General features: G+C 36.4%; 1 protein-coding gene across 1 annotated transcript; it reads right to left on the reverse strand.

Moving 5' to 3' along the window:
• Positions 1–60,414: 60,414 nt before the first annotated feature.
• LOC145674517 (uncharacterized) lies at positions 60,415–108,508 on the reverse strand. Its single transcript, XM_081744672.1, has 3 exons — positions 108,369–108,508; positions 74,722–74,783; positions 60,415–64,292 (listed from the first exon to the last, which is right to left on the reverse strand). Exons 1-3 carry the CDS (start codon positions 108,387–108,389, stop codon positions 63,449–63,451), a joined length of 927 nt encoding a protein of 308 aa, XP_081600798.1. The 5' UTR covers positions 108,390–108,508; the 3' UTR covers positions 60,415–63,448.
• Between the last annotated feature and the right edge of the window lie 35,671 nt (positions 108,509–144,179).

A 144,179-nucleotide genomic window follows, 5' to 3' on the forward strand; every position in this document is an offset into this window, starting at 1 on the left:
TTAAAAAAAGAAACAAAGTGTTGCTCTTCTAAAGCATTTCTTGATATTCCGAGTCGAATTGTTCAGTTTTTGTTACTTAGCACTTAATACTGTATTGTTGAGTCTTTCTTGTTTAGTACTTAAAACTGTATTGTTGGAAGCAACAAATGAAATTGCTACAGCAACAATAACTTATATTAATACTTCTTACCATGATTGAAAATTATACATAAATATATTTAATTATGCAATTTTGAGCAACCCAGGTTTTATTATTGCATTATTACACACGATTTGCTATTTATTTTTGTTTAAATAACGAAGACTCTATATTATTTATTATCTTCACCTTTAGTGATAAAAAAAATTGAATACCAACACCTAAATAGAACGGAAATAGCACTATATTGCATTGTGCAAAACAAAGTAACCGATTTACAGGGTTTGTTCAGTAAGTAATGAGACTTCCAGTAGCACACTCCCACTGCAGTGCCCCCATGGGCGATTGTGGTGCGAGTCCAAGCTAAGCAACGAACTGGGTGCCAGTCACATAAGTGTACGTTTTATTTGTTTTCATATTGTCCCTTAATTATAGTCTCCTTTGCTCCCTCCCTCTCATTCGTGCCACCATACCCTTTAGCACATTCCTCATAATACAGTTTCTTCTTAGTCAATGTCCCTACCAGTTTCTCTTCCTTTTCTCGATGATATTTAAAACTTTTCTTTTCTCCCATACCATTTCTAACACCTCATTCGTTTTTCGTTCGAACCAGCTAACTCTCTGAATTCTTCTCCACATTGTCCGGTTTTATTCGGAGCGTGACGTTGAAAAAAAAAAAACTTAAGTTAGAAAAAGTTACTCAATTTAGTCCCAAACTCAGTGGAATCCAGGAAATTACTGTAAAGTGTGAACATTACTTTTTATTAGACTATGTTTGTTCATTTTTAATTTCCTGAACCTCAGTTTCCCTGTTACATACTTTTCAGGACTCCAGGATTCGACGGGGACACAAACAGATGAATGAGGGGGTACAGTGGTTCAATGGTTGATCGCTTACCTAAGATGAATGGGGTCCCTAGTTTGATCCTCGGCCAGGTAAATTTGTGGTGAACAACATCGTGTTCGTGGATTTTCTCGGGGTATTCTCGTTTCCTCCCACATTCTGATTCCACCGAGTATTTTATCATCATTCGCTTGCCTTAATCATTCGTCTCCCTTAGTCTAAAGGGCATAATCGAGTGACGTTAAACTGAAGACACAAACATATAAACATCGAGGAGAGTTAATGATCCAAACACAAGTACTCGAACAGCCAATTTGCTTTGTTTGACGATGATCAGTCTAATGGCTCAAACCAGCTCTTAAGAGTCCCTATCACTGCGAAATTAAAATACCGCTAATTTCACAGTAATTATGTGATATCTTCAAATAGATAAAATATAATCTAAAAGTGGATCAAGACCTCCTTTGATGATGTTATTTTGCATGAGATAACGTTATCACGAGTCACTTAGTGGCTTTCCGTTTGCAGTTATTTAGAAACGCGAAAATAAATGCCGATTTTCTAAATGTCTGGAAATCAAAAGCAGATAAATGAGTCATGATAACGGTATCTCACGCAGAATAATATTGTCTAGGGAGATCTTGTTCCACTTTTCGATTATCTTTTATGTATTTGAAGATGTCACAGAATTACTGTGAAATTAGCGGTATTTTAATTTCGCAGTTATGAGGCCTCAAGAATTCCTAGGAACCCCACGGAGATGTTTCTTGTCCATCACAAAGCTTATTTGGTGGGGTGTGTGAGTGAACCAACTAATTCTCTCCACTGTTCTCTACATTCTTGGGTTTGGGTTTGGGTGGATTGTGTGCTTTTACCCGGGGTCACTCCAGAGTGGTCCAAAGTTGATCGGAGGAATTTATGGAGTACATTTTCTCGACATTCTCCTAATTTTCCCTGTTTAAGTACGTTACGAGCCACAATACATAACATCTCTGGAAAGCTTATTTTATGCTTAAGAAAATGAACTATAAACCATGACTTTTCAATGAACAGTGTTGATGCAATAGCTATTTCACTTCGAGTGTACAATTCTCTTTATACTAACAGGGTTAATGGGCCCCAGAGACTTACTCCGTTGTCCATTGCACCTAAGTTTTTGTGCATGAACATATCTTTGTTAAGTTTATCGAATGGACGAGGTTCGATTCGCATGTCCGGATGACAGGTTCATGTCCGTTCCTTGTCTGAATTTAATCAAACGGATTTTTAAATTCCCAAGATTATAGTGCTTCAGATGTTTGTATGGAAACCTTAATACGGTAAATGATTATTTTGGAGTTATATTTTGCTTAAACGAGTTTAAACCTGAAACCTCCCGGTTTAACGTGATTCTTTGGAACTCTCCAGAAACAAGCCGAAAGTACTGGTGGAAATATTGCATGCTTGACCGATCCCTACCTGTGACAATAGTAATTGTTGAAGTCACTGATGGCAATAATTTAGCAACTATTACCACCAAAGACAGTAAAGCGTGCCGACAAGATAAGATTTTTTTTTCAAAAGCGCAAAGAAATGCGTATTGCCTGCAGGGGTTGAATAAGAAAGTTTTCTGGTCATACACTAAATTGGATTTACGTTCCTTATTAGAAAATGTGTATAGAGTGCAATTATATCTTTAAAAAATATTTTACACCCAGCAAGAAACTAATAAAACAAAGACTTAAGAAGCTTTCATGGTGCTGTACGTTTCACAACAAATATATATACATTTTACATTTGACCTCAGCAATTTCACCGAATTTTTTGTATAGTTCAGGAAACATTTTTACAAACAATAAAAAAAATCACTATGGGAAAGCAAGAAGTAAGATTTACTGATGGTAGACAAGAAACAAAGGTTTATTAAATTGTTAATGTAATTATTTTAAAAGCCGAAATGAGTGAAGAGAAATGAAGATAAAAATTTTTGGTAAAAGTATTTTCCGCAGTCCTTGGATAATTGCGATGGGGGTGAAAGTACATGTGTTTTTTTACAAAGTAATAGTGCGATGATGGTTCTTCTTTTAAAGACACGGAATTAACGGCCAGAGGTACAACTGGGACTACGTCATCCAAACTTTCTATAATAATAGCATGAATTCGTTAGTAGCTTAAAAGTTACTGTTGGAACAACAGTTGATTTTTATGTTTGTTAATGTTTTGACTAAGTTGCTGATGTAAACCATAGCCTGAAACACGAATAACAAGATAGCCATTATCCTCAGATGACTTACGCACTTTCCCTGAAGACTATGACAAGGGGAATATTAAAGCAATTTCTATCAATTATAAATGATCATATAGTGATTACTATTTGTTTTGTTGTCTGTACTTTCTATACGACCCCTAAGGGAACTTGAAAGGTCAAAACTCTTCCATACATTGTAAAGGTGTGGCAGCATGTCCACTGTAAGTGTGTTTTATAAAAAATAACTACCTACTTCATGCTATTGAGTCATAACTTCAAGTTCTTATTTTGTACGTTTAATACACAAATTATTAATACGTAGTATAAGTAGCAGAGGAAAGTAACTCCATTTTCGTAAGTTTACAGGAGAGAGAGAGAGAGAGAATAAGTTTTTTTTTAAAAAAAAGCAAAACAAATGTTATATTAATAGGATGGTAAACACATTATTGCATAGCAGACAAAGCATGACAAAGTCACCCTTAATAACACTCAAATGACACAAAGTAGGGCTTTCAACCCATTCTTGGAGTTACGTTCCTTTGGTTCTCAAACATCCAACAGCTCCTTGCTGGTATAGTAGATAGTTCGTGAGCCCTTGGAGCATTAGATGTAGACAGGGGCGGCGATTAGGGAGGCAAGAGGGGCAGTTGCCCCCAGTTTTTTGAAGTGACTCCTTAATGTATATAGTTTCATATGAAAATGTAAAGTTTTTGTATGAATTACATACTGGTTCATAGAAAAAAAATGTGTCATATAATATTTGCAGTTGCGTGACTACGTATTAGTTATTTGTCTTGCCGTGGAGTTAATAAACCTGCAGGAATTGCGTTTCAATTGCAATTCAAAGCAATTAATATTGCAATACCGTATTTCCTTAAATGTCGTAGCATGTGCTTGTAGTATTTATGGAATTAAAAATATAAGTTGTTTATTAACCCCAGTTTCAATATAACTTCTACAGAACAAGCCTCATTATTCATTACTATGATTAATATTATCCTTTCTGTTTATTTATTTTGCAAATTTGTTATTACATAATCTGATCACACAATTTTCCAAACAGAATTTCAAGATGTTCATAAGCAAGGAATCAAATTTCTTTTTACACTTTCGTTGTTTACGAGTACACAGGGCTAGTACCTACTTGCGTTGCTCTTGTCAATTTACTTAATAAAATATGAAATACGATATACGGTATTTTAACTGAAAATGATAGTATCCTATTAGTTATACAACCTTTCGTCAAACAAAGTGTTAGAAGCAACCAGGAAAACTAATATATATTATTATAGTATACACATATTCAGATCATGTCTTGCCCCTCACTTTTAACGTCGGGGGCCGCGGTGGCTCAGTGGTAGAGCGTTCACCTCTGGTGCTTGGGGTCTCGGGTTCGATCCCAGCCCCTGCCAAGTGAACTTTGTGGTGGACAAACACCGTGTGCGTGGGTTTTCTCGGGGATCTCCCGTTTCCTCCCACTTTCTTCATTTCATTCATTACTCATCATCACCGTCTCCTTTAGCCTTACCGGCATAAACGTGGGACGTAAAACTCAAAGATTTCATTTTTTCACTTTTAACGTCCAATCGCCGCCACTTTAGACCTCTAAATATAAATTTGCTATTCTGTAGTTCAAGAAAGAAACCTTAGTCTTTTGCTTGGTTATTGCTCAGTATACTCGAAGAAAAAAGTATATAAAAAGACAAAATAATTTCAAAGGGGTCAAAATTAAAATTTCTTAGATGTTCTACTTTCTTATAAGCATACTTTTGACTGGTGTTGCTGCACGACAAGTTGCGTCTTTTCGAAATATGTGAGTGTGGCTTTCTGGTCTATTAACCAAGAGGATATATGTGTGTTCCCTTTACATTAACATATATGCTTTCTAAAACAAGCTGGAGGACATACATCATGAACAGTTTTGCTCATCATTGGCAATTATAGGCCGCTTCACAGATATAGAAATCTCCATCTTGAATGATTATTGGGAGCTATTTTCCTTGACAAGGGATCATTTTCTCTACCCATTATATTTATTCTGGTTTATTACCACTGTACGTATGTAATTTCGTATACGTATGTGTCAACGACTATAATTGGGTACTTACAGACGTGCCAGGGTAATTGCAACAAACAGCAATAAATGAGGTTTCTGTGACTTCTTGGCGAAACACACGAATCTTAATTTATTTCAATACAATGATAATACACTGTACTATTCTAACGTAGAGCCGATGAGATTTCTGGGGCACAAACATTCTGAAACATATATATTTTTTTCTTTTCATAGTTAATGTAATGAAGTTTCGGTCAGTACTAACTAACTCCATGGCCTATGGAATCTGAAGGTTCAACTCCGTGTTCACAAAATCTCTGCATTGACTTCTGTTCTTAGCCAATTTTATCCAGTATCTACTTTGTATTCCTATTTTTGCGAGATTCACCTTAATATTGTACCTGCAAGTGTTTAATAAGACTTCCGAATTTCTTTCTATTGTTTTTGTATCATTCCCTATTATATTTACACCATCAGCATGTAAGCTAAGAAGTACCTCTCTCCACCGTACCTTAAAATTTAGATAGGGGCAGAGGTGGCTTAATGGTAGAGCCTACCTCTGGTGCATGGGGTATCTGATTCGATCTCAGCTCGCGCCAAGTGAACTTTGTAGTGGACAAACACCGTGTGTTTGGGTTTCCTCGGGGTTCTCCCGTTTCCTCTTACTTTCTTCATTCCACCATTTCAATACTTTCTCATGATCACCGTCTCCTTTAGCCTAGCCGGCATAATCGTGGAACGTAAAACTCATAAATTTAATTTCATTTGAAATTTTGTAATGCGCCGTTACTACATAGCTGTCCCGCAGCGCAATACATAACATTTTGGAAATGTGGCAATGAAGTGTTTGGTCCGCATCTTGTTTGTATCAAGATTAAAAATTAAAAGAAACTTTTTGGAATCGAAAACATAAACAACCGAATTGATTTAGAAATGATTTTTACAGTTTGGTAAACAAAAAAAAAAAAAAAAAAAAAAGAAGAAGACAGTGAAAAACATATGTAGTGTTTGTGAATAGTAATTTAGTTTAGAAATATGAATCTGTAAATTAAACAGGATCTCGAATCAACATGTCAAATGCCAAAATCCAACTGTATCTGTATTTGGTATTTAAAAATTACTACAATAGATGAGACTAACAAATATCAAGAAGGATTTTTTAGCTTATGTTCTCGATGACGTATATAAAATGTGCATATGAATTTTAGTAATTAGAATTAGATCAAGCTACCATAGTTCTGCACTGTAAAAAATCGTTGCGTTATTTCAACGATATGCTTATGTGTTAACACGATTGTGTTAAAATATAACACAAACAAGTGGTTAGAACAACTCACTCTCCAATTGGAGTTGTGTGGCAAATGCCGGTATTTGACATGACACACGGCCTTGTGTGTTAGATTAACACAAGTGTAGAATCTTCGGTGTTGTTTTCTGCGTGATTGCCAATTACGTTGGGCATCTAATTATAAAGGCTTATGAATTGAAGCTACAGACAAACACAGTAGAAAGAAATACTTAAACAAATCCAGGTTTATGCAAAATTTCAAAATGCAACCCGCGCGATGTTTTCAATTGTTTTACATAATGTTTCTGAAGAAACCCTAACAGCACAAGATGTGCTAGGTATGTGCCACTTAGGTGTTCTAAATTCATCTCCTACATCTGATGCATTTATTGCTTCTTTTTCTAAGCGATTGTGTACTAGAAGCAACAAACGCATCAACTTTATTGGATGGGAACTGTCACCGATCATTTGAAAGTGAATATGGAGGAACTATAAAATAAAGTAAATACACAGTCGTCATTTTGTTGTTAAATAGCAGATTTTATCTTATCCCGAACGGTTATCGTCGAATATACGCGGCTTAAAGGATCACTCTGATTAGCCAAATTCAAAAGACATCAACAGTTTATCTCTCTACAAGCAACGTTTTCTTCATCGCCTTCGTAGCCAAGGCGGAAAAGCACGCGGGTAGTAATTGAAAGGTTGGTGGTTTATGCCCCTCCCCCGTCACTGGAGTAAATTTTTTACTTGTTTAAAGTGTTTTTTTAAGACTCAGCATAATGTAAACACATTACGCATATAGGCGATTTAACATATTTTGGGGGGAATAATTTTGTGGTTCGTTAACGCTTAACGCACGACTCAACACCGGTTGTGTGTTAAAGACCTAACGCACCCCCTATGTTAAACGTCAACACCGCGGGGTATGTGTTGAACTAACACCGCATAGTGGTAGTCACGCTGGAACCACTGCTCTGTGTTAAAATTGAGTTGAATTAACACAAACATTTTTTACTGTGTGACAGTATCCTTTATCTACAAAGTAGTAGGCCCCCCGTTATATTGAGCCGAGTCAGCAAAAATTTTTGTGACGTCATAGGTCAAAGGTCAATGACCTTGGCCCAGGGTCAATGACCTAGGGGTACCTAGGACCACCCCCTCTAAATTTTGGCAGGGGTACCTTGGCCCACCCCCTAAATTTTGGCAGGGGTACATAGGACCACCCCCTTAAATTTTGGAAATTGCCAAATCTAAAAATTGGGTGTGGTAGCCTAGGACCATAGTATGTACCTCTATCAGTATTGGGTGTCTATGTCGTTCCCTTTCATGGGTAAAAAATTGCCAAAAATTCAAATTTCGGGGGTTTTTGATCTAATTTATCCCCTTGGATGAGGTGTTATTATCCTATATAGTTATATGGGCGTATACAGGGGTCCATTACCTTTCATAAGACATGGGTATATTAATGCACCCCTTGAAAAATTTGGGAGGGGTACCTTGGCCCACCCTTAAATTTTGGAAATTGACCAATTTAAACATTGGGTATTTTAGTACTGGACCCTAATATGTATTAGGTTAAATTTGGGTGGTCCACCTCGTTCCCTTCTAGGGGTACAAAATTGCCAAAATATAAACGTAAGCAATACGTAGTACCACGTGTTTGGTTTTTGGTCGATTTTATCCCCTTTGATGACGTGTTATTATCCTATATAGTTATATGGTCATGTATAGGGGTCCATTACCTTTCATAAGATATGGGTATATTTGTGCACTCCTTTAAAAATTTGGGAGGGGTACTTTGGCCCACCCCTTAAATTTTAGAAATTGCTCATTTTATATATTTGGTATTATAGTACTGGACCCTAACATGTATTATGATAAATTTGGGTGGTCCACCTCGTTCCCTTTTAGGAGTACAAATTGCCAAAATATAAACGTAAGCAATACGTTGTACCACGTGTTTGGTTTTACCTAAGTTATCCCCTTGGATGAGGTTCTATTACCTTATATGGTTATATGGTTATGTATAGGGGTCTATTCCCTATCATAAGACATAGGTACATTTGTGCACTCCTTTAAAAATTTGGGAGGGGTACTTTGGCCCACCCCTTTAATTTTGGAAATTGCCCCTTTTTACATGTTTGGTATTATAGTATAGAACCCTAATATATATTACTATAAATTTGGGTGGTTTACCACGTTTCCTTTGATGGGTACGAAATTGCCAAATTTTAGTACAACCACGTGTTTGGTTTTGGCTCACCCTAATAGAGATTACTATAAATTTGGTTGGTCCACCTCGTTCCCTTCTAGGGGTACAAAATTGCCAAAATATAAACGTAAGCAATACGTTATACCACGTGTTTGGTTTTTGGTTGATTTTATTCTCTTTGATGAGGTGTTATTACCTTATATGTTCACATGAGCGTATACAGGAGTCTATTACCTTTCATAAGACATGGGTATATTGATGCATCCCTTGAAAAATTTGGGAGGGGTACCTTGGCCCAACCCTTTAATTTTGGAAATTGCTTAATTTCATCATGTGGTGTCATAGTACAGGACCCTAATATGTATCATGATAAATTTGGATGGTCCACCTCGTTCCCTTTTAGGGGTACAAAATTGCCAAATTTTAGTACAACCACGTGTTTGATTTTTGACCTAATTTATCTCCTTGATGAGGTCCTATTACATCATATAGTTATATGGTCATGTATAGGGGTCCATTCCCTATCATAAGACATAGGTACATTTGTGCACCCCCGGGAGGGGTACAATGGCCCACCTCTTTAATTTGGAAATTGCTCAATTAAACATTTGGTATTACAGTATAGGACCCTAATATGGATCGCTATAAATTTGGGTGGTCCACCTCGTTCCCTTTTAGGGGTACAAAATTGACAAAATATAAACGTAAGCATTACGTTGTACCACGTGTTTGGTTTTGACCTAATTTATTTCTTTGGATGAGGTCCTATTACCTTATATGGTAATGTATAGGTGTTCATTCCCTATCATAAGACATAGGTACATTGATGCACCCCGGGAGGGGATTCGGTATCATAGTACAGGCCTCAACATGTATCATGATAAATTTGGGTGGTCCATCTTGTTCCCTTTCATGGGTAAAAATTGCTAAAATATAAACATAAGCAATATGTTGTACCATGTGTTTGGTTTTTGGCCCAATTTCTCCCCCTTTGATGAGGTTCTATTACCTTATATGGTTATATGGTAATGTATATAGGTTCATTTCCTATCATAAGATATGGGTACGTTGATGCATCCTTTAAAAATTTGGGAGGGGTATCTTGGCACATCCACTCGGTTTTAGAAATTGTTTAATATAAGCATTTGGTATCATAGTACAGGTCTTCAATATGTACCACTATAAATTTGGATGGTCCACATCGTTCCCTTTTCATAGGTAAAGAACTACCAAAAATCAAATTTCGGAGGTTATTGACCCCTATTTAGCACATTATATGGGTATGTACAGAGGTTTATTACCTTTATATGTTTATGTTCCCTTTTTAAATTTGGGAATTATCAAATAACAAAATTCGGTAAACGTTTTCTAGGACCCGTTGGTATTCCTCTTATGGCCAAATATTCAAAATTTAAAGGTTATTGACCGGCTTTATTATTGAATAAGTACAGGATTTATTACTTTTTTCATAAGACACAGGTGTATTTGTGTACCAATCTTAAATTTTGGAAGGGGGTACATTTCTTATTGTCATATCAATAATTGGTAATTGGATAGTATCTCATTCATTGGGTAAATCATTATGATCACGTGATCAGTTATTGACCTATGATGGGATTAGGAGTCCAGGACATTGGTACATTGAAACTTTGTAGGATAATTTGATAATGCGTCATTGGTTTTGATTATTCCCGCCAAATATAAACGTAAGCAAGACGTTGTACCACGTGATTGTCCTTGATGAGGTAGTGTACAGGGATTCATTTCCTTTGTTGTGGTACTTCTTAAGTTTGAGTACATTAAACAGTTGGTTCTACTCAGGTAAACAATTGACGGACATTATTGACCTTATTGAACATATAATGATATGATTAATTCTAAGACTTAGGTATATCAAGAGAAGTATTCTTTAAATTTGGGAATGGTGATAAACAGAATTTTAACATAAGGTGCGAAATTTGAAACAATACATTGAACTTTAGTCACAGCTCATAGTCTATCATTGGTGGTGATTGATTTGAAATCTGATAGCTAACCTTATTGAATCTTATGACTCATAGACGAAAGGCAATACATGCTACAACACTGGCAAAGTTATTGTTAATGCAATTTGATTGGTTGATCACTATCTTTCCTGCAATCTGATTGGTTGATCACTATCTTTCGTGCAATCTGATTGGTTGATGATTTTCAAATCTTTGCTGTATTCAGTTTTAAGTTTTGTTTAACATTTAAAAATCTTGGTTTCGTTCAACATTTTGCACTCACTGATAAATATGATCAAAACCGTTTATTTGTTAATCGAATAGTTAAAAACCGGATAAAGTTTGACGGTTAACCGTGAAACGTAAAAATTTTTTTTAGTTTGAAATTTTTTTGCTTGAAATTTTTTGTTTGAAAATTTTTTCGTTTCCAAATTTTTTTTGTTTCAAAATTTTGTTTGAGATTTTTTCGTTTGAAATTTTTGTTTGAAATTTTTTGTTTGAAAATTTTTGTTCGAAAATTTTGTTTAAAATTTTTTGTTTAAAATTTTTCGTTTCCAAATTTTTTGTTTGAAATTTTTTGTTTGAATTTTTTCGCTTCAAAATTTTGTTTGAAAATTTTTGTTCTCGAAATTTTTGTTTCAAAGTTTGAGTTGACATTTTTAAAAGTTTGTGCACTTATTAGTAAAGAACCGTTTAGAACAAAAACCTTTGACAACATTGTGGTGCAATAGTTCACGTCAGAACCTGGGGTTGTACTTGAAATGAAAAAACACAATTCATTGAAATGGATCATTTTATTACACTCCACATACATCCATACCAGATAGTGGTTCTGGATATTGTCGATACAATGTATTTTGAACTTCTTGCACTAGTTTGTCTTTAGCATATAATTTTAATTCCAGTTGAAGTCTTTTAAGGTCTAGTGCAATATCAATTGGTGGAAACTCAATGTCCATTTGATCACAAATAAACTGTTTATCAATACAGGTATGCACCCACGAACGATGTTGACAACCATCACAATATCTAGATACATGTTGTACAATATGCATAACACATTTTTCAAAATAGTACTTTTTCAGGAATATACTAGTTTTGTTGCACACTTCCACTGCATGTTTCACACACTGGAATACGCTGATGAATTTGTTCCATTCCGTTTGTGTTAGATACACCATGTTGCGAGGGACATGAAATGTACTCTTTTTACGTAACAGCACCATCTTCTCTTCGAGGACTGTACGCAGCACCACTTCATGATTTGAGCCTAATGATTTGACTATGGTCACAGTTAGCTCATCATGAAAATAATCGTTCATTTGGTCGATTCGTGCCATTCTTCACAGGTCAGTTGTACACCAAATTGTTCTGCTTTGCCCAATCGAATCACTGGGTCAAATGTTCTAGCACTGATACCAATCATCACATGTTTTGTTTATTGGATAATAGCTTGCGAAGATGAATTCTTTATCGTTAGAAGTACACATCTTTCCTCCTGAAAAGCACTTGCTCAAATGATTTCACTGTATTGGTTGATTTATAGTTATTGCTGACGTCATTGGTAAGGAATGTGCTGACGTTTGAATTCATGATTTCATCACAGTTGCTGACGTCATGCCGACCAACCAAATTCATACAACTACAGCTGACGTCATTGGAAAGAAATGTGCTGATTCATGATTTCATCACAATTGCTGTGTACTAAATTCAAGTTGATGACTTCGACCCAAGAATCCTTTGTAACATAAAGATACAGATCCAGTATTTAAGAAACGTAACAGTTCTTCTTGTTTTGATGCTTCCATGGGTAAATATCTTGCTGGTAAAATTATATTCTTATCATTTTCAAGCTTCACTACGATTCTTAATCCAAACTTTGGCTAGCTAAGATTCTATAAGGTACATTCTGTTGTAAATCAGTAATCTTGGTAAATGATTTCATCACATCACGTGTGTTTAGAAATTGCAGACAAGTAGCCATGATGATGTTATCATGAATACTAACGCGAACGATAATGCAAACTGATGACGTTGCATTATCATGTTCTGACGTGCACCACAACGTTGCCAGAGGTTTTAGTTCTAAACAGTTCCGGCTAGTGCATACCTGTATTGATAAACAGTTTATTTGTGATCAAATGGACATTGAGTTTCCACCAATTGATATTGCACTAGACCTTAAAAGACTTCAACTGGAATTAAAATTATATGCTAAAGACAAACTAGTGCAAGAAGTTCAAAATACATTGTATCGACAATATCCAGAACCACTATCTGGTATGGATGTATGTGGAGTGTAATAAAATGATCCATTTCAATGAATTGTGTTTTTTTCATTTCAAGTACAACCCCAGGTTCTGACGTGTACTATTGCACCACAATGTTGTCAAAGGTTTTTGTTCTAAACAGTTCCGGTTCTTTACTAATAAGTGCACAAACTTTTAAAAATGTCAACTCAAACTTTGAAACAAAAATTTCGAGAACAAAAATTTTCAAACAAAATTTTGAAGCGAAAAAATTCAAACAAAAAATTTCAAACAAAAAATTTGGAAACGAAAAATTTTAAACAAAAAATTTTAAACAAAATTTTCGAACAAAAATTTTCAAACAAAAAATTTCAAACAAAAATTTCAAACGAAAAAATCTCAAACAAAATTTTGAAACAAAAAAAATTTGGAAACGAAAAAATTTTCAAACAAAAAATTTCAAGCAAAAAAATTTCAAACTAAAAAAAATTTTTACGTTTCACGGTTAACCGTCAAACTTTATCCGGTTTTTAACTATTCGATTAACAAATAAACGGTTTTGATCATATTTATCAGTGAGTGCAAAATGTTGAACGAAACCAAGATTTTTAAATGTTAAACAAAACTTAAAACTGAATACAGCAAAGATTTGAAAATCATCAACCAATCAGATTGCACGAAAGATAGTGATCAACCAATCAGATTGCAGGAAAGATAGTGATCAACCAATCAAATTGCATTAACAATAACTTTGCCAGTGTTGTAGCATGTATTGCCTTTCGTCTATGAGTCATAAGATTCAATAAGGTTAGCTATCAGATTTCAAATCAATCACCACCAATGATAGACTATGAGCTGTGACTAAAGTTCAATGTATTGTTTCAAATTTCGCACCTTATGTTAAAATTCTGTTTATCACCATTCCCAAATTTAAAGAATACTTCTCTTGATATACCTAAGTCTTAGAATTAATCATATCATTATATGTTCAATAAGGTCAATAATGTCCGTCAATTGTTTACCTGAGTAGAACCAACTGTTTAATGTACTCAAACTTAAGAAGTACCACAACAAAGGAAATGAATCCCTGTACACTACCTCATCAAGGACAATCACGTGGTACAACGTCTTGCTTACGTTTATATTTGGCGGGAATAATCAAAACCAATGACGCATTATCAAATTATCCTACAAAGTTTCAATGTACCAATGTCCTGGACTCCTAATCCCATCATAGGTCAATAACCGATCACGTGATCATAATGATTTACCCAATGAATGAGATACTATCCAATTACCAATTATTGATATGACAATAAGAAATGTACCCCCTTCCAAAATTTAAGATTGGTACACAAATACACCTGTGTCTTATGAAAAAAGTAATAAATCCTGTACTTATTCAATAATAAAGCCGGTCAATAACCTTTAAATTTTGAATATTTGGCCATAAGAGGAATACCAACGGGTCCTAGAAAACGTTTACCGAATTTTGTTATTTGATAATTCCCAAATTTAAAAAGGGAACATAAACATATAAAGGTAATAAACCTCTGTACATACCCATATAATGTGCTAAATAGGGGTCAATAACCTCCGAAATTTGATTTTTGGTAGTTCTTTACCTATGAAAAGGGAACGATGTGGACCATCCAAATTTATAGTGGTACATATTGAAGACCTGTACTATGATACCAAATGCTTATATTAAACAATTTCTAAAACCGAGTGGATGTGCCAAGATACCCCTCCCAAATTTTTAAAGGATGCATCAACGTACCCATATCTTATGATAGGAAATGAACCTATATACATTACCATATAACCATATAAGGTAATAGAACCTCATCAAAGGGGGAGAAATTGGGCCAAAAACCAAACACATGGTACAACATATTGCTTATGTTTATATTTTAGCAATTTTTACCCATGAAAGGGAACAAGATGGACCACCCAAATTTATCATGATACATGTTGAGGCCTGTACTATGATACCGAATCCCCTCCCGGGGTGCATCAATGTACCTATGTCTTATGATAGGGAATGAACACCTATACATTACCATATAAGGTAATAGGACCTCATCCAAAGAAATAAATTAGGTCAAAACCAAACACGTGGTACAACGTAATGCTTACGTTTATATTTTGTCAATTTTGTACCCCTAAAAGGGAACGAGGTGGACCACCCAAATTTATAGCGATCCATATTAGGGTCCTATACTGTAATACCAAATGTTTAATTGAGCAATTTCCAAATTAAAGAGGTGGGCCATTGTACCCCTCCCGGGGGTGCACAAATGTACCTATGTCTTATGATAGGGAATGGACCCCTATACATGACCATATAACTATATGATGTAATAGGACCTCATCAAGGAGATAAATTAGGTCAAAAATCAAACACGTGGTTGTACTAAAATTTGGCAATTTTGTACCCCTAAAAGGGAACGAGGTGGACCATCCAAATTTATCATGATACATATTAGGGTCCTGTACTATGACACCACATGATGAAATTAAGCAATTTCCAAAATTAAAGGGTTGGGCCAAGGTACCCCTCCCAAATTTTTCAAGGGGTGCATCAATATACCCATGTCTTATGAAAGGTAATAGACTCCTGTATACGCTCATGTGAACATATAAGGTAATAACACCTCATCAAAGAGAATAAAATCAACCAAAAACCAAACACGTGGTATAACGTATTGCTTACGTTTATATTTTGGCAATTTTGTACCCCTAGAAGGGAACGAGGTGGACCAACCAAATTTATAGTAATCTCTATTAGGGTGAGCCAAAACCAAACACGTGGTTGTACTAAAATTTGGCAATTTCGTACCCATCAAAGGAAACGTGGTAAACCACCCAAATTTATAGTAATATATATTAGGGTTCTATACTATAATACCAAACATGTAAAAAGGGGCAATTTCCAAAATTAAAGGGGTGGGCCAAAGTACCCCTCCCAAATTTTTAAAGGAGTGCACAAATGTACCTATGTCTTATGATAGGGAATAGACCCCTATACATAACCATATAACCATATAAGGTAATAGAACCTCATCCAAGGGGATAACTTAGGTAAAACCAAACACGTGGTACAACGTATTGCTTACGTTTATATTTTGGCAATTTGTACTCCTAAAAGGGAACGAGGTGGACCACCCAAATTTATCATAATACATGTTAGGGTCCAGTACTATAATACCAAATATATAAAATGAGCAATTTCTAAAATTTAAGGGGTGGGCCAAAGTACCCCTCCCAAATTTTTAAAGGAGTGCACAAATATACCCATATCTTATGAAAGGTAATGGACCCCTATACATGACCATATAACTATATAGGATAATAACACGTCATCAAAGGGGATAAAATCGACCAAAAACCAAACACGTGGTACTACGTATTGCTTACGTTTATATTTTGGCAATTTTGTACCCCTAGAAGGGAACGAGGTGGACCACCCAAATTTAACCTAATACATATTAGGGTCCAGTACTAAAATACCCAATGTTTAAATTGGTCAATTTCCAAAATTTAAGGGTGGGCCAAGGTACCCCTCCCAAATTTTTCAAGGGGTGCATTAATATACCCATGTCTTATGAAAGGTAATGGACCCCTGTATACGCCCATATAACTATATAGGATAATAACACCTCATCCAAGGGGATAAATTAGATCAAAAACCCCCGAAATTTGAATTTTTGGCAATTTTTTACCCATGAAAGGGAACGACATAGACACCCAATACTGATAGAGGTACATACTATGGTCCTAGGCTACCACACCCAATTTTTAGATTTGGCAATTTCCAAAATTTAAGGGGGTGGTCCTACGTACCCCTGCCAAAATTTAGGGGGTGGGCCAAGGTACCCCTGCCAAAATTTAGAGGGGGTGGTCCTAGGTACCCCTAGGTCATTGACCCTGGGCCAAGGTCATTGACCTTTGACCTATGACGTCACAAAAATTTTTGCTGACTCGGCTCAATATAACGGGGGGCCTACTACTTACAATATGCAGTTTTCAAGAAAATAATAATACTTTACAGTTTGATTATGGTTATATCGAGTATTTAATTCTAGCTTCTTGAAGGAAGCCCTCAACGGAAATTAATATTAATAATATAATTAAATATGAAGGAATGTTTTTAATTTTTAAGGAATTTAAAGGAGGATGAAGAAATTCCCATGTTATTTAAATGGGCGTTTTCTCGTGATATAAAATCTTATCTTTTAGATAGTTGATAAAGGAAGATAAACTTGAAATTCGGTAGATTGTGGGGAGGCCATAGGCCGAGGAAAGGCGGGGATGTGGGGGCGAAGTCCCCAGCTGGACAGATTCAAGAAATATGAAGAGCAAATGCACAATGCACGAAATTCACTGTTGATGTAAAGGCTGATATATATATATATATATATATATATATATATATATATATAATTTTATTAAAAGCTGTTGAAGAATTGTTAGAATTGATCTCGATTGCATGTTAGTACTGCATAATATCTATCGTAATCTCATATGCAACTTGACTATTCATCAATTTTGTATATATACTACGAAGAGAATAATTTCACTGTGGGAAATTCTCAATCCGTACACCGAGCCTCCTAAAAGAAAATACCTTAATCTAATAATGTAACACTTACTGTGGGAGTAGGTGCGTTACAATTTAGATAAGGCAAAACACGCATTACTTAGCTTACATATTCATGCTTCATAAACACTAGTCTGCATTCTAAGAGCAGTGCATAACTCTGGAATAACCTGGCCAGCCCAATATGTGTGAATGCTGGAAGCTATGGAAAACAGTGGTTTTAAGAACTTTCTTCACTAATATTTGAATACGTTAAAAAAAAAATAGGAGTAACACAATCGTAAACCGTAAGTGAAATTACAGAAGAGAAAGGAAGATGGATTCCGGCAATGGATGCTGTGTGGTTAGGAAATGGTTCAGAAAGCATGAATGAACATTACATACACATATACTGATATTTGAGGTTTCATGTATTGCAAATTTCTTGAAGACCACGTGCCCGAAATTGTATATTGTCTATTGATTTATGGTGCGAAAAAATGCTTCACTTTGCTTTTCTCTTTTCATTTCTGCGGGGCACGGTGGCTCAGTGGTAGAGCGCTCACCTCTGGTGTGTATATTCCCTAGTTCGCTTCCCAGGCAAAACACTAACCACATTGTGTCAGTGTTATTTTAGTGTTCTTCCGTTTCGTCCCACTTTCTAATTCCACCAATTCAATTTCTCCATTATCGTTCACTTGCCTTAATGATCTATTTCCCTTATCATAAGGTCATAATTGTGGCACTTAAACTAAAAGATTTTCGTTTGATTTTTCTTTTCTATTTTTCTATTTATTGTAGAAATGATAAGGAAGTTTACCAATACGATTTTACTGCTTTATTATTATTATAGGGGGCCGCGGCGGCTCAATAGTAGAGCGTTCACCTTTGGTGCTTGGGGTCCCGGGTTCGATCCCAGCCTCTCCAAGTGAACTTTGTGGTGGACAAACACCGTATGCATGGGTTTTCTCGGGGTTCTCCCGTTTCCTCCCACTTTCTTCATTCCACCATTTCATTCATTTCTCATAATCACCGTCTCCTTTAGCCTAACCGGCATAACCGTGGGACGTAAAACTCAAAGAATTCATTTCATTTTTCATTTTTATTATTGGGGGGCGCGGTGGCTCAATGGCCAGTATTCGCGTGTTAGCTGCCCAAGAGGTAACACGTCTTTCGCTGGTCGTCCGTCCAGTGTCGTATCGTGCGAGAGGCATTGAATGCGCCCAGTGTACTTTGTGTTTGCTTGGAATTTACGCTGACTTGATTCTAATATATTTCAGTTTAGTGGTAACTAGTGAGTTTATTTAGAATTATAAAATGTCTATCAAACGTGTCAATACATTAAAATTAGGATTTCGTGCGATTCCTAACCGTCCGTCCACAATAAAAATCCATGAGTTTATTCAAAATACGTTTAAGTTAAACGAAGAACAAATACTAAGTATTGAGTTGGATATTTATCGTAAATGTGTGTATATTAAGTTATTGTCTGACTTGTTGTGTGACAAATTGTTAAGAGATCATGGTGATAGTGTTAAATTTCAAGATGATAGTGGAACATACCCAGTAACTTTAGAATTAGCTGATCGACCTTTAACCTATGTGCGAATACATGCCATTCCGACGGAATATAGTGATAATGATGTCACGCGTGCCTTGTCTATCTATGGAGAGTGTAAAAGTATAAAAGACGAAATTTATGACGATACTCATATTTATAAAGTTAGATCTGGACGAAAGATCGTGACTATGTATTTGTTTAAACCTATACCGTCCTTCCTGGATATTCGTAACCAGAAGTTCCTAGTAACTTATTTCGGTCAGGACCGTACTTGTTATTACTGCCAATCTAGAGATCATTTACAAGATCAATGTTTTCAGCGTCAAAAACGGGCCTTTGTTTCAACAACAACCATAGAACATACTGAAAGTGATAAGGAACGCTCTCGGGGTTCGCCAACCCCAGAAATTAATGTGGTTAAACCTGCTAATTTGCCTACTTTAACGTCAGATGTTGACTTTCCAAAGTTAATGACTGAGCTTACTACCCCTGTGATACAGGGCCGTTCTCTAAACACTACTCCGATAGTGCCAAAAGACAGTGTTCCTAGCCGACCATGTTCCGGAGAAATTAAGGAAAACGTCTCTCCCAAGGATATTAGTGATAGTCAGGACAGGACCTCATCTGCAGCCCCTCCAGCTTTACATGGTACTTCTTCACTGGCTGAGTCAGATTTTCCACGGGAACATCAAGTTGTCATTGAACAAGATACAAAGAAGCTTTTGATAGACAGTGATTCCTCCTCCACTAGCATTGTTGATGGTGATCAGAAGCTAGAGTGCATCTATAGTGTATCGGAAGTTTCCTCTCTAAGTCCCATTTTTCCAGTTCAGTCCAAGGAAAAAGATCATCCTTTCTCCCCTGTGAGTTGTCCTAGTGGGAAAAAAGGATCTGATGCCCGGAATTCCCAGGAAGCCTCCCAAGACAAGAAACGGAAGAAAGCAGGAACGGCTATAGCTCAAGTAAAGCAACCTAAGAAGACGGATCAGGGACCCTTAGAAGTATCACCTAGGATCACCAGGTCGTCTGTAGCTAAATTAGTGAGTACGGAATATCTACCTGATACCGCAGTTCCTTCTTCAGGTGAGTCACAAACAGTTTCTACTCCTACCTAAACATTCAGAAACACAGTGCTTGCAGCCAAATAGTGGTGTGGGATTATGAAGTGTGTTGCTACCATTAGACAACTTCCTATAACAATATTTATGTGTACTATCTTAAAACTAGCAACTATAAATATCAACGGAATACAATCGCCAGTCAAACTTGAAGCTCTCAATGACTTTCTACTTAAATCTGAAATTGATGTAGCTTTTCTCCAAGAAGTTGGTCCAAAGATTGTAAACGTACATCCATCATATAATGTATATAATAATTGTACATATAATAGCCTTGGTACTGCAATTTTGGTTAAAGAAGGCATCCCGCTTACAAATGTAGAATTACATCCTAATGGTCGAATTATCAAAGGTCAGGTTAATGATATAACTCTAATCAATGTTTATGCGCCCAGTGGAAGCCATAATAGAAAAGAACGGAATAACTTTTATGCAAATGAGGTAGCGCCGTTTTTTAGTGGCCCAAATCATGTTATCTTCGGCGGAGATCATAATTCAAGTATAACTCACACAACAGAAACAACTAACAATTATTGCCCTACCTTAAATGAATTGGTAAAGAATTTGTCTTTGGTAGATGTGTGGGACTTCAAACACCCAGATTTAAGGGGGGACACATTTATTACAAAAACTTCGAGCTCAAGGATAGATAGGATTTATGTAAATAATAACTTCAAATCACAGGTTGTTTCTGTATACCGATATCCCACGTGTTTCACTGATCATCTCTGTTTAATAATGGAAATTAAAATTAATGACCAGAAGATTGCTCGGGGACGGGGATATTATCACATGAATGAAAGTCTGCTCAATGATGAGTCATTTTGTCAGCTCTTTTCTAAAAAGTGGGCTTATTGGCTTAAACAAAAGAAGTGGTTTAAAACATATATTGAGTGGTGGAATCAATACTGTAAGGACAAAATCCGAAGCTTTTGTAGGTGGTATTCCTCTGAAATTTATGCTGATAAGCGAAAACTTTATAATTTCTATTATAGATGTCTATTAGAGGCACAAACTGAAGCGATGACAAATCGCTCGGCCCTTATCTCTGTCCGTAAATACAAAGCCAAATTATTACAATTCCATAAACAGAAAATGGAAGGGATTAGGTTACGTAGTAAAGTTCCAGGGTTTCCGGAAGAAGAACAATGCTCTCTTACACATGTGTTAACAGAAGCCAAACGTGGACGGAGGAAACTTATCACGTCACTCACAGATGCTCAAGGCTCTATTCAAACTACTCAGGACAATATTCGTAACACCCTGTATGATTATTACTACCAGTTATTTGGGGTCGCTGCTGCTACCGGCTGCGAAAATAAATTACTTGACAGTGTGCCTGCAGTGCTAAATGATGAAGACAATCAAATTTTATGTGCTCCGTTTACTAAAAATGAAGTACAAAGAGCTGTAAATGCTGCAAAAAAAGGAAAATCTCCTGGCCCCGACTCTATCTCTGGCCGTTTATATGTTAAATTTTGGGATATAATGGGCGATACACTAACATTGATTGTAAATGAATGGTTCTTTGCTTCAGAGACTATCAAGCGCCCTAATACAGCCGTCACGGTCTTTATCCCTAAAACTGTTCAACCATCTAATGTTAGCCATTATAGACCTATATCCCTTCTTAATACAGATATCAAAATTTTTAGTAGATGTATTAAAAACAGACTACAGGACTACATGGATAAGTTATTACAAAATTTGCAATATGTGGCTGTTAAACAGAAAACCATCTATCACCTTTTATTAACTATTCGAGATAGTATTACTATTTGTAATGATTGCGCTCTTAAAGCGGCTCTGATAAATTTAGACTTTAAAAATGCCTTTGATAATATTGAACACTCGTACTTATGGTCTGTTTTCAGAAAATTCGGTTTTAATGAACAATTTGTTACATGGATGAAATATTTTTATAAAGACGCTCATACGAAGTTAAATGTTAACGGTCACCTATCCAACAACATTCCCATCAAACGTTCAATAAGACAAGGTGATCCCCTTTCAATGTTGAGTTTTGCTATTAGCCTTGCTCCCCTGTTATATGCTATGAATGACCGCCTAACTGGTCTAAATATTATTACCCCTGCTATAAAGGTGGCTAGTTATGCAGATGATGTAACAGTTTTTGTCTCTTCTAAACTAGATTATTCTCTCATGATGGAATGTGTTCGTGAATATGAGGTAGCATCTGGGGCTAGATTAAATGTTTGTAAATCACATATGTTAAACATAAACAATAGTATTGATTTTAATGATATAGATACCGTCCCTCAGGCCGACAGTATCAAAATTTTAGGAATTACCTTTTATTCAAACATAATGCACACTATTGATCATAACTATACGAATATTGTAAACACACTGCGTCATTCAGGTTATGTAAATCAATCCAGAAATCTATGTTTATATTCCAGAGCTAAATTTATAAATGTTTATCTCTTAAGCAAAATCTGGTATTTGGCAAATGTATTACCTATGCCTCAACTTATAGGAAAACAAATTCAAAGTTTGTGTGGTTGGTTTCTATGGAAACATCAGGTCTTTCGTGTTAGATATGATGTAATGTGTTGTTTACATTCACAAGGTGGCATCGGTCTGGTCAATGTGCAAGAAAAAGCTGCAAGTTTGTATGTTACTCGCTCAATGACCTTGTACACAGACGAAGCTAATAGTGTAACACAACAACTGCTCACTTACGTATTAGAACGAACAGACAGGAGTCTACCCCTGTGTATGGCTGACCTCTCTCAAAGCTGTAAGTACTTGGAAACTGTTTTGTGTGATTATATATATCTGTCTCAGCTTTTTGATTTTAAAACTTTAAGTAGTAAAAAGCTGTATGTTTTTAAAATGACTAGATTATATGTCCCACCTAAAATTGTGTTAGATGAGTGCTTGTGTAATTGGTCCAATATTTGGGCCAATATTAATGACTCGACCTTGAGTGTTGCCAGCAAATCTATCTGGTTTATGATTGTTCATAATGTTATTGATACTAAAGAAAAGAGAAACAAATATGGTTTTAGTCCTGATGCTCTTTGCAATAGATGTAACAATATAGATACGTTGATTCATAGAATCACGACATGTCTGGAATCCACAAAAATCTGGTCTCAGTTGCGTCACTTTTTAGCCATTCTTACTCGTAGTTCGGAACGCAATATAAATATTAGCATAGTTTTAAGATCTGATTATCGTTTTTATCCCGTTAGTAAACAACATAGTGTCAATTGGTATATAGGAACGACCGTCAAATATATTTTTAATTCCAACTTAGAAGCAGGGGGAGCCTTCTATGTACAGTATTTACAAAAAGAATACTCCAAATTAGCAAAGGATGTACGTAATAAACTATTTGCAAATTTTATAGCCAACTCATTGTTCTCGTAACTTCCTTTTTTTGTTACAAATGCATAACCAATGTAATTGATTCTTGAGTTACAATAAATTATCTTTAAAAAAAAATCGATCCCAGCCCCCGCCAAGTGAACTTTGTGGTGGACAAACACCGTGCTCGTGGGTTTTCTCGGGGTTCTCCCGTTTCCTCCCACTTTCTTCATTCCACCATTTCACTCATCTCTCATAATCACCGTCTCCTTTAGCCTAACTGGCATAACCGTGGGACGTAAAACTTAAAGATTTCATTTCTTTTCATTTTTATTATTATTATTGATCCCTTTAGAAGTGCACCAGACGGGCGTACACTAACACTGGTAGGCGTTCTTGATTCGTAGTCGAGGGATCACGGATTCGAATTCGATGAATGAAACAAATATTCCAGTTTCACATCTCACAGTTACGCACTTTAGGTTAAAGAAGATGGAGGCTTAATGAAACAAAATCTTCCAGTTTAACGTCCCACGATTATACCCGTGAAGCTAAGGGAGACGGATGACTAAGGCAAGTGAATGACTTGGAAGAATTGGTGGAATGACAATGTGGGAGAATATGGGAGTACCCAGAGAAAACTCACAGACCCAATGTTGTCCACCACACATTCGCGTGAACTGGAATCGAATCAGGGATTTCGCGCACCACAGGATTTCGTGGGAATCAAATCAGGGATTTCGCGCACCACAGGATTTCGTGGGAATCGAATCAGGGATTTCGCGCACCAAAGGATTTCGTGGGAATCGAATCAGGGATTTCGCGCACCACAGGATTTCGTGGGAATCGAATCAGGGATTTCGGGCAGAGCTCTAGCGCTAAAAGGTTCCGCTAGCTTGAATAGATGATCGTACATTTGGCTAGAGGTTTTAGATACTTTCGTTTATCACTTTCACTTACTAGGGATGAATCCATATCGGGATCAAGTACCTAGGGAAAACTTATTTATCGTCTGAAATCCCTTGCCATGAGAAGTACAAAATCGTTTTCCAATCACGGGCAAACCCGCAAACTAACCCTATAAGGGGCGTGTTTTTTGGTGATCGTGACCCTATGTATGGCATATACGACAGAAGTATAAATGAATGTTACCATGCATCACGCATAAAAGCCTGAACTTTTCACGTTCCTTTTTGGCTCATTCCTAGAACGTGAATTGTGCAAGGGTTTGATAATATCACTTTGCACCCAGATGTAGCCATTTGGTAAGTGTTCCCAAGGAATTGTAAATACAATGTGGCAGATGGTTTCTTTACCACTGGATGTATATCCATGAAACTTGGCATAAACATCAATCGTCACTAGAGAAATTATACGGTGGGCGTATTCCTCTCCCAAGGATTCCAGTTTGTCAGTGTTGCCAACCAATTTTTTAAACGAGAAGTTGTAAAACAGGATCCGTACGATGATACATTTATACACCAAGCTTGGCACAAATATCACATGATACTATAGAGAGAAGACCTTCTCCCAACCAGTCTAGGTTGCCAGTGTTGTCAACCTATTTTAAACATCACAATGTTGTGAACGTCGTGCGTGCCATTGAACGAATATATAACAAATGTGACGGAAGCAGCATTGGAGAATGGGAAACATATTGTGAATGTCCCTGTCTCCCAAGCACACCAGTTTGGCAGTGTTGCCAACCAATGCGAACATTCCAGATTTTTGCATGAAGTCTACGGTGTTGGCGGACATAATTAGACTGTGACCCATACTAGGTTTTTGCTTATTACATACTGCATGTAAGAAGAAAGAAACACTAATCATACATGAATTAGAAACACCAACCGGAAGTAGATTCAAATCGTGCAAACGGTGAGAGAAATTGAAAAAAAATAATCGAAAAAATATCTCCTTTATGGTACCTCTTGCTGTTATTTATGAACACGTCTTTCACTTGTGTCTGTAAAAGGACATGTACAGACTTTGTGAGGAATGACAAGAGGATTCATTCTCATACGTGAATAATGCTCATCTAGTAGTTTAATAAAATCTTAAGAGAGAATAGTTCTAATCGTTACCGTAGCTATGCTGTGTCTGGCCTTGAGAATTCGGTTAGAATTAATCAACATGTCTCATTAAGTGCTGTTAATTTGTTTTAAAAACTACTAAGCTATCTATAATTAGAAAAGGTTTTTGGAAGAAGGATGCATAGAAACAATCAGATAATTATTAAAGGAGAAGATATATCGTTGAGAAATCTTGCAATTGTAAATAACGAAAGCCAAAAGACAATAAGTCTTTCTCATTTATGATTAACAAAACAATAGATGAGTCGCTGAGAGATTCTCAAAAAGTAATTTCATTGTAATGGAATAGTAGACACAGAAGCAGAAATCATTGTTCTATATTTTCTACACCGTACTCTGTGTGGACAGTTTTTCTTACCAGAGTCTAAGTATTTGTAATAGTTAGGTATTAAATCTTAGAAGTGAAAGTGTCTTAAATGTTGCAGAAAACGCATTCTATCTGCAGAGAGTTCAATATTACTAAACATGGTGTAGAGTATACATTTTCATCGGAAAAGAAAACTGCTTTTGAAAGTCGAGGAAAGTATGGTGCATTTTTAAGTGGTACATTGAAGTATATAAGTTTTGTAATTACATCTTTCTCACTCTCTCGGATGAACAATGCCTCGGTTATTTTAACACATCTTTTTGCCCTGTATTCTGAGCTTGATTTTTCATGTTTTGTGGTGTCCCCTCATACGGTAGTCTCGTCTCGTCTCAACTTTGGTGCGGTCAAGGGTTCAGTTTCCGGTAGGACACCCGGTCGAAAAAGTATAAAAAAGCTTTATCAGACCAACCCTCCAGAGTGAGGTTTTCTGAGTTTTCCTCATTCACACTAGGCAAATGCTGGAACGGTACCTAACATATAAGTCCCAGGCCACTTCTTTCCCTCCCCAATAATTTCTTCCTTCCCTTTCTTCAAATAGTGTGATCGCCACGTATGAGGGTTGTCATCCCTCATACATGACGGGCTAACATGGCCATATACGCCTAAACTCCAGAAATCTAATCCCATCCCTAATTGACAATTCTTAGATATTTCGTGCAAATATTTTTCTCTAAAATCGATAGACTAATGTATAACCTTTTATATTAGCTTACATTCCTGTTAAATCTTTAAATTTATATACACCCATGTCTAAAGTGATTGTCGCATATCTATAACAGTCTTCTTGTAAGAATATAATTTGATAATGATTTTGCAGGGTACTTTTAATACTGATACTATGTGTATAATTGGGAAATGTTGTTGAGTTGAGTTGATCTTAGTTTAGCGTCCCTTTCAGCAGCGAGGCTATATGAGACGTGGACCTACTGATTAACGTGGAATCCGAACCACATGAGCTCCCGCCGGGAATCGAACCCGGGTCTCCCACCCCAAAGGCACGTACGCTAACCGCTTAGCCACGGAGGAGCTCAATTGGGAAATGTATATTTGTGATAAATTTCATATTAAAAGAATTATAAACACAAAAATTAGAATGAGTAAAACAAAATGTTGCTAAATGGACAAGAAAGTTTGATTTTCATTTTCTTGTTCTTATTTACTGCTCTTTTGACATGAAATTTCCACATACATGTCTTTTCCGATTATACACATATTAACATTATAAGAAATACCGGACGAATTCGTTATCTAATTATATTCCTGTAACAACATATTTATAGACATGCGACAATAATTTTGGACATGAATAATACTGGACATAATTCGATAAAACGTTTAGAGTATTCTCGATAATAAATTTTCTAAAAATATCCATATTTTACAATATATCTAGGTAGTCTAAAATGTTTCTATTACTGTAAAAAAAATCCTCTTAGATCTTTAGGTGACACTAACTAAATCTAAGAGATTTATGTTACTGTAGAAAATAAATTTTTCAAAACTCTTTAGGTTCTTCTAAAGATCATAAAGTTATTCTATATTACTTGCAAATTATTTTATTCCTCTGGAAAATGAATTACTCCTGTACGTATGGGCCGCGGTGGCTCAGTGGTAGAACGTTCATCTCTGGTGCTTGGGGTATCTGGTTTGATCCCAGCTTGCGCCAAGTGAATTTTGTTGTGGGCAAACACCGTTTGCGCTGGTTTTCTCGGGGTTCTCCCGTTTCCCCCACTTTAATCATTCCACCATTTCATTCGTTTCTCATCATCACGTCTCCTTTAGCCTAGACGGCATAACCCGTGGGACGTAAAACAAAGATTTCATTTCATTTTACTCTGTACTTTCTGATAATAAAGTTTCCTCTATTGCATATTTTACTTAAAATGAAATGGAATCTTTCAGTTTAACGTCCCACGGTTATACTCTTTAGGCTAAGGGTGACGTATGATTGAGCCAAGTGAATGATGATGGAAGAATTGATGGAATGAGAATGTGGAAGGAAACGGGAGTATTCCGAGAAAACCCGCGGACACCATGTTGTTCGCCACAAACTTACTTGGTCGGGGATCCAACCAAGGAAGCCACACACTAGATGTAAGCGCTCTAACACTGAATCACTACATATTTTACTTTTGATTACAGGTTTTGTACACAAATATTATAGTTAATCCATGTAAAAGAGTTTGAAATCTTTGAGTTTTACGTCCCACGGTTATGCCGGTTAGGCTAAATGAGACGGTGATGATGAGAGATGAATGAAATGGTGGAATGAAGAAAGTGGGAGGAAACGGGAGAACCCCGAGAAAACCCACGCACACGGTGTTTGTCTACCACAAAGTTCACTTGGCGGGAGCAGGGTATGAACCCGTGACCCCAAGCACCAGAGGTGAAGGCTCTACCACAGAGCCACCGCGGCCCCTTCATGTAAAAGAGTTTCTAAAGGAAAACACATTTGGTGTTCCTAGAAATGATTGTCATCTTTTAATTAAGTAATTTGTAAGTACCTCCTTTAATCAAAGGGAAAAAAAATATTAATTTCTAATTATACAGATACACCTCAATAAACACGGTAACGCCTGTAGTTACCGACCGAGGAAAGTCCTGAGGAAAGTAATTTCCTTTGTTTTAAATTAAACAGTAGTTGTATTCAGGTCTCGTTTCCCTTGATTTACTGATTGAATGGTGTATAATGAAGTTCATTGAACGTATATAAACAACGTATTTGTTGACAAGATAATAACAGTTCATGATCAACTAATTCAGGACTACTCAAGCTGCAGCAAATTGATCTGAAAATTGAAGATCATAATGAAAGAAAGTAATTGGAAATGCCTTCCAGAGTATTTCTACTGACATCCGCTGCCTATATTGCAAGCAAATTGATATCAATTTATCATTATACCTTTCTAAATAATCATCTCCCTGTCACAAATTTAAATTAGATTGTATTTCATTCTTGAAATAAAGTTATGTCGACGAGCAACTCAATAATTCTGTTCCATTAAGTTTCTGCCCAGTCACAAGTTGATTGTCAAATGTACGAGTGTTTAGAGTTATAAACTATATTATAGGTCAGTAGGGTCTATAGGAATTCTTCTTTAACGACTACGTTTGTCTGTTCAACTGTTGACATACAGAGTGTTGCAAAATGTTTCACGGTATTTTGTGACAGATTTTCCACATCAAAATAAGAAAAATGTTCATATGGACCTGTGGTCGGAAGTTCATAGCTTCGTAGTTATTGGCTGCAGAAAACGTGAAAAAATGAATTTTAAAGGTTCACATTTCCACTACTATAGGACTGATCGTAGTCGTGTCAAGATATCACTAAGGAACTAGTATGTGAACTATCTAAATGTCCATTTTCACCGAGCGAAGTAGCTCAAGTGGTAGAGCGTTGGCTTCGCATTCGGGAGGTCGTGGGTTCGATTCCCACTGTCGCCCATCCTGACTGGGGTTTTCCAGGATTTCCCTCATTCTACCAGACAAATATAGGGATGGTACCTACTAAACAGGTTCTGGCCAATACCTTCCAAAATCCTTTCCATTGTTCCTGTTGTTGTTGTTGTTAGATATCCAGTATAAAATGGTCTCTGAGCTGTATCTGGTGATTGTAAATAAACTAACTAAAACTAACTAACTCTATGGCCTATGGAACCCGGAAGTTCAATGACGCGTTCACAAAAGCTCTCCACTAACTTCTATCCTTAGCTAACTGCATCCAGTTTCTACTTTGTATTCCAATCTATGCGAGAAACAACTTAATATTGTCCTCCAATCTGCGCCTAGGGCTTCCTAATGATCGTTTTCCGATTGGTCTTCCAGTAAATACTTTGAAAGCGTTTCTACTTTCTTCCATTCTAGCTACATGACCTGACCACCCAAGCCTCCTAGACTTGACGACCCTAACAATATTGGGTAAACCATATAAATTATGTAGTTCCTCGTTATGAAGTTTCTGCCAATCCCCATTCCCGTTCCTCTTGGGTCCGAATATTCGTCTCAGGATCTTGTTCTCAAATACTTTCAGTCTATGTTTTTCCCTCAGAGTAAGCGACCTTGTTTCGCAACCATACAGAACAACGGGCATGATTATCGTTTTATATATTTTAACCTTCAAATTCCTCGACCGAATTCGCGACGACAAAAGATTTTGAACCGAATAGTAACACGAATTCCCTGCTTTTAGTCGACATTTAATTTCTTCGTGAATATGATTTTCCTCTTTTAATACTGATCCTAGATATTTGAAACTATCCACTTTATTAAAAATATTATTTAATATTTTAACACATCCACAATTTGCCGTATTACGGTCCCGACGCACTTCCATGTATTTAGTTTTCTCTGTATTTACTTCTAAACCCATTTCCCTGCACGCGTTTAATAAAATTTCTGCATTTCTTTCTATTTTTCTCTCCCTATTAAATTTACATAATCAGCATATGCCATTACCTGTAAATTGTAAATAAATAAATCTTTCAGAACCTCCGATACTTGCACAATCATTTTTAGAGAGGCTGTTTGGAAGTACTTCGTACACCTACCTCTCTAAAAATTGGTGTGCAAGCACTGGAGCATTCTTAAACATGGATATTTGGATAGTTCACGAACCAGTTCCCCAGTGATGCCTTGACCCGACACGATAGGTCCCATAGTAGTGGAGCTATGAACTTTTAAAGTTCAGATGTTTCATGTTTTCGGCATCCTGTAACTTAGAAACTATCCACTTTAGAGCAGAAATGGTCATTTTTCCTAACCCTCCCTCACCCTCACCCTCAATTGACGCCCCTCACCCCATCACACTCTCACTCCATTCACGCCCTCACACTCGCCCTCCCTCATACGCACCCTCCATTGACGCCCTCACACTTACCCTCAATTACTTTATCGCCCTCACCCTCCAACGCCACCATCCTCAACTACTAAAATGAGAGTAAGGTGAGGGTGAGGGCGGCCCTTATGAGGGCAAAATGAGGGAGGATGACCATCTCTGCTTTAGAGTACAGGTCCATATGAACTTTTTTCTTTATTTTGATATGAGGAACCTGTTTCCAAACTATTGAGCATTTTTTTTTTAAACATCATGTATATCAGTGAGTTGGTGTCAACAGTGGCTCAGTGGTAGAGCACTGACCGCTGGTGCATGGGGTCGATAGTTCGATCTCAACTCGGGAAAACTGCATTTTGTGGTGGGCAAATACAATATTTTTAGATTTCCTTGAGTTTCTCCCATTTTCTCCCACTTTCTTTGTTCAATCTCGTTATCATCATTATCATCTGTGTTGTACTTGAGAATAAAAAGTGTCAGAGATAGCATGAAATAGTTTTTGATATGATTTCAGAGTCCCAAGAAAAATTCCATCTCAACCCTTATAGTTCTATCGGAATAAAAAGTCGTAGAATTTATTGAATGAATGTTCCGCTAAGAACAAGCTTCACGACTAAACAGAGGAACGTGAAATACCTAAAAAAAAAAGAAAAAAAAAGAAAAAAAAAGAAAAAATCGATTGTTTAAGTATCATTTGCACGGGGGAGATAGGGATACGGTGTGTTTGATAGGACTGGCAGTCACCATCTTATCTGTTAGGACGGCTCAAACGACATTTCTGTCCACACACTCCCCGGTGTACCATGGAGTTCTAAAGATTATGTATAATGTCAGCTTCCAATCGTATTTACCACCAATGGACTATTCATACGTTACGACTCACGTAAACGGCAACTCTATGAAACTATCAGCCGGTTTCTTTTAGGCTATCCTACCATTTTCCATGCTTAAATTCACTTAATTGACCAATAAGTTTTTACTGACGTAGTATTGGCAGTGCAGAAACAAACTGTGATCCATGCATAATAGATTTGTATACCAAACCACGGGCGTCTCTGGCGGGGGGACAGGGGGACGCGTCCCCCCAATATTTTGAAGTACAAAATATACAATATTTTATTCTAATTTAATTTATTTACTAACGACATAATATCATATAAATAATAATAATAGTCAAAATAGAAGACCCTCAGTTTGTGCTGATTAGATGCTAGTAAATTAATAATAATAATTATATTTGTTTGGAATATAATATTCTGGCTGTGAAACGATTGTAATCGAGTTCTTGATATACCCTAGGGGTTCCTGAAGGTAAGCAGAAAGGTAACAAATGGAATCGAAGTTAATAAACAGGTTGGGCTAGGTAGTACCATTTAAGTCACTTTCTTTGATGTATCCCCCAAATTTTACATGCCGGAGACGCCAGTGTACCAAACTATTCTCATCATATTGTTCGATGAATAACCATATATTACAGTCAGCCTGCTTAAATCGAGTAAGTGTACTTAGACATGCAGGTAAGCGATAAAATTCAACGTGCCTTCTCCCTCGCTTTATGTAACCCACATTTGGCTTTCTGACGAGGAAGAAGGCAATATGGTATACAATTTGTTGTCTCTGATCTTTATTTAGAAGAGTGTGACCAGGGATTGTGTATTCAGTTCCGTTGCTCAAATTTATCTGAACAATGTATGGCTCCATCTTTCGACAGGTATATGGTACCATGGTATACTTTGTTCCTCGACCTAAGCTCTATCGATCAACTGTAGATAATGGTGGAACGCTGTGTGACTTCCCATCGAATTTCGCTGACTACGATCACCCAACTAGAACAAGTTCTACAGTAAGCATGGAATGATATGCCCCAAACAGATATTAAGCGTCTTCACTACCAGCTAGAACAACTACGTGGTGTATGCTTTTTGAATATTTTGAACAACATGTTCCAAATATCTTACGAATCTAGATTGGAACCTATCATTACCTTATTTTGTGTACCAATTTTGAATCAGATAATTGATCAGGCCCGTAGCCAGCCTGATTTCTTAGAAGTGGCAGACATTTATTTATTATTTACAAAATCTGTAGCACTTATAGCTTCTTTTATACATAATATCCTATATTGATAATATTACAGTAGACCCTACACAAATTCAATATTAAGATCATTGATCGTTAACATATAAAGATTAAGAAAAGATGCTATACAGTTGAAAGTGGAATACGGACCACCACCTGAGTCCAAAGCAATTCTATTTATTATTAGAAGTAACTTAAAAGAATATTATTATATGTGTATAATTGAAACCGTAATTTTTTGTTTCATATTTGTGTGCTTAATACAAACTCTTTGCGTGGTACTTTGTTTTATATTAATAATTAAAATTGAAGTATTTATTTTTAAACATTAGAACAAAATTATATTATAGCAACTTTAGATTATATCAATACAAAAAAGAAGTATATGGTTTATTCAACGTTTGCACTCAATTTGCTATCTTCAAAAATAAGCGAGACACTACGTTTACTTTTATTTATATATTCACAACTAACGTTCTGGACTATGATTCTGCTGTTTAGAAGTGCACCTAATATCCTTGGATGCTTGTCACGGTTGCAATAATAGGGTACGATTTGAAATCCTTGAAATAAGTAAAGGCAATGGAAGATGTTTAGTGCGTCTAGCAAGAAACATATAATTTTACACATAAATCAGTATAATTCACAAGGTTGAATTTAATTTGGTAAATATAATTTCAAGAATGTCACTGGTTTTGAGTCAATTTGAAAATTCTCTTCGGTGTTATTTTTAGAGGGAACAACAAATAATTTAGAGGGGTAGTGCCCCTTTTAGCCCCCCCTGGCTACTGTCCTGTCCTTGATATATATGTTTAGTCTTCATTTTGAATTTTGTGCCTATATCCTGATTTCCCTGTATCTTTCTACATCACTAATAACCTATTTATTACTAAATACAAGGACGAGTCGAAAAATATGTTTCCCTGACGGCTATGGATGGACTGTTTATGTAATGATTTACTGCGAAAATAAGAATAAGTCTTACTTTACTTTTCCACATCAATGACCAACCACATGGAAGGGCGACTCCTGCATACCAAAAAAAAAAAAAAACTCTTTTACGGACGTATTTACTTCGTCGTAGCTTACAAGGTGTCTTCCGCTAAGTTCCTTTCTAATGCCGGAAGTAAACGAAAGTTACTGGTTGCGGGGTTGAGACCAAGGATCTTATACAATAGAGGATCTGCCCTTACAACAAAATCTTGAAGCCATACGTCACAGTTTCGCCACCCCTACTCTGCCCACTCCACCCAATAGGATCGCAATGTTTTGAGCCAACAATCATGGCGGAAACGAAAGTAGCCAATCAGATGATGGCGGAAACGAGAGTAGCCAATTAGACATGCCGATGCTCGGTTGTTTTCTTGGCTTCATCGATTTAATAGGATGACGATACATATGGGCAGATCCTCCATTTATAACACCCTTGGTTGAGATTGTACGCGGGGGAGCAAAACACTCCCAGAACGGAGAGTGAGAAAAGGTTTTGCGTTGCCGCAGTCGAATGTGGAGTCGCATTGTCCAGAAGGAGAACATCAGATGTCAGAAAACTAGATCGGTTTTCGTGAGTAGTACACTTCAATAGTTTCAGTATCTGCCATTACTGCTTAACATCCATACTTGCTGAGTACAAAATGAACTGCTTATCCAATTTCTGCTAGCACTGCGAGAGCATAATCTGCAGAATCTTGGTCTTTCTACAATTACATTAATCAAAGAACAAAATTTGGCATCTTGGGGACTGATTTTCTTGTTTAAGTGTGACTGGTTATTGGAGGCTGTTAATGCACAACCAGATTACATTTTATAGCAGCATAACAATATTCGTTAAAGAAGGCTAAATATTCACCACATGTTTATAAAACAAAAGAAAGAAAAAGAAAATAATAATTAAAAAGAAAGGATATACTGTTCCAAAAACCATGTGAAGGAAGTTTTAATGCTTGCATGAACTAAAGATTATAATTGGGCAAGGACGGTTCAAGTTTGTTTAATCTAGTTTCAACACTTTTTAAGAATACCGTTCTAAAAATTCCATCTATTTTAAAACCTGGTGGTGGTTAGTTTTCTTTCAACATGACTGTATTTATAACTTGAAAATAATTTATAGAAACTAAAAAAAGAAAAGAAAAGAAAAATTAACAAATCATTTAATACTGTAAATGTAGTAGTGAGTAGTAGTGGCGTCGATTGATCTCTATCTCAGGGGCCATGATCCCTAACCAAATTTTGAAAAACCAAAAATTATCAAATCAAAACTTTCAAACTAAAAAAATACAAATTCAAGATTTCGAACTAAATATTTTGAAGCCAAAAAATCAAACTGAAAACTTTTTTTTACTTCCAAAATTTTATTTTGAAAATGTTTAGTTTGAAAAAGCTTATACCCATGAAAGGGAACGAAATTTACCACCCAAACTTGCAGTGGTATATATTAAGGTTCTAGAGAACATTTATCAATTATTGTTTTTTGACAATTCCAAAATTTGCGGTGTAGTCTTAGGTATCAACCTAAAATTTAGAGACAATTACCAAAATTTGGAGGGATGATCCTATGCACCCCTGGGCAGGGACCATGACCTATGATCCAGGATCGATGGGCACAGAAGTATCCTCAGCCGACGCAAATACTACTTAGTAGATTGGTTTATTGAGCTTTAGCATCCCTTTCAATAACAGAGCTGTAAGATGTAAACCTTAAGTTTAACGTGGGATCCGAATTACATGAGGTTCCATTGAAAATCAAATCCGAGTCTCACGTGCGAAAAGGGTGTACACTAAGCATAAAACCTGTTAAGAAACCGAAGCACAGAAGGTTTTACGGCTTATGTTTAGCAACGATACTGTCGCTTGTATAGTTGTCAAAGGTGAAACTGGTATCATTATAAATTACGCTGTTTCATCTTGGAATCACTGGAGTGTCGTTTTGGGAGTGATAAAGTGCTGTCAAAGAGTGAATCGTTATTAGGAAGAATAATAATAGCTCTTCTTACCTATAGTGTTTTTACAACTCGATAGTGAAAAAATATTAGAAAAATGTTTAAGCATATGACCGAGAAATGTATTATTAGAAGTATAATATTAGGCTGTGTTATTAGGAAGGATAATAATAGCTCTTCTTACCTGCAGTGTTTTTACAACTCGATAGTGAAAAATATTTTAAAAAATGTTTAAGCATATGACCGAGAAATGTATTATGGTCAGACAAACACAAATAGAGACTATAACAGAAACATTCGATACAAGAGGAACCCATTTGAGGTTAATACCCAAAGTATAGTTTTGTGTAATCAACCACCCCAATTTGACATGGCCCAGAGCATTTTGTGCAGAGAATTTAAGTCTAGCGGAGTCCACCATCATCCACAACCTCCTTAAGTGCCACACTGATGAACATAAGACGCTCTGCTACAAATCAGCAAAGCCTCTTGAGGAAAGATGAGAAAGGAAGATGGTTGTATAATCAGATAATACCTACATTTATCTCAATCGTAATTCGTTATACTATCGTTTGGAAAATTTTATATTATAATAACTCTGGCAAGAGAAAATTTGATTTTTGCCGCCAGTGCAAAATAAGTTTTTGCATGGAACAACGATTTTCACCGGATCTGGTTACAAGGGAAGCTTGAAGGTACATGGGTAAGGTGCTCAAGAGCGTAAATGTAAATCCTGCCTACTTTCGGCTATCCATCATTAGACCAATTTATCAACAATATACCCACATTTGTACTAAGCCAACGAAACCCAGAGTGAAAGAACTTTGGCCAGAGTCTACATTTAAAAGTACCAATTCACCATTCCCCTGGTTGAACTGAAGGAAATTTCTGAAGAATGTTCAATTCGCAGTCAGTTTGTTTGTTGATTTCGAGTTTGAATTTTTCTTGTCCATTCTGAGTCTTTAAGACACAAGAGCTTACAACTTATCCTGGTATCCGAACTATATAAGCTCCCACCAAGAATAGAACCCACGTCTTCGTTGTCGAATGGTTCGAACCCGGTAATGAATAGTCAAAGTTTCATGAAATATAAAGAAAATACTTTTACTATTTTTTTGGAGGAAATGTGGATTTTCTATTTCTACCACCTATTTTTCTGTTCATACTTTTGGATGTAAATTTAAAATAGTAGTACAAACTATCCTGAGAAATTCTAAAAAACAATCTTCATGTTTAAGGCTAAGCTCCAGCACATATAGCACAGCAACTTTCAGGTGTGTTAATCTACAGACAGCAAAGAAACTGACGGGCATATTTAAATCATTCTTTTCTTCTTCTTCTAGATATAAAATATGTAAATTTGTAAAAATATCGTGTATGATTTTTAGTCTGTATTATAACACATTTTCTCGCTAAAATTAAGCGTATAAAGTAGGGATGGCCCAAAATTTTCCGGAATCCGGATTCCGGAAATTTTGTTTTCCGGAATCGGAAAATTTACTTTCCGGAATTCGGAAAAAATCCGGAATTCGAAAAATTCCGGAATTCAGAAAAAAATCCGGAATTCGGAAAATTCCGGAATTCAGAAAAATCCGGAATTCGGAAAAATTCCGGAATTCAGAAAAATTCCCACATTCGGAAAAAATCCGGAATTTTTCCGAAATCCCGAATTTTTCCGATTTTACTTTCCGGACTTTGTGGTGGACAAACACCGTGTGCGTCGGTTTTCTCGGGGTTCTCCCATTTCCTCCCACTTTCTTCATTCCACCATTTCATTCATTACTCATCATCACCGTCTCCTTTAGCCTCACCGGCATAACCGTGGGACGTTCAGCTCAAAGATTTCATTTCATTTCTTTTTTTTTTTTACTTTCCGGATTCCCTAGCCCTGGCCATCCCTAGCTAGTAGCTGTTGAAAGAAAAACAAAATACTGTAATGAATAGGCCTATATATACTTGTATTAGTTTCTTGTAGTTGGATATGTCTTTATCACTTACGTAGACAGTTGGTACTGCAGTTATGTACTGCTTTATGAGGAAGGTCTTATTTTCACACACAAAACAGTCGCCGGTATGTCTCAAACATTATCGCGTTCCCACCTGCAGCTGCTCCAAAGCACTGCAAACTACTTTTTAACCAGACGAAAGGCAGTGAAGGAAAAGAAATCTCAACAAATATTCTAATAACATTCGCTTATTGTCAACATACCTATGTACAGTAAATACAAATTTATAATTTTTGACTTTACGAAGTATACAATGTAATTGTTCAATAATTAACATAATCAGGCATTCATTAATTTATATTAATATCATAATTAATAAAACTAATAAGCGGGTGATTGATGACTCAGTGGTAGAGTTTTCATCTATGGTATTCTAACCCAGGACATTTGGGTTTTCGATGGCTAATTTTGTGTTCGAAAATTTTCCCGGTGGTACTTTTGGTTCCCTTTCTTATATTTGTTCCATCATCACTCATTAACGAATTTAGTTTATCAAAACTCTATAGTCATATATTCATTCTGTCCGTCAGTGAAACAAACAGTCTCAAGAACTATCTGATGGATTACCATCAATTTTGGCCATGATGTACAGAGTCAATAGTCAAGAATCGAGTTCCCTGATGAATGTAATATTCAAGCCGGAAGCGGTACAAATCAACCATTTCCAGTTTTAACGTTAATCATTATATAGTAAATATGGTAATAAATAGCGGTTTCCAGTAATCGACATATATAACATTCATGTAGATAGAATACTACCCAATTTGTGCATCTGCTGAAAATAATGAACTTAGGTATTTAGAGAGCATTTTCCGCTTTAGAAAATGTGTGCTTGGTAAAGAATGTAGAGAATTAGCTGAGCCAGGCACGTAGCTAGAATATGGTAATAGGAAGGGGGGTCTGTCACGAAATATTGTGGTTATTTACTAGGGGCTCAATCATTCTAAACTATTTTATTGGCAACATATATTGGTTCGTTTAGCCAAGATTTCTAATGGGGGGATGATATGAAATACTGTGGTTACACACCAGAAGCTCGATCAATCTAAATATTTTACTGACAACATACCCATATTGATTGGTTAAGACAATAAAATGAGGATATGTTAGTAAGTATTTTAATAAGAAGTATGAAAAAAATCTCGAGTAAAAGAATATAAAAAAAGTATTGAAAAAGATATAGTCTTCCGAGGTCATTCGGACGGTGTCGAGAATTTTGCGCCTGGGAAATTTGCGCCCTACCTCAAGAACAGGGAAAATTGCGCCTGCGGTGTACCTCCACCGGGAAGTTCGAGACCTGCGAAATAAAAGAACCTATTCGAGCTTACGCATTTGCTCGGAGGGGCTGACACTACAGCATAAACAATCTCCCCCCCACAGCCATGCCATTTGTGATTTATTTTCATTGTGACTATATAAGGGGAGAATAATCTTCAATATAAGCCAAAAGAACACAACGGATCAACGCAATCACTGCTTCTTCCAGAGATGATTTTGGGGAAACACTGGCCTCCCCAGAGCTCTCAGAGTGTCCCCTCGGAGGAGATCAAAATAAAACGTCTAGAATATAATAATAAATAGAATAGTACCAGGAGGAACCCCCTCCGGAATACTAAGTGTGCCCCCCGGAACATTTTTTCTGAAAGAAGGACTGAACGCAATTGTGTGTTTGAAGTGTAATTCCAGCAAGTAAACACACTGTACATAGTTTTCTTGATAATATTACTGAACTGATTTTACATTGACTTTACATTTTCTTTTCTATATTTTGTGTCCTGAAAAGCTAAACAACTCGCAAGGATTGTGAACAGAGATATCTAGGTAGAGCCAAACAGCCTTTTGTAGATTAAATTATACTCTTTGATTATATTAATAAATAATTATATATCAGTCATTTATTCTTTTATTGTAAATTTTGTAGTATAATGAAAAACTGTATTTGTATGGATTGCCCTTTTGTGAACTAAAATTGTATTTTTTTTTTCATTTGTTTGGAATATTATAACGGATGGAGTAACTCACTGAGACGATGAGAGGCAAGCCTAGTTCAAGTGTGAGTGGAAGTTACTTTACACAATACAAAAATAAGTTGAATTGTAGGGCGCTAACATCCCAGTGCAAATATAGAGCCTGCGCATTTTCGCCTCTTTTTGGGGTAGGGCGGAAACATCCCAGTGCAAATATATTGCGAGCGCATTTTTCCCTATTTTTGTGGTAGGGCGCAAATTTCCCGGGCGTAAAATTCTTCATTCAAGGAAAATATAATGTCCGTGAAGTTGACAAGCCACTTATGTCAGACCCCAGTTTCGACTTTAAACGTTGCAAGTGCTACGTTAGTGTTCGAGAGTGACGCAAATCGTTAGTACTCCGCAAATAGGCACAGACCCTTGTTATTTCTGGAACTACATTAAAAGTAAAACTAAACATATTTCAACTGGGTTTCTTACCTTTAATGGTCAGGAATTAAAAAACAACAACGATATTGCTAATGCGTTTGCTAATTATTTTCGGTCAGTATACTCAGATGTCGGTGCTAAATATAATATACAACATTACACTCCTGACAAACCTGTTTATGATACATTAGATCTGTTAGTACTCAATGAAATAAAAATGGAAGAAGTAGAAGAAGCGATAAGAAAATTGAAGCCAAAAACGTCTTGTGGTTCAGATGGCATACCACCTTATATACTGAAAGGTTGTATGGACATTTTTAAATATCCCATACATATTATAGCGAATATCTCAGTAAAGACAAGAATTTTTCCAGAAAAGTGGAAAGAAACCATAATATGTCCGATACCGAAGGCCAACGGAACTAGAGATATAGATAAATTTAGACCCATATCAGTATTGTCATCATTTTCAAAGGTATTTGAACAGATTATTTATCAACGTGTTCTAAATCATGTGAAACCCGTGCTATCGACCTATCAACACGGCTTTTCTCAAGAGTACAAACAGTTAATATCTTCCTACTTATGTAACCGTAGGCAATCAGTTGTTTATAAAGGATGCATTTCTGAAAAGTTCAATGCTTTGTCAAGAGTTCCCCAGGGCTCAAATCTCGGACCGCTTTTGTTTCTCTTAGCAGTGAATGATTTGCCGACTAGAATTAAACATGCTAACTGTCTTCTATTTGCAGACGACCTCAAAATATATATTAAGGCAGATTCAATTGATGATTGAGAGAAAGTACAACAAGACTTAACTAACATTATGGAATGGTGTAATAAAAATAAATTTAAAATGAATGTAAATAAATGTAACTTCCTACGTTTTACACGTAAGAATAGTTATGTAGATTATACTTATTCGATTGATGGGACAAAATTAAGCTCTCCCAAGTATATCAAAGATCTTGGAATTTTCTTTGATCAAAATTTAACCTTTAAGAATCATATGGAAACAGTAACGAGCGAGGCTTATAGAAACCTTGGTTTTATCATGAGGCTAGGTAAAGAGTTTCATAATGATTTAACTTTAATGAAATTGTACTTCACTTACGTTCGGTCAAAGTTAGAATATGCTACTGTTGTGTGGACACCAAATATGCAAAAATACTGTGATATGATTGAGGGAATACAGAAAAAATTCCTAAGACTTCTAACGTACAGGAAAACTGGGCTTTACCCGAAATATGAATCGTACAGAGAGTTACTGGAAAATTATCAACTACCCACTTTATACGAAAGAAGAAGATATAATGATCTAATATTTTTATATAAATTAATACATGATAAGATTGACTCTATTGAGCTGCGTTCGTTGCTTTGTTTTCAAGTCCCATCAACTAGAACAAGGATATTAAACACATCTACGTTTTATCAAAAAAAGGCAAGAACAAATATCCTTCGGAAATCTCCTATATGGAGAATAAGCACTCTCCACAATGAAGTCGAAAAAGACTTCAATATTGATATATTTAGCATGTCGGAAAGTGTGTACAAAAGAACAATTAAACAGGCATGTTTTGAAAACGGCATATAAGGAGCTCTTATGCTAAAGACAATATGAATGTGTGTTTTTTTTTTAATTGTCTATTTTGTAATGTGTATTTCTTTTAATTATTTGTATATCTCATTGTTTTGTATTAATATGTATTTCGTTGTCAAAGGCAACACAATAATTGGGCCTAGAGCCTGTTGTGTTGTGCTTGAACTAAAATAAAATAGATAACGTGTGCTTTTTAAAAAATAGATATAAGTCTTCTAACTCCATGCCAACACGCTCACTTCTAAGAATCATCTCATAAATGAGGTTAACCGTTAGAGCAAGTAAGTGCTCATTAGTGCCATTAACATTAACGTTAATGCCTTTATCGTACGGCCCTTTGAGTAATAATAAGACCACGCTCTTTGCTAGAGTCTCAATGCGTCCCTATATTCTCGCGAACATAATGCGCAATGTGGATGCCCCTGACGTGCCAAAGTTAGTTACTTTTTTGTTTTGCAACTATTGTTTATCTGTTATTTATTGCTAGTCTGCAGAGTAGTCCTTACATTAATATGCCATTGTCCTTGATAATCATTGCGTATTTACAAGCAATTTGTTATTACTGTTAGAAGATATAAAAAAACAACAGATAAAATCTACTACTTAACGTAAACTTTACTACTTAAAATTTACTACTACTTACGGTTCATATTTTTCTTTTACAGTACATAAACGATTAATAATAATAATAATAATAATAATAATAATAATAATAATAATAATAATAATAATAATAATATTCCAGCATAAAAGTTATCAATTTTATCACACTGGCAACAAGCGACGCATATTTTAACTTCATAAAAATTAGTTTCCCACGATTTTCTGGAAAACTACGTATGATAACATCTTCATTCTGTCAAGTTGTTTATCTCAGTGTGATATATGTCTTACCTCTGGACAATATCACAGTAAAACAAAAATTAAATATTAGGAGTACATCGTACTTTTGGACTACATCTCATTAACTATGGAAAGATTGAGTAGTGTATACTTTAGGATGTTTCAGCTTAACTTGCATCATACATTCTTAGGATTACAAAAAGGAAATTTGTTCGTTTGCATTTGAACAAAATTCTTAGGATTACAAAAATAAAAAATAATTTTTCCGGATTCCGGAAATTTTCCGAAATCCGGAATTTTTCCAAATTGCGGAATTTTTCCGGAATCCGGATTTTTTCAAAATCCGGAATTTCTCCGAATTCCGGAATTTTCCGATTTTACTTTCCGGATTCCGGAAAGTAAAAATTCCGGAATCGGCCATCCCTAGTATAAAGAGAGATGGTGCTGCTCAGTGGGTCGTGGATAAAAAAATTCGCTCATCCTTCCTCCCAATCCAAAAGAATTAGAATGATACAGACAATACCCTATGCTTCAAAATAAACCAGTTGAGAAGGTTGGTTGATTTCGAGCATAGCAAGAACGAACTTAAGGCTTCAGTTATATGTTTTGGAGAAAATAAGAAAAGGTTTCACATGTATAGTTGAGAGAAATATTTATTTCTTAGAAATAAATTGTAGGCCAATTGAAGCATTTCCATTAGCAGGAAAGTTCGCGTGATGTTGAACGCTTTCGCACATCCTGATGGATTTTATGTAAATGTTAAAAGCAACAAATGGAAATTAATATTCGGAATTCATCTAACAACACGTGTGTTACATTTTTTTTTATTCATAAGGTTGTGAGAAGCGACTAATTCCGTAAATGTCTCAGGAAACTCAGAAGAGATGGTAGACTCTAGAAGAAATTCTTCGAATCATTATATGAATATATGGTGTCTCAAAACTAGATGTTGAAAATTCCTCAAGTCCACACCAATAGAAACGTTCATTTGCAAACTAGGCTGTAAAAAAATAAAACACCATTTAAACAGTTTTACTACAGATGTTGAGGGGGAAATTGAAGAAATAGTATTTTTGAAGCATGGTTCTCGTGTCCAAAAGTATTCATTCTCAGACAACAGTATTTAATATGTCATATTTAAAACACTCCTTCTCGGCAAACAATTCTGTAACAAAGTGATGACACATTTTTCAAATACATCTGGGACATAACTTGGAAAACACAGTATTTAAAAGGGGTTTGTGTAATCTTAAGGTGTTCAAAGAGAGTCGGTAATATGTATAATGTCATGCTGTATCTAAAAGTAGTTTCTCTATTTCTTGCAGTGTACTTCGTAGCTTCACATGCAATTGTCGCAGCAGTAGGTAGGCATGTTTATGCTGACTGGATGTTAAATTGTGCACCCACGACCTGAACATTGATCTCTCAGGTTTCCAAATGTAAGTATTTAGTGGTTTATATTACAGAGTGCGGTGGTAAAACCGCTAACCATCACCACTACAATATCTTTGGAAACGACTTTTAGACACAGTTAGGATACTTTACACATTACCACCTCTCTTTGAACACCTCCAGATGACACATATTCACCCCTTTTTAGATACTGCTTTTTCGAAGTATGTCCCAAATGTGTTTGCAGAATGTGATATAACTTTGTTTTCGAAGCGTTTGCCGAGAAGAAGTGTTTTAAATATGTCACACTAGGTACCGTTTTCAAAGAATTAACGCTTTTTGGAAACGCGAAACACACATTTTAAATACTATTTGACAAATTTTCTCCTCAAAAACTGCTCAAAGAATGTTTAAACAATGTTTTATTATTATTATTATTATTATTATTATTATTATTATTATTATTATTATTATTATTATTATTATTATTATTATTATTATTATTATTATTTGCAGCGATAATGTGTCCAAATGCAGGCGGTGCAATAGAATTCTGAGAATCTCATCTACTTTGACCAAGTTCCGAATTTCAATGTTTTTTTCAGGATTTGAATGTGTAGTGCAAACAGTAGATCTTGTTTGGACAATCTTTAGAAATGACTTTTGGTCATTGTTTAACATATCCAAAAATATTTTGAAATGTTCTATCACAGGAGAAATGTCTAAGAATGGTTCCTAACATTAGTTAATAGGAACTGTCCAGAGAGTGTTCAAAATGTACCTGAACTTCTCCTTCCTAGCACTGGTTACTACGAATTGTCCTAAGAGTGTTCAAAATGTACTTGAAATTGTGATGTGACCAATAAATATTCATCAAGATACGACTTGCAAATATGCAAAGTATCCCAACACTGATTAAAAGGCGTTTCTGTGACCGTATACTCATTGGACACAGAAGGTAGAAGTTCAGGTACATTTTGAACACTGAGGACAGTTTTTACTAACCACTATTTGGAGGCATTCTAGACACTAGGTAATGTGTAACGTGTTCTAACACTGTTCAAAAATAGTTTCTAGGCCCGTATACTCATTAGACACATCAGAAGTTTAGTACATTTTGAAAACTCTGAGTGCAATTCGTATTAACCACTGTTAGGAGGCATTGCAGACACTAGGTAGTGTGTAATGTGTCCTAACACTGTTTAAAAATAGTTCCTATGCCTGCATACTCATTGGACACATCAGAAGTTCACGTACAATTTGAACACTCTGAGGGCAGTTTCTATTAACCACTGTTAGAAGGCATTTTAGATAATTGGTAATGTGTATAGTGTACTAACATTGTTTGAAAGTCATTTCTGTTCCCCAATACTCAGTGGAATGTTTGTTTCTTCACAATATATCATTGAAAGACGGACGGGGTTTAAATCCCGGAAGCTCTTCATTGTGTATACCACGGATGTAGTAGGTAGACTAGTGTCAGCATTCGGTACTGTGAAACTGGGGCTGACGCATAATGTTAATGTGCAATTGGTGTAGTCTCGAAATTGTGTTTTGATGCAAACTCTGACACAATCTGGTAGGTAAGACGTATGTTGTTAAGGTCTGAAGAGCCATCATTAGTTAGCTGGAACAGAGGGACTGTTACAGTTATCAAGAAAACTATCTAAAACACTATATTTATGAAAACAATCACGTGTAATTTGATACCTCACATAATCTCACTACTATATGGAAAATATGAAGCTCCTCAGAAGACGAATTACAATGTTTGGACCTAATCATCAGAAAGCGGCCTGGAGCATAGCCCTCTTACCGAAGGGTGCGTTGTGAGTTTTGAATCGTCACTTTGTTCAGCTGTAGCATTGTTCAGAGTTTTATCTGATTACGGGCAATGTGATGGGAAAAGAACATGAAGGGACGCTTCACGTAGCGTAACAAAATGGCTAGTTTGGAGTCAGAACAAATTTCACTTAGATATTTATTTATTTATTTATTGTTTACTATGGCATTCTTGTATTGTTATGTTAAATGGTCGAAGATATGCATGCATTTATTTATTTTCAAGAAATTTTGTTCACCAAAGCTCCTTTAGCTCTATCCGTTTACCCGCTCGTCCACCCGGGAGACAAAAATCTGAAGAACTACTTGAAAATGAAATAAAATCTTTCAGTTTAGCGTCACACGATTATGCATTAAGCTAGGGGAGATGGATGAATGATTAAGGCAAGTAAATGATGATGGAATGAAATGTGAGAGGAAATGGAGCACCCCGAGGAATGCTATTGACACGATATTGTCCACCACAAGATTACTTGTACAAGAATCGAACCAGGGACCTCATATATCAGAGGTAAGCATTTTACCTTTGAGCCACCGTGCCCCCATCAAGAACAGCTTGATGAATCACCACGATGTAGAGGGACACAAGTAAGAAATTGAAATTCCAAAACTAAGGATTCTTTTCCAGCCAGGTTCAGTAGCCTCCCCCCAAATTATGGCACATTAGAAAAAAAACAAATCTCTTCTCTTGAAATTCAATAATTATAAGAAATGTTGGGACCAAAAAGTTCTAAAATTAAAGCTTCTCTATAAGGATGCGCACGAGACGAGTCGAGACAGGATTTTCCTGACAAAATTCGAGTCGAGACACTGCTCTTCCAATAGAGAAATATACATTTTTCGAGTCGAGGCATCACATTTACAGCACATTTTCGAGACTAGACAGCCACAAATCTTGTCTCGTGCGTATCCCTACTTCTCTACATGGGACTGAAATCTCGCTGCATCCACAACCGTACAGCATATAGTCATATTTTTTACATAACCAGATCCAATTTTCTCATATAATCGAAGGAGCACGGTGGCTCAGTGGAAGAGCACTTACCCCTGGTGCTTGGGATCCGTAGTTTGATTTCCAGCCAAGTAAGTTTGTGGTGGACAACATCGTGTCCGTGTGTTTCATCAGGGTACTCCATTTCCTCCCATATTTTCATTCCACCAATTCTTCCATCATCATTCACTTGTCTTAATAATTATAATCTGTCTCCCTTGGCCTAAAGGGCATAATCATGGGACGTTAAGCTGAAGGATTTCATTTCATTTTTCTGCTGTAATCGACATAATATCGAACATTTATGATGTTATGCTTTTGCTGCTGTTATACAGTTAGCTTACGAGTTCAATATTGAGTTAATCGTCATCAATTACAGTAAGTTATCTGTTCTATAACAAAAAACAAACAGAAAGGGTTGACACTATTTATTTCTTCATTGGTTCTTCTAATCAAGTTCTACAAGACAGGAATTTAATTGACGTTACAAGATGTTTCTGCATATCGCTTACAACGCTTGGGACATAAATCTAATAATGGAAACATAAAAAAAAAAAAAATCTAGTAGACACTTTCTATCTCTAAGTTTCAGAGTTACAAGCTCCTAAAATCGTGGGAAAATTAACTTTGGAAGTGAATATCTACAAAGCTAATAAGCAAAGAGATGAGGCGGCATGTTGTTGTCTTAGACTTGTAATATGCCCTATACAAAAGTATATAATCAGATTTTTTATAGCATCGCAAAGGATTCGCCTACTGGAAGTGAACTAGACTCTCAGATGTTCAGTTAGTCCGATTCATGATGCACAGAACAACGTTCAAATAAATAAATAAATAAATAAATAAAACTGGCTGCAACATCGATATCATGAATAGAAGAATTTTTGGTATGTTGTGTGGGGTTTCGTAACTCCAGCAAGGAATGACTGTAGTGGATAAAATTAATTAGAATCTTCAGTTTAATGATTATGTAGGTTAATTATATTTAAAGACATTGGAAGAATTGTTGGAATGGCAATGTGTAAGTCCGGAGTAAGCCCTTAAATAAGGGGAAGTCCTAAAAAAGAAAACAAAATACTGAAGCGATGTTCTCCCACCTCCCACTCATCTCGTCTAGGATTGACAGTGGGACAACTTGGAGCAGAGGTGGACTCTCTGCCAGTGAATCACGATGCACCCTTCATTCTCCCCTATAGCAAATAAAAAAAAAATGTTGACAGATCCCCTTCTTGGCTAAGCGGTTAGCATACGCATCATTGGCTTGAGAGACCCGGGTTCGATTCCCGGTGGGAGCTCATGCGATTCGGATTCCATATTAATCAGTATGTCCCGTCCCTCGCTGCTGAAAGAAACTTTAAACTCAAAATCAATCAATCAACATACAAATGTGCAGTACGTTTACGTGCCCTTTTAAGGCAGAACACACTTCTAGTACAGAACAAATAATTGAAAGCCATATTAAAGTTTCAGAAACTATCTTTATTTCTCAAAATGTTTCGAAACTGAAACTTATGGAGATGGCGAAATCAAATTTTCGACACAGTAAATATCGTTCTGCTGTAATATATATATATACAAACTTTTAACTTCATTAACTTTTAATTGTTTCACTTCGGGGTAAGGATACCTGGTAAGCTCTTATGCTGAGAGAATCTCCAATCTCCTGAATAGGTCCCAATAAGTAAACACACCATACTGTCCACGATGAATTTTAGAACACACCAACGCACCATTGTGCAATGATTCGAGGATAGCATATTCCATTAAAGTAAAAGGTATTTCTTCGTTTAAAAAGCAGTTTTTGTTTTTCGAAAATATAATGTTCAGAAAAGTCTCCCAGTCATACAGAAGTTCTGCGTTCATAACTATTTCACAAAATGATGCAATTTCCTTTCACAATACCATTGCAATTAGTTAAGGTCCTGAATTAATAATCACCTGCTTTTGTAAAATTTTCTTTTTGATCAGACTAAACTGTCGGTCGAACTGGGAGAAACTGTGCTCTCTGACCAGAAAAGTTGAAGCACATCCTTTTCATAAACTCTTGCAAATCAAAGAGTAAACTTAGTCATCAGAAAATTTCTATTCTTACCACCTGTGGCATCAGAAGCCATATCGACGGTGTTAAGATAAAACGTCGTAAGCCTCATTTAAAACTTGTTTCAGGAGAGCCCCCCCCCCCAAAAAAATCTAACTTCCTTTTACATCCTTGCAAGACACAAGTATAAAAAGTGGTTTATTTGCCTTAATAATACACACAAGCTTACAGTATTTTTTTCTCACCTATGGCCTAACCTATAGTGTGCTGAATAAGATAATAGTCCACATTTTCAATTTTTTGATTATATCATCTACTTCAAGTAAGCTTCATTTTTTGAGGTATTGACATAAAACTTTCACCACCGAAACTTTACACACATTAAAATCATAATATGGAATCGATGTAAAAAGGGAACATAAGCCCTCCTTAAGTAGATCGCCTCAATTTCAGAAGTCCCCAATATTTCTTTATACAGGTATTTTACTGTATTAATGAAGATGGTTCGTTGCTATGGTAGACATCGGGTAGGACATCATGTGATCGAGGAAATTTCTCCATGTCCAGGTACGTATTAAAACCTGACGCTTGATGTCAGATTTCTTTTCTCAAGCTATTGGGGACGAAGGAAATTCTAGTTTAAGAAAATAGAGGTTTACCAGCCTATTAAATAGCTGGAAAGATTAGCAACAATTGCTTTGGGAATAAAATAAGAAGTTGTCATATGATAAGAAATCTAGAAGTGTTCAACGAATTTTCTACCAGTGTTCAGCATATAGAACAATCGTAAAGCTGCATTGAGTTTGTGGCTTAGTGGTAGGGTGTTCACCTCTGATGTGTAGACTCCCTGTTATTCGATTCCAGCTCGCGTCAGGTAGGTTTTGTGGTGGACAAACAAAGTGTGCGTGGGTTTTCTCGTGATTCTCCCGTTTTCTCCCAATTTCTTCATTCCACCATTTCATTCATTTCTCATCATCACTGTCTCATTTAACTTAAACGGTATAACTGTGTGCAGAGATGGAATGGATCGTGGGTGAAGTGCGTCAATATTTATGAGTGATCAGTGGATCATGGGTCAACAGGACGTACTTGATTTTTGAGACACTGTATTACACTATGTTTTCTTTACGTTGGCTTACTTTACCTTAATTTGATACTTTCAAAAATTATCTTATTTTTCACTGAAAGTATCTGTAATTCAAGAAGGAAATAATTATATATGATAATTAAATTGAAATTTATCGAAATATAACCCATGACAAACAGTTTATCATTTTATATAGTAAAGGTCGCATCCATCGGTATTTTAACTGAGTGGTGCTTAAGCGATTGATAGTAGAAATTCGAAGTCCTATTAGTGATAATTTCACAGTTTTGGAGGGTGTGGATCATCGGTCAGAGTTCATAACGATGGGTTTTGGTGAGTCAAAATGGGTCATGGTGGGCCGTGGGCCATGGTGGGTTGTGGATCAGAATGGGTCACATTAAGACGTATATCACGGTGGGTGGTGAGTCAGTGGGTCATGAGTCAAGTTTTCAGTGACCCAAGCCATCTCTGATCATGGGACGTAAAGCCGAAAGATTTTATTTTTGTAAATTTAGAATGTGGGTGGATACTACGTATTTTTATCTCTATTTTCAGCAATAGAACGGTTCCTTCAGAACTGGTCAGTCATTAAATCAGACTTTCTGCCGGAAAGGAGAATGTGCATAGCGCTATCCTACAGTTCAACGAAGATCAGAAAAATTACACGAATGATAACAACATTCTCTTATTTACTAGTTCAGAATGTTACCTCTGCTTCGTCCATAATGTTATGCAAGTCTCCCGTGGAGAGATTAAGTACAATCCTGTTATATAAATTTACAAAAGTCTCTCTGGCTTTCTTGAGCTGAAGGGCAGGATTAGTGACTTTTATTTTCTCTTTTTCTTTACTTTTTTTTCTTTTTTTTTTGTAGTAAAGTAAATCGAAATCTCAATTATCTGCTACCTTTAAAGAAACTGTTGTTTGTAAAAAAAAAGAAAAAAAGAAAAGAAAAAGGAAAAAGAAAGGTAAAAAGCAAAAAAAAAAAAAAAACTTTCATTTTGCTTGTCACATTTGAAAAGTGATCCCATTTTGAAAACAATCGTTTTGGTTACTTTTTCTTTACTTGGTCTCACTGAACCAGTGGTAGATTTAGAAGGTAAAAGCACGGGAGGATTGGCAGCCAGACTATATGTACATCGTGAGTTTATTATAAACCTTCAAGAATATATAAATAATAGCTTAATTTTTTTTGTCACTCAGGAAACTGGGGGCCTAGTCCCCCCGGCCCCAGGGTAGATCCGTTATTGTACTAAATTACCTTCATTTGAAGACCTTATAGATGTGGTAGGAATTCATTTTAATGATGATGCCATGCAAGATGCGAGATTTTCCAGTCAGTCAGATAATGATCCCTGCAAGGAAGCTAACTGGAACATCTCTGTTGAGAACGTCTGTTCTCCTCCTAAACTAGGTTTAGTGATAAAAAGTTAGAGTATATTGTCTAATTCCACTGAGTTTTGTCATTTAAATGATGTTTTAACTTCTGTAAAACAAATTGAAGCTGTAAACTATTCGCCTTTGGCTTCTTCTAATCTTATACTCGCCGCTACCACAATATACACACAATTTTCCCACGTTTTGCTCGTCGCTCTGTTTAATTACTTTATTATCCCTGTAGTTCTCACTTTAAATCATATACTCAAACCCAGGCGCGCACCTAGAAATTGTTTTTTTTTTTTTTTTTTTTTTTTTTTTTTTTTTTTTTTTTTTTTTTTTTTTTTTTAGAGGTGGTAATCATATTGTGTGGATTTTAATATTCCTACTCAATGCATGAGCTTATAGCTTAAGAAGTATTTCCAAGCACATGCACAGCCAGCGGAAATTGAACCTGAGTCCCCTATTTTGAACACACGTGTACTATCCTTACAGACAAGAGGGAACTCTATGATAAAAGTACCGTCAGTTGTGGGGTGGCTTTGGCATCTGGAGTAACTTTGGCATATTCATCAAAAAAAAAAAAAAAAAAAAAAAAGTATTCAATTATTTTTACTCCCAAACACAGCATACTTTTTGTACTTGCTGAATCTAAGTGTGTGAAGCAGATATTATTCTACATTTATACGAATCAAGATGCTTTCTTTGCATTTCCACACACTAAAAACACCAAAGGAAAACATCATGCTGATGACATCAGTATGATAATATCAGGAAAATCAATAGACGAAGTTGAGAGGAAATCTGACATTTTTACGGACAAATTAGTAAAATGGCTAACAGCGAATAGGTTAATTATAAATCATGATAAATCGATTCTCTTACATTTTCATTTTCCAGGAAAACCGCGTATATCACCTAGAATAAAAATATCTTCTAACTTACTCCAATATTCTTGCATAACAAAGCTTTTAGGTGTAATCATAAGTGATGATCTTTCATGGTCTGCCCATATCTCCACTTTAAACAAGAAACTAAGTAGCGTGTGTTTTGCCTTATACAAACTTCAAGGTACTGTATCGAGAGAAGCACTTCTTAGCTTTTACTACGCCAAGTTTAATTCATTAATTAACTTCGGCATAATACACTGGGGATCGGCTGAAAATAGTTTAAGCACTTTCCGATTGCAAAAGAAAGCAATTAGGATAATTTTTGGGTTACCCACAAAATCGTCATGTAAAAAGGTTTTCAGAGAAGCAAAAATTTTAACACTCCCCAGCTTATACATCTATAAATCTATTCTTTTTACTGTGAAAAACAAGCATCTTTTTATCTTTAATAAAAATGTTCACAGCCATAATACAAGACAAGGTAGTGACATATTTGTGATGCATCAAAAATATGCTAATATAAGCAAAACCGTGTACATGAATTGTGTCAGATTGTATAATAAACTTCCTCTGTACTTGAAAAATATGACCAATGTTTCCATTCTTGGTAAGACTTTATATAATCTACTCACTGAAAAGTGCTATTACACAATTAAAGAATATTTAAATGACTCATTAACTGAAGAGTTGGAAACAAATACTTACCTGTGAGTACATGCCTGGTGTGGTACAAACAGTTACCTAATTATGTGGTTTCGTATTTTTAGAAAGATTGCATGATGTATACTTCTGGTACTTGACAATATTGTATGTTTTTTTTTTTTTTTTCTTTTCTTTTTGACAACTGTAATGCTTACATGAGAATTTCTCATGTTTTGTAAGCTAATGAAACAGGCTAATAAATGAATGAATGAATGAATGAATAGATATATTCATTTGAAATCCTATTGATACATTACTCTTCATTTACACTATCACTGCAAAAAAGGTCCGAATTTTATATGAGTATATTTTTAATGAACACTGCACTGTCAAATTTACTTTTATAAGACATACCACAACGATATAAACAGAAAAAAAACGGTCAATACCGTCCCACTGATAATTTTCAGTTTATGACCGTTTCTGCGCGTACGCATAAGTTATAGCTGGTAATGCATGGAGTCTATTCCATGGGTTAGGGGGCGCCACTAGGGATTTTGCCTACGGGCGCCAAAGACTATTCTTACGCCACTGTCCGCCACTGAAAGCATTGAATTCCTTAAGCCATTTGAGATATGAGTAATATAAAATCTACTTGTTTTTGTGACTTATGAACGTGACAGAATCGTCACCGTTAGTCAATCACCGGAACTTAGTATAAGTCACGTCGTTAAAGAAAACGAGAGAAACATAAAAAGAAGAAGAGAACTTGTTCTGTTGGGTTCATTGGTTGTGATGCTGAGGAGGATCCGTTGTTAACGTTTGGCTATTTTTTAGCTCGTGTCTTCTTTAACTGTCCCCTGAGGAACCAATTAGATTCCGTGGTAAACTTTCATCGGCCGCTACATTCTTATTCAAGTCCCGATTTTCGGGGTGAAAGGCAAAGCTCACTTTCACCGTTTTGATCCTGTTTCACGGCCACATTTGCGGCGGATACTATGAAGAATGTGTTTTTGCTTTTCTTTTTCTTTCATTATTTATCATATTTTCTTTCCTAAGTGCAACGTCTTTATATATAATGTTCATTTGTAAACCTTATGTATTAACATAAGAAAGAATGGTTCCTATAAAAGTGAGCTGTCATCGACATATAGAACTGTTCTACAGCAAAACGGTATGTGAAAATGTGCGATCAGAAAATAAAGTATATCCCATAGATGGTATTTTAAAAGTAAATTTAAAACTGCAACTTCATAGCTAGATACTAAGGTACTAATTTCTGGAGTGGATTGGTCATACCTTCGAACCCTTGTCAAAAATTAAATTAAAATGAAATATTTGAGTTTTACGTCCCACGTAAACGCTGACTGGGCTAAGGCAGACAGTGATGGTGAGAAATGAATGAAATGGTGGAATGAAGAAAGTGGGAGAACCCCCAGAAAACCCACGCATACGGTGTTTTCCCAACACAAAGTTCACTTGGCGCGAGCTGGGATCGAACCAGGGACCCCATGCACCAGAGGTGAACTTTCTACCACTGAACCCATCTCCTTTGTGTTGTATCGAATACCGTATACAACGATTTTTACATTTAATTCAACTTTATCATTAAGATTACTAACAGATGGCAGCACGAATCCACTACGATCCAGATCTTTTTCTTTTCTTTTTCTTTTTCTTTCTCTTTCTTTCTTTATTTCTTTTTTGTTTTTTTTTTTCTTTTTTACTCACAGGACGACAATATTCACAATTTTAAAATGGAAAATTTATGCCTTCCTATTTATGACAGACATTTGAGGTCCCAGGACTAGATAGAGACGGATTTAGGCAACACCACGCCGCCTTACTTCAAACATAAGCGTAAGTAGATGGGTCAGTGGAAGCACCTTGAACACCATTAAATTACAATTAAGATTCTTTCAATTCTCAGAAGTACAGAGTCATGACACCCTAGGAAAAAATACCCTAGTTACGTTAATGTTCTCAGGTTTTGACGTCATTTTGCACTGTAAGCAAGTCGATCAAGGCATATATGCATGATTACTATCCATTTGTTTGTTAAAGGTAGGGAGAAAAGACTAAAAAAAAATGTCCTGGCAATGGATTCGAACTTGGAATCTCCCTATTTCCGAAGCCATCTACAACGCTAGATAAGATTTAGAATTTCAAAGGAATCGAATTCGAGACCTAGGGTTCAGTCACTATACTGTTTAGGAGCGGAATGGCCATTTTCCATAAGCCTCTGACTGAATAATGCTAACGGCTCGGGCTCGCGAATTATTGAGTGTTTTACCAATCAGGCACGAGTCCTGGACTTGCAATCCTAAGCTCGCGAATTTCGGCATCTCTGTTCGGAAGATCTGTCAATTTTGGTGTTAAAACATGTCCCCGTTATGGCTAACTTGTTATTACTACAATTCTCGATGCAGAAAACGTAGTTTGACTCCCGATAAGAGCCTATGTCATTTGAACCCCACGTTTTGAGCTGTAGCTCTACGTCTCGTTAGAGCTTCTGTGATGAAAACGGACTTTGACACAACCAACCCTGTTTTCTGTTCATTGAATTATTTTTGTTTCCAAGAAATCAACCGTTGCATTATTTCCAACATTAGAAGAAATGGTTAAGAAAAAAATAGCGACAAAAACGTTTCAATAGTATTAGGTTGAAAGAAAGAAATAAGACAGCGCGTTGCGCGAACGAGTCAGAAACTGAACAGTTTGCCAATGACCTTCAGTACTACATGTACACTCAATGTAGCACATAAAGTTGAAAGACCTGCCGCAAAACCCGAAAGTAGATCAGATCGCTAATGAAGCTGAATGGGTCTCATTACGAATTCCATTGTAAAAATTTGATTCAATGATAAGACCGAAAACAAGGCTAAAACATGTTACTTGCTTGTTCCGTAAGTCATCTTCTCATCAACATGTAAAGAAGGATGTCGACCGAGAACGTATGTGAACGCATGGCCTACTCGGAAGGAATTACAGATGATAATTTATTCTTACCTCATGCACGGTGGTTTAGAAGCTTTTACATACTGTGACAGCACAAGATTCTTGTACAAACAAAGGTAAAGAACTCTGGCGACAGAAACCACATCACTTATCAACGTTTCTTTGTTTTCTTTCTTTCCTGTATTTCTAATAACTCACAGCAATTGTCAGGAAAGTTAGCCATTAATTTTCCTATTTAACTTCAACAGTCGACATGTTTTGAGTTTGTTACGAATCAACGCTCTCTTGAGTGTCAGATATAAAGTGTCAGATATAAAGAAATCCAGCAAGTAAGAAAAATCAAATGGAATATTTAAGTTTTACGTCCCACGCCTATGCCGGTTAGGCTAAAGGAGATGGTGATGATGAGAAATGAATGAAATGGTGCAATAAAGAAAGTGGAAGGAAGCGGCAGAACTATGAGAAAACCCACGCACTCTGTGACTGTCCACCACAAAGCTCACTTGTAGCGAGCTGGAATCGAACCAAGGAACCAGTACACCAAAAGTGACTGCTCTATCACTAAGTCACCATGACTTCTTTTTCTTAGACTAGTGATTATCTTGTGAATATTGGTAAACCGCGAGTTCGATTCCAGTGAGAGAGCATCCAACGCATTAGCATGGTTCGGATTCTATTTTGAAACTGTAGGTTCACGTATCATATAGCCTTGGTACTGAAAAACGTCTGTGTTCTAATACCTAAAATGTAGAATAACGGATAAAATCAGCCGGATGGAGTATAATCTGATGACCAATTTTATCCAGTTTTGTTTGCAAGTAGAGGATAAAAATTTCAGATGTTCGTGAAAAAAAAAAGCTATGATTATTCTTCGAAGTACTATTAATTACGGAATCTTTCATTGATGTGATTATCCTTTCAGGACAAATAACCTCCAAAAGCAACATAGCTATTTCTATACTTTCTTTCAAATATAACTAACTAACTCTGTGGTCTACGGAACCTGGAGGTTCAATACCGCGTTCACAAAAGCTCTCCATTGGTTTCTGCTCTTAACTAACAGGATTCAGTTTCTACTTTGTATTCCTATTTCTGTGATATTCTTGATTACCCTAACTATGTTTGGTAAACGTATAAATTATGCAGTTACTCGTTATGATGTTTCCGCCATCCCCCGTTCTTGTTCCTCTTGAAGTATTTATACGACTTTATACGAGTTTTTTAAGGTGGCTTATTTAATACGTACCGACATTCAACGGTTCACATCTGCTGCGTGGGGTCGCTGGTTTGATCCCTGCTCGCTTCAAATGAACTTTATAGTGGACAAACACCATGTTCATGGGTTTTCCCTCCTATTTTATTCATTCCACCATTGCACTCATGTCTCACCATCACCGTCTCCTTTAGTCTAGCCAGCATAAGCACGGGACGTAGAACTGAGATTTCGTTTCATTTCTCAAATTTGATGGACCATAAATTAGGAACCAGAGGCCTGCACAGGAAAATATTGCACATACATATTAACTAATTCAAGGTTTATCTTCATTAGATGTCTAATAAAGGCTAAATGAGTTCTGTAAGTCGCACACTGTATATACTTTTAGTTTAAGCCCACTGGTCTAGTTGCAACCGCGCACACATTTGGTGCTCCGAATCTCGGATTCGATTTTCGGTAAGGAAACTTTGAAATTTGAATGCACTACAGTGGTTTGGATTAAACTTTAAAATTTAGGTCTATACCTCATGTAGCCTCGGTAATCACAAAGAGACCCTCTAACCAACCAAATCTTGATTCAAATTCCAAATTTGATGACCAATAACTTGGGAATAAAATATCTTCGTACAAAAATGTTTCACGTGCATATTAAGAAAGCCAAGGTTTAACTTCATACCAAATAAAGTCAAAATTGGATAAGTTTTGGGTATCGCGTATGATATATCGGGTGTTTTAAAAATGCCGTCCATGAACAATGATTCGCTATTCTATAGGCGAAAATAAAGCAAAAATACTATATAATGGTATACCGTCCGGGGCCTCTTTCAGCCGCTATAGGGAATAAAAAATTTCACTCTGTAGCAATTTTGCATATTAACTTAGAGCCACTAGCATTGTTCTACGAATCCGTCAGCCAGTTACATTGATTGTTACACTAATAGATGGCGCTAATGTCAACATCTATCAACTTTAACTGCCATCTGGTGATAATAGACGTAACTATTTGATGGATTGGTATATCTACTCTATAGTTCTTTGTCTGCGACATTGCCACATGGTGCAATTAGTGTCTATAGACGAGGGACCGAAATTTATATATATATATATATATATATATATATATATATATATATATATATTCGCTTTATTTTGACTTGTATAATAGTGCCCTGTAGTCTATGGGAACCATTTTTAGAACTGCCGATATACCGTTCGTTCAATTTCCTTCTGTTCGAAAAATCAAATGAACACGAAAAGTTATCAAAAGTTACTCAGATCTGTTGTTTGAGGTTACTCAGCTTTGTTACTCAGATTGTTTGAAGAAATATATTTAGTTCACTTGGGTGCACTTTGCAAGACAATTTTATCAGATTCACCAAAACTGAACGCCATTTTCCTCATACTGTTGTGCATCTGAAAGTATATGTACTAAAAGGAAAATAGTCTTCACACATAACATTTAACTGGTCTGTAAATGGTCTTTAAATACAGTGTTTACTGCTAATGCTGAATAATGCAGCAAATTCAAGGTCATTATTTTATGATTTCTTTTTCACTTACGTTACATACGAAAAATAAACAGACTAAAAAAAAAAAAATAAAACGTAAGTATGTCGGCGTAATATCCTTATCGGTCAATTTCCTCATCAGTATGTTAAAAACGTATCTAGAGAAAGGTTTTTATGAATATGGTCCATATGCCTCTCACTTGCTCCTACACTATTTAACTACCATTTCTGTGGAATAACAATAAACGTAGTTTTTTTTTCTTTTTCTGTGTAAACAAAGTGAAAGAACGTGAGGGGGAACACTTTCATGATATTTTTTTTTTCTTAGAAGCATGAAAGGAAATAATTGTCATGTATGTTGCTATGAAGTTCAAAGGCTGACATTATATGGGGAATTTATGTTACTAGTAATAGTTTGAAGGCTCTTGAAAGATTTGTTTTGATCTTATGACGATAAAAGAAAGTTTGAAAAAAAAATTTTAAAAAAATAGAAAAATAGTAGGTTCTGCCTCGTTGGCTCGTTGTTGAAATAGAATGTTGAAAGCAATCAATCACCCTAAACCTGGATTAACCGAGACAATATACGAGGTGTATTCAAAAAGTATTGACCCTTTGGTTGGCAAAAATACTTTTATTGATTTCGAAATCCGAAACACTAATCCTCTTCAAAGTAGTTTGCTTGGTAATGCACACACTTCTACCAGCGCCCCTGCCTTTGTTGGAAACATTTCTGAAAATCAGTTTTTCGAATGGTAATCAACTGTGCCGTCGCATTCTGCATGATGTCTTCTCTTGACTCAAATCGGGTCCCTTTTATTGTGCTGCCAAAATGTTTTGAGCAGTGGCAAAAATGCGAACTAAAGCTCACACCCTCACATACCCACGCGTCGAGCCAGTAAGGATTCAGCTGTTGCTAAGCGAGAGAAATCGAGTGGAATTCCTTCAGCCGATAGCAGCGCTTGCAACGGAAGACTAGGAATCAAGTCAATGAGGTATATCTATCAAGGATCTTATAAAATAGAGGATCTGCCCTTACAACAAAATCTTGAAGCCATACATCACAGTTTCGCCACCCCTACTCTGCCCACTCCGCCCAATAGGATTACAAAGTTTTGAGCCAACAATCATGGTGGAAACGAAAGTAGCCAATCAGGCGATGGCGGAAATTAGAGTAGCCAATCAGACGTGCCGATGCCCAGTTGTTTTTCGGCTTCATTTTTTTTATAGGCTGAAGATACATAAGGGCATATCTTCTATTTTATAAGATCCTTGATATCTATAGTTGCATTTTCAGCTCGGGAAATAATCAAAAGTCACACGGAGTCACGTCGAGTCAGCAGGGAGTCTGACGACACACAGAAATATTGTGTTCGGCGATGAAACCCTGAATCAAATTTCCCACACTCTCTCCTCGTGCCCAAATTCTCTTTCAGAATTGAATGTACCGATCTGATTGAATGGTTTCCGCTTACGTATCACCAAACTGTTGCCACAATTTGATGCAATATCGCTGTATAGTCATGTACTTTGATAGATAATCATGTACTTACCCTTATGATATGTGAGGTCTTCAAAATTATGAGGCTCATGAGTAAAATAAGTCAGAAAAGTTACTGGAATAACAAATAATCATGAAAACACACATACTACAATAAAAAGTAGTTGTAAATTACATTCTGCACAACAAACTTTAAATTTTAGGACGCGAACGAAATTAAACACACTTATTTACATACAAAAATATTTACTGTAAAAAATCTTTACATAACAATAATACAAGTTAACGTACAAAATTTAAAAAAAAAAATCTACATAAGAGTTTGTACTCGAGCGTTATGGCGATAACAAAAAAGAAATAAGCCTTTGCATGAAATTCTCTTACTTCTTTCCCTCCTTATAAGTACAGTATTTCCATTTTATTTCTTCGCTCTTTACTGGGAATGAAGCATTTTAAAACAAACAATAGGGTAGTCCTTGAAAGCGCAAAATCTTCACTATCTGGGTAAATCACTATCTTATGACCATCACTCAGCAGCTTGAAGTTTCTTGTAATCCAGCTTTTTCAATCAGAAACTTACAGTTATATCAACAAAGACCTAATTTAATTGTTCTTCTCCAATTTATCAACTTTCTAATTGATTTTTTTGTATTTAATTGTAGAGGAAAAGCAACGCTCTCCGTAAACATTGAAATAACAGATAAGGCTAAAACACATAAAAGATTGACTATAATTCTGTAAATTCTTCTGTAGCAATGTATTTCTTGTTTATCCTGCTATTATCATTAGCGGTTAGGAAACCGGAAAATGATTTGTAATTGCACTCTTAAATTGACCATGCCATTTTAGAAAAAGGACTAAGTCATTTGACATATAGGTAACCCATTTAGAAAAAGAGACTGCGACTTCTGGCAGTGTGGAGTTAAACACCAAAGGTTCCTTGACCCTAGCATGTAGTAGAGATGATGTAGATCACCATCATACTTTGGCCTTCCTTACCGCCCAGTAGTGGTGAATCTTAAGGGAAATCACATCGGTAAAATCTTAACTTTTTATTGCTTCTAAAGATAGAACACTTACCTTATGTATGTTATTTTTTATATACAATTAATAGAAATTTAGGTAAAACTTCTTCTTTTAGTTCTAATCTTATAAGGTTTATTTTTTTACCGGTATGACTTCCCTCACAAAGCACCACTGTCTCTCCAGGTTGCTCCATACACCCATAATTAAATTGATCACTTACACAAAAATTTTACAAGGATAGAATAAATCCGATTTCACATTTGCTTTTGCAAAATTAAGAACATGAAACTATGTAAACGAAATAGGCACAAAACCCGGAATTGTAAAACAAAGTGAGTGTATTAATTCTGTGTCACTCTGAAGGAAATTATTTATTTAAAAAAATATTTGTGTTGTTCTTATCATATTAAATAACCTACATTTCAGTTTTTTAAACGTTTGTGTGAAATAACTTAGCCCCATATCTTAGGATGGCACAATCAATGGAAGTTTCCTAAACCTTTCTGGCACACATATTTCAAAATTCTCTCTGAAGAGATAACCTCAAAATCCGGAAAATTTTATAGTGTAGCAACAGTAAATTTAGTACTAGAAGATATTTACATTTTTTAAACATTTGTTAAACGTAAATAATGAAAATGCTGCAATTAATATTATTAAAAGCTAGAGTTATTTGCAGTCTAGAATACAAGAATATAAAGTTTCAACAAGAGAATAGCTGATAATAACAAAACAATACATTCAACAATTTTGTTTACTTACAGCCTTGCTTTTCCTCTCTGCACTAAATACAAACTAGCATAATTAAAATTTCGCCTAACAGAAATGGTATCTGATATCAGGAAACATGTTTGTTGACTTACACACAAAAAGAAAAAGAAAAAAGTTATAGTATAGCACACACATCAATTGTCTACGTCAGATGCATACGAAAAGGAAAGAAATTCAAGATTTAAAATTACTTATTACTCCTGTACAGTAAAGTGTGTTTAGAAATAAGTCAAGTACATACACATCTAGCAGTGAAACAATTCATAAATCAACGAATTTGAAGAAAAATAGATCTAAATAACAAAAAAAAAATCTCTTGAACAATAGCCATAAAGAGCTATTACTTCAAAGTTGAGCAATAAAACAATTAATCACATTTGTTATAATAAATTTTGCATTTAAAGTTATTTTCGTTAAATATTGATATTGATTTAAAAATTCCACACTGGTTAAGAATTCGTTTCTTATCTCCTCATTATTAAACCAAGTTAGGATTTATTGTTCCTTATGAAGTATATAGGAGCAAATTAAATTATTAAAATAAACATGAACAAAGCATAGTTCAAATACACATTTGATAATTTGAATTGATAATTTTTCGAAGCAAACAATTTGAGCTTAGCAGCCTTATTTTTTGGAACCAAAAATATTGGTCTTTGAGCTACGATTGTAAATTATATTTACTTACCAAGTTTGAATCAGTTTTTCTCAGATGGTCATTGATTGACCTTTCACAATAATTCTCACAGAACTATTATACTAACATGAATATGAGCTAAGAAATTGAGCAAAAAAGCAAATTTTAAAAACAGTAAAAAATTAGTGATTAATTACCTAATTCTTTTTAACATTTTTAACTATTAAATCAACATGATTTTGTTCTGCAAGGGACAAACACAACTAAGTACATATATAATTTTGAATGCTTCATATCAATGAAGGAAGAAAACAGTACTAAGTGCTCAATAGTAACATGTTTCCTGTAAGCGAAATTTATGCTTCAGTAAATGCAGTCTTATAAAATTGTGACAAGTAAAGTGGCATTTTGCACTCAAATTCTGGAAATTGTTTTATATATGTAACAGTATATTACCTTTTATATCTTGTAAAAGAATATATATATTGCTAATTGCAAAGAATACTTTCTAAGTTATGGCTACTTATACAGATTTTCGTTATTAGTCTAAATTATTTTGAAGACCCTAGGTTTCTTGATACGTGGAAAACATTTGAACTGCTTCAACCATTCGATACCAAATGTATCTCTTCTGTAACTGTAACAAACTTTCCATGTCCTTATCATACACAAATTTTATCAACACATACCATATCTCTGGGTGGGCTCTGGGGAGAGAAACAATAGCCAAAATGGCAAGAAAACGTGACACCCGTAATATGCCCATTTTTATGCAAAATCAAGCACGATTCTCGTGATTAACATGTGGTACTTACTGCCAGTTTTGCTATTGCTGTTGTACTGGTTGTTGCCAAGTCAACTGTTGCTGTTGTGGAACCTGTTGTTGGGGAACAACCTGTTTGACTTGTTGCACTTGCTGATTACTGGCACTTGCATAAGCGTCATCGCTTCTATCCCATCCATGGTGGTCGTGGTGCTCCTCATGGTGTTCCTCGTGATGCCCATGGTGTTCCTCGTGCCATTTAGGGAGTGGTACCCAAACCTTTGTCCACACGGGTTTCCATATTTGCTTCCATTCTGGTTTCCACACCTTCTTCCAATCCTTCTTCCAGATTTTCTTCCAAGCTGATTTCCAAATCATCTTCTGCGCTGGCTTCCAGATCTGTTTCTTAATAGTTTTCCACACAAGCTTCTTGTCTTTCCTCCATATCTGCTTGTAAGCTGGCTTCCAAATCAATTTTGAAGAAGGTTTCCAAATCTTTTTCCACACTGACTTCCAGATCAACTTCTTCTTCCAGATTCCTTTTGGTTGATGCCAATCATCATGCTCGTCCCACCCATGCTTTGGTAATGGCACCCACACTTTGGTCCAAGCGGGTACCCAAATTTGCTTCCAAGCTGGCACCCAAATCTGTTTCCACACAGGCTTCCAAATTTGTTTCCAGTCTGGTTTCCAGATTTCTTTCCATTCGGGCACATTAATCTCTTTCCATGCTGGAACCCAGATTTGTTTCCACGCTGGAACCCAGATCTGTTTCCATTCTGGTCGCCATACTTCTTTCGAATATTCCTTCCAAACTTTTTTCCATGCAGGTTTCCAGATCAATTTCTTCTTCCAGTAACCATGAGGTTCATGGTGATCGTGATGGTGATCATCATGTAAGTCCAAACTAAAACAAAAAGAAAAAATATATTAATTCTAGCATGATTTACAAGTTATGAGTTACAATCAATATATGAATCTCCGTCACGAGTCACCGTGTCACCGTTCGAAGTATATTTGTCACTGTTAGGAGTATATGCGTCACATGGAGCCATATGTGTCATCTGTAGGAAAGAAAACAGTAGATATAACATGTTAGTTAACTGTATTTTTATAAATACAATACAGAATGGCCAGAATGTCCCTTTACACTAACACTAAATGCAAGTAACAATGTAAGATGTTAAGATATTTAAGATTTGAATTTTCCATTCTGATTATTAATATGTGATACTGTTCCTCACGTTAATTGCTACGTGATTGCTGGGTGACAGTTAGCGGAAGGAGGAGAATAAAATCTGTGCTTTGACCAGTTCCTTCTCTCGCCTTTCTGTGTTTGGTGAATAATAATGGCAGGCACAAGTGATTTAACTTCGGTGGAGCGCTTAGTGGCAAGTACATGGATGCATGAAGGGAAGCACAGCAACGAAAATATACCGCAGGTGATGGACGTGGGTTGGGAACAGAGAAGAATATACAAAATACCAGAGGTGAATTTAAGTCAGAACTTCCCGGTATACGAAGCTGTGAAAAGTACCATCTGATCCGAGCATGTCCCTGACTAAGTTTCTAGGTGAATGGCTGTTTGGTCATCAAATTTCTTTCAGATCCACCTAACAATTACCAAGAAAGGAAGCACCACATACAAGACGAGCCGAGCCATACCCGGCCAAAGAATAAGGCAATTTGTATACTGTAGACCATGGGTTATTTTTCCATCAAATTTGGTTTAGATCAGGCTAATAATTATTGAGAAATAAAATACTACATACAAATCGAGCCAAGTAAGTCCCTGGCCGAACCTGGCTACTAAATTCGTACTAAATTCGACGATGGGGTACTTGCGCATCGAATTTCGTTGAGGTCCGCCAAGAAGTTACCGAGAAATAAAGTAGCACGTACAGGCCAAGTCGAGCCGAGTCGAGCTAAGCCGTCCCTGGCCAAGTACAGACCAAATATAACAATTTTTATTCATTTGGTCCTGGGCTTTTTGCCCAGTAAATTTGGTATAGATCCGGATAGTAATTACTGAGAAAAAAGTACCACACATGCACAAACTATAACCTCCTCTTTGTTTACGATGTAAATTGAATAAAATTACTAAATGTACAGGGGAGTCCATAATTATTTATATGATGTTTGACTGACTGTACTATTTAAAATTGTGGACCAAAAGGTTCGGTATAGCAACGCTGTGTAGCTTGAGAGTGGAAAAAACGGCCACAGTGTTCCCAGCATTTATCATTAGAGTTTTATTAATTTAGGGGCCGTTCAAAAATTTTGTGGCCCTTGATCCAAAAATACATCAAAAGATCCATTATGTTTCAATCAAAACATTTCTTGTACGCCTTATACCTGGAGAACTACATATGGTGTAGCCAAATACAATCACTTAACTCAGTATGATGTACTTATTCCATTAAAAAAAAAAAAAAAACGAAAATTTGAGTTAGGAGCCGTTCAAAAATTTTGTGGCCCCTAATCCAAAAACTAATTATTGGCCAAGATCGCGATCTTTTGATCCATTTTTTGGGACCATTCCAAAAGTTCTAGTTATTTCATTATTTCCCTATTTTGTTTCTCTAGCAAAGAGGATAACATACGTACTTGTTTCCATATTTTTTTCAACATTTTTTTTTTTTAATTTCACTAAATTTCAGTTTGGTTTTTAGAATCAAATAACAAATAAGCGCTTGTCCTGTTATTTCCAGAAATACCGTTTATAAAGGACGTTCTGAACATAATAGACCTGATCTTGATAGAATTGTTGCAGTTAATTAATAGACTTTAATGAATTCTAATCACGTAGTAGCACGTGCTCGTAAGTAGTAAAGTAGCATTGTATAAATCTCAGAACAATCGGTATTAAAAACTTTTTATCACCATTATACAGCCATTTGAAGAGCAATTCGATTATATTTGCACATAATCAAAAGTTAAGCTTATGATTTAAGGTTGTATTCCACGTTAACAATGGAAGAATAATGCATAATCTGTCAAATCCAATTACCACCAGATTGGAAATTGATATTGTGTAATATCTATGCTCGTAAAATTTATGTGTTAAGGAATTATGCGTTATGTCAGATCTCATTGACAGGGAAACAATGGTCGTAGGCTTCCTTAAGAAAATTTCCCTCCCCGACACAAAATTTCCCAATTTCTTATCAAATTTTCCCTAGTTTGTTGAGTGCCCAATTCCTATAACACAAATTGTGTGATACGATTAATTTAGCTATATTAAAAGAAGTGTCAACCTATTTGTTTTTTGCTCTTATTTTGTACTTTTTTCTTCACTTTTTTACAAAAAAAAAAAAAAAAAAAAAAAAAAAACGCAAGTAGCAAGAAAGTTTTGACCAGTTGGCGCATGCTTTTCCTTTGGATTTCTACGTTTGTCCTTTCAATGCTTACTTTCATACAATCTGCCTTTTGTTATACTTGCAAGCGTTATTTTAGATACTTCGCAGAGCTTCATATCATCACTGGCCGTTTATTGGCTATTGACTTACTGCCAGCGTAAAAAGCTTGCGTCAAGCTTGAATGGAACACTGAGTGCAAGGATGCCTCCATGTAATTTCGTTACTGGAATCCAACTTGCGGCATGCTTGCAGCTTTCCATTCAAGAAATATGCAAGTTTGCCAACTTTCAATGCAAGCTTACAGCAAGCGGTTCGCAAGTTGTCTCTGCTACTAGGGTCTAGAAATACATCCAGCCAAAAATCGGTGCAAATTATGCTACTTTCAACAGACACACATTATTACTATAATATTAGTTTATTTCTGAAGAACAAAGAAAAAAATAAGCATTTATATTGGTCAATGAGTAATTGAGAGAATTTCCCTGGATTTTCATGGATTATTGAAAAAATCCATTTTTCCCATTTTGCTAAATGTACCCACGTCATTTTCCTAGATCAGAGAAATTTCCCCCAAACTACAAACACTACTGGAAACTTCCGAATATGTCAGTGTCTACCAAGCATGTAACATCCTCGGTATCTACGCTCCTTTAGGTGTGTTTAAGACATTCCACACCAGAGAGCAAATTTACCAATTTTAGTCTTAAAATTATCGTACGTTAAAAAAAAAAAAAAAAAAACTGAACCTGCTCCCTGTATACGGCGATTAATTCACATATGAGCGTGTATCTCCTTGTCGTTCCTCATAACATCCACACATGTCCCTTTACAGACATAAGTGAAAGACGTCTTGATTTAAAAAAAAAAATCGTCAAGAGGTGCCATAAACGGGATTTTTTTTGATTATTTCTTTTTCAATATCTCACACCGTTCGCAAGATTTGAGCCTACTTTCGGTTGGAAATTCTAACTCAGGTATGATCAGTGTTTTCTTTCTTTTTGTATGAAGTATGTGATAAGCAAATACATTACATACACAATTAATTATAATGTCAGTCATATATGGCGTTCATTGGGCTTAACACTCCAAAAAAATAAAGATTCATCTAAGCCTGGAGAAATGGTTATCCTTCATTTATTCTTGTCATTTGGCCATGAAACAAAAGCCTGAGAGATTTACAACACAGGTAAGCAACTCTGTTGTGTTGGAATGTATAACTCACAGGATATGATGCTTTATTTAAAAAAATCAACAGTTACAGTGTACCCCTAAAAATATAATAAAGAAATAACGGGCATGTTTTTTTTTTTTAAATATTGAATTAGAACTGAACAATCCACACAATATTTGGAATCGACCAGCAAAAACAGCATGTTTCTAGCAATTGTGGTTTCCGATAAAGCGCTCCTTGATATTAGTCATTTTCGATGATTTTTATATATTTCCTCTCCTCCCCATGTTGCGGGCCACGGCATCGGAAGTGTCATTGTTCATCTCAGTGACCTCGAAAAGTATGAATTCGACACTGATATTGGTAATTCTGATTATATATATATCCCCCCCCCTTGGTCAGTAACTTTGGAAGGATTCGACAAATTGTAATTCGGTTTTCTTCAACGTAGAGAGAAACGTAATGTTAATAATTGTTACATAATTGCTAAATTTATTCGAAAGTTGACAATGAAATGGAATGAAATATTTCAGTTTAACGTCCCACGATTATGCCTTTTAGATTAAAGGACCATTGATAAGGAAGACGGATGATTAAGGCAAGTGAATGATGATGAAAGAATTGGTAGAATGAGAAAGTGGGAGGAAGCGGGAGAACCCCGAGAAAACCCATGAACAAAATGTTGTCCACGATAACAGGGATTCCATGCACCACAAGTAAGCGATCTATCCCTGAATCACCGTATTATATTCTTATTATTATGTATTCTGCCCTTTGGCAGGTTTTGGGACTAACAAGGTATTAAGGGTCTTCACTACAGCGAAATTAAACTACCGCTAATTTTAGAGTTTTTCTGTAATATCTTCAAAACAATTAAAAATATCCGAAAAGCAGAAAGGCAGTGAACTAGACAATACGATTTTGCATGTGATACCGTTATCACAACTCATCTATCTGCTTTCGATTTGCAACTGTAGACAGATTTAGCATTTTTTGAGGCTTCTGTAAATAGTGGCATACCAAAACCAGATAGGAGAATTGTGGTAAAGATATCATATGCAAAATCGTATTGTTTAGTTCACTACGTTTTTGGTTTTCGAATATTTTTATTTGTTTTGAAGATACCATAGGAAAACTCTAAAATTAGCTGTAGTTTAATTTCGCTGTAGTGAAAACCCTTAACCGTGCCTCTAGATGTAGACAAAAAGTTGAAAATGTTTATACTTAGTTCTCCTGGTAACTGTACTTAGGTATGTTCTTACACAAAATACATTTTAAAATGTTTAACAACACACTACAATTTTGGTTAGAAAAAGATTTAAACGCTTTAAAATAACTTCTGACAACCTACTTAGGTTGCGTCATACAGAATTTATGCATTATGGAAATTACAATGCAGAATTATGCATTGTGCATGATCTTGCAATAATGGTTTCAAAATCCACTTACGGGAGCAGAGAAAATTATGATGTTTCTGTAAAGTGAAGTGTGAAGATTATATCGTTGCATTATTTGAAGAACAGGAAACCTTACTTAAAAGCTTTCTTGTTTGTTTGTTTGTTTGTTTGTTTAATGAGAGACTCATTTTAGGTTTCATTTTTCTTCTATGATTCAGGTAATTTAGTTTTCAGCTTGTTATAAATCTTATTCTTTTTTCCTCTTTCTCAATTGTTGGGTAAAAGTATAATTTGTTAACAACTATGTCTTAGCTTGTGTTATTATTAATTAGTGAAGAATACTAATTTACATTTACTAAACTAAATGCAGTAGTATGAATTAATAATGTCCGATTTAATACAAGGATAACTATGAAAAGATAGTATTCTCTCTGTTTTTGGATCAAAAGATCCAATATATTTCAGGCAAAAATTTTCTTGTACGCCTTATATCTCGAGAACTACATATAGTGTAGTCAAACCAAAACTAACAATTTACTCAGTATGATGTGTTTATTCGGTATAAAATACGAAAGCTCGATTTAGGGACCGTTCAAAAATTTTGTGGCCCCTGATCCAAAAAATTGAATTTATTTCATTCAATTAAAAATTTTGTTGTACGCCCCTTAGTTTGAAAACTATATGTAGTGTAGTCAAAACAAAACTAAGAATTTACTCAGTATGGTGTGTTTATTCCGCCAAAAAAAAAAAAAAAATAACTCGATTTAGAAACCGTTCAGAAGTTTTGTGGCCCCAGATTCACGAAATTCAATTGTTTCATAGAATCAAACATCTTATTGTACGCCCCACATTTTGATAACTACATATAGTGTAGCCAAATCAAAATTAATTTACTCAGTATGATGTGCTTATTCGGTAAAAAAAAAAAAAAGGAAAACTCGAAATAGGGACCGTTCAAAAATTGTGAGGCACATGATCCAAAAAATCAATATATATCATGCAATCAGTTACTTGTACGCCCCTTATTTTGAGAACTACATGTAGTGTAGTCAAATCAAAACTAATAATTTACTCAGTATAGTGTGCTTATTCCGTAAGAAAATATGAAAATTGGATTTACGGACCGTTTAAAAAATTTGTGGCCCCTGTTCCAAAAAATTCAATATATTTCACTCAATCAAACATTTTCTTGTACGCCTTATATGTGGAGAACTACATATAGTGTAGCCAAAACCGAACTATCACTTACCCCTAACAATTTACACAGTATGAAGTGCTTATTCCGTAAAAAAAGAAGAAAACTCGATTTAGGAGCCGTTACTAACTTTTGTGGGCCCTGATCCAAAAACTAATTATTGGCCAAGATCGCAATCTTTTGATGCATTTTTTGGATGTTTCCTAAAATTCTTGTTCTCAAATTATGGTAAAAAGCCTCAGAAAAGGGGTGTAAAGAAGAATTGATAAAAGTAACTAAACAAAGCCTCCAAACCCTGCAAACATTCGGAGCTGTTTATCGTTAATGTACTGATGCTTAAGCTATAGAATGTCACTTGTTTCACCTTCCTATCTATTCTCGTTCTAGAGTAATGGAGCAATCCATGACATCCAGTGATGTCCGGTTGAAACAGCGGGCTGTCATTGAATTTCTGACTGCGGAATATAGTGCACCCACTTACATTCATCGGCTGCGAAGAGTCGTGGATACACCATTACAGCCCGGAGATGAAGCGTCAGTCTATCAGAGTACCGCCACACATTCTCTCCCCTCCACAAAAAAATAAAAAATAAAATAAAATAAAAAAATAAAAATGAAAAAATAAAAAAAAAATAAAAAATATATAAAAAAAGTCCCATCTGCTGACAAAGTCCTGTTGACGTTCTATCTCGTCCTGGCTATAGTCTGGATCTTACGAACTGCGATTTTTGGCTCTTCCCTAAAATTAAGGATGAACTTAAAGGCCAACGTTACAGTTGTGACACGGAGAAGGAAGCAGCAGTTCGGCTATGGTGTCACCACAGCCACCATGATTCTTCGAAGACAGCATGAAGAACTTGTTTCGCGTTGGCGTAAGTGTGTTGAAAAATGATGCCACCACTTGCAGCTGACATTACAAGCTTTCCACTAATACCCTTATCGGTTCTATTTGTCAAATACAATTAAAGGTATCACCTTGGAGGCATTATTTTATGAATCTCCCTTGTAGATTGACAAGAGGTTAGGAATAGTGAGGAACGAAAGGACAATATTGTATGTAGTTCTAAGGAGGGAGAGAAACTGGTTGGCATTTCGTTCAAGGAAAAGTATCCTAAGACAGGTGTTAGAAGATAACGGCAGAAGACAAGAGGGGGGGGGGGGCTACAATTGATGAATAGCATTGATTGAGGTTTGATGGAGACGTCAGCATCGATTGAGAGTATTGAAACAGAAAATTCCTAGATCAAGAAAAAAAAATAGCGGAGAACTGTGGTAGAAGCTAGAATTTTCCTAGTTTGAGGCTAATGGCTTGCCAATAATGATAGAGTAACTACCATGGTACACAAATTATTATTATTGTAAGCTAATTTATATATTAAAATGCTAGGTTTATGTTTGTCTCCAAAGAAAAGTTTATATTTTTTGTCTCCAATCGTTTTGATACTGACCCGGATGTACTTGAACCTGAATCCACTAAGTAGGGGTCATGTATATATTTTCTGAAAGCTTGGGTTAAAGTAAGATCAAAACCGGTTACCGGATCAAAATTGGGGAGGTCTCATACATTTCACTTGGGGGGCAGTGCTTTACTCATTTTTATTAAAATGTTTAAGCGTGTCTATAAAGTCTGTTGCTGCCGCAAAAACTCTGAAACGATGAGACAGATATGAAAACATTAAAACATGTCTCTCGTCATTTCAAAAGAACAAAGTATCAAAGTAAAATGAATTGTCCCAGGGTCCCTAGCAGGGTCCTAGATGGGGTCCAACTCAAAATTTGTAAATGGAAAAGGGGGTCAACTTGCATATCGTATGAAAGTTGGTGTTAAATGAAAAAAGATAAATCAAGTCTCGACTCTCTACGATAACCCTGTGCAAAATAGCGGTGAGTCAAAATATCAACACAATCTTCATTGCAAAATCTATGGCCAATTTTATGAATCTAAAACGGTGGGGTAGGTGTAAAAACAAAGCACTGATATGTCATTACTTCAAAAGTATAATGTTTCAAAGTAAAAAAAAAATGTTTCAGGGTCCCTCCCAGGGTCCCAGACGGGATCAAACTCAAAATGTTGAAATGTGACAGGGGTTTTCAAGTTGAGTGTCATATGAATGCTGATGTTAAGTGAAAGGTGAACTCGACTCTTGATGATAAGCCTGCGCAAAATGGCGGTGGATCAAAATGTTAACACAAGCGTCATTGAAAAGTCTATGCTCACTCCTATTAATCTGAAACGATGAGACGTGTTAAAAAAAGAAGAAAAAACTAGAATGTTTCAACACGCTTGTGTTGACATTTTGACCCACAGCCATTTTGTACAGGCTTATCATCAAGTGTCGAGATTTGTTTCATCTTTCACTTAACATCAGCTTTCATACGACACTCAAGTTGAAAAATCCTGTCACATTTCAACATTTTGAGTTGGACCCCGTCTGGGACCCTGCGAGGGAACCTGGGACAATTTATTTTACTTTGATACTTTGTACTTTTGAAATGATGAGAGACATATTTTAATGTTTTCATATCTGTCTCACCGTTTCAGATTTTTTGGAATTGCAACAGACTTTATAGACACGCTTAAACCTTTTAATAAAAATGAGGAAAGTTCTGCCCCCAAGTGGAATGCATGAGGCCTCCCCAATTTTTGTAACCGGTTTTGATCTTACTTTGAGCGAACCTTTATATATCACACTGAAATATATATATATCACACCCATTTTTTGTGGGTTCAGGTTCAAGTACATTCCTAGTGAGATCTTGAAAGCCACAAGTGCTAGAAACGTGCCGTTTTCGCTGGTCGATTCCAAATTATGCGTAGATTGTCCAGTTCTAATTGAATATTTAAAAACATGGCCGTTATTCTTTTATTACATTTGTAGGGGTACACTGAAAGTGTTAAAATTTTAAAAAAGTAAAGCGTCTTATCCTATGAGTCATACATCCTAACACAATTTAATTGTATTATGTGGGTTGTATATCTCTCAAGCATTTGCTTCATGGCAAAACGATAATGAAAAATGAAGGATAACAATTTTTCTAGGCTATGGTGAATCTTTATTGTTTTTAGTGTTTTGCTTGAACACCATATATCACTGACATTATAATAAATTGTGTGTGCAATTTATTTGCTTGTTACATACTGCATGCAAGAAGAAAGAAAACACTGATAATACATAAATTAGAAACTGCAACCAGAAGTAAGCTCAATCTTGTAAACTGTGCAAGATATTGAAAAAATAATAGAAAAAAAAATCTCCTCTATATGATACCACTTGCCAATTTTTATCAAGATGTTTTTCACTTGTGTCTGTAAAGGGATATATACAGATGTGAGGAATGACAAGGAGATTCATGCTCATATGTGAATGATGCGCAGTATAGACAGCGTAGGCTCAGCTAGTTATACATTACAACTTTAAATAATAGCGTTTACATATTTGCTGCCCGGAAACCAACTTCGAGTTGAGGTGGGAAAATATGTATTTTGGATCCTATGTTGAACTGAAGGAAGATTCATATCTCAAATTACATTAATATTAACACAAGATATTTAATTCTAAACAAATTAGCTAACTGCAATGAATTGGTCAATAAGAATTTAGAAACTTCCCCTAGAGGACTTTACAGGAATCAAAACAGACCTGCGTGAGCGTGGTAGCTCAGTGGTTGAGCGTTTGCTCCTGGTGCGTGGGGTCCCTGGTTCGATCCTATCGTGCCAAGTGAGCTTTGTGGTGGGCAAGCACCCTGTGCATGGGTTCTCTCAGGGTTCTCACGTTTCCACCCATTCTTCATTCCATCGTTTCATTCATTTCTCATCACCTTCTCCTTTAGTCTAGTATCATCAAGCGTGGGACGTAAAACTTAGAGATTTCATTTCATTTCACTACTGCCACTAGAATACTACGGAACAAACCTAAGTACGGTGCCATATATAGGTCCTTTGGACTGGCCAGTGTGCTGGGGCTTCTAAGACATTTTTTTCTACAAGTAGTACTAATAATTCTGCTCGTGGAGACTCCTATTTTCATGCTGACCCTCGGCAAGTGACACTGACTAAATATAATAAAGAATTTAAATATATATACGTGTGTACATATATGATAGAAGTATATTCTAATCGGGAATTTTTAGTTATTACATATTTAGCTTTTATTCTAGTTGGTGCTAAGAATACCATTTGAAATGCTATAGGATATATTATGTTTTGGACTTACCCGTGGTCAGGATATCCTCCTTCGGATAAAGACAACGCTACCAGCAACACCACGAGGGTGACCTACAAAAAATAATAAAAATTTTAGTTAATATTATACATTTTTAAAAAAGTTTTTATAGTCATTCGCTAACTTTATGAATAATGTTACTTCAAAATTTTTGGACTAAAATTACAAATGCTGTGATGTTAATTTGTCGCTCTTGTTCTCAACAAAACAAAATTCAATCATTTGATAATTCGACTTCAACTTCCGAAAGGGACAAAAAATTTACGTTATTGGTTAATATAATGAGTCGATTGGGGAGCTATTTCAATTAAGAGATAGTGAGCTTTGGTTTTGAAAAGCAGAAAAAGATAGGAGTATATCGCACATTATTTATCTATAATATCCCATAGTTTTTCATAGTTTTTCAATATAATTTATAACGTACTCGTAAATACTTGTAGATTTTGTTGAGATACATTGAAAATATTTTTTCTACAAGTTGTATTCTAAAGAGTTAACAACCAAATTAACCCTTAACTAGCGTGGTACGTGTCAGATCGCTCTAACGAGTAAGACTTTGCATGTATATGTTTCATTAGGGTACTGGTTAGTATATTTTCCTAAAATTTGTATTGTAATTTACTATTGAATAAATACACACAAATTGCGCGAAAGGTGCAAATAAACATTAAAAAATGTTTTCACATTGTTCGTCTTTTATATTTAGTATGTTTATCTTTAAAAAAAAATGTTTGGGTTATTTTGAGCCGTACCACACCAGTTGCGTAGCAGATACCCACCACACGAGTTAAGGGCTAACACTAAAGTAGAAATGATTGCATATCTACCACCTGAATGTACCCTGAGGGACCAACAACCAAATTAAGAGTAAAGTAGAAAGGGTTGCATATCTACCAAACAACCCGTACTTATAAATATGTTGATACTTGAACACTACATGGTGGTGTATTAAGGCCTAACGTTTCATAACGTTACAATGATTAAGACAAATCACAAATGTGTACGCGGAACATATAATCAGGAATATCTATCTTGTGGAACGTACACTCATGTCCAAAATGATTGTCGCATATCTATAACTGTCTTCTTGTAAGAATATAATTTGACAATGATTTTGCAGGGTGCTTTTAATATTGATACTATGTGTATAATTGGAAAATGTATATTTGTGGTAAATTTCATAGGAAAAGAATTATAAATACGAAAATTGGAATGAGTAAAACAAAATGCTGCTAAATGGACAAGAAAGTTTTATTTTCATTTTATTGTTTTTATGTACTGCACTTTTGACATAAAATTTGCCACATACATGTCTTTGCCCATTATACACATACTAACATTACAAGAAATACCGGGCGAATTCCTTATCAAATTATATTTCTACAACAGCATATCTATAGACATGCGACAATAATTTTGGACATGAATGTACATACTTTTATAGTAAGAAGAAAGTGTGTGGATACTATAAACCGGGATCTTAGGTAGGTAGATAGCAAAGCTCGTGATTATAATGGTAAGGAATAAGAATTTTCTTGTTTATTTAATGAAGATTAACGTAGGGGATCAGGGTTTCTCACTGGTAGACCACTTACTTCTGGTGGGTGGGGTTCATGGTTCGATCCCCTCGTAAGTAAATTTGTGGTGAACAACGCCGTTTCCGTGGATTTTCTAGGGTACTCCCGTTTCCTTCATCATTATCATTCCACCAATTCTTCCATCATCATTCACTTACTTTATTCATCCGTCTCCTTTAGCCTCAAGGGCATAACGTGGGACGTTAAACTTGAAGATTTCATTTTATATGAAGTTTAACGTCCTTCTTCAACAGCGCGGGAATATAACCCTGGACTATGTGCAGCTAAGAGGCAAGCGGTAGCCAATAAACGAGTAGGTAGGATAATGACGGAAAGTGTTTGAACAGTGTCTGATAATTGAAAAAAAAAATATATTAAGTAACCAAGTAGAATTTTCATGAGATCAGATGATACTATTAAGTCTGTTGTTGCATGTGACATGCCATGATAAACTATTTCGTTCAATTTTTAAGTCAACGTGAATTTGACAACTGTCGCTCTCACAAGCGAGAAGAAAATTACAAGACCAAACAAAAAATAAATTCACATATTAAACGTATCGTATTTTTCTTTTCTTGTCTTTCTTTCTTTTTTTCTTTTTTTCATGATGTCGAGGTTAGCGTGGTCACTTAACTAAAGAAAGCTGCATGATGATTCGCAAGCCGTGGGTGTAAATAGAAAGGCGATCCTGTGCGATTAAAGCCTGTGCTTCAACTTTCACCTCTTAAACATGCGTGGACATTGTTAGAATCCAGTCTCTTTGTGTTAGTGTTTACATTTAGATATGAGGCGCAGGATTTGTGAAATTGCTGGGAAAGTATGAATACTATAAAACGCAACGTGTACTGTACATGTGATCAGAAACCTTATTAGAATGAATTTAGGCTACGTTTTATGTTTTTTTTTTAAAGATTCGTTCTGCATATATAAAGAATAAAGTAATATTAAAGTCCTGATTCCTTGGTTTATGTATTCTTTTTTAACATTGCAAAGTTTGACATGCGTATGAAATTCCTTCTGTCATTCTGAATCATTTTATCATTCTTAAATCAGATGAAACTAGCGCTCCCACTCAGTAAAACATTATTGGTTTGGTCATGTGTACCTATCACATGTAAGATTCCTCACACAAGGAGTTACACTTTTTTTTTTCAGTGAAAGTTTATTGTTGTGGTATTGGAAGTCTACGCACTTGATATTTACAATGGTGCCACGAGGTAAACAGTTGAAGCCAGTGTTCCTTCACTTTACATTCCCGAAGTAATATATATATATATATATATATATATATATATATATATGGATGAGTAAAAACCAGCGTTATTTTTCTTATTCAGAAATGAACATTATGCATTTTTATAATTTATCAAGGGGGCATATTGGCTTAGTGGTAGAGTGTTTACCTCTGGTTCGATCTCCGGCCAAGTAAGTTTGTGGCGGACAACATCGTGTTCGTGGGCTTTCTTGGGGTACTCCCGTTTCCTCACACATTATCATTCCACCAATTCTTCCATCATTATTCACTTGGCTTAATAATCCGTCTCCCTTAGTATAAGCATGGGACACTAAACTGAAAAAAAAATCATTTCATTTATTTTCTTCAGCGGGAGACAATGCTCTTCACCGATAAAAGAGTTTTACCTTGTATATCAGTATATTAGTGTACAATTTATTTTTTAAAAGTGTGTGTTTCTCATACTCAGGGAGCAATTGCCGCTACACTTACTAAATGACGCCCGTGTTTTGTCCACTGCAAACTCACATCGCCTAATATCGAACCAGGGACTACTCGGAGCAGAAATGAGACCTCGGCCACTGAGAAACCGTGAACTTGATTAATAAACACACTGAGAAAAATGCGTTTTCCGGACAGCGATATATCGTACAAATATACAGAATCCTTATGTTTACTACAGAAATCAGTACGGAGAATACGTTATCCATATGCTGCATAGGAGCTGTCATTTTCACGCTTAGATGTGACACCATGCCGCAGCAGGATATCTGTCATCTAACAGTCGTCCGTATATTACATACGTATGTGTATGTAACATACGTCAGCCATATGTTATACTAGCTGAAATACCCATTCTTCGCATGGATCAGATAAAATAAACAAACTGAACAACGAAAAGCAAAATATATCGGTCTCTTTCTACTACCTTACATATCCCGGTAAATGCCCCCTAAGACCCACTGGTTCAAATTAAAAAAAAAAAAAAAAACGCTTATGACCACCAGCCGATGGGGGCTGTATTTGGAAGTCAACGCCTGTGAGATTATCACTATTCATCTTAGAGACCGCGAAGACTATGGATTTAACACTAATATCGGTCATTTTCGATTATTTTTACATGTCTCGGTAACCCCCTCTCGCAAATGACCCCTGGCCAACATACATTGTTATCGGAATTTGAAGTTATCATCGCTAATGAAAGTGTCACAATTGACCTCAGCGACCGCGAAAACTATGAATTTGGCACTAATATCGGTCATATTGTATTATTTTTACATGTCTCGTTATCTCACGGTGACACCCGGCCCGCAGCCAAACGGGTTAAATTTGGAAGTTAGTGCGATCGGAGTTTCACCATTGATCTCAGCGACCGCAAAAACTACGAATTTGACACTAATATTGGTCATTTTCTACTACTTTTACATGTCCTGGTATACGCCCTCCTGAGACACCGTGGCTCAAATTAAAAAAAAAAAAAAAAAAAGACGCTTCGTCTTCGTCTGAAGCCTGGACCAAGGTACCTGTGACCAAAATTTGGTAACTCTTGCTAGACTAGTCTGGTACCCAGGCCGCATACAGATACACAGACAGGCAAACCCTTTATTTTATTTATATTAGTAACGTCTATCTGTATTTTAGATTCTGACTGAATATATAGTTATTTGTTTCATACGAAAAGTATGTATAGGTGGAACATTTATACGAAAATATTATAGAACATTCGTATCCAGTTATATGTTTGCTACAGAATAAAACATACAGTCGTACATTAGCGATCTAGCGATCTAAAAATCTACAGGATTTACGCATGTAACCTACGTTTTTACGTAGGCTCGATAGGTCTTTTTCTAAGTGCATAAAAAGGCAATGGAAATGCAGAAAAAATGTATAGTGCCAGAATATTTGCAAGAGAAGTTTTGAATAAATAAATGATGCATTATGTTTACTTAAACAAAGAAATAAATAATACATAAGCTTGTAGGTACGAACTTGACCAGCTGTACCATTAGCTGATATCTGTCGTTAATTTGACAAGCAAGCTCAGGTAAAGTACAACATTTATTTTCAACTTTGTGACTTCCAGTTTTCTGTGAAACAAATTAAAATTCCGAACAAGCACGCCGTACCATGATAGATATAACTTTCACTGCAGTTTTCAAGACATGAATACATGATTTAAAGCTTCCCCATGCTTAGCTATATATGTATTTCTCTAACTTAGTTTTTCTTTATTTCTTAAAAAAAAAAAAAAAAAAAAAAAAAAAAACCAGAGCCACCAACAGAGTAAATACCAACAAGAAAACAATGTGGAACAAACAGGTTTTCTTACTCGTAATTTTTATTTTTTTCTTTCTTTTCTTAAAAGAAAGTGGAAATGCTAATTTGGATGTTAAGGAAGTCATTTTGAAGATATTCCGTTTCTGAGGAAGTGTCTGTGGCGTGTTAGGTTGTTTAGCAGGTTCCCAATGTTCAGCGAAAGATTCCGGTAAAAGGTGTTAAACGATTAAAAAAAAAGAAAAGAAAAAGAAAAAGAAAAAGAAAAGAAGACGGGAAGATCACCATCATATGCTGAAGAATATTACGTCATGCAAAGCAATTTGTGTGTGGCAATTCTAAGTCAGTAAACCGTGTGAGGCGGAACAGAGGTACAATATAAGTGGCGTTTAATAGGTGTTATGTTTAAGATAAATTGTATCATATTTCATTTTTAAAATACAGAATAATTAATCTTAGTGTATTGTTTCCGCAAAGAAGAGTGCGAAATTTGAATTACTTCCGTTATTATTGAGAGACATTTTTGAAGCTAATATAATAATAATAATAATAATAATAATAATAATAATAATAATAATAATAATAATAATAATAATAATAATAATAATAATAATAATAATAATAATAATATGAGCTCCTCATTGGTTTATAGTTAGTCTACTCTCTCTCGTACGTGAGAGAGACGTGGTAGCTCAGTGGTAGAGCGCTTACCTCTGGACAGTAGAGGATCTAGAAGTTAAAAACTGGGGGGGGGGCAGTCTGAACCAAGACTATGATAGGTATATCATGAGTTTACTATAAACTTTCAAAATATGTAGATAATGTTTTAATTTATTTTAGACACTCAAAAAACTGAGGGGCCTAGGCCTGCCGGCACCGGGCTGGTTCCACCACTGCTTCGATCCAAGGGCAAGTAAATTTGTGGTGGACAACATCGTGTTCTTGAGTTTTCTCGGGTTACTCCCATTTTCTTCTACATTCCCATTCCACTAATTGTTCCATCATCATTGATTTGCCTCAACAATCCATTTTCCTTATCCTAAAAGGCATAATCGTGGGACGTTAAACTGAAAGATTTCATTTCATTTCTTTCGCACGTGAGTTCCGTGTTTAAGTTAATTCTTTGTGGAAACTAATGCGGTAAGATCCCACTTTAACATGCATGTTCATGTCTTATATAGTCACGTCTGTGAAGGGACGTTAAATTCCTAATCAACGAACTAACGAATAGGCAACACTAATACTTCAGTTTTACTAGGATAACGTTAGTGAATATTTATAAAATTATAAGACTGGTCCGTCTGTCCGTTACTCCACATGAAAACTCTTGAGCGAAAACAAATGTTTGAATTTTGTTTTTCTTCAGATAGCTAGATCGATTATCTCTGTCGAATCCGTTAATGAATCAATTCATTAACATCTTAATGACTAACGGTGACTTTAATAGTGAATATATACATATTTCATTCATTTATGGCTGTACGTTGCGTGCCACGCTACCCTCAAAACATCCAAGAAAAGCGTGCAGCATAAACATCTAGGCAAAAATATTAAATATTCTAAATTTTTATTTATTGTCCTTTAGTGTTTTTTTTTTTTTAAATTAATCAATCGCAACAGGAGCATATATTGAACATAATCTACAGAAATTCGTTCGATCTTCACCAGACTTGGCTAGTATGCACATAAAATATTTTCCTTTCAAATCTTTGATTCTCGGGTCATAAGTTTATTTTTTGGAATTTAGCCTTTCGTTCAGCAGCGAGACTATATGACCTATAGCTTAAGATGGGATCCAAACCACATGAGCTCCACCGGGAATCAAACCTGGGTCTCCTGAGCCTAAGGTTCTTGAGTTATGAGCACTGAGATATGATGTTTGTACTTAACTGACTTTCCATAATAATAATAATAATAATAATAATAATAATAATAATAATAATAATAATAAATTGATATCATTTTAAATTAGAGGAAACTATGCGGAAGAAACCTCTTAAACGTTAATTTGAAGCTAAAACATTAATCTGTTATATTTAAGTAAATGCAGTTTAAATTTACAATAAAAATTTGCCAAGATCAATGACGACAAGGGCGCACAGAGTGGGGAGTCCACTAGGTATGCGGTATGGACCCCCCAAAAAACTTAGAACTCGACATGCATCTAAATACTTTTATAATAATACTATACTTGTTTATTAGAAACTGTATCATGATTGGTGTTTTATAGGGTATGGTAGCAGGAAAAAGAAGGAAGGGGCGAAGGAGACTAAAATTAATAAAGGGCATCAAAACAGAAAAATCGTACACAGAGACGCAGAGGTCAGCTGAAGACCATGGAGAATGGGAGGTTCCCAGCTGCAGCAAGTGCCGAGCCGATAATGACAGAATATATATAATGATTTTGATGTTTATTAGAGAAATAGTTGAAATAGCATAATCATTTGATCTTATACTTCATCTGCACTCTTTCCTTTCTAATAAAAACACTCTAGTTCTATCATTTTTCTAAGAATATAGGTGGAAATGCTTAACGATTACCTACCTTCTATTCGGGTAGAGAATATCCCATAAAGATATGAACCCATTATAACAAAAATTTCTGGGTGCTCGCCAGAATTGAAGAGCGTCTTTATTTCTCAATTAGGAACCTCATCACTACTCAGTTCTGTGAACTAATTCGGTGGCATTTGTTTATAAAATAAAAACAAAATATTACAGTAATTGCAGCGATATTGGTCTCGGTAAACCATGCTGGTTCAATAATATGTATATGACCGGTCTCCATGTAAGGAAACGTACAGTCACCCACATATGTACCTGGACCCCAAGTAATGGAATTATAGCTTTTAGGGGTCCAGGTACTTATATGGGTGAGTGTACACTAAATAAGGCATTGAAGAGCTTTAATGTTAGATGGAACTTTTGCGAGTTGTCAATAAAGGCTCTTTTACTAACAAAACGAACCACGCGTTAGCTTCTTGGTGGTTAAACAGTTAGCGTACGCGCCTTTGCGCTGGGAGATCCTGGTTTGCTTCCCGGTGGGAGCTCATGTGGTTCGGATTTCATAATAATCAGTAGGTCCACGTCTCATATAGCCTCACTGCTGAACGAGACTATAAACTCAAAATCAACTCAACTCAAAAGAAACCACACTAACTGAATACATGTCTGTGCAAAGAACTTTCAATTTACAGATGTGATTTAAGTTAATGCAGTTCGTATAAAACATTTCACTGATAACTCGGAATTTTAAAAATATATATATATATATATCTTTAAGGACGGAATTTGGTGTATGTTTTTCTAGCTAAAGATAACATTTTCACTCCCACAGTCTCTCCCCAACAATGGTCAAACCAACTTATTTCAAAGATATATAAATATTTATTTTTATTTACAATTAAAAAGTACTTTCAGTGTATCAACGTTGTTTCTATTTTTATTTCGTTAAAATAATGACACTTTGAAACGTGAGGAACTTATCCTCTCTAAACAGTTAATCTAAGCCCATTTCAGAAACAACCAATGGAGATAATTGGGACATTCTATGTGGAATATACATTACGTTTGATCAAAATCGAATAATACATAGCTATTTATACCTGAAAATTGTTTTTTTTTAAATGTAAATATATACAAACTTAAAATACATTGGGTTTAACCCTGTTATATCACATTATTTTTTTCTGAATTGCGACTGAAAAGCAACAATACTATTTTGCAAGTTTGGTTGCGAAAGTCGAATAAAAAAATAAATATTTCAGTTTAACGTCCCACGCTTAAGCTCTTTAGGCTAACAAGTAAACCTTACGTTTGGGTGAATCGAGTTGCTGACTGAGACACACATGAGAAAGTAGTACTAAATGTAGTCAGTATTTCAGTGAAGTTGTAGCTGCGAAGCTCCAGGGGTTTAGGAGATACAGCTACCAGAACATCACATGGAAGTACACAATAGTCTTCATACCGTTGGAGGTAAAAACTCTGTAAGACCTCTTGTAACGACAGAAGGTGAATAACAAATATATGGGTACATATTAGGACTAGGGGGAAGTCATATAGTAAGGGTATACCTGACGGCGGCCATCTTTAAATCCGCCATTTTGAATTAAGATTAAGTTTTTAAAATAGGAACAGGGTCATGTGATACATGATTTAAGGCGCAAATTTAATCAGAAGAACAATGGTGACATTAATTTTGATTTACGCGCAATTGGTAAAAAGTTACAGGGAAATTAAATATTGTTGCAGCATATGTATTAGTCCTTTACCTCACCTTGTAAATTTTGTGTTAATGATAATAATTAAATAAAAAGCAGGTGGATAAATATTAGGTCTATGGTAAGAGTTGCCTTGATGGCGGCCATGTTCAAATCCGCCATTTTAATCAGACAAAAGTTTTAAACAAAACGCATAACATTGACACCTTATTAATAGCAAATTTTACCATAAATCCAACGGTATAACCATTTTGGCCGCCGTCAGGTATACCCTTACTATATGACTTCTCCCTAGTCCTAATATGTACCCATATATTTGTTATTCACCTTTTGTCGTTACGAAAGGTCTTACAAAGCTTTTACAACCAATGTACTTCCATGTGATGTTCTGGTAGCTGTATCTCCTAAACCCCTGGAGCTTCGCAGCTACAACTTCACTGAAATACTGACTACATTTAGTACTACTTTCTCATATGTGTCTCAGTCAGCAACTCGATTCACCCAAACGTAAGGTTTACTTGTAAGAGAAACTATGATTAAGGCAAGTAAAATATAATGGAATATTTGGTGGAATGAGAATATGGGAGTAATCAGGAGTACCCCGAGAAAACTCACGAACACTATGTTATCCACCAGATACTTACTTGATCAAGGATCGAACCAGGGAACCTACCAACCAGAGGTAAGCGCTCTACTAGTGAGCCACCGCGCCCCCTCGAATAATAATAACTCGAGAGCTATAATGGGGCAGACAGACACGAATGTGGGTTGGGTCGATTGTCAGAAGCTTACTACGCTCGCTTGAGTTTCAATAAAGGTTTAATAAAATTAAGGAAGGGCGATTTTGTCTGCACTAAACAAAATCTGTGCTGAGTTACCAGGTACTGAGGCAATCCTTTTGATATCTTCATTGTTGGTCATCCAAGTCCATGTTGGCAGAGCCGGAGTTTGGGGGTGGCAACTCGGCAACCGCCCTAGACCACGTGCTTACGGGGCCCCTGCGTTCCGAGTTGATAAGAGAGAATATTTAGTAATAAATGTAGGGTTAGGAATGAAAGGAAGAAGTGATAAGAAGCATTGAGGGGAAGTTGCTTACTGCTTTATCGGCTTTAGATGTAAAATTTCGGCGCTCAGCTATTTTTACTTGTACTTTGGCCCTGCGGGGCCATTATTGTCCTAGGCAGACACTTTCACCCGGGGGGGAATATGAACTCCTCGGGGGGAGGGGAGCTTGGGAGAAGTAATTTCTACATTTTGTGATTGAAATTTTGAGAGTTTCTCCGGGGGGGAATGAATTTTCTTCGGGGGGGAGATTCCGCCCCGGGCTACCCCTGAATTCATCCCTGCCCTCCGCGCTCACCTAATGCCGCCTCTGCATGTTGGTATAGTCCATACTCTTTGACAACGACACAGTTATGAACAGTAATGATCTTTACGTTACACAGAAAACAATGGTATTATTCCTCAATTTCACAAGAAAGAAAAAAAGAACTCCATTCATGAAATAAAAAAGCTGCGCTAAAGCAAACTGGGATTGTTCGCACGCACGTAGCTCATTCAGAACACAGGTGATTCAGAAACTGCTCTAAGGTGATACTAGCGCCACATGGTGCCGAAATGTACGAACTACGAGAAGAAATCTCCAACGCACTTGAACAAGTAACTTCGAAAATTTTCTCACCCACTGGCAAGAAAGCTTGATCTTGATCTTCAAACGTACTTTCTTTTTGTACTACAAAATTCTTCAACAGATGGCAGCACATATTTGATATGTTTTGAAGACGAAAACGTAACGCTCAAATGTAGTTTTCTTCTAATAAAGCATCCAAATAATTTAAGTATTCTGTTTGTATGATGCGTTGTAGTTGAATTCCTACCTTACATAGGGGGCGCGGTGGCTCAGTGGAAGAGCGTTCACCTCCGATAATTTTACTGATAGAGGTGACAGTAATTGTTTATCGTCTTTTCGGGTATGGAATAAAACATGTTCAATACTACATAGACTATTGGACTCCATCAGCCCGCAACCCCCCCCCCAAAAAAAAATACTTCGGGTACCACGGAGCAAACATTTCTCAGTGCACGCCTGCTGTTCATTTAACCTTTCATATATGATTGTGATTAAAGGTCATAATGACCGTGAGTTGTTTCAAAATAAAGTTACTTTTCACTCTAATTGACCATATCCCGAATTCTGCTTGTAAAATGTCATCATCTTACACATTTTCCTCAACAGAGGGCGTAACCTTTTCGGTTAGTTACTTCCATCAGCTAACAGGAATAAAAATTATCTGGGAAATCGATATCTTCTTAGCCTTATATTATATGCTTTAATATAAATAAATAATACTGAATAATAAATAAATAAATAAATAAATAAATTAATTAACAAGTCGTGGCTATAGCACAGGCACACAGGCAGAAATTGTTGCTGGGTGGGGCTCAGTACTACAAGCAATTACATCTATATACTATTGAACGGGTAATATTCTGCACCTGAAAAGCTGATAAGTTATTTAAAATACTTCAACCCATATTTTAGAAGAAAAATAGAACTTGATCGTTTCTTATAAGAAGAAGAGCACAAAGTGTACCATCAAATTTCCATGCTAATCAATCATTCCCCTGTTAAACAAATATAGCCTTATTGAGAAAGTGTACAAATGTATGTCTAGGGATGAGCACAAGACAAGATTTGAGGCTGTCTCATCTCGAAAATGTGCTGTAAAAGTGATGTCTCGACTCGAAAAACGTATATTTTTCTATTGGAAGAGCTGTGTCTCGACTTGAATTTTCTCAAGGAAAATTCTGTCTCGACTCGACTCGTGCGCAACCCTATGTATGTCAACATAGGAAGTTTTGGGGTGTCCAGACCGGTGAACTCCCTTAGGTGCATCCTGCTATAGCACTCTTCTCAAAAAAAAAAAAAAAAAAAAAAAAAAAAAAAAAAAAATTGTAGTACAATAGGTAATAAAGAACATCTCTTAGCACAGGGATTTTCAAACTTTTTGCAGTTGAGTTTCCCCTCAACCACCAAAATCTGAACGCGCCTCCCGTATTAAAAATGAAATGTGTCAACAACATAAATACGTTTGTCCCTAAACAAAAAATAGACTATCACTATGATAAACTAAGTTGTATTTATTAATCACTAATGGAAATACCTCATTAACACAGGTGATCTACATTGCACACACTGAGTGCGCCTTTTAATGTTATTAACATGTGTTAATAATTATAAATTGTGGTAAGTTGGATATTTATGTTAAAATTGAAAAGTACGAGCAGAGAAGAAATTTAAATAATAAAAAGTGACACGTTTAAATTTTGAGCAAAGTCAGTGGGATGTATGAGCTTGTTTTGAGTCACACAATTTATTAAATCTCGGCACATATTTTGAAATGGAAGACGCAAGACGGCTTCGACCAATGAAAATAAAACAAATGAGGCTATTTGTGAATGGGTAGTACTTTAGAAAAGGTTAAAAACTCCAGAATCGTCTCAAAAAATAATAATGGAAAATAAAGAGAGGAAATGAGAGAGGAAATAAATTAAGAGAGCTAACATGGCGCCGCGCAAAATTCCAATGACGTTTAAGAAGACGTACTATTGTACAGCGATAAAGTAAAAGATCATTAGTGGCCATCTAACAAGCATTATACACGTTTAAGCCAAAGGTGAAAGGATCATCCCTGATTGTATGTAGAACGGAAATGATACAAACGCTTAGTCCACTAAGGAAGAAGGTGCGGACTTAAGTATGCGTGTTGCATTATAAATATGTTCCGTTGTAGGATATATTTTTAAAAGTTTTCGGGCCTCCCCTGACAATCTTCAGCGCCTCCCCAGAGAGGCGCGCCGCACAGTTTGGAAACCCTTGTCTTAGCCCATTCCTCATCACTTTTCCCTTCTACTTTGTATATAATAATAATATGCTACAGAGAGGGCGTAACCCCTTGAGATGTAGTCTGTGGCTATTTGAGAATGCGTTTTCGTAGCGTTACCCTCTAGAGCGAACGCAACCAAGGTGGATATTTGGTAACTTTACTTTTGCCAGAGTTATAAATCATACTGTGAGCCAGTCAGGGTTTCCAGGTCTTTTTTCCAAGTCCAGGTCTATAATAGCATTGTTCCAGTACTCTGCGCAAAACATCTTCAAAGCAGCTGTTTCTTGCTAAAATCCCCTTGCCTGGCAACACGTCTTTCCTTTTTTTTCCCTTCTTTTTGACATTTTTTTAAACAGCAGGTGATCTATTGTTCCGAAACGCACCAAATACGCTCGAGCTGACGTTTTCTCCGCGTTTTTATTGCTTTCGCGTTTGTGATTAGCCACCCACATTTAAATACATGGGCAGCGTATTCCAAGCGTACGCATGAGCAATATTCCAAGCAGATCTAGAATAGTGTCTCCTTCGAGAAAGATGGCGCACTACTACACTCAAAGATAGTAAGCTTTCTGGTCAGCAACAATGTATCACAGTTTCCTTGTCAATCAAGTTCAGTTAATCTTTCGCCGATTAAACACGTCTGGTTCATAATTCTACTTTTTTCCCACATCAATATTAGCAGGGAAAAGATGGGTGGTGCCTTTAATATATACTACTGAACACGCACTGTCTACTCAGCGCATCGTTCTGTTACGACCGTAAATCTCCTTCCACTGTGTATCTCTTCTTACTCACACAAGTAAAAAATATGAGACTCATAAAGGAAGTGAATTGCTATGTATAGATATTGGAGTGAGTTTGTAGCAAATTTGTAGAAGTAACACGATATCAAGTGTAGATATTTTTTATTTTATTTCTAATAAATCCATATCCGTCCGAGTACTCTTCATTATGTGTCTTGAGGCCTTTGAAGTTGTCAGCATGCAATAGATTTTGCCATACAGATTTAAGCAAAGCGCCTGTAATGTCCGTCAACCCGCCACACGTAACGTCTCTACTGGTTGTCTAACCGTACTTTCGGCCTGCAACAACGTTAATCTTATGAGCTCAAAACGGCCCCTAAAATATTGAATAGAACAATAATGGCACTAATTTTGAAAATTTGAATGAGAACTGGACAATCTACACAAATCTGGAATCGACCAGTGAAAACGACACGTTTCTAACACTTGTGGGTTTCGAAATCTCATTCTCGAAAGGATTGCGGACAAACACATAAACCTAGCATTTTAATATATAGATATCTAGGAGATAGTCTATGACTGGCTTCTCTCCAATGTTCCTTCCTAGCTTTCGTTAATATTTGCTTTTTGCATGAAACATCTCTGTACGGGTTGAAAGGATTCGAAGTCATGGTTTGGAATAGCAAACAAAAGTGCTCACTTTACTCAAGAGTGCTCATTCAGTTTGACCTAACAGCCATTCCGCAATTTCTCGCACCCATATGTTGCCGAAATAAATTTGTCCTATTTTTCGCCTTACTCAATGTCTATAACTTGTGATGTACCCTCTTCCTCATATGTTCATGATAATATTATTTTATTATAATGTTCACTATTATGAACAATAGATTTTACACTTTTTTTTAGTTGCATACTGATTAAATGTTACAACTATTTTTTCTCAGCCTCTCTAAAATTTCAAAAAAAAAAAAAAAAAAAAAAAAAGAAACTAACTTTGTGCTATTGCCTTCGCTAAGATTAAGTAAGGTTTCTCCCTTAGCTTGTTGTAGTAACAAAATCTTACTTTTTCACAGACGTAACATCCCTCAAGGGTCACCACACCCAGGGACGCAACCCACAGGAACCCGGCTTCCCTCAGAAGTTTCACAATTCAACATAGGATACAGCGGGGTAATTCGAATAGGCGGGGAATTTGAATAATGTTAAGCATTTTGCCAGCTGGAGTGGAAACGCGGCTCTCCATGTTAGTGAACCTGTGGTGGATTTGTAGGTGGTGGTTTGCAGAAGTCACTCTCAGAAATACAAACTATTCCTTCGGTTCTGAAGGTTTATACGATTTTTTGTTTGCTGCAAGGTAAGTACGAATGTGTGTATTTTTAGGTCGTTATAATTTTGTTTCCTTAAGCTTTCCTTATTATTAACTGGATAAAATGAAACCGCTCTGGATTATAATCGTATCAGTAGCATGTGGGGCATTGATATACTGTACACTGGCGTCAACTAATCAGCAGTTTTCATACCACGTTCTGAATGGAATATTCGTCGACTGCGGGGCAATTTGGATAATTCAAAATGGGGCAATTTGAATAGCAGTGAATTTAGAACTATATGCCTGCTATTTTATATTTGTTTGTCAAAAGCGAAAGCTTCTAGTGTTAACAAGGAAACTGAGAATTCTTATTTTGACTTACTGGGAAAATTAATGAACGAGTATGATCTCCATAAACCATCGTAACCGTATTTATAATATGGACGAAAGTAATCTTCCTCTAAATAACAGACCCCTAAAATTTTTGTAGAAAAGGGTAGAAAAGAGGTGGTAAGTTTAAAATCTGTTGAGCGAGGGGAAAATGTAACGGTGATAGCATGCTGCAATGCCAGAAGGTCTTTTATACCTCCTGTAGTAATATTCAAAGGCGTACGCCTAAATCCGGACTTTAAAACCCAAAATCTCACTCACAATTTTTGTCCTTAGACTTCTACCAAAGTCATGACATCGAAATGCTTTACCTGCCTCCAGACACAACACACGTATTATAACCACTCGATCGCTCTGTTTTTAAAGCCCTTAAAGCCAATTACCACCAAGAGGCAACTATCTGGATTCACTAAAACCCGAGGTCAGTGATTAGTAAATCTCAGTTCTGTATTTTGTTCACTGAAGCCTAGAAGTGGACAGCTTCTGTTGGACTGGCAGTTAATGGGTTTTCATGTACTGGTATCTACCCGTTTAGTCCATAAGCTATGAAGAGTTTCGATTCGCCCCTTCGGAAACGTATGGCCTTATTATACATTTTGAGAAGCAGTCTTCTCGGGAAGAAGATCTTAACAACGCGCCTTGTTCTTCCGGTCATGGCTCTCAAAACTCTGTCCCAACGAAGCCTATAGATGAACCCATACAACAAGTGATTCCCAGCCCAGAAAAAGTTTGTGTGCAGAAGAGACGTCGTGTCGCAGGAAAATCATGCCACTCAACTTCTGAAAATATTCGGACAATGAGAATAAAACACCTCCGAGGAAAGACGCAAGCATCGGGTGCAACAAAATGCAAAGACACTACAAAAAAGAAGAGTGCTAGTACAGAACCTGCCAAGGAAAAACAAATGAATGCTCGAAAGAAACTGATATTCTCTACCCCTTCCAGTGACGAAAATGGCTGCAGGCCTAAAGATGGCTGCAGGCAATGAAAGTCAAACAAGAAATTGCTGTTTTTGCCTTATTAATTACTATTCAGAACGTTCTGCTACAAAGGGAGACTGGATTCGTTGCCAGCGTTGTAAGACATAGTTCTACGAAATTTGTGTCGGTGCAGAAGGTCGCAAACAGTTTATCTGATGTCGTTGTCGTTAAATACGAACGATGGAAGATGAATTAACCAATTAGGGGGTATACGGCTCTTTGCCTTAGTGTTCTGAACAATTTTTTTTAGTGTAGGCCTACATTCAAAAAGATAGCTGTAGGTGACGCATATTTACAATTTATGTAGGCCTACTTCTTTTCATTCAAGACTAGCATATTTCAACTACCGTAGAAATTGCAATCTAACTACTAAATATTTTATACATTATTTCTATAAGACTTGTTTATTTTGTTGGTTATTCATATTACCCCACTCGTTATTCAAATTGCCCCTCACATTTACGTTTTTCGAAATTTCGGCGGGGAAATTGAATACCCAAATTTCACAATGATGTATCTCAGATACTATCTTAAGAAAAATTGTTAAGTAATAGTAAGGTTCAAAGTTTTTATTCACAATTTTATATTTGAATACCAATTACAGTTTCCGAGATATATGAGAAAATGTCTGAAATTATTCAAATTACCCCGCTGTACCCTACCCACTTTCTCAATATAGGTATACTTTTTTTTTTTTTTTTTTAGCAGGGAAATTATTAATGTAGCATGAAAATTTGATATTACACGTCAGGTGTGCTCTTTCTCTTACAAAACAATCTGGTTCTATCTTTTTTTCTGTTTTGAAAATATAGGTGGAAGTGTTTTACAATTACTTATGGTCTTTTCGGGTGCAGAATAATACCTGCTCAATACTACATAGACGTAATGGGTTGTAGTACTGAACCCCTTCCCACAAAGCTGGCACCCCTCCTCACAAAACTTTCTGGATGCGCACCTAACCACACCACTACCTTAGTATTCACATCAAGAACAAATATTTTATAGTTTATTCAAGTCTTGGTATTTGCTGTATTACCTCAAAATCTTGAGTCATGGTCGGAGTAATCTGACTTTTTTTTCTCTTTACTTCTAATTTTTTGTATCTAACTTTAGTTGCAGAAATGTTGCACAGTGGACAAACTCGCAAGCCTAGTTTACGTTCATACTCATCTGGATTAGGGATCAATATTTGAGCGTGATTCGAAGTGATCCCGAGCCTAAGTAAGCGGCAGCCCTACTGTGAACAAGGAGCTGGAGCAATAATGAAAACGCACCCGAAAAAAAAATAACGCGAGAAGAGAACGCGAGCTCCAAGGACGTTACTGAGGGTAAACCCAATGAAAGGGGAGCACAGTCGCCCAGTGGTACAGCTCTCACGTCTGGTACCTGGAGTCCCATTGTTCGATCCCCGGCCAAGTAAGTTTGTGGTACACAACACTGTATCCATATGTTTTCTTGGAGTATTCCCGCTTCCTACGAATTTCTTATTCCACCAATTATTCCATTATCATTCACTTGCCTTAGTTATCCGTCTCCCTTAGCCTAAATGACATAATCGTGGGACGTTAAACTAAAATATTTTATTTCATTTCATTTTCCCGCATACGCGATGGGCTAATATTGTCGTAGATGCCGAAATCCCACAAATCTAATTTCTAATTCCCAATCCTAATCATTATATATAATCTTGAATTTTGTTTTAAAACGATTAGAATACTTCTTGCTCTCCTACCGTCGCTCGAAAATGAAAAGTACCCTGAAAGTGCTGCTTTGAATTCAAACTAATTCCTTACTCTCCAACGAAGTAATTAATGTTTGTACGTAAGTGGAACGTAAACAAAAATCCAGTGAATAAGTACTTTTTGTGCATTGTACGGTCTCGTCTGTAGATAAATTTACAGCGCTTTGTAGCCCATAATAAATAGACTTGTGTTCGTTTTAATTGTGTGTGACCCACATCGAACCTTCCCTGTCTTGTTCATGGTTCATCCGTTTACAGTCTGTAGGAAAAAGGAAAAAAAATGCGTTCAAGGACATAAATAGCTTCTGACCAACTTTTTTATCTGATGATTTCTCTTCATCTTTGCGAGTAAGAAAAAAAAGCGGAAATTACTGTTAATTTTAACTTTACGGTTAAAAATCGGTTAACAATAAATATTCGCGTTAGCTTAATAGCAATAGAAAGTGTGCATTTTTATGAAGCAAATGTTGTAGTGCGTTTTCTTCTAGATCTTCAATTACTGCTCTAAAATTAATTTTAAATATTCCTAGATCTTAACGAAACCAACTATTCAAAGATGAGAAAATTATTTTTTTTTTTCAGTTTAACGCTCCACGAGTATGGCTGTTAGGCTAAGGGAGACGGATGATTAAGGCAAGTGAATGATAATGGACGAATTGGTGGAATGATAATGTTAAAGGAAACGGACACAATGTTATCCACCATAGTCTTATTTGTCCGGGGATCGAACAAGGGGCCTCCATCTTAATAGCATTCTAGACATCTAATAGCCTTACTCATACCTTCAAGGCTAAGTCTGTAGGCTTCCACAGGTTTGCATTTGCATGGCTGCAGACCTAACCAAGGCTATGGCAAATGTACTAGTTCCTCGATTTCTGTACAATAATATCCATAATATACGACTATCCCTAAAATTCCTGTAAATTGACACTCTTTTCAAGCATGACTTAAAATTTACACTTGGCAAAGTCATACACAGGGAGAATCTCTAAGGCTAAGTCTAACACGCAAGCATTCTTGCACAGACTGAATTCTTTCATCTAGTCTAAACATACATACAGTATGTGATCAAAAGTATCCGGATACTCCAAAAACATACGTTTTTCATATTAGGTGCATTGTTATGCCACCTACTGCCAGGTACTCATTAACAGCGACCTCATTAGTCATTAGTCATCGTGAGAAAGCAGAATGGGGCGCTCCGCGGAACTCACGGACTTCAAACGTGGTCAGGTGATTGGGTGTCACTGGTGTCAGAAGTCTGTACGCCAGATTTCCACACTCCTAAACAGAGAAATTTCCACTGTGACTGATGTGATAGTGAAGACGAAACGTGAAGGGACAGTAACAGCACAAAAGCGTACAGGCCGACCTCGTCTGTTGACTGACAGAGACCGCCGACCGTTGAAGAGGGTCGTAAAGTGTAATGGGCAGACATCTATCCAGACCATCACACAGGAATTCCAAACTGCATCAGGATCCACTCCAAGTACTATGACCGTTAGGTGTGAAGTGAGAAACCTTGGATTTCGTGGTCGAGAGGCTGCTCATAAGCCACACATCACGCAGGTAAATGCCAAACGACGCCTCGCTTGGTGTAAGGAGCGTAAACATAGGACGATTGAACAGTGGAAAAACGTTGTGTGGAGTGACGAATCACGGTACACAATGTGGCGATCCGATGGCAGGGTGTGGGTATGGCGAATGCCCGATGAACGTCATCTGTTAGCATATGTAGTGCCAACAGTAAAATTCGGAGGTGGTGGTGTTATGACGTGGTCGTGTTTTTCTTGGAGGGGGCTTGCATCCCTTGTTGTTTTGCGTGGCATTCTCACAGCGCAGGCCTGCATTGATGTTCTAAGCGCCTTCTTGCTTCCCACTGTTGAACAACAATTCGGGAATGGCGATTGCATCTTTCAACACGATCGAGCACCTGTTCATACTGCACGGCCTGTGGCGGAGTGGTTACATGACCATGACATCCCTGTAGTGGACTGACCTGCACAGAGACCTGACTTCAATCATATAGAACACCTTTGAGATGTTTTGGAACTCCGACTTTGTGCCAGGCCTCACCGACCTACATCGATACCTCCCCTCAGTTCAGCACTACGTCAAAAATGGGCTGCCATTCCCCAAGAAACCTTCCAGCACCTGATTGAAAGTGTCCCTTCGAGAGCGGAAGCTGTCATCAAGGGTAAGAGTGGGCCAACACCATATTGAATTCTAGCAGTACCGATGGAGGGTACCACGAACTTGTAAGTCATTTTCAGCCAGGTTTCCGGATACTTTTGATTACATAGTGTACGTCAAAGTTATCAGGACTCCAAGCATGACTTGAAGTTTACACTTGGAAAACCCAGGAACAGAGAAATTTTCTAACGTTAAGCATATCAAGAGAAATTAAGAGCGAACTTAGATTTAGTATAGGCGTGCTTGCTCACTGAGCATGTATCAGAGGTAAGCGCTTTACCACTGAGCCACCGAGACTTCTCCTTCCAAAGATCAGACGCCTACCAAAGGATACATCCTATTAAATTGAACAAAGTCGTACTGGACTGGTGTAAATCCTCAAGCAAGAAGAAACATTTATTTCTAAATCTAAAATTATTTCTGTGTGATAGCCCCTGGGCTGTGGGGTCTTTGGTTATATTCCCGACCAAATTAGTTTGTTGTGGACAACATCATTTTCGTGGGTTTTCTCTGGGTAATCACGTGTTCTCCCACATTATCATTCCACCAGTTCTGTCATAATCATTCAATTGCCTTAATCATCGTCACCCAAAGGCTTACAGGCATAAAGGTGAAACGTTAAGCTGAAAGATTTTTTTAAAATGATAGCCATGTTACATATTAAAATGAAATTATTTAGCTCCTTCAATAATGATTGGCACTCCCCCCTATAACTGGTGCCAAATAGCAGTTTGAAATGTTTGTTGATGCATGCATTAAGATAGATTATAGTACTATCAAACCCCACTAAATGGTTTTGTTTCTTTCCGTAGGTAACACATTGTAGCAGCAGTTATTCCAACTTGCCAGGACGCTGGTGGACAGCGAAAAGACAGCATGGAAGCAGACACGACAATGCACGGCCGCATGTCAGTCGCCAGACAATTGCCATAGTGCATAGTTTAGCGTACTTCCGCATCCTCCATATTCGCCAGATCTGGCTCCTAGTGACTATGCTTTATTCGACACAATGAAAGAGGGCATGAGAGTTAAAAAGTTCAACAAAAATGATGAATTTCACGCATTTGTCCGCCAGTGGCAAGGAGATACCCCCAAAGAATGGTTTGCCACAGAAATAAGGCAAAGAACGGTGGCAAAGGTGCATAGACATTGCCGGGGAATACCTCTGAAATAAACTGTAATCCTTTGTTCAATAAATGATTCCTGTGGAAACAAATTAATTGTAGTGCCAATCATTTCTGAACGCCCCAAGTAATACCGGCGTATACTCTAATCAAAGTTTTAGTTAACGACGCTAGCAAAGTTATAGTTTACTGTATGATTAATTAGAAAATAAAAGGAAATGGAATCTTTCACTTTAACGTCCCAGGAGTGTGCCCTTTAAGCCAAACGATACTGATGACTAAGGCAAGTGACTGTAAATGGAAGAATTGGTGGAATGCTAGAGTGGGAGAAAACGGGAGTACCCTGAGAAAACCCATGGACACGATGCTGTCCACCACAAACTTACTTAGCTAATGATCGAACCAGAGACCCCACACACCAGAGGCAAGCGCTCTAGCACTAAGGTACCGTGTCCCGCATGCTTATTTAAGTAGCACATGATTAAAAGGATAAAAAAATGAAATGAAATCTTTTAGTTTTACGTCCCACGATTATGCCGGTTAGACTAAAGGAGACGGTGATGGTCAGTAGTGGATGAAATGATAGAATGAAGAAAGTGAGAGAAAACGGGAGAAACCCGAGGAAACCTACGCACACGGTGTTTGTCCACCACAAAGTTTAAAAGGACAATAAACTCACAAGTGTTCATTATTTTGTTTAAGATTTGTGAGAATTTAACATGCACGCCACATGCGTTATTACTCAAATGAACGTTAAGATACCGTCTGGAAAGTTCAGTGTGTAATTATGTTTAATGATATTAGTATGAAGAGTAATTTCAAACTAGTTAATTTATAGATGTTAATTGTACTCTTTCAAAAATACCACTTCCTTGTGTGTATATTCACAAAATATATTAAAGTAGGATGTAGTGAGAGCAGAAGAAACAGTTTCATATTAAAATAATGGTTCCCTTCCTTATTTATCTGGGCGCCCTTTGCTCTTCGTAAACACTATTTCACGCTCCCCTTTCTTTCAGATTGTTGCTCGTATGTACACTCATGTCTAAAATAACTGTCTTGTTGTGTGAATATAATTGTATAATGATATCGCAGGGTGCTTTTAATACTGCTACTATGTGTATAATCGGGAAATGTATATATGCGATAAATTTCATAGGAAAAACTTTATAAATACGAAAATTTGAATGAGTACTGCAAAATGTTGTTAAATGGACAAGAAAAGTATCTTTTTCGTTATATTGTTCTTATTTACAGCTGTTTTTTGACATGAAATTTATCACATACATGTCTCTGCCAACTATACACATAATAACATTATAAGAAATACCGAACGAAATCGTTATCAAATTATATTCGTAGAACAACATATTTATACACATGCGACAATCATTTTGGACATGACTGTACTTTTTGTATGACTCCTTCTGGGACATCAGATGAGCTATTGAATTCTCAAATCTTCAATAATAATAATAATAATAATAATAATAATAATAATAATAATAATAATAATAATAATAATAATAATAATAATAATAATAATAATAATAATAACTAAGTAACTCTATGGTTTATGGAACCCTGAGGTTCAGTGTAGGGTTTACAAAAGATCTGCATCGACTTATATCCTTAGGCAACTGGATCCATTTTCTATTTTGTATTCCTATTTCTGAGAGATCCATCTTAATATTGTCTTGCCATCTGCCCCTAGGTCTTCACATAATGAACGTCTTCGTATTGGTTTTCCAAATAAGACTTTGAAAGCGTTTCTATTTTCTTCCATCCTAGGTACATGACCTGCCCACCTAAGCCTCCTAGATTTGGTGACCCTAAAAACGTTTGGTAAATCGTATAAATTATGTAGTTTTTCGTTATGAAGAGTAAGCCACCGTGTTTCTCATAATAATAATAATCTCAGAATTCACAGTTAATTCCAATAAGACATCTGAATTCATGAAACGATATTCATTCATGTTGTGCTGTATGATTTCGAAAGATGGTCGCTTATTTTGAGGGAAGAACGTAGACTGAAAGTGTTTGAGAACAAGATCCTGAGACTGATATTTGAACCCAACAGGAATGGAAATGAGAAATGGAGGAAACATTATAACGAGGAACTATATAATTTATAACGTTTACCAAACATTGTTAGGGTCATCAAATCTAGGAAGCTCAGGTGGGCAGGTCATGTAGTCAGAATGGGAGAAAGTAGGAACGCTTTCAAAGTTTTAACTGGAAATCCAATCGGAAAATGACTATTAGGAAGACCTAGGCAGAGATGGTACGAGAATATGAAGATGAATCTCGCAGAAATAAGAACAGAAAGTAGAAACTGGATCGAATTGACTAAGGACAGAAATCAAGGAAGAACTTTTGTGTAAGTAGCATTGAACGTTCGGATTCGATAGTTAGTTAGACTAATGTATGTCATTGTAGTACAGTATTATTATTTACCAACGTTGATCTTAATAAAACCACATGTTCTTAATTAATAGTAACTTTGTGTATGCAAATCTTTCAGTTTAACGTCCCACGATTATGTCCTTGAGGCTGAGAAACGATGAGTAAGCAAGGGCGCCCATCAGGGGGGCAAGGTGGGGCACTCTCCCTCCCTAGAGGAAATTGTACTTCAGAATATCGAAAATCCAAAAGATTTTTACATTAGTTACAGCAAAATTTGAAACTATTTTTGAAACGTCGCTTATACTTGCCCCCCTTTGGAAATCACAACATGGGCGCCCTTGTGAGTAAGGTAAGTTAATGATGATCTAAGAATTTGTTCATTGGAAAGATGGGAGGAAACGGAAGTACCCCAAGAAAATCCACAGACACGATGTTGTCCAACACAAATTTACTTTGGGCGAGGATCGAACCAAGAACCTCACGCACTAGAGTTAAATACTCTACCACTGATCCACTGTGCGCTCTTCAATTTAGAAATTGTGAAATGTAGTTTTAAACATCTTGAAATAATGTTAAGATTTGTTTGGAGACCTCGCCCCTTGCAAGAAATAGTAGCGGGATTTCTTTCAATTTTTAATCGGACATAAAATATACAGAATAATAGTTTTATAGTAATCAGAGTTTTAATTCAATTTTTGGTGTAAGTGATGTAGTGTAATTGCTTCATTCTGTTTAGAATCCGTATGTAGAATTTGTTGTAGAGCATTCAACTCTGGTTCGTGAGGTCCTTGGTTAGATTCCATCTCGCGCCAAGTGAGCTTTGTGGTGGACAAACACCATGATCGTGGGATTTCTCGTGGTACTCCCGTTTCCTCCCACTTTCTTCATTACACCATTGCATTCATTTCTCATCATCACCGTGTCCTTTAGCCTAACCGGCATAATCGTGGGACGTAAAATTTAATATTTTATTTCGTTTTCTTATCAAGGCTGCAGTTTACTATTTACGTGGGTTACGAACCACTCTAGACATTTAAGGTTATGCAGTTGGTGGTAGATCGCCTCGCACAGAACAGGTCCTTTCACACCGCAGTAAATTGTTTTCAACAGGTCCATGCGACACAGTTCGGCTTCAGCCTAAGGTTCTCATAGTAGTCGGTACATCATTAGATAAGAATAAACTAATGCATATCTAAACGCGTAATAAACACAGAAACAGGGCCGGATTTAGGGGGTGGTGCACGATGCACGTGCACCCCCCTTTCGTTGTAAATATACACTATCTAAAATGAGAAGGTAACACTGAAAATAGCAACACTTTCCGAAACTTTTTGCCGTCATGTTTTCGTTTGGTGCTTAGAAGAAAGAGAGTTATTTGCAAAAGCAAAACTTTAAGTATATTTTCTGAAGGTTGAAGGAAAACGATTCACGAAACAAAACAATATAACATTTGTCAAGTAGGGAAGAAAACAGAAGCCAGGAACAGAGAACAATTTTTCTTAAATATCACTTGCCACAATCTTTAAAATACACCCTCCCCCGTTTTAAGTATCAAGAGTAAAGAATACTGTCACATATCACTTTGCAGAGTTTCAATCAGACTGGTTATTTTGGTAGTTATGATACACCCCCTCAGAAAATCCTGGATCCGACCCTGCACAGAAATAAATACAAATTGAACTTCAGGTAAACAAAACACACTATATTGGCGTGATATAGAGGGTGTCTCAAAAGTCCCCTAACATAGGGTAACTTTGTTATTGTCAGCAATACTACAAAATGTAAGAGGGGAAACGGTCTGCAAATATGAAGTTTTCAATGTAAAGTGAAGGATTTTTTTTTTTAATTGGACAAGCCGTTTGGGATGTACACTCTTTATGCGCCCAATGTTAAACGAAAATGCAACGTTGCCATTTAACTGGACCCACAACATAAGTGAATGAAGTTACTGTGTGTTATGCTAACGTGTCGATAGCCAGATCCCATTTCAAGCATGCCCTCATTCACCATACTTTTACAAACTTTGTCCACCTCCCGTCAAGTCCCGTCTCGTCCCGTCCTTTCCTGCCCCAGCTCCAGGTAAATGGTAACGTTGCATTTTCAGTGAACACTGGGCGCACGAAGAGTGTACAGCCCAAACGGCTCGTCCGATTAAAAAAAAAAAAAAAAATCCTTTACTTTAGATTGAAAACGTCATATTTGTAGACCGTTTCCCCTCTTACGGTTTGTTGCAACTCAAATAATAACAGTTACCCTATATCAGGGGACTTTTGACACACATCATCCTATCTTTTTTTCTTTTCTTTAAATAACAGTTAAAGCCACATTTTAAGAGTAATAATGTGCTGAAAATCGGTCTATTTGTTAGGAATGTCCGATTTTCTTATAAGCTTTTTGTTGATGTTCGGAAGGGACAAGAAGTTACGGATAAATATTTCATAATACTGATTTTTTTTAAAAATAACACAAGTTTGAAAATATTAGCTAGTACAATTACAAAACTTATGATACACTTTGGGACAAATGGGAACAGTATACAATAGCGAAATGGGCCAAATTTGTTCCATCATTTCGCTCTGTTCTTGACAAAATAAAAGATTTTAGTAAAAATAAGAAAAATAAAAATGACACAGGTGAATTGTTCAATTACTAAGTACAAGATAAAAATAATCTTTTTAATTTATAAACAGAGTTGTAATTTAGATCGGTAACATGTGAACGGTTATAAATAAAAACTTATAGGGAAAACGAAGTTCGAAAAAGGTAAAGCATTAAATTATCATCTAGTTGGTTTCGATGATAATTAAAACATGATCTTGGATCAATTATTTTAGAGAACTCATTGAGAAAATCAATTCTTTTAAGGACAAATTATTAAAAATATAATCTCTGTGTGTAGTATTTGGATTGAAACTCAATTATCAAAAAGGAAAGCAGTATGAAGTGGAAATAGGGTTCCAGTGTGCAGATCTTCTCAGCCACTTTTGGGAACATTGACATTCCTCAGGTTTCGGGTAAGGTATATCAGACAAATACGAGCGTTCACCTCCGGTGTTTGGGGCCCTTGGTTCGATCCCGGCCCCCGGCAAGTGAACTTCTTGGTGGACAAACACCGTGTGCGTGGGTTTCCTCGGAGTTCTCCCGTATCCTCCCACTTTCATCATTCCACCACTTCATTCATCTCTCATCATCACCGTCTTCTTTAGCCTAACCGGCATAACCGTGGGCCGTAAAATTTGAAGATTTCATTTCATTTTTTTCAGACAAATACTGCGTTATTGAAGTGCCAGGATGAAAATTGAAAACTCTCTGTGTGTGCGAGTCTAATTTTCTGGAAATACTACGTTTGAAAAACTTACTGGTTCATACTAGTTTTGCTAACATAAGTAACTTTAACTAGAAATGCAAATTGCTGAGAGAGGCAACGTTTATTTAAAAATAAAAGATGTGTAATAGTTTCAACAACTAATTGAACATATTAGCTTCTTCAGTTAGTTGGTGAAACTGTTACACAGTTATTATTTTTAAATAAAAGCTGCTTTACTCTGCGATTTGTTTCTAGCTTCAGTTCAAAAACTTAAATAAATAAAATGGCAATAAATTATGTAAAAAAAAAATAAATAAATAAACCATTGTTTATGAATATTCCACATATTATTCACGGAGATACCTATATTTTTTGAAAAGTACTATACGTTTAGCGTTTCATATGTATACTATTTATTGTAACTGATATTTCAAGCGCACTGATTGTGTATATCATTTGGGTTGTACTAATTTGGAGAATTATTTCACAATTATTGTGGTATAATTTTAATCGATATATTATTATAATTATAATTAATTATATTTCAATGCGCAACAATTAAATATTGTTACAATTTAGAGCCTAACTCAAATTTATATTAACTGTGTTTTTAATTATTATTATTATTATCATTAATTTCGTTCTCTTCAATTTTCTGATTGTACAAAGTAATAAAATATGACCAAATTTCACTTAATTTCATATCTTCCTCTTTATCCAACCAACGACAGCCAACGACAAAACTTCTCTTTCCATTTGAGGAAATAAGTTTCGTAAATAACTTCCGCATGGAAGGAAAATTTGAGTACAGTTTTCAGTAAGTTAAAACGAATGTAGTTTTCTGTACTTTCCAATCATGCCAACGTTATTTCCAAAATAAATTTTACCAAACGGAAAGAACCTTTGGCAGTGACTGTACCAGCACGTAATTTTTAACTGAAAATCTTTCAGTCCTCATACGCTTATGTCCCCACGCTTGGCTAAAGGGGGCGGTGATGATGAGAAATGAATGCAATGGTGGAATGAGAAAAGTGGGAGGAAAAAGGTGAACGCCGAGAAAACCCACGAACACGGTGTGTGTCCACCACAAAGCCCACTTGGCGCGAGATGGGATCAAACCAAGGACGTCATGCACCAGAGGTGAACGCTCTACCACTTTTTTTTTTTAAGTTAACTGAGAACGTGTCTCAGTAACTTACTTGAAGTACCTATTACTAATTTTTACTTGATTTACTCGTTTAACTGGCTTTTCCAATTTCCTAGAACGACAGAGACACGAACACAGAAACATCGAGGACACCTAAAATCACAAAGGCTCTCCCAGCGGGAATCGAACCCGGGATCCCGTACACTAAAGGCGCATGTGCTAGTCACTAGACTAACGGGAAGAGCTACCACTGAGCCACCGTGGCCCCTATAATTTTTATCTATATTGCTTCTCATAATAACTTTTTATATATCATAACAGAAGGTAATAATAAGCTATCAACTAAAATTATACCATAGTAATTGTAGAACAGTTCCGAAAAGTAGCGAAAGTCTGACAATAAATGAAGCTAATACGCTTGAGAAGTTAGTTATAATAATTAAACATAGATGAAACACACCAAACGTTTAATTTATTTCAATTATTTATATGCTTAAATTTTTAACGAACATCTATACAGTTGGAAATATTATTTTAAAAGGGAGAGAGAGAGAGAGAGAGAGAGAGAGAGAGAGAAAGAGAGAGAGAAAATAAGAGAAACTTTTGTATAGAACCGATGCAAGTGGTTCACTAATACAAATTCTTTCTCTCGACCAGAAGTGTGACGATCGAAATCTTGACTGATCTCGCTTTCTTTTATAGGATAACACAGTTTTCCGTAAAACGAGAAGCATTCTTGTTCCACTTCTTTGACGAATGGATTTGTCAGAGTTCCTGCATTTAAGCTACCACAAATTAAATAAATTAAAAACAACAAAGAATTTTTAATATGCAAAGCATGGAAACACAAATGCTGTAAACAAACAGAGGAGCTTAGAAAAATGCCAAGGAATATTTGCTATGGTTTATGGTTATATAAGGTGAAACAAATTTTAAGGAAACAAGTCAGAAAGTTTAAGTCAGCTATAACGATTTTTCTTGTTCTTTTAGGTTTTAAAAAATTTGCAACAGCTGTGATTTCGAATTTTGCTCTATCAATAAATACTGTCTACATACACTGACTTTTAATACTACGTTATTGGTACTAGCTGAAATATTTTACAATATAAATAATTGCTTTCTCGTTTCATTCCTAAAGTTTGTCTATTTTATTCTACGAAAATAGAATTAGACAGGTTATAAAAACAGTTTTCTGTGCTTATTCGTATGTGGTCTATGATTCAAGTATGTTTGTCTTTGTTACTACACCGTATATGGTGAATTTATTAGTGCGAGCGGTCCTGGGTTCAATTCCCGGTGGGGACACTAGTCTTAAAAGCTCAATCACACTAGACAAATGTCGGGATGGTACCTAACATATAGGTCACAGGCCGCTTCCTTCTTTCCTTTCCGTCGGATAGCGTGATCGCCGGGGAAGATCATCCCTCATACGAGACGGGCTAACAGTATCATAGATGCCGAAAGCTCAGAAATCTAATTCGTAACCTAACCTAATGATAAATTTATATTTAGTAGTAGAAAACTTGAAAGAATTAGAAATGAAAATTGAATTTTAGTTTAGCGTCTCGAGTTCATGCCATACAAGTTAAGAGTCTTCATCCCGGCGAAATTAAAATACCGCTAATTTTACAGTAATTATGTGATATCTTCAAATAGATAAAAGATAATCGAAATGTGGAACAAGTGCGCCCTAGACAATATTATTTTACATGAGAAACCGTTATCACTACTCACTTATCTGCTTTCGATTTCGAGCCATTTTGAAAATCGGCATTTCTTTTCGCGTTTCTAAACAGTTGAAAACGGAAAGCCACTAGGTGACTTGTGATAATGGTACCTCACGCAAAATAGTATTGTCTAGGACGCTCTTGTTCTATATTTCAATTATCTTTTATCTATTTGAAGATATCGCATACTTACTGTAAAATTAGCGGTATCTTAATTTCGCCGGGATGAAGACTCTTTAGAGAGGTGAATGATAAAAGCTTAATTGAAGAATAAAGTGTGAAATAAAACGGGAAAACATACAGTAATAGATGCAGACACATAGTTGTTCATCACAAACTTCATTGTGGATCGAATCAAGAATCATATCCATAGGATATGAACGCTCTGTCACTGAGTAATTGTGTCTCCCGAAAGCTGAAAATATTTAGTATAAAATTTTGAACTACCATAGCTTTGTAATTTTCTTACCAATCCATTTTATTCGGACTTTTGAACTTTAAAAATTATTAATACACTTAAATATTTCATTTTTTTCAATTTATATTTTAGTTTAACGTTCCACAATTATGATCTTTAGGCTAAGGAAGACGATTGTTAAGGCAAGTGAATGATAATGGAAGAATTGGTGGAATGAGAAAGTGGGACGAAACGGGAGTACCCCTAGGAAACCCACAAACACGATGTTTTCCACCACAAACTTAGTTTTCCGGCGATCGAACCAGTGCTCTCTCGCAGCTGAGGTAAAATGTAAATTGAAGTACACACTTAAATATAAATTGAGAAATTAATGTATTACTGAAAATACAGAATCGTACTGTACATCAATTATATATTTCCATAAAATAACAGACCTTTCAAAGAGTGGTAGTGATCTATTAACAAACTAAAACCCCACATACATGTCTTTAAACTAAAGAGTTGTCCCGTTTTACAGACACACAACACAATTGTTGAGATAGTACATAGTTAAAATGACCACAGATCTTCATTTTTGCAGTGATGAAAAACCAAAAAGATCATATTGTTATTATTATCAAGCATTTGGTGTAATAGTTAATTGCTAACGAGAAAGTAATTTCAAGTTAAATAAGACTACAAGAAGATATATATACACCGTAATAAGGTAATTCAAGAAATTAAGTGGCAACTTTTAGGTAGTTAATAAATGCAGTTTCTGTTTTCATCTTGTTAGCATTCATCACGTTAGCACATGAAAGTGCACAAATCAAATAAAGATATGTACGAAGCAAAATACTGAGAACAAGTAATGTAATATATTTCCGGAATTGCATGAGAAACTAGAACTAAGGAAGAAATTTAAATAGTAAATAGAAACGCAAAGAAAACTATTACTTCATAGAGAGAAATGTTCTTTGAACAGTCAAGTCATTGACAGATAAAGAGAGGAACAATAGCCTGTGGAAAAGAACAGTTACCAAGATTTCTTTATTAGCTAATGTCATGTAAAAATTTCTCTTTCTACACGCCCACACACTCACAAACTGCTTTTAGAGAAATTTTTGCAACAAATCAGAATAATTTTATATATATACGCTACCGAAAAAAAAAAAGAGAAACAAATTCAAAACAAACTAACCGTGAAGCTCGACCTAATGCAGCACAAATCTCTTTAGTACATTTCAGAAACATATTTACATGCTTCTAACAGCAAATTAACTACCAGGACACAAGGAAATGGTTTCTTTCTCTTTATATCAGACGATTAAGTCCTTTAGGCTCAGGGACAATTATAATTAAGCCAAGTGAATGATGACGGAGCAAATGGTGGAATGATAATATGGGACGAAACCCAAGGAAACGATGTAGCTCGAAAAACCCAAGGAAACGATGTTTTCCACCACAAACTTACTTGGCTGGGAATCGAAATAAGGATCCCATGCACCAGAGGTGAATGCTCTACCACTGAGTTACGAATCCCATTAGGAGCTCATGTAGTTCGGATTTTACGTTAAGGTATCCGTCCACCTGCTGAGCGCGGCGATAAGCTCAAATCAAAATAAACCAAAAGCAACGTAATCAGGACTCAAGACTTATGTTTGTAAAGAGGAATTGAGTGACAACTTCCATTATTTCAATCAATAGTAATTAGTATGTATAACACTAATTAGATTTTAGGGGGTTAAAACTCCCTATTCGTTAGATTTTAGGGGGTTCAAACCCCCTACTACGCCACTAGTTTCTGATACATTGTAACTTCGTCAAAACATAACTAAAATATGTTTATCGCGTGATTATAAATACAGTATATTGGTGAGAAGGCTAATCCTATGGCATATACAACCAAAATTACATTAGTCTTTCTTGGGTTGACTACTTTTCAGGAGAAAAATAGTTTACTTTCGCGTGGAAAAACGTTCATTCGATAGACTTTAAAACCTTGTCTTTCTGAAGACAGTAAAAGCAGACCCCCTAATCAAGTGGCTAAGTTGTGAGTCTTTTTTTACGTGGTTCTGGGTTCGATTTCCAGAGAGAAATCATTAAAAAAATTGAACGCATTGCGTTGGTTCTAATTTCACCTTAAACTGTAGGTCGCCGTCTCACACGGTCTCAATTCTGAAAAGGGATATTAAACTTCAATGAACTGTCATTGTGGAAGTAGAAGGAAGATTAATATTTGAGAATATAGCTGTTTACTTTAATATCAACAGTTTTCGTCATATCATGGAACGAAAATTAGTCGCAATTTCACTGAAAATCTTTAGTGTATAGAGATGAAAGTAACAAACAAATTCAATTGTTCAGTATCTTCTTTTAGTATGATCCTTTTTGCATGTCTTCTGCAAAATTTGCATAAATTGCCACTTCAGGTTTTAATATGTTCGTTGCATGTTTCCTAGCACAAGCCAGAAATTTTGGAATGCTTTTTAGGCCTTCAATAATTTGTGAAACGTAACTTAGCCATTTGATTTGTATTGATTCGTTTCTAAGCAATTAAGTTTATGATTTGTAAGTTGCCATTTTAAATATATCACTGATCTACTTGTTAAATCTCTAATGATTTTTTAAATTTTTTTTTCTTTAATCTTCCGGCTTACATAAAGTTGTGTGTCTCAGTATGCGTAATCCATTCTCTAAAAAAAGGATAATTTGCATGACAATGCTTAAATATAGGATATGATGCGTGAAATAGAGGCGCGCGTGCACGACTTGCATGTCATAACGAAATTCACGAAACGCACTTTCTCACACATTCATGATCGAGAACACATCTTTCTTTCCGCAATCACCATTTTCACTTATGTCACAGCCGATACACAAAAGCAGTTTTAAAAAAAGGAACACTTGCTTCTAACACAAAAGTTTGAAAAAAAAAATAATCTAGTGTAATTTGATAAGGAATTTTACACTACTAACCAAAAGGCTCCCCGTGTTCATGATTGAATGCTGGTATGGAATGTCCTTGCTCACTGCAGGAGTAGGATCGAAACTGTTGTTCTTAGTGTGATTGGAGAAATCTGGGTCTTGCACTGGTTGTTATATAGTAATCCAGGTTGACCACCACAAGACTTGCCCCTCCTTCCCACTTCGAATAGGAATAACTTTCCCTTTGCTTTACTACTACTTGGCACGTCATAGACCTCACCAGGGGGTCTTGGGTTTAGTGAATGGACAGGTACGACCAGTGTAGTCATCTGTGGATATTTGTTACCGGTCCATTACCTTCCCTTTCGACGGCTGCTAAATATGAAAGGACGTTTCCGGTTTGGAGGCTGCAAGATTGCGACATCGATTGTCATTCAAATGCTGTGGAACGGTTACGCTAAGCGACGCTCACAACAACAAAGGTCACAGGTTCAGTTCTCAGCTCATCTTCCATTGTGTACTTAACCATCTGTTATCGTCATTGCATAATACGTCAATTGATACTCACAATATGTCATTTTTCGCTTTCTTATTTAATATGGTATTAAAATCAAAGAGGCCACTAGTGCAGTGGGCTAATTTATATAAGAAGACTCTGAACACTATAAAAGAGTCTTTCTTGGTCAAGGACAGTACGATGACTTGTATTAGCAAAAGAGAATCTTTCTGTTATTAAACACTATTTAAAAATAACTATCTATTGTATTTGAAATTTTAACTTCAATATCATTTTAAGTAGATTTAAAAATGAAGTAGAAAATAAAAGTAGTCATGGTAGGGACTAATTTACGTTTACTACTGACCTTGTGATGTGATTTTCAGATGTTGATTTGTGTTCTTGTGCAATACCAGGATAATAAAGGTTACTATCCAGGTATTATCCGAGTCATTACACAGGAGGTTTCAAGCCGGCGAATACTATATGTGACAATACATTTTCAATGTGTTACCTATTGTTAAGAATTCTTAATTTTCGCTTATTACCCTATTATGAGCTTTTTTTTAAATTTAAATAATTAACATTGCGTTTAAAGGCATTCTCGCCTTTAATTAACTTGTCTTTATTTTTACAAAAGCAGCAACAGTGACAGCCAGGGCCGAATTAAGAGGGAGGCTTAGGGGAACTGTAGCCCCTAGCCTTCAAGTGAACAGGGACCTCCCTTCTGATCAAAATCTCAACTGACTATTTAAATAAAAAACATAAGATACAATCATCACCACAAAATATGACCAAAAAATATGAAACATATTCCCCTAACTTTCGTACTGTACTTTCACAGAAATGTATTATGCGAAGTCAGCAGGAGTCACATATTTTTTCTAGCCCCGGGCCTCCTAAGGATTAATCCAGCCCTGCTGACAGCGCTATTTACTGTTGGATTGAAATAAATTGAAGGAATTTATTTTAGCTTAACGTTCCACGATTTTTTGTCTTTTAGGCTAAGGGAGACGATTATTTTTTGTCTTTTAGGCTAAGGGAGACGATGATTTTTTGTTTTTAGGCTAAGGGAGACGACGATTTTTTTGTCTTTTAGGCTAATTGAGACGATGATTTTTTGTCTTTTAGGCTAAGGGAGACGATGATTTTGTGTCTTTTAGGCTAAGGGAGACAATGATTTTTTGTCTTTTAGGCTAAGGGGACGACGATTTTTTGTCTTTTAGGCTAAGGGAGACGATGATTTTTTGTCTTTTAGGCTAAGGGAGACGATGATTTTTCGTCTTTTAGGCTAAGGGAGACGATGATTAAGGCAAATGATTGATGATGGAAGAATTGGTGGAACGAGGATGTAGGAAGAAATGCGATTACAACGAGAAAATCTACGAACACGATGTTGTACACAACAAACTTACTTTGTCGGGGATCGAACCAGGTACCCCACGCACCAGAGTACCCCCAGGCACTCTACCAATGAGCCACCGTGCCCCTCCAGGTGATTAATGAAAGTGAATGAGTGTGTTGTGAAAGTAAATTGTGTGCGCTACTCCATCGGCAATCGAACCCTGGACCATATGCACGCGCTAGCCACTAGACAAGTGGAGAAGGCTCTGTTTAGTACAATTTATGAATGTGGAAGCGTATGTCTACCATGAAATGAAGCGCTTAGAAAAAAAATGAAATTAAATCTTTGAGTTTTACGTCCCACGGTTATGCCGGTTAGCCTAAAGGGTCGGTGATGATGAGTAATGAATGAAATGGTGGAATGAAGAAAGTGGGAGGAAACAGGAGAACCCCGAGAAAACTCACGCACACGGTGTTTGTCCACCACAAAGTTCACTTGGCGGGGGAAGCGCTTAGAAGATAAAGGTGTATGTAACAAATTGAATATGACGCGAAACTTGACTTTCATAACTTTGTCCGTTAACATACCGCCTTTATCGTTTCTAAATATCTGCACTCAGATGAGGACTCACTAAATAATGTGTTATGTAGCATGATTAACGTATAACACGTGCATACACCGCCAGAATGCAACGCTTCAGAAAATGTAACATATCACATTTATCCTCTAAGCACTTCAGATCAAGAATAGATTGTATACGTTCACGGGTGTAGATGTGAGTTAGTGGATTTGAACATGGCAGATTAATGGTGCAGTTACCTACTTGTAGAGCCCTAATGTTTCAGTCTTGTGTCCGAAATCAGGTTCTAGCCTACGTACTGTAACTCAGTCCGGTTGGGGAGGAGAGCAGGGGTAAGGTTTCCAGTTCTCTTTACCTGTGGATCAAATTGCAATATGGAAAGCTAGAAATTAAGAACTGAAATGGATAAATAGTTTTAGAATTAGGTTTAGAGATACGACGTATACAAAAACTGTGTAATTGTGATTTCAGTTTCGCAAGTAGTAAATTAATATTCCGATATAAAACGCACTTACTTTCTATAGTGTGAAGGAACCAGAACCAGGATAGAGGGTGCCGACATATAATAATTATAAATATTCTGGATTCTGTACAAAAATAGAACTGTAATGCCTTATTGACTCTTATTCTGATAGCCTGAATGACAGGATCTATTTCGATCCTAGTGGAAGGCATACGAGCCAAGGTAAGCGTTAGCAATGGAAGTGAGGAGTAGCGAAGAGGGTTAGGGCTACAAAGGCGTAATGGTGGGGTGGGGTTGTTAGCAGTCACCGTTAGTTAAAGTACAGTATATTTACGAAAGTAACCTGTTAAACCGTTGATAGTGATACTCTTTTGATTCTATAGTATTGGTTAATCTTCTAATGTGTAAAATTGAAAGTCATTATGTCTGTGATGTGTGTCTCTTGTGAATCACCCAACCAATCTCTATCAAATTTTTAATACAGATGAGTTTTGGGCCTGGAATGGCTTTTATCTTTTCACCCTGATGGTAGATTTTAGGTCAGGGGGAGGAGAAAATATACAAAAATGATCGAAAATGACCATAAATACAATGCCGGACATAAAATAAAATGTAACACATGGCACCGTACACTTTCTAGATGGATATGATAATCCACTGCTTCTTTGGCCGACGCCCTCACCCCTTCACTTAATCTCTCATTAGTTGATCGTGTCGTTCAATTATTCGCGCATCAGGCACTTATCCCAGCTACAGCTGATGAACTTTGATAACTGATAACCATGGATCGTCACACTCCAGTAGGGTAGTCAAGATCTATACTCCCTTCAGTTTGTTCCATTTTAGCCAGTCTGGAAGACCATCAGTACCAAAAACTCTGACGCTAAAAACTTCTCATAGGTTATCACTAGTTTGCAGAAAGCCATAAGCGTAAACATTTCACATTTGTATTTTGACCTGTCACACTTGCGGCTGCAATAGTTTTATCTTATTTAGTGTTGCATTTCTAATGTTCAGCATAGTCGTATTTTACGGTATTGGAATTGGAAGATGAGCCACAGATATTAAATATAAATATTTTGAACATAAAATTCCTAATTTGCGACCAGCAGTGTCATTTCATATTCTGCCATGCGGGGGAGGTCAAGATTATCCAACGACATAAGTGTTTTACGTTTTTCTATTAGTATATTACTATAAGATTTATTAAAATGCTTGTATCCCTTTCACGATCCCAGGTTGTGTCAAGTGGGCTTTGTGGTGGACAAACACCATCTTCGTGGGTTTTGTCGGGTTCTTCCGCTTCTTCCTACTTTATTCATCCCACCACTTTCATTCATTTCTCATCATCACTGTCTCTTTTGGCCTAGCCTGCATAACCATGGGACGTAAAACTGAAAGATTTCATTTTCTTTTTCATTAAAATGCATGTGTTTCTCCGACTCAACAGGGAGAGAATTTGCTCCCTTGTTCTCCCCCAAATGACGCTCCTGTTTACAAGCAGTATTTGTGAGTCACTGTTAGTAGTATTCGTGTCACCGTTAGAAAAAGAGAAGTAATACTTAATATAATCTGGTAGTTAACGGTAGATGTTTACATATGCTGAACATAAACCTATAAACAATCAGTCACAACAAGAATAAAAACTATTGGTGATAAAATGGGTAAAGTAGTACAGGTATATGGAAGAAATTGTGTCGTATAGACGTTCTGCGGTTTAGACTTATTATTATTATTATTATTATTATTATTATTATTATTATTATTATTATTATTATTATTATTATTATTATTATAACGGCATTGTTTCTTTTGATTGGGTTTATGATGTTTTTCACGGATAGTATTTCATGTGTGCCGCTACCAGAAGAGGGACAAGGGGGAGAAGCAGTACACTGACAGCAATGGTGTTGCCGCAGTTTACATTGTGTATAGGAGGGTGTACTGAGGTCGGTGGGGTGGGAATGTGGGAGAAAAGAGGGCTGCAGTTTGCAGTGTGCACATCAAGTTGTACTATAGTCGGTGGAATGGAATTATGGGGTGAAAGGGGCTGCGGTTTGCATTGTGTATATGAGGTTGGACTGGGTTTGGTGGAATGGGAATGTATGAGGAAAGAGGGAGAATTTTGGTGAGTTTCTTGCGGCGAAGGTTGTCTGAAAGTTTTGTTGAAGGAATAATTACTATTGCCAGGACCAAGAGAACGGGAGCGATATGGCGCAAAATGCAAAGATGTGGGTTGGGAGTTAGAAAGGGTATTGACGAGGAGATGGAGCTGTGATACCTGGTTTGTTAACTCAGAAATAGCGATAGCAGTTGTGTCGTCTGCGGGGTTAGATTGTGGTTTAGCTGCCACTTCACTTTACTGAGCTAGGTAATTTGTACGTTCTAATGAGGTGAGCAATACTGATGAACGAGAACGGGGATCCTGATCTTATCCGAAATGTTTTAAAAATTTAGAGTGGATGGTAGTCCAGGGTTGTGTGGAAGGACTCTGGGTTGAGAACCAAGATTAAGCTGGTCCAACTAGAGATTTCTCTAATATTTACACGCATTTTAAATCTGGTCAATTGTTAAATAAAGCTATTTTGAGAAAATTATTTAAAAACAACTCGGCGGATTGCTGTGTACTTGGGTCGTATATGTCGGGGATGATAGAAACTGTATAGGAGGCATTAGCAGTATTGTTGTCTGAACTTTGATTCATGTTGAGTGGTATAAAAGGTGCTTGTCTATGGGTTACAGGCATATCATAAAAAGAAAGGTGAAACTGTAGTTTTCATGCCAATATGGATTATGGAGAAAGAAAATCTTGCCTTACAAATATGAGAAATGAACACAGGACAGCCTTAACAACGAGTAGTATTTTAATTCCTCGGTAATATAGTGGTTAGTATTCCCGCCTGTCACACGGGAGACCAAGCTTCGATTCCCCGCCGGGAGGCATAAAAAGTGTAAAAGAATTATTATTATTATGGTAGATATTGCTGATAAAGTAGTTAGTGATGATCGAGTTGCATAACCTAAAGGATGTGGATAGTTTAAAATGAGAATATGGTGATATCCCAAGACAAACATAACCAAAAGGGTTTGTTAACAAGAATAAATAATTATCGTGACAATCGCCATAAAAGATTTACAAAAATGAATCAATAGATCCAGTGCATTGCCTATCAAGGCTAAGGATCACTAACGTGATCTTGAAAGATGCGGGGTTCACAAACGTGCATGTAGGTTAAGACTGTCTGTTGTTCATGTCATCACACTGTGATACACAGTGATTAAGCGCAAAAAGTATACTTACAGTAGTGGTCCTAATAAACAATTAGTTTTAAAAATGAGAAACTCGGGGGGCACGGTGGCTCAGTGGTAGAGCGTTCACCTCTGGTGCTTGGGGTCCCGGGTTCGATCCCAGCCCCCGCCAAGTGAACTTTGTGGTGGACAAACACCGTGCTCGTGGGTTTTCTCGGGGTACTCCCGTTTCCTCACACTTTCTTCATTCCACCATTTCACTCATCTCTCATTATCACCGTCTCCTTTAGCCTAACCGGCATAACCGTGGGACGTAAAACTCAAAGATTTCATTTCATTTCAAAAATGAGAAACATAGACTGAAAGTTTTCAATTGTATTCTGAAAATGTTTTTATAGAGCTTATTTATATTCGGTAGCTTTACAACAAAACTCTCAACTTGTATGCCAAACTACAAGTTCATATATATACTATTTTGCAATACTTTTTTATTTATATTATGGATGTAGAAAAATATTTCAGAAAAAAAACGTCCAAAGACGCCCTTTAGGCTAGTTGAGACGGATGAGTAAGGCAAGTGAATGATAATGGAATAATTGGTGGAATGAAAATGTGTGCTAGGGAACGGGAGTACCCAGAGACAATGTTGTCCACTACAAACTTACTTGGCCGGGTATCGAACAAGGGACGATCAAACCAGGCACGTTCTGGATCTAGAGATGTAGATATTGGTAAGATGACTATTGCTCTCAGGTCCATAATTACTATTGGCAACAAACGACATTATTAACCCTTTTCACTTGCCTTAATCATCCGTCACCCTTAGCCTAACAGTCCCCGATTTGATTCCTCGTGATAAAACATTGACATTTGAACACAGTATGGTGGTTCGGATTCACTCTTTAACTATAGCCCTACGTCTTACCTACCTTCGATACTGAAAAGGGACGTTAACTCTGTAGAAAATAACCTAAGTTTTGGGGCATCAAGAGTTAATTTTCTCGATTTTATAGAAAACCACGCATCAGAATTTAATATAAAACATTTCACTTTGTTCCGGTCAATGTTATCTTTTTTTGATATATGTACTATCTATGCGCAATACCAGGCATATTAGAAAATGTATACACAATGTATGCGCAATACCAGGCGCAATATTAGAAAATGTATACACACTTTGAAATCTCATAGGAAATTTATTTTCTAACCTACAAGCCCAAATTTGTTGGAAAAAGTAATGTTATGTATGCTCAACAGGTGGCAGCAGAATCGCCTGTCTAGCTACGCAACCCAGTTAAGAAACGTCGCAATCTTTCAGTTTAACGTGCCACGATTATGCCCTTTAGGCTAAGGGAGATGAATGATTAAGGCAAGTGAATGATAATGGAAGAATTGGTGGAATTTGCACCCATCCATGTCAGTCAGTCACAAGGATTTCGGAAAAAATGAAATGAAATGTTTGAGTTTTACGTCCCACGGTTATGCCGGTTAGGCTAAAGGAGACGGTGATAATGAGTAATGAATGAAATGGTGGAATGAAGAAAGTGGGAGGAAACGGGAGAACCCCGTGAAAACCCACGCACATGGTTTTTGTCCACCACAAAGTTCACTTGGCGGGAGCAGGGTTTCAACCCGAGACCCCTAGCACCAGAGGTGAACGCTCTACCACTGAGCCAACGCGTTCACGGGATATACCTAGGTCCTCTGCTATACTTTTAGCAGAAATTCGTCTGTCTGTGAGAATCATTTCATGAACCTGTTCAATGATTTCTGGCACAATTACTATGGATGGTCTCCCAGGGTAGGGGTCATCTTCAGTGCCGAAATGGCCTGTCTTACATTTCACAACCCAGCTCTTCACTCTGGCATAACAAGGTGCATGGACCCCCAATGTTTGTTGCATCTCACCATAGATCGACTTTGTAGATTTCCCGTGGAGGAACAGGAACTTCATCACCGCTCGACTCTCAACATCGTTGAACTTGTTGGGTTGCCCTGCCATCTCAAGCACTCACCTAAAAAAATAACTTTCCTTAGTACCAATGTTTTAATTATTCGTCACAAACATATAGACACATGTAGCTTTCAAATAAAAACAAACATTATAAATACCGCAAGGGGGAAGAGGGCAAAGCTAAGGACTTCCCAGCACCCCCTCGTATATATATACTTATTCCGTTTCAAACTTCCAAAAACAATTTTCTAAGGACTCAAAATTCAAACAGACTTTTAGATGAGATAGAGAGATCGGTTTATATGGAACCCCTTGGAACTCTTTGCGGAACCCATGATGGGTTCCGTGGGACACACTTTGAGAAGCGCTGCTTAAGGGCAACGGGTGTGAATGCGATGTTGCAGATACTGCATTCACGAATATTACAGAATACCGTATTATATTTTGTTTACTAACAAGTTCTGACACAATACGACAGAAAACACAACATGGATAGTTTGAAGATTAATGACCCTTCGTTGCATCAAATCTAAAGAGGACTAAGATTCTTATCTCATTTGCTTGGTGTAGAAATCCATAACGAATAAGTGAATAAAAGTGGATAAATCCACTTTAATTAGTACCTTTCTACATATAGATAAATGATTTTAAACCTTAACTTTGATTAACCTGAACATTTTCTTTTCATGCAATATGGTATATAGTTTTTCTTTTTTTGATGCTTTCCAAATCATCTCTATTGCTCTTAGTTTGTCAAAGTTTACTAACTTTTATGAAACAAATATTTCTCTTTTTATTTAGAGTTAAAGCTTACACCTATTTCTTTGGGTTGAAATTAGACGTAAGGAGTAGGGTTCATTTTCTCTGAGAAAACAAGCTTAACTCTAACCTCTCTAGAAACTATTATAATGCTGTATTTTAATTGAGGAGTTTGATTTAATAAAGCCGTAAGACTGAGACATGCAGTTGGAGAAAAACAATGTTGAAAATTTAAGTAGTTCTTTATATATATATATATATATATATATATATATATATATATATATATATATATATATATATATATATATATATATACATATATATATATATATATATATATATATATATATATATATATATATATATATATATATATATATATATAACAATGTAATATGCAGCATTTGATTTCGATATTGAATTGACATGTTACCAGGATTCTAAACAAACATGGCATAAGCCACAAATGCGTTTAACTCCTCAATTATGTATGCTATATGCTAGCTTTGAGGCCTCCCCAATGCTGCGCACTCCTTAAAGTTGACATAAATCAAGGGTGATTGGGTAAATTCACCTTCCACTTTTAGAACAAATTCTAGGTAACTTTGAAACATTTCTGTGAAACAAGCTTTTGTATTCTTGGATACTCGACGATTATTACTGCTGATTCCAGTATAAATTAGTCAAAACTAAGGAATTTAAGTTTCCATTAAAAAGAAATCACTCGTACCTACAGTGTACTGTACTACTAGCGTTACTAAGTATAACGCTATTCTCAGGTGACAAATTCATTTACTGTTTTACCACTGTCCTACTGTTTACTTTTTAAGGGAGCACGGTTGTCTAGTGGAAGAGTGCTTACTTCTGATGCGTGGGGTCCCTGGTTTGATCTCTGACGAAGTACGTTTTAGGTGGACAACATCGTGTTCTTGAGTTTTTTCGGGATGCTCCCTTTCCTTCCACTTTCTCAATCCACCAATTCTTCCATTGTCATCCACTTTAATCATCGTTTCCCTTAGCATAATGAGCATAATAGTGGGACCTTAAACTCAAAGATTTCATTTCATTTTTATTTTTATTTTCCACTTTTATCTGTAATTACAAAATTTAGAGCTTATTGGGTGGAAGGAAAATTACATAGTACAGTTTAGTTTTTTTTCTGTTGAATACTGAAGGAAAAAAAAAAAAAAAAACATTGCAAAGAAAAATCTGGAAAGTGTAATTATATGTTTCACTCGTCTAGCAATTAGAGAAAGTGACAGAAATTTCTTATCCGTACAATGTTAATAGTTTTCTTTAAGATCGAGAAATAAGAAAAAAACATGTTTTACACTTAAACAGGGGCGAAAATATAGATTGCGAACAGTTCAATACGAAATTACAACTTAAGGTATTTTTAACGCTTCTTTTCCATAAAAATTGGAGCAAGAGTATGCATGTAAATATTATTACGATCTCATGTAGTTGGTCTAAACAGAGTTTGTAGTGCGGTTCTGTGATCTAGCTCTTTTCAAGGCAAAAGAGTGTGGTGGGGAAGGACTTGTTATGTTCAAGATGATGTTGCATAATGGCAGTGCACCTGCGAAGTCTGTCGGAATTAAGTTCCTGCGTGCTTGGAAAGCCTTATAAATAGTAATACCAGTTTTTGATAACCTAATTGTTGCAAAAACAACGTAGAGCAAAATCAACCAAATAATTAAAATTAAAACTTCCCTACAAGTAATCACGTCTAATAGTTCAGATAATTGTCCTACTCTGAAATCAACTAATCAATGACCATGGAATAACAAGATTTCTTTTCTCTACATTTTAATCACAACCGTAGCAATGAAATGTAGAATTAACTTACGAAATCCATACAGTGATGGGACACGATCATAGTTGTCATACACCAGCCAACATGTGTTTAAACGGTTTCCTATTACCCTGTTTTACCACAGGAAAGGTGAATTGTCAAGAATGTTCATATGGACTATATTGAGGTTTCCTATTACCCTATTTTACCACATGAAAGATGAGCTGTTAAGAACGGTTATATGGAGTATGTTGGGGTTTCCTATTATCCTATTTTACCACATGAAAGATGAGCTGTCAATAATGGTCATATGGAGTATGTTGGGGTTCCCTATTATCCTACTTTAACACATAAAAGATGGCCTGTCAAGGATGGTCATATGGAGTATGTTGGGGTTTCCTATTATCCTATTTTACCACATGAAAGATGAGCTGTCAAGAATGGTCATATGGAGTATGTTGGGGTTCCCTCTTATCCTATTTTACCACATGAAAGATGAGCTGTCAAGAATGGTCATATGGAGTATGTTGGGGTTCCCTATTATCCTACTTTACCACATGAAAGATGGGCTGACAAAAATGGTCATATGGAGTATGTTGGGGTTTCCTATTATCCTATTTTACCACATGAAAGATGAGCTGTCAAGAATGGTTATATGGAGTATGTTGGGGTTCTCTATTATCCTATTTTACCACATGAAAGATGAGCTGTCAAGAATGGTCACATGGAGTATGTTGGGGTTCCTTATTATCCTATTTTACCAAATGAAATATGAGCTGTCAAGAATGATCATATAGAGTATGTTGGGGTTTCCTATTACTCTATTTTACCACATGAGAGATGAGCTGTCAAGAATGGTCATATGGAGTATGTTGGGGTTTCCTATTACTCTATTTTACCACATGAAAGATGAGCTGTTAAGAATGGTCATATGGAGTATGTTGGGGTTTCCTACTATCCTATTTTACCACATGAAAGATGAGCTGTCAAGAATGGTTATATGGAGTATGTTGGGGTTTCCTATTATCCTACTTTACCACATGAAAGATGAGCTGTCACGAATGGTCATATGGAGTATGTTGGGGTTTCCTATTATCCTATGTTACCACATGAAAGATGAACCGTAAAGAATGGTCATATGGAGTATGTTGGGGTTTCCTATTATCCTATTTTACCACATGAAAGATGAGTTTCAAGAATGGTCATATGGAGTATGTTGGGATTCCCTATTATCCTACTTTAAAACATGAAAGATGGACTGTCAAGGATGGTCATATGGAGTATGTTGATGTTTCGTATTATCCTATTTTACCACATGAAAGATGAGCTGTCAAGAATGGTCATATGGAGTATGTTGGGGTTTCCTATTATTTTATTTTACCACATGAAAGATGAGCTGACAAAAATGGTCATATGGAGTATGTTGGGGTTTCCTATTATCCTATTTTAAAACATGAAAGATGAGTTGTCAAGGATTTTCATATGGAGTATGTTGGGTTTTCTTATTATCCTATTTTACCACATGAAAGATGAGCTGTCAAGAATGGTCAGATGGAGTATGTTGGGGTTTCCTATTATCCTATTTTACCACATGAAAGATGAGATGTCAAGAATGGTCATATGGAGTATGTTGGGGTTTCCTTTTATCCTATTTTACCACATGAAATATGAGCTGTCACGAATGGTCATATGGACTATGCTGGAATTTCCGATTGCTCTGTTTTACCACATGGAAAGTGAATTTTCAAAAGTGTCCAGATGGATGAAGTTTAAGCATGATTTCGCCCTACCTTACCACATTCAATACGAGGTGTTAAAATGGTTATTTGGAAAGTTGGAGTTTCATAATATCATATTTCACCACATAAAACTCAGCTGTTCAAAAATGCTCATACGGAAAACTGGGGTATGACAGTGTTTTATCACATGAGAGGAGAGGTGTCAAAATACAGTCATATGAACAGATCTAGGATTTAATAACACACTGATTTATCATGTAAAAGATGAGATTTTGATAGTGCTAATATGGGCAAAGCTAATATGTCATATGACCCTCCTATACTCTATGAAAATGGCACCATTAATACCAAAATTTCTCGGGTCGTTTAGTAAACGTTCTAGATTGTTAATAGAACACTGTGTAGACGCAGTTCTTTATAACTTAGTACACTAGATTTTTATCCCTCGCAATGTTCATTTTGGTTTACCAAATACTGTACAATCAAATGGAGGTTATTTTTGAATCGTATAATGGATAATACAATATCCTTCACAGGGATATTTTGAGGTTGCCCTGCAACAACGTGGCACCCTAAGAACGGGCTTTGCAATACATTAGATGACACCTAGGATGTGCATAAGGCCAGGTGCGAATTATAACAATGTGGCCATTACCTTTTTACCATTTACAAGGTACATTTGCTAGTTAAAAGTGACTTGTCTACAGTATAGCGCTCACTTTTCTTGGGAAAATATCTGTGTCGGTGACAGAAAATGTTAGTTTGCTGTAGCCAAGATTATTTACATTCACTAATTGTTGTGAACGAGCCTCTTGAGTGCTGTACAGAAAAGGACAACTTCACGTTAACTTAAAGCGCAAATTGCGTACATTTAACAAATGTATTTTCCTTTAGTTGTTCTCCAACAAACTTGCGACTACACAAATAATAATGCTGAAATCTAAACATGGTTGCATGCATTATTCTATAAAATAATTAAATTGAAAAGATTGATTTTAAGTTGTTGTTAATTCCTTATAGTCAGCAGATTCTTTGCACTCCAGCGACCTCTATTAGCGTCAGAAAATCAAGCAATAGCTGCTATTACTGAGACTGTTTATCATTATGCATTGATGTTACGGACTAAGACGCATGTTTCCTGTAAGTAAGAAAGACTTTTCATAAACTTCTCACTTTTTCTCGTTTTTTATTCAGTTCTCTAATTCTTCCATTCACATTGTTATCCGGCTATCTTGGTCTAGAGACTATACGGTATGGCGCTAAATTCGTTGTACAAAAGCAGAGGAGTGATTCCTGAGAGTAAAATAAAAAAAAAAAAAGTTCCAATAAACATAGAGCGAAAACCCCATCGTTTACGTGTTATAGGCTGCCGAAAACATGAGAAAATGAATCCTAAAGGTCTATAGCTCCAAAACTATGGGAACAAAAGTATGGGAACTACTGTAGTCGTGTCAAGACTTCACTTAGGAACTAGTATGCGCTCTATCCAAAAATATATCTTATGGTACTCACGCAACAATTTTCATGGAAGTAGTTGAAGAGTGCTTCATATCATAGACCCGTAGTCAAACTCCCTCTACAAAAATTGTTGTGGAAGCACCTCAGGATTCTGAAACACGCATTTTTGGATAGGGCACATACTAGTTCCTAAGTGAAGTCTTGACCCGACCAAGATAGGTTCCATAGTTTTGGAGTTATGAACCTTTAAAATTATTTTTTTTTAATGATTTCGGCAGCCTATAACACGTAAGCGATGGGGTTTTCGCCCTATGTTTATTGGAAAATTTTTGTTTGTTTTGCTCTCAGGAATCACTCCTCCTTTTGTACAACGAATTTAGCGCCATACTGTTTTCTAAAACTTACATAAATTATTACAAAATAAATAAGTTATTACAAAATAAATAAAAATATTATTTAAAAAGTAGTAAACAAGAAACATAAACAGCATGATAAGTCATCAATTGCCGTTGAGTTCACTTTCCTAGTTGCTACCTTTACCTAGATTTTTGAGTAATTCAAATTCTGGTCACACTGTAATTTCTATGTATGGTAATACTGATAATTCTTCCTATTTGTATTTTCGGGTGTAGAATAACATTATCTATTATTGTGGTAAGTTACGTTTTATTACCTGTTTCCATTTACGAGAAACGGGCAAAAGAAAAAAATATTAGTTTTTCAAAAATATTTAGTAGTCTGCCCCCTTAACACTTCAATTTCAAGTGTTTAACAATTCCGAAAAAGTAATAAAGAAAACAAATAACAAATTGCTTCCTCCAGTTTTTAATTTCATTTTAAGGTTTAAAGTGAATTAATCTTTTACTATATGTAATTCACAATTTTGTGTAATCTTTGAGTATGTTTGTGACTTTGCACCGCTTGAGCCTTCAGACCGATCTCGATCAAATTTTCAACATAGATGAGGTTCAAGACTGGGATGATTTTTGCCATTTTACTTTGAAAGTGCAAATTAGGAGAGAAACACGGGGAAGATATATAAAAATGATCAAAAATGACCGATATTAGTGTCGAATCCATCGTTTTCAGGGTGGTTGAGATAAACAGTGACACTTCCGATGCCATTTAATTCCATTTCAGCTCTGCAACTTGGGCCAGGGGGAGGGAATATATAAAAACGACTGCAAATGGCCGATACGTTTCAGTAATAGTAAAAAGTGGCTGAAAAACGGAACATATTACTATGTTTCTTATTTTAACCCTACAAAGAGGGTTATTGACTCTAGTAATAAATAAATAATAGAAATAAATTAAGCATAAAAATACAAATTTATTTGCAGGAAAGAAAGTATATTTGTTGCCTTTGGCTCCGCTTTAAAAAAATCTACACTAATTAAATTTTATTTAATTTGTTGAAGCTTCTACAGGATATGGGATGCATTAGCATATGGAAATGAGTCATATATATTAAACTTTATTATCTCCAGCAAGAAGAAACAATAGTTTTTTGTTGGTGTTTATGAGATAGCAACAGTGGTCGGAAACAACTTTCCATGATCCGAGGAGCATCGAAATAAAAACTCGTCCAAAGGCGGGTTGGTGAGTTCATCCTCCCAGAAAAATCCAACAGCTTCTTTCTTCCGATTGTCGAGCGCGATATATTACGACGGAAAAAGAGCTGTATAAAAAAAATCAGAAAAAAAACAAAACAGAATTACTTGTTCCTTTTGGCTTTCACTACTTACCTATTCCGTGAACTTGACTCGTCTTCCTTCAGACAGAAATCTCAAACAGAGTTGGCGGTGGCAATAAGTTTTCCAGGATATGTTCTTTAGAATATAATTCCCAAGCATTACAGTAATGGAGAAATTACTTCGGGTGTGTTTGGGTCTCTGGTTCGATCCCCGACAAAGTAACTTTGTAGTGGATTACATTATGTATGTGAGTTTATTCTGAGTACTCCCGTTTCCTTCCACGTTCACATTCCACCAATTCTTCTATCATAATTAACTTGTCTTACTCATTGTCTCCCTTCTCTAAAGGGCATAATCGTGGGACGTTAAATTGAAGATTTTAGAATAAAAGTGACATGAGGTTTCGGAAAAAAATGAAATGAAATCTTTGAGTTTTACGCCCCACGGTTATGCCGGTTAGGCTAAAAGAGACGGTGATGATGACTAATGAATGAAATGGTGGAATGAAGAAAGTGGGAGGAAACGGGAGAACCTCGAGAAAACCCACGCACATGGTGTTTGTCCACCACAAAGTATGAGGTTTCGGGTTCGACTCTCGATGGAAGAGCATTGAAACTTGGCCGCGGTCCGGATTCCACGTCTCAAATAGCCTCAGAGCTGCAATGGACACTGGATAACCCCACCAACAAACCAACAACCATGCTTCAATACGTGTGTAGAGATTTTGAAACACCATCTCTTGCAGAGAAATAACGCCCGGAGGTGCAATGCAACGTTCACAAAAGCTCCCCATTAACTTCTATCCTTAGCCAAATAGATCCAATTTCTACTTTGTAATCCTATTTCTGCGAGATCCATCTTAATGTTGTTCTCCCATTTGGGACTAGGTCTTCCTAATGGACGTTTTCCGATTGGATTTCCAGTCAAAACATTGAGAGCGTTCCTATTTTCTTCCCTTTTGGCTACATGACCTGCACAACTCATGCTCGTAGACTTGATGACTCTAACAATGTTCGCTAAATTGTATTCCCGTTGCTCTTGAGTCCGAATATTCGTCTCAGGATCTTGTTCTAAAAACACTTTCAGTTTACATTCTTCCGTTATAGTAAGCGATCATATTTCGCAACCATATAGCACAACAGGCATGATTAACGTTTTTATATATATTTTAAACTCCAAATTCCTTGACAGAATTCGTCATGATAAAAGATTTTGAACTGAATTATAAACCAAATTCTCTGCTTTCCTTGGACATTTATTTTTTTGTGGACATGGTTTTGGTCTTTTAATATTGATTCTAGATATTTGAAAGTATCTTCTTTGTCGAAAGTATTATTCTGTGTTTTGACGCATCCATAATTTGCAGTATTATGAACTCCTGCACTTAGCATAAGTAATATAAAAGAAGAAAACAAAAACTTTTACCGATACAAGAGTGAAAATGTTGTTTTGTGCTTTATCTTTAATGAACCTGGCAACCCTGAATTACAATTGCGGCTGTGTAGATTTTCTCACACAGATGGTATTTTAAAAATGATTCCCTTTTTTTGTTTCAGTACTGTGTAGTGAAAGTGTTTGTGTTATGATGCTAGTCACAGATTAGGGGTCAACACCATTATATTCCAACGGAAAATTTTAAAAACAAAAGAAGGAACTGACCATTTCCGCCTCATAGTTCACGCAGTATGGAATCTTACCTTAAGGCAGGTCAGGATTTCTTGAGATACGGTGCACATGGTAAAAGTACTCTTTTAAAAATCTTTTTGAATGATTTCCGCGAGTAACTGGTTTGGTTTCTCTTGCTTCAGACACTAGGGCAGTAGTTATCTGTGTGTACAGTTATTTTTTAACCAATAAAATGAAAGGAAAACAAACCACTCACTGCTCTAATAGATTCAATTGTTTTCAATAGTTTAGACCAATGGTGGGCAAACATTGTAGGGAGAGGGACAAACGAATAAGAAAAACCTTTAGATAGTCCAATATCCTAACTATATACAATACTGCATGAACTTACTGACATAAAATAAAGAGATACTTCTGGTTGACACGGAAATTTGAAATTTGGCATGATTGTAGCTTTCCGGGACGAACCGACAGGAAAATTGTAAAAAGTGAATATTTTTATTTTTTAAAGCGTCTAAAGGGCTCGGAAAAAGGCTTTTTTTAAAAAAAAAAACTCGGTTTTTTCTGCGTCGCTTTTTTACTTGGGATTTTTTTTCAAAATTTTGCTTTAAATCGATAAAACAGACTTTGTTTTGCTTCTCCACAGCACAAGAACTCATTTGATTAGTCGTTGATGTAGATAATAATATAAAACCTCTAAAATAAACCATAAATTTCGAAAAGATTTTTTAAAAATTCTTAACATATTTACATTATGAATTCCAAAGGATTAACCAACATATATATAATAATTTTTTAACTTCTTATACACAAAAATAAGTACTTTTTTCAAAAAAAGATACACAAATAACTAGCAAAATTGTATGTAGTATTTTTACTTCAAAATAACACACACCCTCTTTTTGAAACAAAAAATAAAACATGAGAGAAATACATTTATATGATAATCTTAAAAGCTGCACATCGAGAGCTTGGTTTCTGGTGGTTCTGTACATTCTTGAAATTTTTAACTTTCATATACATTGGATGAATATTTCGAACAAATTTTTCATTCATTGATCACATACGTAATAGTGTTACCACCTATCAGGTGCTTGGAATCTGCACAATCGGTAAAATTCCTAATTCTATAATGCACCGACTGTTCCTTAAGCTTGTTCAGAATCGGGAAAGTATCAAATTTTCTGTTAATGGATCATATGCGTAATAGACTGTTCATCTGATCGTGCGGTTTCCTAGATTTATAACCACCATCACTGTTTACCCAGTCCTGAAGGTTTATGAATTTTTAATGACAGGAATATATTCAACATATCATTACGAAACTTTTTTTTTTTTTTAAAGAGAAAAAACTATGGAATACATTTAAGAAGAGTGGAAAGAATCAATCACTGTTTCAGTTCACAAGGAAGGCGACAAAACTGAATGTAATAATTATCGAGGTATTTCTTTTAACATTCTATTAACAGCATTGATTCCATACGCAGATGAAATTATTTGAGATTATCAGTGTGGATTTAGGGAAATCGATCAACTATGGACCAGATATTTACTATTCGATAAATGCTGGAAAAGAAATGGAACATATTGCCCAGTACATCAGCTGTTTATTGTTTTTAAAAAGGCTTACGACTCGGATAGGAGGGAAACATTGTACAACATTCTTACAGAATTCGGAATACCGAAAAAGCTAGTTAGATTAATTAAAATGTGTTTAAATGAATCCCAGAGTAAAGTCCGAGCACAAAAATTCTTGTCCATGAGCTTCCACGTCGAAAATAGCCTGAAACAAGGAGATGCGTTATCACCATTATTGTTCAGCTTTGTTCCGGAGTACGCTATAAGGAAAATTAAAGATAGCAACCAGGCCTTAGAGCTGAATTGTATTCACCAGGTTGCAGCGTATGCTGATGATGTAAATTTAATAGAGGATGATAGGAGAATGATAGAAAGAAATGTAGAGTCCTTATTAAACGCTTGCAGCGACATTGGTTTAGAAGTAAATGCAGAGAAAAATAAATACATGGAAGTTCACCGGGATCGTAATATGGCAAATTATGGATGCGTTAAAATATCAAATAGTACTTTCGATAAAGTGGATACTTTCAAATATCTAGGATCAATATCACCAGATCAAAATCATATCCACAAAGAAATTAAATGTCGACTGAAATCAGGAAATTCATGTTATTATTCAGTTCAAAGTATTGTGTCGTCACGAATTCTGTCGAGGAATTTAAAGCTTAAAATATATAAAACGATAATCATGCCTGTTGTGTTTTATGGTTGTGAAACATGGTCGCTTGAGGGAAGAATGCAAACTGAAAGTATTTTAATATAAAATCCTGAGACGAATATTCGGACCCAAGATAAACGGGAATGAGGGAAACTTCATAACGAAGAACCTCATAAATTATACGTTTTACCAAACATCGTTACGGTCATCAAGTCTAGGAGGCTCAGGTGGGCAGGTTATGCAGCAAGAATGGAAGAAGGTAGGAACTCTTTCAAAGTTTTAACTGGAAATCCAATCGGGAAACTTCCATTAGGAAGACTTAGGTGCAGATGGGAGGACAATATTAAAATGGATCTCGCAGAAATAGGAATACAAAGTAAAAACTGGATCCAGTTGGCTAAGGATTGAAGTCAGTGGAGAGCTTTTGTGAACGTGGCATTGAATCTTCGGATTCCATAGGCCATAGAGAGAGAGAATATATTTAAGTTAAGCACAACTGCACAACAACCATGAGTGCGTGGTTAGATTTTGAGCTTCTATCGGGAAGTCCGGGATTCAACCTCCCATTCGACCATTTTGACAAAAGTTTGTCTTAATTGTATCTGTGAATGCAGAGATAATGCGTGTACTGTGAGTTCTGGCCGACTTCCTTTCTTAGCGTTTTTAAATCTTTGTTATTACTAATTACCAGCAGTGACGGATTTGCGAAGGGGGTTAGGGTGGGGATGTTTTACGGGTGAAGCTTACAGAATTTCTAAAACAAACGAAATATTTGTTATGCCGTTACACATAAACTTCAAGCTCTTCTCAAATAAAAAATGGATATTTTTAGGAAAAAATAAATATTAATAAGAAAACCCCTCCCAAAACACCTTTCTAAATCCGCCACTGATTATCAGTATGAAATGGTCTTCAAGGTTGTATCCGAAAGGTTATTGCTAAATCATTGCACAGCTACAGTAGAAGAAAAATGTGGAAGTACGTTTTGACAGATATACTGACAAACGTACGCTCTGATGGATATATTGAAAAACAAAAGTTTAAGTTATGTGTGAGAAGCTAGGGTATAGGCCTACTAATTTCCAGGAAATGAAACACGAATGACTAAAAAGAAATTATGTAGATAAGAAAAAATGTCGATAACTCAGAAGTTAAAATAAAGTTAAATATCTTCTACAGTTACCCTCAAATACTACGTACTTTAGATTTACTTTAATTCATAAAACATGTGTTCCATCCGTCATGATGATGAATTCCAGAGCGAAATATAGTATTTAGGTCATGAAATCTTATTTAACTTTAGAGTAAACTATAAGAAAGCTATTTAATTAGAAAAATCATGAAAATGAAAAAAGCCAAAATTTCCAAATTTCTCGTTCCCCCCCCAAAAAAAAAAGCCGGCTTTTTATATGTAGAGAAAAACATCGATTTAAAAAAAACGGCTTTTTTGCATCTCTACTAAAGAGGGATGAAGTAATTTCTTCGTTATTTAGATGGGCGTTTTCTTGAAATACAAAATCTTATCTTTTATATAGTTCAAATAGGAAAAGAAACCTAAAATTCGGCAGAATTGTGGGTTAAGAGGTGCTAGGCAGTAGATCAAAGAAGCGCGGGGGTCTGGGAGCGGAGCTCCAAGCTAGCCAAAGGGTAGTCATTTAATAAAAATAAAAATGATATATTTTACAAAATTCTTGTAGTGCTAATCCCTATTAACGACTGAAGTTTATCGTAACTTGATTTAAAATGAATTGAAGTCTTTCAGTAATACATTCCACTCTTATGCAGTGTAGGCTAAAGAAGACGGTGACAATAAGCACGAATGAAATGTTGGAATAAAGGAAGATGAAGGAAGCACGAGAACCCCGAGAAATCCCTCACACACGGTATTTATTCTAACAGAAAATCCACTTAGTGTCAGCTATAATGTGGTTCAAGCTGATTCTGAAGTGAAGACGTGGGTCCCTTTATACGCGGGGATAATTTCGCTTGGGCTTTTCTCTTTTCGCCCGTTTGTTGGAGGCCTTCTAAAATTGAATTATGACCAGGTAGAATTTAATCCATTTGAGTGACCAAAATTAAAACATAATAAAGTGCTTCGTGTGGAGTATTGTGCTGTATGTGTCTGAAACATGGGCATTACGTTAAAATGGTGAAAAACGACTGGGAGGTTTCGACATGTGGGTGTAGTGAAGAATGGAGAGAGTTAGCGGGTCGATCGGAAAACAAATGGAAGGATGCTAGAAATGGTGGAGGAGAAAAGAACAATTTTAGATATTACACGAATTAAGAAGAGGAAGACAAACTGGTAGGGACATTGGCTAGGAAGGAACTGCATCATGATAAACATTTTAGAGGGTATGGTGGCTGGAAAGAGAGGGAGGGCACGAAGGAGAATACAATTAATGGACGATATCAAAACAGAGAAATCGTATGTGAAGACGAATAGGTTAACGGACGACCGTGGAGTGTGGAAGCTTCTCAGTTGACCTGTCAATAATGGCGGAATGCCTATGATGATGATGATCATGATATAGTACATAAACTGAAATGTTTAATTGCTAATAGTTATTTGAGGATTAGAAATGAAAAAAAAAATATATTTGAGCCTAGTTCACAACGAGCGACCACTAAGTTTCTCCCTTGTACGTAGTGTTGTGCAATTTTTCTCAAAACCAGTTATAACGATTTTGTTTATATTTCGTAAGTCAATTTACCAAAAACAACCCGCTCATATGGCATAAGTCATTTTTCTGGGAAAATTGAGGACACGTACTTTATTCTTGGGACTGAGTTTTTCTTTTGGCCGATTTTCTCAAAAACGACTCAGTTGGATTTATTCATATTCCATAAATGGTATTTCCTTAATATTCTGATAATATTTCATAGCTCATTTGCCCTTTAAGAAAAATGTATTAACGTAGTTTATTCTTGCGTTTTTGTTTCAGACGATTTTCTACTTTGTTCATAATTCATAAATAAATATTTCAGCAATAACTCGAAAATATTGTGTAAATTAGTCCTTAGGAAAAAAAATCGAAAGGGGCACTTTACTCTTAGACATGAGTTTCTTTTTCAGGTATTTTCTCAAAAACGACTTAGGTGATTTTGGTTGTATTTCACAAATAAATGTTCCATTATTATTCTTATAATGTTCCATAACTTACTTTCATGAGAATGGATAAACAAGAATTTATTAATGATCCAAAAATGGACTCAAAGATTGCGATATTGACCAAGAATTTTAGGAATGATCAAGAAATGCATCAAAAGATTGCGATCTTGACCAAGAATTTTAGGAATGATCAAGAAATACATCAAAAGATTGCGATCCTGACCAAGAATTTTAGGAATGATCAAGAAATGCATCAAAAGATTGCGATCTTGACCAACAACTGGTTTTTGCATCAGGGGCCACAAAATGATTGAATGGCTCTGCGTTTTAACATTTTTCTTTTGCGGAAAAAGCACATCACACTGAGTTAAATGATAGTTTTGGGTTCGCTACACTATATGTAGTTCTCCTTATATAGGGCCGACAAGAAACTTTTTGCCTGAAATATGTTGGATCTTTTGATCCAAAAAAATAATAATGTGAGATTGTATATGAGAGAGAAGTATCTTGAAACCTATCTGCACCCCTTAACAATATATAAAGGTAACCAAGAAAGTTCAGTCGCTTTTTGTGGAGCTCTGTGTTCAATTGGCCCTCACAACATGAGTTGAATGCGAATGGACATAAGGCGAAGGTCAGTTGTTGGTGTGGGTATATCCAACATACCACTTGGTTGCGGCAGTTTAGTAACATTGTGTGCACTTGCGTAAGGACAGAGTGAACATGGGACCTCCACAGAGCGTTATAAGAGCGTATATGCTGTACAAGTTCAAACTGGGGTCAAAAGCTGCTGCAGCGCGGCGGAAGATATGCCAGACCTTAGGTGAGGATGTCATTATTACGCGGACAGTGCAGCGATGATATAGCAAGTTTAAGAACTGTGACGAAACACTCGAAGACGGATGACGTGCAGGAAGATCTTCAGGAAGCAATTGAAGCGAACAGTATCCAGACATGTGAGGGACTGGGACTACAATTCAGTGTGAGAGGAGAAACCATTCGGCAGCACCTCCATCAACTTGGGAAGCACTACAAGTTGGGTCGATGGGTCCAACATGATTTGACTCAGTGTCAGAAGGCAACGCGAGCCGACACCTGTGTTTCTTTGCTGTCCCGTTTCTGGACAGGGTATTAACATGTCATGACATGTGATGAGAAGTGGGTCTTGTACGAATCTCTACGGCGCCGTCATCATTAGCATCCCATGAACCGGTTCCAAAACAGCCAAAACCAGCACTGCACCAGAAGAAGATCTTCCTGTGTGTTTGGTGGACTGTTCGCGGCATCGTGCATCGGGAACTGCTACCAGCTGGTCAGAGCATCGATTCAACTGTGTACTATCAGAAGTTGAACCCTGTTCAAGAAAACTCAAAACTCTGGATCCAGCATTTCTAAATCGCAAATGAGTCCTACTGTTACAGAACAACGCTAAACCTCAAGTGGCTAGTATAATCCAGGACACCATCTTACGCCTTGGGTGGGAAATACTATTGCATCCGATATAGTTCCCGGATGTTGCACCTTCCTATTATCACCTGTTCCATTCCTTGAGCAATCACCTTAGAGGACGCCAGTTCAAACCCCTAGTAGAGGCACAAAATGCACTTGATACCTTCTGCACTTCAAGGCCCACCAAGTTCTACCAACATGGAACCTATGGTCTTCCAGAACGTTGGCAGAAGGTCGTCAATGCTGATGAGGACTATTTTGGAACTTCCAGGTACATGTTAGGTGACATATCGATGTTCGAAGGTGTTGGGTGAAAAAACGACAGAAATTTCTTGTTTACCTTTATAATTAGGAACTAAATCGGGGCCTGAGGATTTAGATTATTTTAACTTCATAATAGCAATTACATAATCTTGTTCAAAAATGGAATTGACCGCTAGACAGTTTGGCACATTTAAAATGGGAGAAAAATGTACATCATAATTTTAACGACATAAAGAGTAAACACTTTTGAAATATTGAGCAAAATTATTGGCAATAGCAGAATCATAAGTATTTAATTGCTATATATCGTATGACTAAATTCTAAATTATTACTTTTTCTTACTCTTAAAGTAAATCTAAAAACACTTACTGTTTCTCTTTAGACCATTTTCTTATAGTTTGTAAGCCCTATTAGTAAGATTTGTAGCTTTCTTTCGAAAATCTTTAAATTCATTCATATGATAAACTGAAACATGCATGTGTTTTCTATAGTAATCATTTTCTTTGAGCATGCTAACAATTTCCTGCTAAACCAGCAGGAGTGACGATGGTTGTTGAATATTTTCTTCTTGGGCATATTACTATCACTATAATTGCATTTAAAATATGAAAACGATTCACTGCAGAATTAAGATCTTTAACTACATGTAACTTTGTCCAGTTTTGTTGCCTTAAAGATCTATATAAAACAAGGAAATTAGTTTTACCAAGATTATACACAATACGGATGGCTCAAGACTTGTTAAGTCACACACACACACACACACACACACACACACATATATATATATATATATATATATATATATATATATATATATATATATATATATATGTATGTATGTTTGTCTGTCTTTCTGTGGGCAGATTGGGGACCAGACAAGTGGACCGAGAGTTACCAAATTTTGGTCAGGGGTACCTTGGCTCATGCCTCAGATAAGGACGAAGCCCTTTTACAAATTTTGAAACAGGGGGGTCTTAGGGGGGTGGCGTTTACCGGAACCGGCTTTGGAACCAGACAAATTGACCGAGAGTTAACAAATTTTAGTCATGAATAACTTGATCCGGGCTCCAGACCAGAGTTAAACGTTTTTCTCAAAATTCGAACCAGAGGGGGGAGGGGGCTAAGGAGGACGTTTACCGGGACATGTAAAAGTAGTAGAAAATGACCGATATTAGTGTCGAATTCATAGTTTTCGCGGTCGCTGAAATTAATGGTGAAACTCCGATCGCATTAACTTCCGAATTCACGCTATTCGGCTCCGGGTCGGGGGCCACTGGGGGGGGGGGGAGAGATACCGAGACATAGAAAAGTAATCCAAAATGACCGATATTAGTATCAAATCCATAGTTTTCGCCGTCACTGAGAGTTAGACAGTCACTTTTTACTTTCAGTAAAGTGCTCTTTGATGTCGGTCATTTTAATAGATATTTATATATCTCCTCCTCTACCACATCGGAAGTGTCATTGTTCATCTCAGCGACCCCGAAAACTATGAATTCGATACTGATATGGTCATTTCGATCATTTTATCTATCTACCCCTCCACCTCTTCCAAGTTGCGGGACTGAATTTGGACTTAAAGAGCATCGGAAATAGCACTGTTCATCTCAGCGACTCTAAATCTGTAGATTCGACACTAATATTGGTCATTTTGGATCATTTTTAAATATCTCTCCCCTTCCCTTTCTCATACGTTAGACCGTCAATGTGATATGACAAAAACATGTTAGGTTCGAACTTCATGTACGTTGAAAATTTGATCGAGGTCGGTCTGGTGGTTCAAGAGTTATTAAGTTTTATTTATTTTTATGCATCCCCTCTCCTTCCCCATCCCTAAGTTCTACCGTCAGTCTGAAATGATAAAAAAATATATATCAGGTCAGAATTTCATCTGTGTTTAAAAAATGATAGAGTTTGATCGTTTGCTTCAAGAGTTGTTAAGTTTTCTTTTTTAACTCCTCCCTCCCCTCCCCTAAATTATATTGTTAAAGTGAATAGATAAATACCATCCCAGGCCCGAACCTAATCTAAGTTGAAAATCTGATCGAGATCGGTTGGGTGGTTCTAGACATAAGTTTTATTTATTTTTATGTATCTCCCCCTCCCCTCCTCCAATCCTAAGTTCTAACGTCAAAGTGATACAATAAAAACCACTCAGGTTCGAACCTCATCTATGTTAAAAATTTGATTAACATTGGTCAGTCGGTTTAAGCGTGATGATATCACAAAGACAGTCACTTTTATTTTTATTTATTTTTACATATATATATCTCCTTCCCCTCCTCTACGTTGCACCGTAAAGTGAAATGGCAAATGCATTTCAGGCTCGAACCGCATCTATGTTGAAACTTTAATCGCGATTGGTCGTTTAGTTCAAGAATTATTAGGTTTTATTAATTTTTATAATTCCCCTTCCTCCCCCTGGTCTAAGTTCTACTGTAAAAGTAAAATGATGAAAACATTCCCAGGCCTGAACCTCATCTATATTGAAAATTGAATGGAGATTGGTTCGGGTATTTCAAGAGACTAAGTCACAAATATAGTCACTTTCAATTTGATATTCAGGGTAGGATTCAAAAGTAATGATCCTTCGTTCAAAAAGACAGAGTTATTTAGCTGATCGGTACAACTGACTAATAGTCTACAAAATAGTCACCTCCTGCATCAATGCACTTCTGTAGGCGGCTTTTCCATGACTCAAAGGCTTCCTCGAAGGACTGTTCCGGGATGGCTGCTAGGGCTGCCTTGACATTTGCTTTGATGTCCTCGATGGAGTCGAAATGTTTTCCATTCAGCGCTGATTTTAAGCGCGGAAACAAGAATAAGTCAGGAGGCGACAATTCTGTACTGTAGGGAGGCTGGGGTACCACAGGGACGTTGACTTGGACCAGGTAGTCGGTGACGATGAAGGCGTGTGGCTGGGGGCGTTATCGTGGTGAAGCTTCCAGCTGTCCTTGATGTTCCTGCACTTGCGCGCGACGCTTCTTTTCAGCCTTTTCAGGAGTTCTTGGTAGTTAGCAGCGTTCACGGTCACTCGTAGTGGACGATCTTCGTCAGTCCGAAAAAGGCGATGAGCATGGTCTTCGTCTTCGATTTTCTCATCCGCGCTTTCTTGGGACGGGGTGAGTTTGAGGTGTGTCACTCAGCGCTTTGTCGTGTTGTTTCTGGAGCATGCTGAAAAGTCCACGTTTCGTCACCGCTTATCACTTTTTCGAGAAAGGTAAGATCGCCTTCTTACAATTGCAGCAGTTCTTCGCATCGGAGCACTCGGTTTCGTTTCTGTCCTTCAGTCAAAACTCTCGGCACAAGTTTCGCGCAGACTTTCCGCATGTGCAAGTCCTCGGTAACAATGCGCTGCACGGTTGTCTCCGATAAGTTCAGGGTCTCTGCTATTTGTAGAGACTGAAACGCCGGTACGTTTTCAAAACGCACTCGCTGCACATTCCCGTCAGTACAGGCCGACGACGGGCGTCCAGACCGGGGTTCGTCAGTCACCTCTTCCAGGCCCTCACGAAAAGCCTTGTGCCACTTTTTGACTTGAGAATAGGACAGACACTCAGTCCCAAACGCCTGTTGGGGGGCGCGGTGGCTCAGTGGTAGAGCTTTCACCTCTGGTGCTTGGGGTCCCGGGTTCGATCCCAGCCCCCGCCAAGTGAACTTTGTGGTGGACAAACACCGTGCTCGTGGTTTTTCTCGGGGTTCTCCCGTTTCCTCTCACTTTCTTTATTTCACCATTTCACTCATCTCTCATCATCACAGTCTCCTTTAGCCTAACCGGCATATCCGCGGGAAGTAAAACTCAAAGATTTCCTTTCATTTTCCAAACACCTGTTGAAGCGTGGCGAACGTTTCGAAAGGAGACTTGCCCAACCGGAAGCAAAATTTGATCGCGTAGCGTTGCTGTAACGAACTTTCCATATCGCCGTGACACGGAGCACCGTATAGGGACTACTGTTAAGGTCGATGCTACAGCTCCGAAAGCTGGGAGGCAACTAACCCGCGTTGTGCTGTGAAGCCAACACCCGCCCCCACCGTCACTGTCAAGCGGAGCGAGCTGCAGTGTGCGCCCGCGTCATTATAAAGTGAGGCTCATTACTTCTGAATCCTACCCTATATATACCCACGAGTGTACCTAGACGCCAGGTTGGTTGCTTGCATATCATCAAGCCGAACGCCTTCTCGTGCTAAATATGTGACACTCTTAATGTTCAAAACTCAAATATAATATAATATGGATTTGTAATAATATGAAAGCCACATATTGACATATGTATTGCAGTTCAGGTTTCAGGATATATACTAGAAATTGCTATGGTTTTAGTTTTGCCTAATTTTATTTCTTCTTCTGTTCTTCTTCTTCTTCCTCCTCCTCCTCCTCTTCTTCTTCTTCTTCTTCTTCTTCTTATTATTATTATTATTATTATTATTATTATTATTATTATTATTATTATTATTATTATTATTATTATTATTATTATTATTATTATTATTATTATCGACAAGATAACTCTTTATTGTAAATGTAAAAAAGTATGTTTACTTTCTTCCGTACAACAGGAGGCAATATACTACATACATGACACCTTTCATATTCGCATGTAGAAAAGTGAAATTGTGTTAATTGGGAGTGATTGATCTCAAGTGACCTTGTTGTATATGTTATCAACTGTTAATGGTCCCACCCACTGGAATTTCTCTTTGCATTATTCGGAATACATTAGGAGGTTCTAGTTTTATATATACAGTGTAAAAGATCGGTAAGTGATTTATGTTATCATCATTCTTTTGCACATGAACATTTTTCAATAACCATTCAATGGAGCAATTACTTCTTGTTCCTTACTCTTAACATTAAAGGCACCAGAACTTTCTCTATCCTTACTTTCATTAGAAGTGCATTGTTGTTCTCTGAGAATGCTGCAATACAGGCTTGGTTTCAAATGTAGATGAGATACTTGCTGTCCAATGACGAAGTCAATTGAAATGAATAAAAGTAATGAACTAGAACATTAAGCTTTCTTACTCCCATACTTAAATTTAACAATAGTATTCAGTATTTAAGGCCCTTTTCTAATTCCCACTTTTACTTCTTTTAAAAATTTTAGCAAGTACTAGCATCGATTACCCGCTTTGCTAGGATAAAATAAAAATTTTAATTGCTCAAGTCCTTACCTCATTTGTTTGGTACCAATTAATTATGCTGTTTTTGTTTTTAGTCACATGGATTTAAATGGCATCGGAAGTATGTCACTGCTTATTTCAGCGATCCCGAAAATAATGGATTCAATAATAATATCAGTCATTTTCGATCTCCTCCTCCCTTACGTTGAACTGCCAAAGTGAAATGATGAAAACCGTCCTAGGCCCGAACCTCATGTTGAAAATTTGATGGAGGTCGATCAGATGTTTCGAGAGATTAAGAGTCACAAACATAGTCACTTTCGATTTTATAATATAGTCTAACCTTTGGTTAGGATCTGTTGGACCTACGGCCTCGCATATCTTATGTATCAGCCTTTGCATTATCAGTGAATTTCGTGCATTTCCTCTTAATATTTCCTCAATTTGTCCAACTTTGACCCCCGTGTTTGCTTGGCCTACGGCTTAGTTTGTGTGTGTATGTGTGTCAGGGTAAAAATTGAACCGTGTCATAACACACTGCTAGCTACGGGCCTGCTGGATATTACAACTATGGCCAAGAATGGATTCCAACAGGAACCAAGCCAAGCTCAGCTGACGCGTGAGTCGAAATAGCCGAGAGAGATCACCAGTGTCTGGCCATTTTGAGCTCTGGTACTGGAACAACTTCAATTGTGACACCGAGGCTTGGATATTCGGAAATTAACACGACCACACGTTCTCCTCATACAAACAATGACCGAGGAGCCCGTCGGTCTCCGGAGATACTCATCCCCACAAATAAAGACTCTGTGCTTCTTGGCAGATTCTCGTTACTTCTTGTGAAGATCATGCTGAATTTCTGTAGTTTTACGGGTAATTTACGGCACAGAATTACGCACCAGAGTCAGGGGATGATGATAGACTCAAAGATTTCTATCGATACCCTCCCCAGTGGTGCACGATGACAAAAGGAGTAACTACAATACTGTCGGGACCGTCGATCGTTTTTTTTTTTTTTTTTTTTACTCCTGTTCGAACACACCTCACTTTGTGACATTGAAACCAATATATTCGTGTCCTACAGAGTCTACCTGTTCTCTATATACCCAATATCAACTCTGTTATTCGCCGGTCGAGGAAGTACAGAGAGAGTCACTGGAGATGTCCTTTACTGTTTTTATCTTGCTGGAAAAATTTGTTATGTATACATTGTATACAGTATGTAGCAAAGTACAGTGAAAACCAGTAGAAGATTGGCTTAGGTCTTAGCTTACGTGCCTTTGGCGTGAGAGATCCAGGTTTGGTTCGCAGCAGGAGCTAATGTAGTTCGGATGTGGTATAGGTCCACGTCTCATGTAGCCTCGCTGCCGAAAGGGATAATAAACTGAAAATCAAATCTGTGGAAAATTTAGAACATTTGTGCAGCCACTTGCTATCCTTGTGTTTACTATGGAAATCTATACGGAACATATGTTATCTATATGCTACATAGGCACTGCCCTTTCCCCCTTTCAGATGTTTCATCATGCCACTGCCGTTAATTCCAAAAACTACAGGATATACGCATGTGCCCTACGTTTTTACATGCACTACAAACGTTTTCTTTTCTCTGTGCAATCAGTGTGTGTAATCTCTGTTTACATACCTGTTATTAAAATCAAAAGAATAATCATTGAAATCGGAAACATCATTTTGATTCAACTTGTATTACTGAAATATTTATTTCTGAAATACGAACAAAATTATTTATTTATTTATTTCAGTGCCCTTGACAAAGTTGTATGCTCCGTTTATTAAGTGGCAAATAACAGATAGACATTAGGAATGGGAAAAACCGTTTTTTATAAAACCGGAAACGGCTTTCTAGTAAAACTGAAATCTGAAAAACCGACATATTGGTTTTCTCCATAACCGGCTCGGGTTTTCACCGAAACTGGTTTCGGTGAAAACCTTTGGAAAACACATAAACTATTTCTGTGAAAACGGTTTCCGGAGAACAACGAAACACTATTCTGGTCACAAATAGAACCAATTTTGAAAAAAAAAACGGTTTTTGTGCTCACCACTAGTATACATAAGGTAAATTGCAATACAAAGAAATAATAGAAAAAATGAAACAAATACAAATAAAAGTACTACAAATGATGTATGAATACATGACAAAATGATGAAGTAATGGTGAAGGTACGAGAATGATTTAATGATGGAGATACATGTTGAGGTAGTGATGGAGATATGATTATTCATTAAATACTATTGTAATATCTTGCATATTTGTGTTTACAAATAAATGACATGTGCTTCTATTTGCAAACACCAACCATGTGCGTCTTACTATGGATTACTATACCTGCAAACGTAAGGTAAAACAGGGACATCACAGGTCACGTGACAACGAGGGAACAGCAGCGCCATTGCTTCACCTGGAGCACCTATAAAACCGCCAGTATTCCAAGAAAAGACATCAGTCTGCGACCTATCATCCCTCCTTTAGCTTGATCTGGAGCTCCAGGAAATACTTATCCAAAAGCCTTTAGTTTGCTTCGGAACTCTAGGCTTCCCATCTGCCCTCTTAGCTTGCTTCGAGCTCTGTTAGGCGTCCTACCTCAGTCAGCTAACGTGCTCGGAGCTCTGTGACTCTTAGCCTCCTCACTGCTTGCACGGAGCATTGAGGATCCAAAAATCCACTCCACTTAGCTTGCTTCGGAGTCCTGTGGAGATCCTGCCCTTGGCTGCTCGGTCCCTAGGTACCTCAATTCATCCAGTATTAGAGAATTTACATTAAAGTAATACTTTTCTAATGTACTGTTTATAATTGATTTTGTAATAAAACCTGGTAGTGGAAGGAAACGATTCCGGACTGTAATTTGCTCTATCTATACTATATCTACATCTACACAAGCAGAACTTTACAATATAAAAATAAAATACTGTAATTGCAAAAATAAAATAAATCAAATAATATAAAGAAGGAACAGAAATAACAGTTATAAAGTCATAGCCGTAGGAGAGGAAGTTTCATTTCTCTTGCTGAAGAAAGATGTAAAAATATATACTCTATGTCCCATGTTCCATTCTGTTACTTCAAGTCCTGCAAGATAAACTGACGGAGGAAACTATCTATGTAAAAAAAAAAAAAAAAAAAAAACAAAAAAAAAACAAAAAAAAAACGATGACCAGCATAAAATATTAAACAGCACTGCTACTTACAGCAACAATGATAAGTAAAACATCACCAGAGACTTTTTTCGCTTTATGATACAGCAATAAAATTATAACGGGATGAAAAAGAACATAAATTGCTTGTATAACTTGTCAATTTATTTTCTAACTGCAACCACTAATACATAAACATTTAAGTTTGTTTATTAATATAAGTTTAAAACACACAGCTTCCAGTAAAAAATCAAAATCACTTGTACACAGCCTAGATGATTCATCGAGTTTCAAAGCATTGTTTAATGACAATTATATGAGGCACAAAGAGGAGTAATACTTGAAAAGACAGATAGACTCACCAAGTTTAAAAAGCCCGCTTCATGTCTCACATGCACGATAGATGGCACGGCAGTGTACAGAATGGCGGCAAAGGAGAAAAAGAGCTTTTGTGTGTTAGAATATGTGAAGTGTTCGTCTGTTACGAGCGTTCAGTGTGCATTCGTTGTAACAGTTGCAGACGTCCCCGCAAAATATTCCATATTGTTTTCTGTGGAGTGCCCAGTTCACGGCTTCCACGAACGGTTGATTTTTGTAGGCTGCACACAAAGCTCTGTCTCACGAGCTCCACGATTTCCTCTGAGACATGCGGTCGGACCGTGCTTTTCCCTTTACACAGACAACCAGAATCACGGAACTGGCGAAGCCAACTCAAAATGCTCTTACCGACGAAGGCTTCACATAATCTAACACACAAAAACTCTTCTCCTGTATTGTCGTCATCTTGGAAAGTGCCATCACGTCACAGTTCTGTCATCTAGCGTATACGCGAGCCACGATGTGAGCTTTTTAAACTTGGTGAGTATATCTTATTTTTTTTTCATGTATCATCCGTCTTTGTAAAAGTGCTTTGAAACCCATTGATATATTTAAGCTAATCCTGTATAATAATTACTTTGTATCCACAGTTACGTTTTACTTTAAACTCTTGGTACATTTCCATGCACCGTTGGTGGTAAATTTACACAAATCTACCGTACAGAATGTAAACAAAGAATATTCACAATATTTGTCGCTACAGAACATAAATTAATTGTAAAAAATTTAATTCTCTATCGATTCAAATTTTGTAAAATTTGAAAGAGAATGTACTACCCAATATATTTTATATTAGTTGAAAGTCCGTTCTTCGCACGGAAAGAATAGCTTTATGGGAGATATTTGAGTCCCCTTCTCCCTTATTATATTTCAATGAAATTACAATGATGAAAATATATAATATACTCTACTTTTGCCATAAATATTGAAACACTTTACCCCCACAGAATACATCTTTAAACAAATTGACATGATAAAAAAAACTTTAAGTGAGTACTAAATATTTTCCAAAAGTCATTTGAAACGAGTCAGACAATTTTTCGACCCCGAAAACTATGAATTCGACACAAACCTCGGTAATTTTTGGACATTTTATTTTTCATCTCTCCCCACCGTGAGTCGGTGGAGATGAATTTGAACTTAAACGTCATTGGGGTCGTCACTTTTCATTTCAGCGACTTCAAGAACTATGGCTTGCACAGTAATACCTGTCGTATTCTATTATTTTTACATATCAACCCCTTTCCGCCACTCTTGGGGTCCTAATGGGGGTTAAACGTAGACTTAAATGGTATAGAGGATGTCACCAATCAGCTAAGGAACCCCGAAAACCATGGATTCCATATTGATATCGGTCGTTTTTGATTAATTTTTCATGTCAAAATTCTCATTTCAAGGTTTACTAACGGGGCTAAACTTGGATTTAAACGCCAGTAGTTGTGTCACTATTCATCTGAGCGACCCCGGAAACTGCATTCTACACCAATAGGCTATTGATCGTTTTCGATCATTTTATATATTAACCCCTTCCACTATCCCTATGTGTGCTAACTGCTCGGGCCACGGTGGCCCAGTGGTAGAACGTTCATCGCTAGCGGCCTTCGTCCCTGGTTCGATACCAGCTCGCGCCAAGTGAACTTTGTGGTGCACAAACACCGTGTGTATGGGTTTTCTCGGGGCTCTCTCGTTTCCTCTCAGCTTTTTTCATTCCACTATAGCCTTCATTTCTCATTCTGACCGTCTCCTTTAGCCTAGCCGACATAACCGTGGGATGTAAAACCGAAATATTTCATTTTGTAAACTTACTGGGGTCGTACCTTTACTGGAGGCGAAACTTGAACTTAAAAAAAAAAAACATCAAAATTGCCACAAATCAACCCAGGGACCTCAAAAACTACGGATTGGACACTAATATAGGTAATTTCAAATTATTTTTGCATGCCACAATTTCTCTTCACCAGGAGGCTAATGGAGTCTGAACTTGAACTTAAATGGGATCTGGGGTGTTACTCGTTATATAAGTGACCCTAAAATACGGATTCGACACTAATATCGGTCGTTTTTTATGTCTGCCCCTCTCACTGGCCCTGGGAGTGCTAAGGGTGTCTTGCCTTCAGTGGGGCTAAACTTGGGCTTAAACAGCATCAGAATTACCGCCAATTAACTTAGCGACGCTGAAAACTACGGATTCATCACTAATATCGGTCATTCTCCATATTTATTAAATGTCATCATTTTGTACCCAGGATGCTAATGGGGGCTTAGATCGGACTTAAACATCTTCTAAAGTGTCACTCTTTATCAAACCGACCCTAAAAACATGGATCGGTATCGGTAGATTTTTAATAAGGAGTCTGAACTTGAACTTAAATGGGATCTGGGGTGTCACTCGTTATATAAGTGACTCTAAAATACGGATTCGACACTAATATCGGTCGTTTTTTATGTCTGCCTCTCTCACTTCTCCTAGGAATGCTAGGGTTCTTACTCCAACTAGGAGCTGACTGGACAGAGAGGACATCAAGATTGTTACCAGTCAACTCAGAGATTCTGGAAATTATTTATTCGATACTAATATCGGTCGTTTTCAATTATTTTTACATGCCGCCGTTCCCTCTTCGTCAGGAGTTCTGAGGGAGGGGGGGCTGGATTTGAATTTAAACAGCATTAGAAATGTCACTGTTAGTCTTAACGACCCGGAAAACTACGGATTCAGTACTCATATCGGCAGTTATCAATCATTATTATGTCACCCCTCCTACTCTCTGTAGGTGTGCCAGGGGCCTTACGCTCACTGAGAGGCTGAACTTGGACTTAAAGGGCATTGGAACTATCACCTATCAGCTCATGGACCCTGAAAACTATGGATTCGACAGTAATATCATGTCAGTGTACTGGTACTAGTTAGTTATTGTAAGTTTGCGTTGATAGGTTGAAAAAGAGCCCCATGGATGAGATCGAAACGTACCGAATTATTAAGA

Source organism: Thermobia domestica, chromosome 17 (assembly GCF_964235325.1).
Source record: "Thermobia domestica chromosome 17, izTheDome1.hap1.1, whole genome shotgun sequence".
NCBI classification, from domain to species: domain Eukaryota; kingdom Metazoa; phylum Arthropoda; class Insecta; order Zygentoma; family Lepismatidae; genus Thermobia; species Thermobia domestica.

Excerpts from the sequence above, each read along its gene's own strand:
- LOC145674517 (XM_081744672.1), bottom strand. The coding sequence starts at position 108,389 with ATGAACACGGGGAGCCTTTTG. Across the intron at positions 74,784-108,368 it reads TGAACACGGGGAGCCTTTTG|GTCACCCTCGTGGTGTTGCT; the intron begins GTTAGTAGTGTA and ends TATTTTTTGTAG. Across the intron at positions 64,293-74,721 it reads GGAGGATATCCTGACCACGG|TTTGGACTTACATGATGATC; the intron begins GTAAGTCCAAAA and ends TTTTTGTTTTAG.